At 41.1% G+C, this 142,733-nt stretch overlaps 8 protein-coding genes and 4 non-coding genes across 26 annotated transcripts; 5 read left to right on the top strand and 7 right to left on the bottom strand.

Annotated features, from left to right (window-relative positions):
- Positions 1–39,394: 39,394 nt before the first annotated feature.
- On the bottom strand, positions 39,395–42,764 carry LOC102310886 (transmembrane protein 275). The gene is made up of 2 exons (XM_005912749.3): positions 42,141–42,764; positions 39,395–41,375 (listed from the first exon to the last, which is right to left on the bottom strand). Exon 2 carries the CDS (start codon positions 41,335–41,337, stop codon positions 40,717–40,719), a length of 621 nt encoding a protein of 206 aa, XP_005912811.1. The 5' UTR covers positions 41,338–41,375; positions 42,141–42,764; the 3' UTR covers positions 39,395–40,716.
- An 876-nt stretch (positions 42,765–43,640) lies between these two features.
- On the bottom strand, positions 43,641–56,768 carry kncn (kinocilin). Of its 2 annotated transcripts, none has more exons than XM_005912767.2 (5): positions 56,043–56,768; positions 47,278–47,346; positions 47,110–47,181; positions 45,613–45,706; positions 43,641–44,391 (listed from the first exon to the last, which is right to left on the bottom strand). In XM_005912767.2, the coding sequence occupies exons 1-5, from the start codon at positions 56,053–56,055 to the stop codon at positions 44,322–44,324; spliced, it is 318 nt and encodes a 105-aa protein (XP_005912829.1). In that variant the 5' UTR covers positions 56,056–56,768; the 3' UTR covers positions 43,641–44,321. The 2 variants fall into 2 exon arrangements, with proteins under 2 accessions (XP_005912829.1, XP_005912828.1); XM_005912766.3 differs by lacking the exon at positions 56,043–56,768 and adding an exon at positions 49,375–50,913.
- On the bottom strand, positions 54,265–54,336 carry trnag-ucc. Its single transcript has one exon. It is a non-coding gene; the product is annotated as a tRNA-Gly (tRNA).
- On the bottom strand, positions 54,624–54,697 carry trnai-aau. Its single transcript has one exon. It is a non-coding gene; the product is annotated as a tRNA-Ile (tRNA).
- On the top strand, positions 55,029–55,100 carry trnaw-cca. The gene has a single exon. It is a non-coding gene; the product is annotated as a tRNA-Trp (tRNA).
- On the bottom strand, positions 55,504–55,575 carry trnap-agg. Its single transcript has one exon. It is a non-coding gene; the product is annotated as a tRNA-Pro (tRNA).
- Positions 56,769–56,860: 92 nt separating the features above from the next.
- Positions 56,861–76,213, top strand: gigyf2 (GRB10 interacting GYF protein 2). 10 transcript variants are annotated; one of them, XM_014332782.2, is made up of 29 exons: positions 56,861–56,968; positions 58,803–58,854; positions 59,025–59,187; positions 59,378–59,473; positions 59,658–59,766; positions 61,866–61,971; positions 62,073–62,113; positions 62,212–62,244; positions 62,390–62,395; positions 62,997–63,208; positions 63,351–63,501; positions 64,282–64,521; positions 64,618–64,790; positions 66,238–66,394; positions 66,496–66,662; positions 67,021–67,118; positions 67,879–68,007; positions 68,116–68,246; positions 68,333–68,433; positions 68,599–68,739; positions 69,445–69,603; positions 69,687–69,935; positions 70,019–70,141; positions 71,175–71,414; positions 72,341–72,546; positions 72,698–72,849; positions 72,951–73,153; positions 75,151–75,295; positions 75,380–76,213. In XM_014332782.2, the coding sequence occupies exons 2-29, from the start codon at positions 58,817–58,819 to the stop codon at positions 75,445–75,447; spliced, it is 3,837 nt and encodes a 1,278-aa protein (XP_014188268.1). In that variant the 5' UTR covers positions 56,861–56,968; positions 58,803–58,816; the 3' UTR covers positions 75,448–76,213. The 10 variants fall into 10 exon arrangements, with proteins under 10 accessions (XP_014188268.1, XP_014188267.1, XP_014188263.1 ...); XM_014332781.2 differs by having other exon boundaries at positions 62,390–62,455; XM_014332777.2 differs by having other exon boundaries at positions 62,390–62,491.
- A 4,173-nt stretch (positions 76,214–80,386) lies between these two features.
- snorc (secondary ossification center associated regulator of chondrocyte maturation) lies at positions 80,387–91,315 on the top strand. Of its 2 annotated transcripts, none has more exons than XM_005912757.3 (3): positions 80,387–80,633; positions 87,441–87,599; positions 87,735–91,315. In XM_005912757.3, the coding sequence occupies exons 1-3, from the start codon at positions 80,555–80,557 to the stop codon at positions 87,842–87,844; spliced, it is 348 nt and encodes a 115-aa protein (XP_005912819.1). In that variant the 5' UTR covers positions 80,387–80,554; the 3' UTR covers positions 87,845–91,315. The 2 variants fall into 2 exon arrangements, 1 of the variants encoding a protein (XP_005912819.1); XR_006054225.1 differs by lacking the exon at positions 80,387–80,633 and adding an exon at positions 80,672–81,281.
- A 1,374-nt stretch (positions 91,316–92,689) lies between these two features.
- On the top strand, positions 92,690–97,416 carry LOC102312761 (G-protein coupled receptor 55). Its single transcript, XM_005912756.3, has 3 exons — positions 92,690–92,801; positions 93,851–94,613; positions 95,331–97,416. The coding sequence occupies exons 1-3, from the start codon at positions 92,797–92,799 to the stop codon at positions 95,553–95,555; spliced, it is 993 nt and encodes a 330-aa protein (XP_005912818.1). The 5' UTR covers positions 92,690–92,796; the 3' UTR covers positions 95,556–97,416.
- A 444-nt stretch (positions 97,417–97,860) lies between these two features.
- On the bottom strand, positions 97,861–102,772 carry itm2cb (integral membrane protein 2Cb). The gene is made up of 6 exons (XM_014332792.2): positions 102,526–102,772; positions 100,574–100,711; positions 100,268–100,459; positions 100,061–100,171; positions 99,752–99,902; positions 97,861–99,056 (listed from the first exon to the last, which is right to left on the bottom strand). The coding sequence occupies exons 1-6, from the start codon at positions 102,610–102,612 to the stop codon at positions 98,965–98,967; spliced, it is 771 nt and encodes a 256-aa protein (XP_014188278.1). The 5' UTR covers positions 102,613–102,772; the 3' UTR covers positions 97,861–98,964.
- A 1,905-nt stretch (positions 102,773–104,677) lies between these two features.
- hes6 (hes family bHLH transcription factor 6) lies at positions 104,678–109,206 on the top strand. Its single transcript, XM_005912754.3, has 4 exons — positions 104,678–104,810; positions 104,896–104,982; positions 105,085–105,166; positions 105,493–109,206. The coding sequence occupies exons 1-4, from the start codon at positions 104,736–104,738 to the stop codon at positions 105,906–105,908; spliced, it is 660 nt and encodes a 219-aa protein (XP_005912816.1). The 5' UTR covers positions 104,678–104,735; the 3' UTR covers positions 105,909–109,206.
- Positions 109,207–109,322: 116 nt separating this feature from the next.
- per2 (period circadian clock 2) lies at positions 109,323–141,935 on the bottom strand. Of its 4 annotated transcripts, none has more exons than XM_005912750.3 (24): positions 141,731–141,935; positions 134,253–134,818; positions 124,694–124,786; positions 124,347–124,501; positions 123,735–123,856; positions 123,413–123,614; positions 122,397–122,448; positions 121,729–121,871; positions 121,167–121,245; positions 120,958–121,064; positions 120,709–120,862; positions 120,449–120,563; positions 120,077–120,217; positions 119,385–119,475; positions 119,071–119,251; positions 118,650–118,774; positions 118,260–118,466; positions 116,703–116,966; positions 115,249–116,141; positions 114,825–114,941; positions 112,736–112,931; positions 111,772–111,979; positions 110,344–110,494; positions 109,323–110,257 (listed from the first exon to the last, which is right to left on the bottom strand). In XM_005912750.3, exons 2-24 carry the CDS (start codon positions 134,699–134,701, stop codon positions 110,108–110,110), a joined length of 4,395 nt encoding a protein of 1,464 aa, XP_005912812.1. In that variant the 5' UTR covers positions 134,702–134,818; positions 141,731–141,935; the 3' UTR covers positions 109,323–110,107. The 4 variants fall into 4 exon arrangements, with proteins under 4 accessions (XP_005912812.1, XP_005912813.1, XP_005912814.1 ...); XM_005912751.3 differs by having other exon boundaries at positions 111,853–111,979; XM_005912752.3 differs by lacking the exon at positions 114,825–114,941.
- Between the last annotated feature and the right edge of the window lie 798 nt (positions 141,936–142,733).

The raw sequence follows: 142,733 nt of genomic DNA, 5'->3' as shown, positions 1-142,733 counted from the left end.
CAAATAACGGCTCAGTGCGCCTCCCACTTCCGGTTACGTGTAACCTACGTCCGCGAATCGGTGAAGACGTCCATGATCACATATCCAGAACATGCGGAAGTACTTACGTGACTGACTTTGTTTACAACTTAAGAAGTTCAATGCATTCTAATTATTTCCGGAGCCCTTATCCCGAACGATAAGCGCCAGAAAACAGGTCAGTAAAACTGAAGGCCAGTGCAGATACTACCACGAAAGCTAAAAGTGTTAAGATAAAGTTGAATTTTGATGTAGAAGTCTCAGAGGAAAGTGAGAAACTAACGTATGCAGGATCATCCGCTCCAGCACAGCGAGGAAGTTTCAGAGGACGGAGAGATAAAAGTAGCGGAGCTCTTCCAGTCAAGGTAACTGGCAACCACAAGCTAGAGGTGCAAATTTAGCTCAGTTTTCCAGCAGCCGCAGACACCCAGAGCAAAAATGAATTTTTGTATTTCATTTAACACAAAGGGTGAAATGTTTGCTGACACTGATAACAGCTTATGTTTTCTCTGCCTTATGCATGATGGAGAATGAACATCCTCTGTGTCAGCTGGACCCTCAGCAGAGAATGAACTCAACATCCTTTTTGTCCGGTACTCTATGTCACACACTGTGCCAAAAAGAAAAAAAAAAAAAAAAAAAAACACTGGTCTGACAAACCAGTGAAGATATGACAAATTTAGGGGTTAGAAAAGTCAAATTGTGACAAGTTTTCTGCCGATTGATAAATATAGGTGATTACTGAATGGAAGAAAAGGGAAAGAATGAGGGGAGTAGTGGTAACTGAGGAATAATTTGGCAGAATAGAAAGAGGGAGAAGCCAACTCAGCAGCAGCAGGTGCAGATGTGATGAGCAGGGGGAGACACAGAAAGGAAGCAGATAAGCACGCAGGCCGCAAAGCTAAATTTAATCACTGGGTGTGTTTATGGGAAACTGCGAAACCACCCACATTTTTGTTTCTCTCACACTGATTCAACCACATGATAACTGCTCACACAAGTGAAGGTCAAACAATGGTTTTGCCAGCTGAATACCAGAATATGACATTATGGTCAAAAAAATGAGAATGATATAGGATTTATTGACTGTACACTTTATCACACACACCTATTAAAACACAACAAGCCAGTATATGTCAAGCAATGTCCCATTTCTGCCGAAAAAGCCGCAGCCCTAGATGTCATGATAGGAGATTTATTGACTATAGGAGTAATAAAGCCCACACTCCTGTCAATCCTGTGCCAAAGCCTAACAAACCTGGCGTATGGCGTTTCATAAAAGAGTTAAGGCAAATTAATGCAGTCAACATTGCTCTGCCACCTCTCGTTTCAGATGTTCACAGCATATTGACATGCATTACATACACATTTTACCGTGGTGGATTTATGCTCTGCCTTTTTCTCAGTACCTGTGCATGAAGACACACAGCCGTTATTTGCATTCACACATAGAAATAAGCAGTACACTTGGACTCTTTGCCCCAAGACATGATAGACAGCCCTGCTGCTTTCTCAATGGTGGTCCGTGCTACCCTGGACAGCTTCACTCCTCCAGGGCTGTACGGGATGACCTCCTGCTCTGTGCTGAAAGTGAAAAAAAAACTATGTCAAACTGCTACACACATGCTTCTCCAGCACCTCCAACAGACTGGCCACAAAGCATCAGCAAAGAAAATGCAGTACTGTCAGACTTATGTTCAATATTTGGGATTCACACTGTCTCACGGAAAACGTTCCATGACTGCAGACAGGGTCAAAGCTGTGACCTCTGTCCCTCGGCCCACTACACAGAAGGAAAGGTTGTCCTTATTAGGCATGGTGAACTATTGCAGACAGTGGATACCAGACTGTTCTTTTCATGACCACATTCTGCGTGACTGTTGTAAAAAAAGACAAGCCTCCTCGAATACTGTGGTCCAGAGAGATGACTGCCTCTTTAAATGCATTAAAGGGAGTGCTGACCTCCCCCACTCAAAGGTGCTGCCTGTGGGAATGCCGGCCTGTCTGAGAGGGGTAGCAGCTTGCGCTATCATGATAAGGGACTGCGAGAAGCTTACACTCTCACATGACACTATTCTACACACCAATCACCAGGTCACGACCATTCTAGTAAACATAACTACACAACATATGCAAATCTCACTATAAAAGCGAGCAGCACACCTGATTCGCCAGCACATTTATTGATCCTATGCTGTGTTCTTCTGACCGACGGGATGGCTCAGACAGGCTTGACGATCATGACTGCATGACATGTATAAAGGAATCCAAAGGAATCACGTCCAGATTTAGAGCTCATTTACATTTAGAGGCCAACAATGGCGTTACACTCGCCTAACACAGGAACTCGATTTTGCACCATCCAAAACCTGTAAATGTAAAAGACATGTTGTGATTTTTGGGTCTGACTGGTTACAGCAGGACCTATGTCCCAGACTATGTTGCCCTTACCTCCCCTCTGCGCGTTTTGGTAAATGAACAAGGCATGAGAAACCTATCTGCTCCCCTATCATGGACTACAGAAGCAGAACAGGCGTTTATACAGTTAAAACAACAGCTTTCTGTCGCCTCTGACCTTGCTGTGCCAGATTACACGTTGCCTTTTGATCTTGATGTTTCTGGAACTGGAACCCATGTCAATGGTATCCTGTTCCAGAAAAAAGGGGGAGAGAGAAGAGAGAGAAAAGTGTATACATATGTAAGTGCAATGAAGAAAGTGAGAAGAAAGTGAGAAGAAAGGAGAGCGGCAAAGCAGAGAAATGAAGGATGACGATGAGAAGAGGGCGAGTGGAAAAAGCTGGGTGTTGGAGCTAAGCTATAAAACCAGGAGGGGGGAAACAGAGTGATAGGAAGGGAGGAGTGAGGCAAGGCTGCAGAAGAGGTGTGAAGACTCATCTTTTTCTGGAATGGGTGTGAGTTAAGGCCGGAGCAGAGAGAGGCCTGGGAGCACAGCATAGCCTAGTGGTAATAAACCAGGAGAACCCCAGTAGAGAAACAGACAACATCAGCTATAAGGAAGCTATAAAGTGTTTTTAAAATCAAAATATAGTCTTCAGTCTGAGCTTGATATCTTTAAAGTTGATTGCTAGCTAGTTTACTCTTATAGGGAAATCGGTTAAAAGGGACCGTTTCAGAAATTTTAGAAGTCATGTTTGTTTTTGTACATGTTATGAGATATTTAATTCATAAAATACACATATCAAGGGAAATTCCAGTCCCCTTGACATATTTTGTTTTAAATTGTATAAAACAGTATTGTGTCCATAGCATAAAATGTAGCGTACGGTAAAGGAAACAGTTGGGTAATCAATTGAATCTAAATAGGTTTCAGTATTGAACAGCATTACAGCAAATATACAGATGTTTTTCTCGGGCTTTGCAGCCAAATTGTACTTTTTGAAAAAAAAAAAGAAAAATCTTTTCTTGCACAGCCGTTCCTCCAGATGACATTCCATTTTGTCCAGGAAAAGAAATAATCATTGATTACACAGACATGGTGGACAGAGTAGGTGGTTACAGGTACCTGCTGGTGGCTGTGGATGCATTTTCAGGTTGGCCAGAAGCCTGGCCGACAGCAAGTGAAAACAGTGGAACTGTGGTGAAGTGTCTGATTAATCATTATATACCACAGCATGGGTTTCCCGAGGTCATAAGGTCGGACAATGGTTCACATTTCAGGAACCACGATCTGCAGAAGGTTGAAGCCGCATTAGGTTTGAAACATAAGTTTGGCTCAGTTTACCACCCCCAATCCCAGGGGAAAGTGGAAAGGATGAATCAAACTCTAAAAACTAAATTGGCTAAAATCTGTGCACAGACCAAATTAGATTGGGTTAAGGCATTGCCTCTTGCATTAATGTCCATAAGATGCTCAGTAAATCAAACCTCTGGTTACACTCCATTTGAGTTGGAGCATGGCAGGCCTTTTCCTGGCCCCTCCTCTCGCCTGTTAATGTCGGATGAAGCTGATTCAGACCTCGATCCGAGGACATATTATAACATGCTCCGCAGTTTTGTTGCCCAGTATTCCTCACAGGTCGCTGAAAGAAACCAGCAAGAGCTGAAAGAGGCTGCACCTGGAGTGGACTACGTCCTCCTGAAAGTCACAAAGAGAAAGTGGGCTGAGCCTCGCTGGACAGGCCCTTACCGCATAACAGAGCGGACCTCCCACGCTGTCAGGCTCGAAGGGAAAGGTGACACCTGGTTTCATTACACACAGTGCGCTGCTGCCACCGAACCAGGAAGAACCTTGAGAGAGGTGCAGAAGGACCTGTCAGAAGGAGCTGCAACAGCATCACCAACCACTTGAGGGAGCCAACGCTCAACCTACAAGCCGGCTGGTTACACACGCGCCCCCCCCCCCCCCCCCCACACACACACACACACTTTCTGTAACTATCAAAACTATCATAATCACATTTATGTTATACTATCTACAGTATTTAAACAAATCTTTATATGATATCTATGTCATTTATACCCATAGTTGAGAGCAGATTGTTGAAGGAATTATCCGAGTGTTTAACAGGATGTCATATCTTATTAATCGTGAAAAGAGGCTTCATTTTAAAAAAGGCTATCAGTTGTCACCTAGTTTGATATTCACCTTTCTATATAGATAGGCTCCTCTTAACAATCTCTGCATCAGAAAATGACTTCCTCTCCTCACTTGGAGTGTGTGCGGTGGTGTAAACTGGACCACGTTTCCGTGAGATCTGTCCCACCGAATACTCATGAAAGTCTGCTTCATCTAATATATAGCAAAGATTTACATATAAGTAAGCTAAGGTAATACAGTAGTCTTGGGCCTTCGTGTGCCCCCTCTGCCACAATGAGAACAGGAGCAGCAAAAGACAATGTTTACTCGATTTGTTTCTTTCCGGTCGTTCCAAGCACTTCACTGTGCTTTCCCCTCTTAATCTCAGGAGCGAGACTGTTAATTATATACCGCCTCTGCCTCTTCGGGCATGGATTATGAGGTATCGTCGCTACACGCCATGCTCTGTACGCATCGTGCACAAGTAGCTCAAACTATGTCTCCACCCCATCCCTCGAATCTGGAGTTGTGATGAAGGACGTCAGCCTGATGCGTGATAAAGTGTGAAGTGGGAAAGGTCTCAAAGCACAACCCATATCCTATTCGCTTCTCTTCTACTCCCTGCGCGTAATTAAGAGTAGCTAGTCGATAACAGCCAAAAGTAATGGGTATATATCTTCCTGGTGTGTTTTCTGTGTTCAACTTGTGAATATACTATTGTAACAATTATGGTTTTGGCGCGTGCGTCTAGCCCCATTCTAGCTGTAGAAGAGATAATTGAGTAATGCTGGTTCTGAACTCCTTGTTTGGAAATTGGGTCACTCTTTTGTCTCACTATATTAGCGCAAAAAAAAAAAAAAGGATTTATTTTCCATCCTGTTATTTTCTCTGTATAGTGCAGATTCCCAACTCTTTCCTGACATCATGTTGGATTTGAACACAGCTGAATTTATACGTGTTCTCTACAGATCGCAACGCTTAAGGGTAAACAATATATGTAAAAACCAGAAATATGCTGAATTTACTACTTTGCATCAACTGGCAGCACCTAGAAATTTGCTACTAGTGGAAATTTACCCCAAACCTGCCACCCTCTAAACTCAAAGGAAAGACTTGTTTTTCTAGTTTGTTTCTTAAGTTAATAACAGTGTGCAGACAAAGTACATCCAAGCCACAACAATCTGCGGTGCTGTCTGACTGTTAAATGACACAGCACTTCTGGGAAGACTGGCCTCTGGCTGTTTCACTGAAGGAGTTTAATAACTGTCTCATGAGTGCACCAGTTTTCAGTTACTTCTCATTCTATCCTAAAAACGAGCCCAAACATTTGCATGTGTTTTTTAGTTTGCAAGTGTTTTGGAATTTGTACGTGCTTTGTCTCTAGGGGCCACCGTAGTTTTCAGGTAGTAAGAGCAAACAATAAAACCAGAAACGTCTTGAGAAGCCAGATTTCCACCATAGTAAGCAGCCCCGGACCTTTAGACGAGTCACATGATGTTAAACTTAAACCAGCCTGCGTCCTGCGTTGACCTGTAACAGCCGAGCACACTCATAAGACTTCCTGAAAAGCATGTGAAACTCGAACCTATGAAAAATCTTTAAATAAGCTTATCATAATCATCTACATGTCTTCTATGTGATGCTGGCATTTCCCATAGCGCTTACTTGTTTGCACTAAGCTGGCTGATCCTGCCTGACAAACTCTATGTGCTTTTGTGCAAACAATAATCAGGTCACGACTAATGCAAAAATTATACACCCTCATAAGAGAGTGTTGTTCAAGGACTCATTTTTTTTCTTATATAGGAACTAAGAAAGCAACTAGAAATACTTGGCAAAATCGCTTCTCTATAAAGCTATATACCAGCAAAGGGAGTACATTCATTTTCCGTTTCCACTTTTTACGATTAAGATTGTCTCATTCAGATTTGGCTGTTTTTGAAAGACACACTTAAATTAAACAAGACAAAGTATTAGAACACTTTAAGAGGACGACAACCTCAATCAACACAGCAGGAGCTTGGATACAGAGTCAGAGTTTATGCAACATCACTAGTATTGCTATCAGCTTATCAGATGGATAACAATACTAGGAGTAACTAAAGTACCTAGAAGAAAATCTGTAGTATCGTTTAACACTACTTTACTTCTTCTATTTATTTAAAGCTGATTTGTTTCATACAAGTTCTTAAAACCAAAGCCTGAAGAGAATTTAGGTCACAGTTTCAGGACACTATTTAAAAAAAAACACCCTTCAGCAAATATTAAAATACTATCCAAAAGCTTAATAATTAAATAAAGGGGACATGATGTGTTAACTACTTATATGTGTCCCCAAAAGTTGATTCTGCTCATCTGGACGTATCGTTTTCAGTGGGAGAAACGTTTCCCCAAAATTGTTTATAAGGTTGGGAAACCTGCAGTCAGCTGAGACGGAAGAAGTCACTTGGATGAGTGACGAAACGTTTCTCCCACTGAACACGTTACGTACAGATGAGCAGAATCAACTTTAGGGGATTTACTTACCTGGATGATTGAGCATGCATCGAGATACTTACATGTGGTTTCTCAAAGGAGTAAGATTGATGAGATGAACTGACTACAACGGCAGTTTGAGCATTCAGACATTTAGCAAATAACATGTAAAAAGGGCGTTATAGTGTTCTGCGTGGTGGATTATGAACTTGAATATTTAAGGTTTAAAAAGTGAGCAAAACATTAACAACAAATATCACTAATTTTTCTTTCCAAAGGTAACAACACAGAATAAAAACTTCACACTTATCATTCGAGTTTACTTTACAGTAAATACTTTGCAGGAAGTAAAGGGCAGTGTAGGACTACAGGAGTTTGAGAAGAGATGTGTCCAGTGAATTAAAGCACAAGAGTTCAAAAGAACTTCTATGGTGGAATAAAATGTTGACTATATTTAAAAATATTTACAGTGCACTACCTTGAACTTTTTGGATCAGGGCTGTGTCATAAAATATGACTTCAACTTCTACAAAGTTTTAATATTTTTCTGAACAGCAAACTCCAGGGCTGAAACAAACAAAACACGGCAGGGCAATTCCTCAGGAGGTGTCTATAAAAGGTGAATGTACACACTGTGGCATTGCCCACTGTGAAATCTCGAGGTGAGCATTTTAAATATGGACGTTAGCGTTACACATGACCGTGACACTCATACAGTAGCGAATCATTAAAACCTGTCCTTTTTGACTCTTGTGGGAACCATGATTTAGAAACCGAATGACACGTTGCATGCAGCAACTCATGAAACTAGCAATTAAGACCATAAACTAATCAGGAAAGTTATTACTGTGTTTACTGGAAGCTGAGGGTCCGTTTTCCCGTACACTTCTACATAATCAGAGTTCTCTTTGAAACCAGAATGCAACTTTAATGCCCTTCTCTGCTCCCTTCACTTTTCAGACCACAAAGCTACATCCATCTTTTATATACAATCTATCCTCGAAACTGGGTGAATACCAACAGACCCAATGTTAAAGGTTTTTAAGAAGAAATAAATATTTTCTCAGATTCAAAGTTATTGGGATTCTAACTCTAGTCCTGCCCTTTGTCTTTCCATCCTCTCCCCCTGCATCACACACCCAGGAGATAAAGGATATTAAGACCGGGCAGAATTTTGCATAAAACAAACAACCTGGTTAAAGTCCGTTGTTGGTTATAATGAGGCGAGAGCAGGACCTGAAGGAAGAACACAGAGGTAAAACCCAGCTGCTTTACTCTATGTTTTTTGTGCGTTCACCTGAGCAGCTAAGTCCGTTTCTCTATTGAATCCTCATCTTTGTTCATAAGTGTTACAAAGTGTATGCTTATTCTTCCAGGATTTCTGTTGATCTTTTTCCACCTCCCTTTAAGCATACATACACAATGCGTGCACAACGCACACGCATGTCTCTGGCGTCATAAAGCCGGGGTGTGTTTTTTAAGTAAGCTCAGTGACGGTGCTCCAGGCTGCGGAGATCAAACCACAGAGTCAGACTGTTTCTTCATATCTAAGTAACGCGGTACATGTCTGACCTGAGGCTTTGATTACGTGCACAGTTAGATGGAAAACACAATATTAAACATTAATTTATTTAATCTTGACTGTGTTTGTCTTGGCTTTTAAAAGGCAGATACCACAGTTTGTGTTACATAAGATGACGTGGTGACAGATGACTTGTAAATGACTGAGTTTAAAATGTTAAAAGGATTAAATGTTTTTCAATTTTGAACTTCCTTTCATGGCTGATTGAACATGAATTCACATGAAATCTGTGGTTAAATGTAGCAACAGTTGGCAAGCCAGTTTTCCTTGTGACCATCTGACGCAAGTTTTCCTCCAAATTCTTTCAAATCTCTAAAACTGACAAAACTTCCGAAAAACTTCTTGAGTCACTATTTAAAAGAAGCTGAAAACAATGTTGAGTAGGAGAAAAGACGAGCCCTATTGCAAGTAACTTCCATGTAGCACAACCCATCATTAGTTATTCATTCTTTCTTTGATTGTGATGGATCACAGCCGAGTATTATTAATAAAACCAATGCATCACACCTTATGGGAACTGCCCTAGTTAGTCATGCTGGGGTGGATAATTTATGGCAGAGTATTGACTCTGAGTCATCCTAACCAAAGAAAAAGAGCAGCACAGGTCTAAACATATAAATTTTCTGTGTAATTTTGTTACATAAGTAAAGTCTAAAATTGAAAAAAAGTTCAGTTTAAAAACAACCACATTTTCATTTATTATTGATTATTTGAATACATAAACCTTTGATTTTATATATTTCAGTTGCAGTTGCTTCATGCTTATTAAGAGTGAAGAATCTTTTTTGTAAATGTATTTAATGATGTTTTTATTCGTTTTCGTGTTTAGTCATTTACATTATTATTGAATGGAGGACATATGTCAGAGGCAAGATATAGGAAAATCACTATCAGTATCATTTTTAGTTTAGATTTAGTTAACTATAATAAATATGTGTGATGGTTACATTCAACAAATCCAAAAAATGAGCACTTGGAACATCCACGAGTAATGGCGACCTGCACGCAAATTGTGTAACCCTGTGGATGTTTGGTGTTGTGCGCGGGCAGACACATGATTAAAAGTGTAAAAATACACTAACCCTTTGTGTTTAGATCCACTGGATTTCGTACCCATTCACGTAACTGTCACGTCTCTTGCCATTCACTTGTACATAATGAGAAAGACATTTTATTGTCCATGTGAGATGACACAAAAGCTCATAGCTTAAATGGTGTTTGTAATTGGATTGTTATGCAATGTTTAAATTGTGAAAGCAGTGCATTCTGGCACAGCCTGTTATCGTTTCAGTGTTTTGGCTCTTGATAATATCTTGTTTATGTGTAAACTCAACACAAGTTTCAATTTTTAACAGCTTATATCGTTAACTTTACATTACTGCTGCATTCATTTAGCAAATTAAGGTTACACTTAGCAGTCAGAGTATTTTTCTGCTCGCACACAGTATTTTGTAAAGCGTGAGGAAAACATGGTTTTAAATTGGAGTTAGGAATGCTGATGTCTGTTTGTTGGTCATATAATTATATTATGGAGAGGTATATTTAGCGATAGCTTAACTTTTCATCATGTAGTTTCACAAAGTTGAAGTTTTGGCAATTTTAGTTAACAAGCAAATACTTTACGAGCATAAAAACCATAGCCTGAAGGAAACCTATCAAACTTAATCAAATATTAATAAGACTGACTGGAGTACAGCCTCAGCTATGTAAATGTTTCCTCACTAAAATACGATGGTAAACACTAAACCTAATAAATGTGTCATGTCAATGACATTAACATTTGTCTCAGAGCACAACAGCACAACTCTGTGAGGATGTAAAATTCATCAAGTACACCTTGATAACAAAGGCCTGGATTCCCGTTTGTCTTCAGAACAGCCTTTGCACAAACTCAGTATAATTCAGATGCTCCATATTGGCATCACAGCATCACACAGTTGCTATGGTGTTTAAAGTTGGTACTAAGGGGCCCAAAGTGTGACAAGAAAATATCCTTTGCACCATTATACCATCAACAGAAGCCTGACCAGCTGACACAAGGTAGGACAGATCCATGCCCATCCAAATTTTGCAGCAGAAATTCATCAGACTCATCAGGTCATACATCGTTTCTCTAATGCCCTATTGTCCAATTTTGGGAAGCCTGTGTGAACCATAGCATCAGTTTCCTGTTCTTGACAGGAGTGGCACCTGGTGTGGTATTCTGCAGCTGTAGCCTATCTGCGTCAAGTTTGGACATGTTGTGCCTTCAGAGATGTCCGTCTGTATGACAGTACCTTAGTTAGAACAAGTGGTTATTTGAGTTCATGTTCCTGTCCTATCAGCTCAAAACACATTAGCACTGTGGCTCATTTTCTCTTTTTTGGACCATTTTTGTAAACCCTAAAGACGGTTTTGTGGGAAAATCCCAGTCAATCACCAGTTTCTCAGTTACTCAGCCCAGCCCAAATCACACCAACATTGCCATGTTCAAAGTCACTTAAGAGGTCAGATGCACAGCAACTTAAGAAAGACCAGCAAACAGAAAAACGCTGCAAAAGCACACATTACACAACCAAAGTTCAACCTGTGGACCTTTATGGACTTTATGCTTTATTCAACTTTTGTTTTCTGTGCATTTACAGGGTTTTTCTATTTGCAAGTGTTTTCTTAAGGCGCAGTGTATTTGACCTTTCAGGGCCACCGTATATATATTTTTGGTCATTCTGATGTTCAGTTTGAACTTCAGCAGGTCATCTTGACCATGTCTCCATTGTCTAAATGCTTTGAGTTGCTGCCATGCAATTGGTTTGTTAAATATTTGCATCAACAAGCAGTTGAACAGGTGTTCCTAATAAAGATGAGTATATAGATACTTTAAAAGGAATATCTAACAACTCTGACTTCATTACCCAAGAATAGTCACATAAAACAGTATTCAATGTGATGTTATGTAATTTCATATAAAAAAGTGCTGGACTTACAATGTTGTACTTTTTAAAAACTGCAGCAAAGATTAAAAACAGTAATACCAAAAACTTATATATACAGTCAGTGATATAAAATGTATTGATGTTGGCATGAAAGAAAAACCTGTCTCAGTATAATTCTCTTGTCTCAGTCCCCCATCAAGTCCTCATACACAGATTAGTTGGTGGTGTTGCATAATTGTCTGCAGTGTGTCAGGGCCTGCAAGTCATCTCATCCAAGCACACACATACACACACAGACACACACACACTTCAGAGGACCTCACATTGCTTTCCAGTAATTTCCTGGAGACTTACCCAAAACCAACCAAACTTAAACTAATCATTTATCCTAAAATGAAATGGTTTACAGAACGATGACCTACTTTTTCCATCAAGCGTAGAGGCAGGTACTCACATTTTGATTATGTAAATAAAAGATATAACATAGGCAGCAGAAATGCACACATGTCACAAGCACAGGGGCGTGCTGTTTCTACGTCTTTCATTCTGCATGCTGCTTTTACGTCACTGTTTACTTCACAGAACTGTGTCAATTCTCTCTGAAAATGTAAAGATGAGGACAAAAACAGTAGATAAATTGCTCACTAAGCACTTGAGGCTTGTGTCTAACCCAGAGATTTAAAAATGATTGCACAAAAGCAGTGCCCTCTCCAACCCCCCCCCCCCCCCCCCCCGTACCATTTAAGCTTCTGTAAGATTAAAGGCTGATCATGTATCTGATGGGGCCACAGCAAGTTTCTTACTGCCATTAGTCTGCTGCAAACGCCTAATCCCAGCAAATCCTTTATTTTCCCCAGTACATCCAACACACACACACAATGCCAGCCTTAAATGAGGCACAACAACAAGTAGGATAAATGAGTGAAGTAGGACCAAGGAATGAAAACTGCTGTGTCGCTGCTCAAAGGATTGTCATCACGGAGAAACAATTTTCTTCTAATCCACGGCCAGTAATCAAAGCAGACGACAATGACGCATTTGCCCACGAGGCTGTGTTCTTGGTGTCCGTCTGCAACCTGTTCAGAGTAATAGGATCACCGCAGTGGAGGGCAGGGGTTTTAGGGAGGTCACAACAGTGGGGGTGTGACAACATTGTTTAGACAGATGCATGTCTCTCAACGGTGAAGCCAAGAACAGAAACAAGTGTGTACAACTGATACAGAAGACTGAATGTGGATCACGTGTGCAGTTTGAGTTCATTTAAACAGGTTTTAGATACTAAAGTCAAATCATGAGTAAAAACTTTATAGCTATAAAACTTATAACCTTTCTTATAGAACTTAAAACACTTCACAAAAAGAAGATTTTCAGAGACACAAAAACATTTTTTAACCTTAAACATAATTCGCATCAATATTTATTCATAGCAAATAATCAAGTTGGGATGTGGGTTTTAACAGACTTTCTCTCCCCAGCTTATGACCTTGTTTCCAGAACGAGATATCCGTGCTTTAGAAACAAACAAAAAACAGAACAAATTCTGAATTTGAAAATGAGGACAGTAGTCTGTTTACAACTCTGTTACATCATCTCTGCTTTTACAGCACTGCGTAAGGATGTTTTTAACTTCACTTGAAATTCACATTCTTCCTTATTATCATATTTGGGCTGTTCAAAAGCTCTTGAACTCCTTTTTCATATGTCTTATTTAATGACCTTGTAGTACCATATCACCCCATTAGAGCACTTCGCTCTCGCTCTGCAGGCCTACTTGTTGTTCCTAGAGTATTTAAAAGTAGAATGGGAGGCAGAGCCTTCAGTTTTCAGGCCCCTCTTCTGTGGAACCAGCTTCCACTTCGGACTCAGGAGACAGACACTATCTCTACTTTTAAGATTAGGTTAAAAACTTTTCTTTTTGCTAAAGCATATAGTTAGGGCTGAATCAGGTGACCCTGAATCCTCCCTTAGTTATGCTGCAATAGGCATAGGCTGCTGGGGGACTCCCATGATGCATTGAGTTTTTCCTTTTCAGTCACCTTTCTCACTCACTATGTGTTAACAGACCTCTCTGCATTGAATAACACTTGTTATTAATCTCTGGCTCTCTTCCACAGCATGTCTTTTATCCTGTCTTCCTTCTCTCACCCCAACCGGTCGCAGCAGATGGCCCCGCCCCTCCCTGAGCCTGGTTCTACCGGAGGTTTCTCCCAGTTAAAAGGGAGTTTTTCCTTCCCACTGTCGCCAAAGTGCTTGCTCATAGGGGGTCATTTGATTGTTGGGTTTTTCCTCGGTATGTATTATTGTAGGGTCTACCTTACCTTGATTTGGCGCTATATAAATAAAACTGAATTGAATTGAATTATTTTGTAAAGCGCTCACTCTTTTAAGTGAGTCACATGGTAAACTACAAATAAGCCAGTTTTGCACCCGACTATCTCACTGTGAAGGTATTTTGCTGCAGGTTAGCAGCAATGTAGTGTGATGAAACTTTCCAGGTCACGGGTGGTGGGAAAGGGGCGAGACGTCCTCAGTGACGTATCACAGTTTTTAATACCTTTGAAAGCCCCATCATCCTATTTTATGCAGAGTCTTTAAAAAAAATGCAATTGAGAAAAAAAATAGTAAGCTAAAAATCAAACTAAATATGATATTTTTTTTCCTTAGTTTTAATATTCTGACAGCATGATTTGATGTCAGCGGTTTACCTAGCTTTAATTGTATTCCAGCAGCACTTTCGCTGTGTTGTAATTTGGTGTTTTGGTGATAATATATTCCAAGCTGACAAATGTTTAAAGGCCCAGAGGTTCTAGTGTCCTTTATTGATGGAAATCCTCCGAAAACGTCTGTTAATCAGCTATCAACCTGGGAACAGCTAACCTGACAATCTTTGCTATGCTAACAACGTCATAAACCATATGGTGGAGGGAATTATGTGCTGAACAGCTGCTGAGTCAACTGACTTCCTGAAGCCACAAGTCAGGGTTGACCTAAGTTCACAGTGAGGGCAAAACTCCAGTATGTGTCACAAGTGGTGGTGTGATATGTTTGATCTGCAGTTTTTATGTTAATCTGATAAGCTAGTTATTTTTGTCATATTAACCAACAACACATCACATACAGTTTTGCAGTGCCTTAGCCACAAAGGTGATGTCACTGGAAATACTGGAAATAAGAATGTACACAGTGACGTGGATTACCCCGCCATTTATTGTTCGAAAAACCTAAATCTGTTTGTGACTTGCTTGTCCAACACATCCCACAGATCTGAGGAATCTGGAGGCCATGTCATCATGTCAAACTTGTTGTGCATCTCAAACAATTCCTGAATCATTTTTCCTTTGTGCCAGGACCAATTATTCCGACGAAAGAAGCCATAGTCATCAGGGAATACTTTTCCCATGAAAGGGTATACATGGTCTGCAACAATGCCTAAGTGGGTGGTATGTGTCAAAATACATGTGTCCCAGCAATACATTGCCCAAAGCATCACACTGCCTCCGCTAGCTTGCCTTCTTCCCCTAGTGTATCCTGGTGCCAGGTACCTAGTGTTCCCCAGGTAAACGTCACAAACACACCCAGCCATTCACGTTATATACTCCCTGATCCATTTCTGATCGTCATGTGCCCGTTATTGGCGCTTTCAGTGGTGGACAGTCGTCAGCATGGACACCCTAATGGATCTGCAGCTATGCAGACTCATACCTAACAAACAACAATACACTGTGTATTTGGCAGCCTGATCTACAGTTATTTGCCTGTTGGATCGAGTCACAGGGGCCAACCTCACTACCCATAACCTTCACTCAAGGAGCCTTGAATGCCCATGACCCTCAGTCACCACTCTTTGTTTATTTGACCTCTCTTAGTAAATAAGTTGTCTGCCGTTTCTGTTCTAATCATCTGGTTATTAGTTTTATCAATTATTATTGTTAGGCATGCATATCTATAGCTGTGTGAATACAGATAGGCTGTAAAAAGTTTAGTTTGTAGTGTTGTTCGTTTTTACATGTGGGGGTGGTTTTGATAAGAGTTAAACTTCTACCTACAAACCTTCAGACTTAAAGCATTTATTTACACCAACATGAGTTGGTGAATGTCTGATACCAACATCACTGATGTTTTTTTGCTTAATTGTATTTATTAAATATTTTTAAAGTTTAACTGTTAATTATCATTGCACATCTGACTCTTTTTTCCCCATCTAAGTGTCTCTTTAGCTCTATAGACCAGTTAGTGACTACTAGTTGTCAGGGAAAAATAAGCATTTGCCAACCGGATAGTGAGCTAACAAATCTACTGTGCAAACTACTGTGTTGCTGTGTTGTAATTTGGTGTTCCTGTAATTATATATTCCAACCAGACAAATGTTTAAAGGTGCAGATGTTCCAGTGTCCTTCCTTGAAGTGTTTTTTATTAATAGGTTAATCAGAACAAAGATTTTTAGTACGGAAAAAGCTAACCTGGCAATCTTGCTATGCTAACAAAGTTATAAATCATGTAGTGGAGGGAATTATGTCCCGAACAGCAGCTCAGTCAACCGACTTCCAGAAGCCACAAGTCCGGGTTCTCTCACGTTCGCAGTGAGCCAGTGTGTGTCAGTGGTGGTGGTGTGATATGTTTGATCTGCCTTTATGCTAATCTGATCATCTGGGTATTTTTGTCTGATGATGCTGTTACTGTGTCATATTAGCCAACAACTGTGTCATACAGTGCCTTAGCCGCAAAGCATGACAGACTACAACTTCAACAACATAAGCATGCTATCTGCGACAGCCTTAGTGTTGTCACTGGGATGGGCCTGAATACGGGAAACGAGAATGTAAACAAAAAGTGACGTGTATAGTCCTCGCCATTTATTGTTTACGAATCCTAAACCTGCTTGTTTGATCCGTGTTTCATTTCGTTCGTGGCAAAATCACTTTAGGCTTGTATGGATCAGGATACAGGACACACGTCACTCAGCAGGTTTTGACATGCTTCTCGTTTTTCTGCTCTAGATGCATTGGATGTTTTTGGTAGATGAATTGGGTCACCATCATTAACCACCATAAAAACAGTACATAAATTAGTATTTGAAAAATATATTTAGGCTCCAATCAAATATGACTCTATATTAGCTGGAAACTGCCAAGTGAGCATTTACCAATGAGCTGGCAAGTGGTTGCTGGAAGTCTTTGTGTAATCGATTGCTAAAACCGCAACCGCCTAGGCAGTGAACCCCTAGTAACCAGTGGCAGCCAGTGGGGAAAAATGCTAAGTTGGTCTCACAGAGTTATTGCAAAACTTCAAGTTTTACTACTGCTCAGCGGTTAGTCAGGGAGCGGTTGCAGACAAGTTGTACCTTCAACAAGAGCTAGTGGTAATTGATGCAATCAGATAGCGAGTAATTAACAAGGAGGGTTTTTGTGCAGTTCTTTGCGACTAATACTTCCTGGCAACATATTAAATTTGGCAGGTTTTTCTGGTTGCCAGATAGCTCCCAGCCTGCGTGACTGGGGATTTACATTATATTCCAGTTAAAGGGATTGAATTCAAAGTTTAGCACTAACCTTGATGGAAGTGCTGGACTGATCCAGGGCTGGTATTTCAACAGTAAATAAAGAAAGTACATATCACATTGATAATCACTAATGTGAACAGCTAGCAGGTTTTTCTGCAAGACAACCTGTGTCAACAGTGAATTGAAACAACTAAGATTACAAGGTCAGTAGACAGACCACAATCTGTGTCACAAATATTTGGCTTTTCAAACAGTGCTCTCAAGAGAAGGGGAAAAACTGCTCTACCTTTAAGATAAAGAAATCTAATCAGTTTATCAGTTCTTTAATGCAAACTTAATATGTATGTTTTCTGCTTTAATACTGTTTGTAGTTAGTACCTGTCAAATGGCTTACACAATATTCATAATAGCTATGAGAGCAAAGCAGTCCAATAGTCCAGAGCAGCCTCCACTCCCAGTTCATTTCATCAAACAAAAATGGTTGTCAGTGTGAGAACCACCAAGAGGCTCCAGACTTAAAAAAGAAGGCTGAAGGTTGAATCGTTCATTTCCTCACACACTGTACGGGGGTTTTGTTTTCTTTTTTTGCACCTGTTAGTTTCTGCTTCTCTCATCAGGAAGTTTCAGAAAAATTTCGTAGCTTTTACTAAACAGACTCTCTTTGTACTAAGAAACAAAGGCTCATATTTTGGAAGAGTATTGGAAAGAAACATGCTGAGATTGCACATACAACCGAAATTTCAAAAAAGTTGGGATGCTGTGTGAAACATAAATCAAAACGCAATGCAATAATATGCAAATGTTATTTTAAATTTTTACATTTTATTAACAATAGAGAGAAAAAAATTAAAAGTTTTAGCTGAGAAAATTCACCATTTTAGGGAAAATAGTAGCGCCTTCTGAGGCACTAACAGCTTTAAAAAAAAAAGTTGGGGCAGGGCCATGTTTACCACCATGTGACATCCTCTCTTCTTTTTGCAGCTATCAACAAATGTCTGGGAACTGAAGGAGACAAGTTCCGGAATTTTTTGAGAGGAATGTTGTCCTATTCTTCTCATCATGTTTCCTGATCAGCCAAATGTTGTCAGTTGGTGAAAGGTCTGAACTGCCTGCAGCCCAGGTCAGCACCCAGATTCATATGCTATGAAGCCATGCTGTTGTAACAGATGCAATATGCAGTTTAACATTGTCTTGCTGAAATATGCAAGTTAGGGTTGGTTTAGGGCCCGGATGGCTTGGGGATAGAAGCTCCTCTTGAGTCTCTCTGCCTGGATGATGCAGAACCTTCTACCAGATTGCAGAAGTTGGAACAGTTTGTTGCCAGGACGGGACAGGTCCTTCAGTATCTGCGCTGCTCTAGTCTGGCATCTCCTGGTGCAGGTGATGTGATGTTCTGTGTGAGGATGCTCTCCACAGCACCTGTATAGAAAATCCTGAGGATCTCTGGAGAGACCCTGAACTTCCTTAGTTGTCGTAGGTGGTAGAGGCGCTGCCTAGCCTAGTATGTTGCTCTAAAATCAGTATAGCATTGACCCCTGAAATTCACAGAGGTTATGTTCCTAAAGCACCTGCGAATTGTGAAAAACCACAAATTTTGGATGAAGTCAAAAAAATACCAAGAAATGCCATTTTTTATAGGTTAAACGGTGCATATGCATTTGGATGACAAACAAAACAGAAAACATGAGATCACTCACTGAAACTCTCAAGGCAAGGCAATCTGTTATGATGTGGGTATGCTGGACTGCAACTGCTAGAGATGCAATAAGGAGAGATGAATGGCTGAATAGCTGATGGATGAGTACATGGGTATTTCACCATTCCAAGCCACGTTTTCCTCCAAAAAAAACAAAACAAAACAAAAAAACTGCAGCACGTTCTTGCAGAGGGGCTTTCTGCAAACATTTATAAGTTAGTTTCCAAGGAAAAATCTGAGAACAACTGATGTCACAAACTCTGAACAGCAGTTTTCAGCATTGATGCACCTTTTCAGATATGCAAACTGTTAATTTCATAGGCACTTATGCACCCCCGTACCATCAGAGAGGCAGGCCTATGACCCGATTGCTGATAATAGGGTGAATGCTCCCTCTCCCTTTAAGTCCAGAGGACGCAGTGTCCATGGTTTCCAAATTAAATTTCAATTTGACCATGGGACAGTTTTTCTTCTTTGCCTCAGTCCATTTAAAATAAGCTTTGGCCCAGAGAAAAAAGCTGAATTTCCATGTCACATTTAATGGTCTGTTACTGTTTGCTATGCCATTGGTGAATGGCACAGTGAAGTGTGGTCACAGACAGAGATTTCTGGATGAAACAGTGATTTCCAAGACAGAAATGTGTCTGTTTTTAATGCCTGAAGATCACGGGCATTCAGGATTGATTTTTGGCTTCATCCATTGCGCACAGAGATTTCTCCAGATTTTCCAAATCTATCGTGTACTATACTATGTACTTTAGATTATGAGATATTGTAAGTCTTTGCAATTTTATTATTTAGATTAGATTTAGATTATTCTGAAATTCAACTTTGATATTTTGAAATTCAATTCAGAGACAGAATAAGAGAGTAGTAACATTTGATCCGTTTCTATGCTCTATTGTGAATAACACTTAGATTAAGGTTTGCAGATCATTGCATTGTGTTTTATTTATATTTTAGACGCCATCTCAACTTTTTTGAAGCACTATTGTCAAACTTAGAAAACATTCATGGATATTAAAACTCTTTTACATGTTGCATGACTTCTAATCAATGCACTTAGATAAAATCAGCCAATGCAGGTAATCCAATTCAACTTTCAAGGGTTCTCAGATACTAAATTAATGGGATTAATGGGGACATGGGATTTTTTAATTATGAAAGATTAGCAAATCTAAACACAGCAGTTCTAGGGTAAACAGCAGAAGCAGATGGCATTACACATTACAAAGAAATCTACCAGGCCTAATTGGCCAGTGCAGTGTGTTGCCGGTTGGCGTCATATGGCATTGTGGAAAAATTTAATCCAGTTAAACCTTTTTGTTCAATGACCCTGCATGTTTTCCCCAGAGGACTGTGAACTAGAGACTGGTCGCACCACCAGACTGATCTCAAGGAAATGAATGAAAGGGTTTTGTAAAGCTGGACTGAACATTGCTTCACTCACACGCTAAGCGAGGTTACACAAGAGGACACAAAGAGAAGCACCATGCATGCTCACTGCATGCATATTAGAGGAGGAGTTATGCAGCACAGGATGTAAAGTTTGCGTGGGCATATTGGGACTTTTGCATGTGTAATGCCACTTGTTGCCACTGGAATCCAAACTAATGGTCACAAATTTTACACAATCTCTCCTTCCAGCTAGAGAAGAAAACTAAAAACTGTTTAAGTCGATAAGACTATAAGTGATGGGTCTCAGTGTGGTGGGTCCATTACAGTAAACTACAGACCCACCTGCTCAGATTACAGACAACTTTTGGTACAGCTCTGTTACAAGACTGAACACTGGGCCAAAATCATGAGGAGAGTGAGACATGGGTTACAGCAAATGTTTTTGCAGACCAGATGTGGCCCAAAAGTCACAGTACACCTGACATCCGACTCACAGAGGAGCAGCTCTGGCTGAATTTAGGCAAACAGAAACTCCCTGAGTCAAGGGCAAGTACAGGTCCAGAAAAGAAATCAATTATGAGTCAAACAATAAATGCTGTGTGAGTAAATATGTAGGAAAAAAAAGTGTAGAGAACAAAACTTTGTATTGAGTTTGTACAGGAAGCCAACCGGCTGAACAAGCATGTGGCATCTCTGTACACGTGGAAATAGAATAGAAAAAGCTAAATATTATAATAGCATTCAGTGAAGCTCATTAAACTGATACAGGAGGCAGGCACACAGAGAATGGTACATATTCTGCTTTGTCCTGGACTTATATATATATATATATATATATTTTTTTTTTTTTTTTTTTTAAATTCTCACCACTGCTATTCTGTTATGTGCCATTAGATGAGTAGAAAAGAAAAAAAGACACTCAAGGTAAAAAAGATACTCAAAAGCAGGCCGAAAAACATGTTCAGGTTTAGTGTACATGGTGTTTGCACTATTTGAGTTCTTACCGTGAGCAGCACAACTTGAAGTGTCAAGGATAAAGACCAGTACACCCACTCTGAACTCTGAAGCTAGGGATTGCCCTCCAGTGGTGAAAGGAGAGGGAGTTTCTCAGTAAATAGGGCAGAGCAATTATCCATACCTTACTGCAAGTATTCATATAGCAAGAGAAAATATAATTATATAATTGCACCGTTTTAGCAAAGAGCATGATAAAACTATCTTTACAGAACTTTTAAAAATTAGTTTTGTTAATCAGATATTTAACAGTGCAGTTTTGTTTGGTGTCTCAACGGCAACAAAAGTTAGTGAAGTTCGGGGTTTTTGTTTGCTGTAATTGAAAACATAAATAATGTGGACTCATTGTGTACATCTGGATTTCCTCTGGATGAATTTGGGGGGGGGGGGGGGGGGGGGAGAGAAATCAAAGTAGTCACCCAGAAGTCACCAAAGAGTTTAAAGCGCCACACAAAATAAAAGACACATTCTTCCCCGGTAGCATACAGTATGTCTGGAAAGCAAATACCTTGACTTAGATTCACTTTTCTTCCTCTTCAGCATTTTTACATCTTCTGGTTCCCTAAAGACAGTTTTCACAATAGCATACCAAAAAGAGGTCATTACTAAAGCTCCACCAGTCCTTTTGAACTCTCATATTGGCATTTTTGTAAAGGTTTTATTGTCTGCTTTTTATTCTTTTCTATCTTAAAACGTGTCATTTAATCACTTCCCATCCACGCAATGCTGCTAAAAAGACACTCAGGTAAGCACACACTGCTGCCCTCCAGCCGAACAATGTGTCCCAGGTTCCCTGTCATACCGTGGGAACTGTTCCTGTGGAGAGCACTACATTGTGGCAAAGAAATTATCAAGAGGGACAGTGGGATAAAACAGGAGCTGTTCTTCAGCGTGGACCCAATTCATTTAGCTGACACACAGTGTCCTGTTCGTGTAACATCACCCGTCTCGACCTGAACTGGGCCGGAATGGAAGCATCTGATTGTTCCTCTCTGGGGTGCAACCGCAACTACAGACTGAAGGCACTATTATTCAAGCCTCTCTGCTATGCTGACATTTAGCTGAGTCATCTCAATTAAAGCCTGACACAAAAGACAACAAATAGCCTCTTTATGTTTCCAGGATTGGGTGGAAATCTCTTGAATCGTTGACAATGGCACCTGTTTTCTGTGAATGCATTTGGCAGGATGTTATATAATGTATATATGGGGTCAAGCTCAATTTAACTTTTCCTTTTATTGGAACTGCTTGTCATTATTAGCAGGTTGTGATTGTAATTAATTTTTAGAAGTTGTAACAAAAAAGAAGAGGAAAAGGTGTGTCATTGAAAAGGTAGCTTGCTGTTATATACAGCTTTTTGCTTTTTCAGTATATATAAGTATAAGAAAAGGAAAAAGGCTCAAAATACAACAGGCACTTGACACTTTGAGAATTAATAATTCAAAAAATCAAAAGATCAAAAGATTGTAAAAAAGTTAGTAAAAATGTTCCTTTGCAACATTATTACAAATGACACAGTAATTTAAAATTACTATGCTGCTTTTAATGTGACAATCCATCTTTTTTATTTGTTTTTCTATGTAATGTGAAACAATTTGGTACAACCCTAAAAACTGAAGGCACCCGCTTTGTCACAGTCTTTCTTTTTTTTAACAATCACACTTTTCCAGTTAATTTTCTAATCATTTAAGTCTATATAATATAATTTCAGGCCTGAGCGCATATGAGGAGTTTTGTTTTAAACTTGTTTTAAAATTTCAGACCACCCCCCCCCCCCCAAACTTTCACTGCAGTTTGACTCCTGAGTTAACTTTGACCTTAACTGCTGGTGTGCACCCTACTCTACTTGGGTCAAAGGGAGGTTAATTAGACAGCATGAAAAGGTGCCAACAGCCATGCAGGAAATTAAATAAGCGACTTTGCTCTTTGAGCTTTGGACTAAGCTTTACCTGCAGGAGCACTGAACACAGATGTCCTGCAGAATTTATAATGAGCTTGTGGTGCAGAGAGGTACATGTTCTGCTATCAAAAATGCTTTGAAATCAGTCGATACCTGGTAATCATATTATTGCTCGGAAACACTGGATGGAAATCCATACACACTGTGTTTCCCTCTCAGATGTATCTTTGATTTCATGACTGTTTCGCAAAGCAGCCAATAAATGTTGTCAATAAATGCCCAAAGCCATCATAAGACAAAGACCCAACCAGTTCTGACACCATGAAATTCAGCTCGGAAGCCGATTGTTTGAGACTGTATGATAATTGGGGTTGGCCTTGTTTGCTATTTATGTAAGAGGGGCTTGTTTATTCATCATGAGTTCAGCTTGTACAAAAGCCCCATCAGATCTCAATGGCTTCATTATGGTGTGAGTGGCTAAAGCCTCTTTCAAACTTCAAACATAAGGAGCCTCCCGCTCAGGCAAACTGGCCCGATGATCTGCAGAAACTGAAATGTAATCATTCTGCACAGGCTAAAGCGGAACAGTGAGGAAATTTGAATAACATGAGGCCTGCTGTCTATTACTGTAACCCACAGTGTTATGCAAGCTCTATTCTCCTTTACATTTGATCATCAGCCTGGGGAACACATGAGCACATTGTGTTCCCAGTGCAGTGAGGGCAAAAAATAGTTTCATCTGCAGCCATAGCACTACAGAAATGTACAAACAACTGGCTGAGGACTTGTTTCATTTCCACTGACCTGTTAGCAGAGCTTCCATGTGTTGTATGACTCCAAAGAGAAAAGGGCCACACACACAGCTGGGTCATTGTTCTGAATGGAGGGGGCCCAGAGTGTGCAAAGCCTCTTTGGTAGCGTATGGCCATAAGCCTCTTTGACTGTACTCTCTGCACTGGCAGACTGTGAACCAGGTGGAGTACAAGCATCACTGTAACACCATAAACTGCAGGTTTAAACCCTGCAGAAAAAGTTCAGTACACATTCCAGCACAGGCTCAATATACTGTTTTATTTTAAGTTTTATTGTTAAGCTGTGCATGAGAAGCTAATGCACATCCCCAATGATGACATGAAAGGTGATGGGGATTATCTCAGTGAGGAAATTGGACAGGTGCTCTTCCCCTAGCCTGACTTGCTGAGCACACTGCTCTCCCAAAAGGCCAATTCCATCCTGTTTTGCTCTGCAGATCATACGGGTTCCCAGTAGAGTCAGCCATGCCAGAAAAGAACATAATCCTCATGCAATGAGCTGCTCTGCAATCACTTTGTTCTTATTATTAGGGTTTCTTTGCACCAACAACGACAATGAAGCTCTGGCAAGCTGAAATGTGCTGGTACATCAAGTCACGCTGTAATGTTTTAGCTTATGGTCTATGACAGGAGCCACGGACGTAGGGGAGAAATGACAGCGGCCATTCATCACATGCTTCTGTGAATGCAGTGTCTCTTTACGGCTTCTTGATTAAGCTGATCTCACCATCATGCTGGCTGTGTCACATGGCTTGCCATATGCCAATCACCGGGTAAGTGACACGGACACCGGGCACAGTAATCCTGGCAGCCCTCAAAGCCCTTTGAGCTCAGCTGAGAGGGAAAGTGCTCAGCCCCAAGTTATGTGAGAGGCACACACAAGGTTAAGAAAATGTTGAGGGGGATTTATCTACACATTCGGTAAATCGCCTATACACTCTGTTTCAAAGTCACAGTTTAAATCTCATCCATAACTTAACTTTGATTTTTTTTATTATAACCCAATGATTGCATTGATTGCACTGGTTAGATTTTCTCTTGATTAGTATTTATATTTTCAGGCATTTTAGTTTAGCTATCTAGGCTCTGCAGCTCTGCACAGGGTTCCAGTTTACATTCAGTGCTTTGTTCATCCTGCCCCTCCTGTGTCTTGACAACTCCTTTTCATGTGTCTTGTATTTTGTCAATTCCTGTTTTATTTTGTTAGTCTTTGTCTTACGTGCGTTTCTTTAGTTCTGCTTCCCATGTCTTGTCTTCCTTGATTCTTGCCAGCTGTTTCTCAACCTGCTTCCCATGCTTGTTATATGTGTCTGCATCTCTCTTGGGGTTTTTTTCGTCACGTCCTCCCTCATCTCTGTTAGTGTACTCGCAGTCAGTGTGTTTTTCTTAGGTTTCAGTCCATTTTGTTTAATCCCTGAGCTGCCAGCAAATGAAGCTGTGGGATTTTTCGAATTAGTCCTGTTTTTAGGTCCTAACCTGCCTGCTGCATGACAAAGCATCACATCAGTTGTTTATGATGTATTCAACATTTTTTGGAGCATTGGGGAGAGCAGTTGTTTCCATTCATGTTGCCCTGCTTTCATTTGTGTGGCTCTCTACACATGCGAACAGGTACATCAGGAGGCCAGTGAAGGTTCAGCCTTTCATGAGCCCTACCATCTAGACTGAGATGATGCAATGGAAAAATCATCCATCCTCTTATCAATGAAATGTCACGTGGGTTTGAAATATCCACGTGGAGGATGCTTGAAATTTTAGGGGATCACTGAGCAGCTTCCATTAAAAAAAATAAGAATGTTGCCGCCTCTTCCTGCCTGTGAATACAATACTTACTTGGGTCGTTTCAGACGGAAATGATTGTTTACTTCAAGGGTTTTCTGGGAAAGGTAATTGCTTACTGTGTGCGTACTGTTTACTTTGTTGTGTAATCAGAAGCAGGTAAAACTGCAATTCTTATTTACCGAAGCTTTTATGTAAACGTCTTTATCCTAGCATTTGTGCTTTATATCATATTGAACACTTCATTTCAAATTATATATTTAATAATCAGTGTTGGGAAGGTTACTTTTAAAATATATCCCACCACAGATTACAGAATACATGGACCAAAATGTAGTTTGTAACATATTCTGTTAAGTTACTCAATGAGAGTAACGTATTCTAAATACTCTGGATTACTTGATATATTGTCATGCTTTTTACAACATGAATGTACTATTGCTGCATGATTTATTACCATTACTGAAGGTTACTCCCTACTGAGCTAGCATTGTTAGCTGAGGTCAGTTCATAGACTGCAGACTTGATGGATAGCATTAACAACCTGCTCACTGCAAATAATCATGTGCAGTTCTGAAAGATTTACCAACTAGATTTTTAAATCTTAACATAATATGAGTAACAGTAGGGTGGACATTAGGTAATGCTGCACTTTTTGCAGTGATCTTGTACAGAAAACTATTTCTGTATCAGCAATATGTTTTCTTTCTGCACATGATCATTTGCAGCTAGCAGGTTGTAACGCAGCCTTCAGTAATAGTAATAGATCACACAGCAATAGTACATTTAAAATACTGAAGTGGGACATAACCCAGGTAGCTACCACAACTAAAACAAGATAGTTGCAGCAGGGAAATGTTTTTTGTTTTGTTTTTTAGAAAGAACTCACTTTCAGATGTTTCTTTAGGTTGGAGGTGGAGTCTTTTGACGCTATGTGTATTCCATTACTCCCCAACACTGTCAACAATGTAATTCATTATTATCGTTGTTATATTATGTCCTTAAGCTCCCTGAAAAGCCTTCAGTTGATCCAAAGTACTGCAGCAAGAATACTGACAGGGACTATAAAGAGAGAGGATATTTCACCTCTTTTGGCTTCTCTTCATCGGCTCCCTGTTAAATCCAGAATCAAATTCAAAATCCTGCTCCTCACACGTCTTGTATAATCAGGCCCCATCTTATCTTAATGACTTTATAGTACCCCATTAGAGCTCCTCCCTCTCAGACTGTGGGCTTACTTGTGGTTACTAGAATATTTAAAAGTGGAATGATTGTTGGGGTTTTCCTGTGTTTTACATTTATTATTGTAGGGTCTTTACCTTACAATATAAGGTACCTCGAGGCAAAACAATTTTCCTGAGCAGTCAGTGAGGTATGTTGCCTTCATTGCAAAAATGAATTCATAAGTAAAGACAAATCCAAAAAGAAAGCATAAGCTTAGACGGGGAAACATGATCACACACAAGAACAATTGGTGATAAGAGACAGGTGGGAAGCACACACAGGTGAAAGCCATGAATGTCAGGTTAAGATAATCAATGAATACAAAGGCCAATAGTAAAAAGAACTTGAAATGAGAGAAAATAGCTTTTAATGTAAAACAGGAAGTAATCAAAACATAGCTAACTATAGTGTAGTGGTTTACAGATTCGTCTAACAAGTCAAGGATCCCATTTTGATAGAAAACAGAAAAAAGAGAATGATTTAAATCCTAGAATGTCAAGCACCTGCACAGAGAAAAATGTTGATGTTTGTTGGTTGGAACCAAACCAGCAAAGCTTAAGAATGTGCTGTTGTTTGCTAACAAATTAGCAAGTATGAGCGCTAAAGGGGCAGAAAGAGGGACCATGGCAGAAATTGAGCATATGCAGCATGAAAAAGCTGCTCATTCTGTAATTAAATGTAAATATAACACTAAACCCTATTCTAAACCCACTGCTCTGAGTCAGTCCTAGCTAACAATAACATTTGAATGCCTATCCTGTAAGACATAAGGTATAGTCTACCACAGCGGTCCCCAACCCCCGGGCCTCGGACCGGTACCGGTCCGTGAGTCGTTTGGTACCGGGCCGCGAGAGTTGAGGCTCAGGTGTGAAATGTATGGTTTTCAGGGTTTTTATCGGTTTTCAGCGTTATTTTGTTATCGTTTTTATCGTTAACTCGGTTTTCCTGGGTCTTTTCACGTGTGTTATGAATAAATCTTCTTTTTTTCGGTACTGGTACTAGTTTTATTTTGTTGTATTTATCCGCGACACCTTAAAGGCCGGTCCGTGAAAATATTGTCGGGCATAAACCGGTCCGTGGCGCAAAAAAGGTTGGGGACCGCTGGTCTACCAGGTCATCCTCTCATCTGAAGCTGGCTTTCTCGTGCTGATACATTTTTAACAGTACAAACTTGGGAGGCAAAAGTCCGCCACCTCCATTGTCCTAACAGCGTCAGACTTCTAAGTAAGCACTATGTGCACATGCTGAAAGCAGCCTGAATTCATGAGTCAGCTGTGATGATGCCATGAGTCAGGGCAAATGAAGGAAACAGCTGCTTCCCTGTGTCATCCGACTGTTCTTTTTTCCCCACTGTGCAGCAGAAAATTTGACAACCATCTATTGCTCTTGTGAAGCTGTAAGCACTTGAGGTCTGCACTGACTTCATTCACACATGGAAAACCACAAGCTGCATTATTTACAAGACAACTGTTTTTTTCAGTTCTGAAATATGTGCTGGACAAATGCAAGATCAGAATGTTGCTTCCTTGCACAATGTGCAAACAGAATAAATCAACAATAAAATAAAGTGCTATGAGGATATGAGATACAGACACAAAATTAAATATGAGGCATCAAGGAAGATAAATTCATGAAGACAGAAAAAAAGTGGAGTGCTGGGTTTGAACTCTGATGACAGTAGTTTTTTGGGGTTTTTTGGTTCATTGTTTGGACACCTTATCCAGTTGTTCAGTGATGACGCGACGAATCCTACTTCCGGGTCTAAAGTAGTCTGCGTTTAATATGGCTTTTGTGTTGTTAACATGTTTAATGTTTGTTTTTTTTTTTTTGCCTGTCCCGTTTGGCTCTTTTGCCATCAGAATTGTTGTCTAAAGGCAAAGAAAGATGCCCAACGGATTTACTTTACCAAATGACCATCCCAGCCTTGCCGTAATGGTCCATTTGATTCACCTTTTATTGTTTATTTTATTTTCACTTACTGAATACGGGACAGACTTGACTGGGGGAAAGAAGGGGAGAAAGAAAGAGGGAAAGAGAAACAGCTGAGAAGAGGGACGGGGGAGAAGGGCAAAAGACAAAAACCAACAGAACGGGCAGAGAAAAAAAAATGCATATCATCACGATCACCTGCTGAGAAAGAAAAAAGAAACAAGCAGAAGAGAACAAGAGTAATAGAATAAACAACATCACAATGATATATGGGAATATGACAGTAAATACTAAATATTAAACATTATTGTGCAGCACATAAGATCAACAGAACACAGTGTGCTTTGAGGTAGGAGCCAAAAAGGGTGTAGTTTGTGGGTGTGATCACCCGTGTGTACACCTGTGAGCATGGACGCGCTTGTTTTTTGTTTTTTACGTAGCACATCATTATATACCAGCTAGCCAACTTCAGTAACCCTACAAACGTCACTGCTGTTTAGTTTTCTGTCTTCATTTATGCTGGAAGTGATAGCAGAGCTGTACGTTTTAATTTGTTTCCAAAACCCCGCAGTCAGGACATGCTATATTGTATTTAGATAGAAGCTAGCGAGCTAACTCCCTGCTAACTTCTAACTCCGTTAAATGTCATAAATTCCGTTTTCATGGATGCCTGGATGTTAAACTCAATTGTTACACCTGGTAGAGCAGAACGCTGATCATTTTATTAAAGATGAAAGACTTTAGACAGTTTTTCAACTCTCAGTAATGCCACAGTGATCGTTTGATATATGGACCTGCAGCGGAGTTTAGACCCAGACACGGCTAGTGACGTCAGACTGAACAACCGGATAGTGACTGGTTTCTAATTTCATGGGATTTCTTCATCCCTTCATTCCCGCATCTTATACACGTGCTTGTGAATCACAGGTAATCGGAAGAGAGAAGGAAGTTGCTTTGTTTGTTTGTTTTACGTGACTATCTACCACTATCTTGCACTGAAAGCAAATTTGAACAGGGACAGCATTGATTTCACTGCCTGCTGTTCAGTTTTGAACATATTAACTATCAAGGTCATTTCTCCTTCTACTTCATGTTATTTGTGCTCCATTGTGATTGTGGTATTAAAATCTATGCAAAAAAAAAGTGTCGTTCCAATTTGTACTTCCTTTTAAGATTCATAACTCTGCACTAACAAAACAACCAGTGTGAGCAAAACATTAGCAAAGCAGTCGCTCTAATTGTGTCTGGATACAAAACTTAATATATTCAGGTAAAGAACATTTGGTAACTGAGAATTTTGGCAGCCAATGATTTTAGCTAGAGTCTAATATTAACTACTAATATGCTCACGGTGACTATGTTATTATCTTGGGCAGATATTGTACTCATAAACCAGTAGCATATGAGGGCAATCAGTGCAGGCAGTGCTTGTCCAAAGAAAACTAAAAATAGTTATCAATTAAAAGAACTCTAGTTAAAGCAATTTCTTTCCTTGTATGTCCAACAGAATTGTCATTAAGCTTCTCATGGTTTTGTGTCCATTCTTTTAATTGCTGCCATCTTTTTGTCACAGTTGCCTTTTGTCTCTGAAAGCAAGCTTAACTCCACTTCCTCTGAAATCTGTAGTTTGCATTGTTTTTAAGGTGTGTCTGAGTCCTGTTGATGAGGTCTGGATCTGGGTAAGCTGAAAAGCCAGCAACTTTGCAGTATTAGCAAGTAAACAATGCGAGTGTTATTTTTCTTCTACAAGATAATTTTCCATTTACTAGTCATCTTAGCCAGCATGTGTGTAGAGGAGTTTTTGTAAGTTCTTTAGCACATTAGTGAGGAAAACCTTGATGATGAAGGAGGACACCAAATCCTAGCATCCAACAATTTCAGGTTACAATTTATGACCCCTGTAATCTCGTTGACTAGCAACTTGTAAGTCTCACAGTAATTCATATTCTTCTTTATCATCTATTTTAACTCAAAAAGGGATGATAATCTACGAAATAAACATTATGTTGTATTTGCTAAGATACTGGTGATTACCGTTATATAATGATTTCTGTCTCAAGGCTTTTATAGGACGTGCTTAATCTTATTTCGTGCATTAAAAATATTTTTCAGATTTGCCAATTTTTAATGCAGCTGTTCACAATGGCCACATAATTTCACTGGACAATTTTTTTTCAACCAAACTAGATTTTTCGCATTCAGATAAAGGGAGCTGACCAATCAGATCACTGCATTTAGCAACAAGCGCACTAATAACTCAAAAAGCTTAACTGGAATTGTACATATGATAATAAAAACAATCTTATTTAACCTCAGACACGCAGCTACACGCTGCTGCACGTGAGTAGGCTCTCTAAAATGACAAAAAGAGCTCAAACTGACCTGAAATATGTATGTGTGGTCGTGATACTGCTACAACTCGCCGAACCCAGAATATCCATATCTCCCTTTTTTTGTTTAGAAACATGGCGACCAGCACCTCATGGCTTAATGTTGACTTCATTTTTCCCCCACAGTTTTTCAGGATGAATTTGCTGCACAAACGCAACACATTCGGTGTAAATATATTTTTCACGTTATGTTTGCATCCAGAAAATTCTTAATTTAATGTTGTTTTATTCACAAAGTGTTCAGTGTGTAACAGCCTTTTAGAGCAGATCTTTTGAATTGTTTAATCAGGACAAACAGGTGTAAATAATGGCTATTTAATTAGGGTATGCAGCATTCGTGTTTCTGTGTTTTCATTGTGGCTCAATGACAAGGCTTCATTGAATTACCTGAATTGAACAGTCATTGTTAACGTGATTAGTGACACCTGTGCTTCCCTCGATAAATGCCTCAAAATATCTGCTATAAGGTCTTTCATAGTCACTGCCATTGAGCACCTGTCCACCAGGTGCATGGTCACCTGACACATTTATCTTATCACCTGTTCCAGTTTTCTAATAATCCACACCTGCTTCTCATTATCGCATCAGTCCATTAATGGACCAGCTGCTTTCCTCTTACCCACGTTTGAACCTGAACTTGATCCGTTCTCAGCATGTTGTTGTTTATCTCAGTATTTAAGCCTTTGCTTTTGTGGGCAAGAGGATCTTTTTCCATTTTAAAATTAACTGATCTCATCCTGCCTTCCTGGGCGGTCTGCATTTGGCTGTTAAACCTGCGCTAAAATGTAGGCCACCCTAACAATATGGTCATTTAAAACAGTGAAATGTATTAATTGATAATTTAGTTGAGTATATTCATTATTTCTTTTTCACAATTAAAAAAAAACTGAAAAAAGCTAAACGAGTGTAAATAAAGCCAAGAGAAAAATCAAGAACTTATAAAAAGAATAAGTAGTTCGTCATTCTGTCTTATTTCTTTTTCGTCTCTAAGTTCAAGGAGCTGGACTTCTTTTCAGTATGCGTTAGATGTCTTGTCCTGCAATGTCCTGGACACGTCAGCTGTCCATCATAGGTTGTTTTGGATGACAGATTTAAAGGTGACTCACCAGCAGCTTACTTAATGATGTGGCAGATGTAAGGTTGCTTTGTAGCTGTAGGTTGTTTCACTGCAGTGCCCTGCATGTTCTGTGACTCCCCTTGTTTTAAAAGAAAGCTTGCAGAGAGCACATATGTAATAGATTGTAGTGCACACAGATACACACCACAAGCTGACCAAGGAGTTACAGCTATGGGGGGAGGGGAGGAGATTATGTTTTATTATACATGCCATCACTAGCTGTAATCCACTTTAACAGGGCTTTGCTTGCTGACATGCTTTAGATAGGGCACACAACTGAAAGACAGAAACTATCCACTCAAAGTCATGCCTAAAATTAACATTGTTAACTTGTTAAACTTTAGCCCATGCGTCAGTTATGACCACACAAAAATGACCATGTGGATTTTGAAGCTGAATCATCAACAGTGTAACTATGGGAATGAACAAACGAGAAGTAAAACAGTTTAACAGAAGCAGAAAAACCTCTCTTTCTCCAACCACTTACTCTCTGTCCTTTTAATCAGCCAGTGACTAATCTTACTGACTTTTTATTACAATGATAATAATGATAAGGGGTTGAACTCCCAAAGTTGGAATCTTAGGTACATCTTAGGCCTCTGCAGGGTTCTTGTCTATATCAGATGTTGAGATGTTATACAACTAACCAGCAGTGAGCTAAAAGGACACATTCTTTGGATTTATCCACTTGTATCACCTTATAAAAGCATCATATTGTGTTTGATTTCATGACAGTAGCATTTTATTTATATTAGCAAATGCTGAATTATGCATGACACATACTGATCGCTTCACGTTGCTTAGCAACCACCTAACCATGGGGTAACATGGCCTGTTTTTTAACTTTCATGCATCTATAACACCTTATAACTTCTATAGTTTTAATTTCAGAGCAAAAACATCTCATTTATGGATGAAAAAAAATGTAATATACATTTCTATCAGCCACTTAGTTACAATATGAACCACATCTTTTCTCAGCAGTGTAGGAACTGGGCATGCAGTATTCGTACTAATATATCAGTGTTTCAGAGTGTCAGGAGGGTTTTGCATAATTATGGGAAATATGTGACGAGATCAGCATAATCGCTGTCAACAGACTCATGTTTTAATAGTTTAAAAATACCTGTTTATGCTATTTTCATTAAGTCCCTGGAGAAATGAACCAAGACTGCATAACTTCACACATCTCAGTGGCTACGTAACTGGCTTTGAAAACAACTGTGATCTTGTGAAGCTGACATGTGAATTCTGTTGAAGTAACTATGGTTGACATTAGTTTACCGTTCCCACTTACAGTCAATATTCATAGTCTGTTCGCAGTGTTATACTATCAGTATCACGCTCTTGGTAATCAGTTGCTTTGTCAACAGTCAGTTCCAATAAAACAGAACAGCATTTTTTGGAAGGACAGAGTGGTCGCGTGAGCAAAGGAAGCCACGTAAATCATATTTACTTTTACAAACTTGCCAAGTAAAGATCCAAATGAGGCCAAGTACCTGGTAAAAGACTGTAATTAAATTAAAACTGAGAACACACTGATGCCTCAAATATTTGCTTTAAAGTGGCCGGCCACCAGCTGCTTGGTTGGAACAAGTAGATGCACAAACCTTAGTCTGGGTTGTGAGGGTATCTCAACAAGATCTTGTGATAGATCCAGAGGAACAACCGAATGGAGGGAGGGCAGTAGGGACAATACTGAGGCTGTCCCCTGTAGGCCTCATACCAGATAAAGATCTGATTATTCCCTCCTTTTGGCTGGCTTTGCAGAGTGGACAGACAGTGGACTCTGTATTTTTTTTTTTCCTCTGTTGAGCAGTGTGGACTCTCCTCCAGCCAGTGCCCAGCAATTTAAGGGAAGCTGTTGTTTTGGAGAGCCACTGTGGGAAAGTCATTAAAGTGTAAAGCATCTCTCTTTTATTTCTTTCTAAAGGAGTCCTGGAAGAGGCTTCCACTAAGGCGGTGGATGTTAATGAGTGCTGACACAGATCGGCCACCCCCACAGTGCCGTGTGTGCCGATAGCCGCTGCCATGGCAAACGGATTCTCTGCAAGAAAAACCAGCCTGCCGGACGCTCACTGAAAATGGCTTCAACTCCTCCACAGGTGGCCAGTGTCTACATATACCAGCAAGCTACTAAATCAGGCCTTTTGTTCCTCCAGGAAAGTGTCTTTGACTCGCTGAGGTGGTGGTTGTTGATCAGTACTGTGCCATGTGCTCCAAAGATCAGCTTGCCAGTATTTATTTACAGATGATCAAGAGAATATCTGATACCCAAAACATGACTCTAATTTATAATTTAAACAAGGATGATTTCTCCCCCTCCCCCAAACAAAAAGTGTCCTCTCACTAATCATGTCATCATTATTTCATGCAATATATAATTAAGTGGCACAGTAGACATTGCACAGGTAATCAGAAAAATACCTCTCATCCTTTCTCCGGTGAAATGACCCTCATTAACAAAGCATTACAAACCCACAAAACAGACCTAACAACATGCTGTGATCAATGTACAAGTAGCAATTTGCACTGACTCTAAGGCCAGAAGATTGCCTGTACTGCAGAAACCCATGAGGACAGTTCCCTTTTATGCAACCTTAACTGCTGCGTATAAAACAATAAGATGTGGCAAACACTGAAAAAATAAGCTGACATCAGTCTAATGTTGATTTCTGGAGTTTGACAGTGACACTCAAATGTAGAGCAGAGAAACCGGTCTGAAGCAGTCTGCTGGGGAGAGTGGTGTTTTTCATCGTCTGCATTTCTTTTAAAAAGAGGGGCCTCTGCTGGAAACAAGCGGTACCACATGTTGTTTACCAGCCATTTTTTTTTGCACCCCAGGACATCCCAATACAGTATTCACTTGGCCCATTCTGTTCTGTAACCAGAGCATGTTAGCTGTCTCATTAAACATAATCCTTAAATACAGACTGTATTCTCACGAGACACCGGGGATGCAGTGCTCGCAGAGCTCTAGACAGCACGTGAATATCACCACAGTGTGTTATTTTGACTTGCATGACCCATGAGTTGAATATTTGCAGAGTAATCAGCCTTAAATATCAGCATGCACACACAGCACTGTTCTATTTTCAGTTTGTCTATTGATCTGCTTGGTTAAACAGTCGATCGCAGGCTAAAGGATAACATTCACAGAACAGTTCAAAGACCCATACCGGAGGTAAAGAGACACTGTCCAAGCTGTGTGCATACCTTGGACAGTGAGTGTGTGAATGGGTGGATGATTGTGTATAGTGTAAAGCGCTTTGGGGTCCTTAGGACCAAGTAAAGCGCTATACAAATACAGACCATTTACCATTTTACCATAGCAGCCAAGCATTACTGAAGCAAGTGAAAGCAGCATTGATTGGCTTTGTAAATGGCTGGATATAGGAGAGAATGATTGATTTGACTGCTTCTGCACTGATGCTTTTCACGCGCGTTCTGCTCGTCACTAGAGTTGCTGTGCTTTGTTTTGTTCTTCTTCCCAGTACTGCGCCGTGCTCCTACTACTGTGTACGTTTCCTTTTTGCCAGAGCCCACGTAGATTTGTAAAAAGCCAGGTTATGTAACAGCCCCGGCCACTTGAATATGCTGCCATTTACTGAGGGGTGAATGGAGGAGTTAAGAACAGCAATGGAGCCATTGTCAGGGTCATTGGTATGCAGAACACTGCGGCATTACTATTAGGACCCTCGTCAGTTTTGATGAAAATCTGCTGTATCTTTGCCCCCTGATCTGTGAGGCGCTTTCTTCTCCGTGTCGCCCTCGGACTATTCCTGTTGGAGACCAACTGAAACAGCCAGGCAGTCACGAGGCCCGCCCATACAATGCACTTGGAGAACCAAAACAACCTTATCCTATCAGCACCCAGAATAAAGTCAACTTTGATATGTTTTCACGTTAAATCACATGTTGAAAGGTACTCAGTGCACAATCTTCAGTAAACACTTGACTTGCAAGGTTGCACAAGGCCTGAAGTATTTTCTCAAGTGGACTAACTGAACCTTTGAAGGTGGCCACACAGCAGCAAAAGTCATCATTTTCTCCTGCATTAAACCTGATTGCTTTATATTCTGAAAGAGCAGTCTGTGATATCATTATTGACATGGAGAATAATAAGAATTCAACATGCATTTTCATCCTTATGAAAATAACCACCCTCCTGGTTCATTTTAGTCTAAACACAAGGGTTCACCCAGCTCCTCCATCTTCCCTCTCCTCCCTCCCTGTCTGTCTTTTGGAAGCGGAGCGAACTGGGTTAGGGTTATATAACCGATGTCTGTTCTCATAGATCCTCAGCAGCTCGTCTTCCCCTAATCTTTTCAGCTTGATTACACCCTCCTTTCCCTCTCCTCTGCCGACTCATTCAACTGAGAGCCTTCCCATGCACAAGCACATCCACGCGGGAGCACACGAGCAGTGCATCAGGATCCGCCACGCTCCGGTTTGGAGCGGATGGGACGCTTGTGTTTTGCAGGTGTGAGCACGAGTGTGTGCAAAAGCTGTTTTGTCGCTGTGCCACATCTTGTCATGATGAGGAAAAAGACGAAGGCTTCGTCTGAGGTCAGCTGTGTATGCTCAGCAGTCCTGCCTCGTTTTAGCATCACTAACAATCAATATTGGTCTGGTTGATGTTTGTGAGGGGAAACAGTTACATTTTTAGTGTGCACTCTTAATATCTGACATACCAACACACAGCGGAGCTGAAAGAAAGCAGCTGGCAATGGATGTGTTCTCACAGTTTATCACAGTGGAAACAAAGCAATGTTTCACAATGTGTCAACATTTACTACCACTTGTTTACTGTGTGCCTCTGCTTCTATGAATGTTCTTTCACTTCAGCTTTCTGACAGACTTTAGACATACTGCTTTATTCTGATAAAGCAAAAGTCAGCAGTCACAAGGTACACATGCAGGATGGAAAAAAAAAGAAGAAAGAAATCCAGGTCACAGGCTGAAGGCGGTGTGTCTGCTAAGGGTGTTTATCATTACCCCTAATCTGGTACGAAGCACTGATGCAAAATCTGTCCAAGAATTATATCTTGATTTCAGCAATAAGGAAGACTTCCTTCTTGTACTGTGGAGCTGTAAAACCACTATCTGGCTGGTGATGAAAACCCCAAACGAAAATGATCCACTTTTTATAGCCTCCCCATATTACAGTGGACATTGACTATGTTGAGGAAATCACGGCTTTAATCACTATAAAAATGACTTTAAAAGCAGTCTGTGTGGACACAGGTGAGTTCAAGGGTCAAAGGGCGATATCCATTTGTTTTTTTCATGGCATGTAAGCTGAACTAGTGCAGTTAACGTGACCGTCCCATTCCTGAACTTTGCCCCCACAGGCCATAAAAATGTGAATATTCCTACTCAGCCTGCAGCTTTGCCACAAGCCCATTCACCTTCAAAAGGTGGTAAATCTTCCAGCCTTCAGGTGGATAAAGGTTTAACGTGTTATACAAGCCTCTTCACTCCAGGCCAAGAGGCAGAAGATGCTGGGAACATGTTTGACAGAGGTCCGAGGGAAATGTTTGGGACAACATAAACCTGGAGTGGTTTTCATGTTTTTGCAATATACCAACTGTTCTGCCGCAGGTTTAATCACAGAATCCCATTATACGCAGTCGATGCATGACTGACACGACGTCTTGGCCGAAGTCCTCGTCTGGTTCATCCAGTAACTGTGACCAGCCTCAACCAAGCATCTGCTGCTTCAAACTCTTTGCAGCACTTTACTTCACTGTCACTGTAAACGTATGTGTCGGTGCATCATTCGAAATGCATTTATTAGAAAACCAAAGTATAATGAGATTTTTTTTTTTTTTTGCTACATACTAATGCCTCAAAATCTCTTTAGGGTTTCATTAGTGGTGCTGCCAACCCAAGACTCACTGTATCAGGAATTTAGCAGAGGTATTGAGTCGCTTTTGGAGTCTGAGGAAAACATCCTGGGTCTATTTTGTCATCTGTGAGCTTCCACGGAAAGTAGAGCACCCCAGATGTGTGCCTTGAACATCCTGTGGGGGCAAGCGATGGTCTGCTACCCTGATTAGAGGTGATTATCAGGTGAGATTGCCAAAAACAGTTTCTTGTCACATTTTCATACTCTTTCTAGGAATATGATGGAGACTGCAGACATTTGTGACAGCTTCCTCTACTGATCTTTGAATGCCAGTAATTTTTATGTGGATTCAAATTCACTTAAATATAACCCACTATAAGACTGGTTAGTGTGATTTCCACAGGAGAGGCTTGTTATGAGCGACTGACATCTCTTGGCTTGTTGTAAAATGACAGCCGCTTTTCCGTAACCTCACTGAAACGCATACATGTGGTTGTAGCGACCTCCAGTGGTAGCAGCTTTGAGCGCATACGCAAACACTTAGCAGAAGAGCCAGATGGACCTCATATGGAGTTCTTCACTCAAGGCCATCTTGATGTAATGTGTTCGGGTAGATGCAACATTTCTGGTTCTTCACAGCAGATTTTCAGCCAGGCTGCCTGACTGAAACACTCAGTTATTCAATCAATTAGTCAACTGACAGAATTTAACCACAAAAAATGGTAAATAACGCAAAAGCTTGCAGATTTGACCCCCTGTTCTTTACCAGCGTAATTTGGGTGTCTTCAAGCTTTGCACTGCTGCTGGGAAAAATAAAACAAGCAAGGAAACTGGGGTGGACACTCACCTCTATTTTCAAATGTGCCATAAACTTTAAAAAACAACAACCAATTGTTATAATTACTATATTAACAGTAATGCAGGTCATTTTTAGTGGAAGAAGACTACACAAGAAATATAAACTTGAAAAGTATTTTTTACAGAAAGAGCCTTTTTATTTATGCCTTTTAAAGAAATCACATTGGGTTAGGGTCCTTTAAATTAGAGTCTTGACAAAAATATTCTATCCTTTACATGTTTTTTTGTTTCACATTTTCTATAGGTGCTACACAATTTAAAACACACAGACAACATTAATCATTCACATCAGGGTGTTTGCATTCCCGTAACCCATTTTCTGAGCATGCAAAATTAAGCTTGACACTCTAATTTAGCATCAGAGGCGAACTCTGAAGGAACACCAACTGGCTTTTTTTTAAAAATGTCAAACAGTGTCTGTTTGTCTGTATGTATGCAACTGCTACCTCATACAGACTTCTGAGCACATCCTGCATGCATTTATAACACAAAAAAACACAAAATCACTGAGTCTTTCTTAACAATGCTGAATAGAAATCTGGAGCCAAACAAAGGCTTTCCGCAGAAAACTGCTGTTGTGCACTTTTTTATAGCCCTCATTAGTTTGATCCTGATATCTCAGTCTAAGGCAACTTTTCCTTTCAAAGGAAATCAGGGGTTGAATGTCTACTAGGCAGATTTAAACTGACATGAAGCCATCACAGTGACGGGGAACAGATGCATTTTATATAATTGGAATATCTAAACTTCTTGGCTTTCCAGTGCTGTCAATGTTAGGTCCATAGGAGGAAAACATCTCCTGTGAAATTCCTTTGTTCACATTTAGAAAAGATGCTCTTATAGCACTCTAAAAAAGTAATGAAATGCACGCTGAGTAAGAGGAGAAAGAAATCCTTGCTCCGACTGCATTAGGAACTACCGAGTAAAGCTCTGATCAACATGACCTTAAACTGATGGGGTTGCCTTCGATTAAAAGTTTAACATGTCATAAACCGCCAGATGAAAAGAGAGAAACATAATATTCACAGCATTGATGATGGTATTCGTTACATCAAACTACAGAAATAATGACTTCGAACGACACTGTATATAGTTACACCTGTATACATTGCCATTGGCTATTGTGTGGTGCAATCCCTTTGCATTTCAAGGGAATATTGCTTTGGCACATGTATGACCTATAATAGCTTACACCCCCAAAACAAGCTGAGCACTGAGCATGGCACACAAAATGCCAAATGTCATTAAATGCGTTTCCGTCCAGTTTAGCTACTGACCTTTCACATGTAAAGTTTTCAGAAGAAATAAATAATCAGATGTTTAGTCTTTTTTGTTAGTTAGCCCTCTAAAGTCACTGCTGAGAGTTGAGGTTTCCATTAATCAGAACAAGAGTGAAAAAGAGTGTTTAAGGTTTCAGACTCTTTGACTTCTTCATGAAATCAGTTCATAATGCCCCACGTTAAAAACAAAGACCTGTAAGAAAACGACACGAGAGAGGTAGGAATTTGAATTCCGAAACCTTTGATCCACAAATACTTGCATGCTATTTACCAGTTGGCACGGCAAGAAAGTAAATAAATAAATAAATAAAAGTATAACTTTTGACACCTTTTCACAACCAGAAATATGGCAGTACGTAAACTAGAGAATACAATCACACCCAGCAGCCCCTCTGCCCAGAAGGATATTTACACTGCTAGCATAGACTAAGAGTTTCTGCCCTGCTAGATGACCACTTCTTCACGTGGTAGGTTGAGCTTCACCTCCCCTCCTGCTGCTGCGGAGGTTGAGTAGACTGCGGTGGCAGAAACACAAGACGGGCCGTTTGTCTCCATGGTGAAGAGCTTGCAAGGTCCCGGCAGGGCTGCATCAGCATCAGGAGCCTCCTTTTCTGAGCTGGATGCCTGGGATGATGCAGGGGAGGATGTGGGGCTCAGCTGCACAGCTGTAGTGTCCTGCAGCGTGTGCTCACTGGTCTCTATTTCAAACGCTGCCCCGCCAGCCTGCCCGCCGTGTCCCATCAAGCCAGCCCCTCTGCCCCCAACCTTGGACCTCCGTGAGCTGTGTGGAGGCGGGAGTCGACTGCACACGCAACACGCTCCGAAAAAGGAAAAGGCCACCAGCAGCAGGATAGGTCCGATGATGATTGGGGGGTTGGCAGAAGGCATCAGTGTGCTGAAGGCGAATGCTCCCACCAGGGTGATGTTGAGTCCAGCCAGCATGATGCATAGGCCACAAGCACAGCAGAGTGCCGGAGAGGGCAGGCCATGAGGGCGAGACTTCCTTTTCTTCTGGGGCTCCTTTTTAGGCACAGGGGTGCCGGTGTTTCTATCAGCGATGACCATGGTTTCCCCTCCAGGCTCTCTGGCTTTCTATCTTCTATCTTTTTGTAGATACACAAAATAAAGGAAAATAAGCTTTTTTAAGTCATTACAATGACACTAGTGTGCACATGTAGAAAAGCTCTGTCAATCAGTGAGCTTTGATCTGTCACCTCATTGCACTGCTACACCTACAGAATACAGACATGAGAACAGATTGTAAAAAGTTGAGTGAGCAGCACTCAGGTAGTGGTCATCTATTGGTGACACCTGCATAACATGTGAAGACAGCTGGCCACTGAAATCTTCCTAAATCAATTACACTGTTTAAAAAAACAAAAAAGGATCTAAACAGCACCTGTACAACAGCCGCATGGACGGGCAATTCACTCTAGATGGCCTAAAATAAGCTCCGTTAAAAAAAAGGGAAGCATGAGCCCATTAAGAAAAATCCTCAGTGGTACTTAATAACATGTCTTTAAGATGGCATCCCTATTTATTTTCTCTTAAACTGTGTACAGTCACCGTGCAGCTGCTTCATTCATGCCACCCAAGCCACTAGAGGAAAGGCTGTGAGTGTTTAGTTGCAATCAAATGAGCCCTTTCATTCCAGCATGCACCCATTCAAGAGCAGACAGGAGACCTAAGCAGAGGGGATGTGTGAAAAATATATTTTTGTAAATATGTGTCTGTAAATGTGTGATATATCGCAGTTGGCACGTTTATAAAACGGGTTTTGCTTGAGAGGCGTTGAAATGCGCCTTTACTTCCACTGATGTTGCATTTCTGGAAAAATTAAAACATGAAAGAAGGGGCGAGACACTCACCCTTTAGGTTGATGCACTGAAGGTCTTTCCATTGTTTGATCAGCAGATTTTCACCGCGGTTACCGGTCTTCTAATTAAGGGGCGAAATAACTGAGACGCTGAAAGGGCGAATCAGCACCAAACGAACGATTTTCATCCTGTTCTCGTGGCTTCACAGTCCTGAGGGCACAAGTCATGAAAGCCCTTCAATCACTGGCTCAAGCAAACACACACACACGCACAGACACACATACACGCGCACACACGATTCAAGGCGACCGACAAGATAAAATCCGAGAGTGGAAAAAAGAAGAAGAAGAAACAGGCAGAAGATCACTTAGGTGAAATGGCATTTCTTAGGAGCAGACACACCGCGCGCTGCTGCTCCAGATGTGGACCGAGCAGCACGTAACACCTGACAGGTCAGCCCGAACCGGAAATGGTGTTCCAGACATCTCTGTCTGTGTGAAGCTGTCATATTTTCATTCATTCATATCTGAACTGAGCATATTCCCTCCGTCGCCGGACCGCTGGATGCGAAGCTCGTTCCCGAGCCACCCCTGTGTGCGCGAGCGAGTGTGCAAGTGGAGGAGGGAGTGATGAAGGTGAAAGCTGTTGCTCTCTGCCTTCAGCCCACACCGCAATGTTGCTGATTCTTGAAAAAGGAAAAGGATTTTAATTTATTCCACAGCTCTCTCGAATATAAAAATGTTTTATCTAAAATTATTATTTATTTATGCTGTGTATTATTTTATAATATAATTCAATATGAATATTTTTCTGTTAAAATATTTATTTATTTAATATTATAATTTAATAGAATAGAATTGAATATAATAATTTAATAGAAAAATAGAAAAAAATATTATATTCATTCATTTTGTATTATTTTATGTAGCTATTTATTATTTTACTATAATTCAATATGAATATTTTTCTATAAAAATATTTATTTATTTGTTTATCTATTATTTTATATTATAATTTAATAGGCAAAAATATTGTATTTCCTTATGTGACTATTTGTTATTGTATATTATTTATATGAATATTTTCTATTAAAATATTTACTTGTTTATTCATTTTGATCTTTTTTTGATCATGTAGCTCATGATGATGATAATGATCCAGTGTCTACATTGTTGGCTATCAGCTAAATTAACTGGTAATAAATCGAGGATAGCTATTATTAGACCAACTTTTGGCTTGCTGTGGTAAAAGATGAGTCATCAAAACTCAAAAGGGTCACGACCTTTGCAGTAAGTCAGCTAGTTTGCAGCTACTGAATCTATACATGACCGCAAAAGTGTGTTAGTAACAAAACAGTCCTTTAAATGTTTTAAAAGGGTTTAAACCTTCTTGTTGCCACCCAGGTTATTTACTTATCTTGTAAAATATGGACTATATTTGTATATGCAGTTCATTACGTGCTCCTCCACTGTCTAACTCCCAGACACAGGGGGATTGTGGTGTTGTGATTTGAGGTTTGACAATCAAGCTGCACCGCAGACTCCTCGGGGCTCCTGTTGTGCACAGCTCATGAACACAGCTCGGCATTATTCAGCCTCACAGCACGTTACACTTTTTTTGTTGCGCTTTCTGCCGGTGCTGTCCTGAATATCAATGTATTACGTTTCACTGCGGAGGGGGTGGGTGGGTCGCAGGTCACTGTGTGCACGCCATGGATGTTGCCACGTGTGTGTATGTGCATTCATTTATTTGTGTGTGTGCTACTCATGGAAATCACATGCAGGGGAATTGAATAATATCCAAAACCCATCATCGCTTAATGACTGTCATAATTCTATAATTGGTGGGATAGAGCATTGTACCATGATTAGAGGAGCTGCACAGGAGTTGGACTATTGGGCCTAATTTGCTTCACTCAGTGTCAGGATGTAAAATAGAAAAAAAACTCCACTAATGATCACAATCTCTGGATGTTTATTAGATGACATGCTGTTTTATATATATATATATAATGAGGTGATCTCAGCTAACATGATGAGCTGATATCACAAATGAACAGGAAAACGAGATTTATAAAGATATACACAGCAGAGAGATTTACACAGCTGTACTTTTTTGTACTAAGTGTGAAGGAAGATCAATACAGAAAAATTAAACTTCTTCTGCAGAAGTTGCAACCTTCTGCATCCGGCTTCCTTCACATGGAGCGGCCAGTCTTGCTACGTGATGACCTCATGGCAGATCTTGATCTGAAGGCTTTAGTTTCCGTCTCGATAAGACATCCGGCATGTCCGCAGAAGTCCTGCAAAAGACAGACGGATCAGTCATGAGGGAGGCTTGCGTTGTGTTCGCTGAACTAAAACCTTTTCCTTGATATAGCTGAGATTTTAGATGATCTGCACTACGTAATTCCTCATCTGTTAAATAACTGAGCCAAACAGTGCATCAGTGTGTTATCTGGTTTGTTTTTCTTGTTTAAATGAGACTATAGTGCTGAAGTGTGACTTCAGTTGTCTGTCTTTCAAGATGCTACACATTGAAAAGTACTCTCTTTCACAAATGTCAGTGAAGACCTGAAAAACTGCTTCGTTTTGAAGGTCAGTGCAGACTCTGCTGTCTGTTTGTTGTCACACAGGACAGCGCATGAAATGCATGATGACATGATTGAAATATATGTGGTAGCGCCATTGCCATAGTAACAAAATTAAAAGTGAGTGACTTTGAAAAGGAGGTGATACTTGGTAATGTTCACTTTCAAAAGCCCCCCATTCTCCTCTAAATTGCTTGTAGTCAGCCAACAAAAAGCCCCACGTCATTATGTAAGGCGTTTTGTTGATTCTTTTCTTGACAGTTTGGCTATGGTTTAAAAAAAATGTCTTTAACTCTCAGAAATAATAAAGGTAACCCTTACCTGTCTGGATAAACCTAGTTATAAAGTCATTCAAATGGAAAAGTAGAGACTGAAGTGCTGAAAGGAAGTCAGCATTCTCTACGTAGCGCATGTCATCAGTGAGACTGTCACATAGTAACATTTCAGTGTTTTTTCTCGATCTTACTTTAACACCTTAGTGTTTATATTATAATTTTTAAAAATAGCAAACAGTTAATTAATATAAGGCATAAAGAGCAACAAGAACTACCAATCGGGCGACACAGCAGATCTGTACATATCAAGATTCTGAGTAAAGCCCACGATAGTACTGCATGTGAGATATACTACACTACTATGGAGCTGCTGGCTTGTGTATTATCACAGCTCTCAAAGGTTTTTGTAGTTTTTCCAACATCCATTCATGCCCAGATTAGATTCTTATAAGTCTATCAACATGCTGACTAGTTTCTGCAAAATGTGATTCATACTGCAAAGCTTAGGAAATTAAAAGTACTCTTATATCCAGGAAACATAGCATTAAAATCACAGGAACTATATTACAGATAAGGTATACTGAAATGCCTTTCTGCTGTACTGTGGTACCATTCACATCCCTGTTTTGATCATGTATAATTATCAAAGGAGACAGACCCCTCATCCGGGTTGGCTTCAGCTATTGTTCCAGCCTCCACAAAGGTTCCCATACGACTCTTAGACCGTTCCAGATTAATCTGACTGTGAGTCCCTGGCAAGACAACAAGAGAGCATGGAAGCATTAAGTGTAACAGTACACGTTTAACTAGCATGTGAAACAATGAGCACTAGATCATACTGAGAAGGGTTATACAGAGGGGAAAATACTTATTTGGATTGTATAGTCACATATATGTATATAACATGGGCCTTAACAATTAAGGCAGATAGTTTTAAATGAACGCTTAACTTAAACTAAAAAGATAATAACAGTTACAGGTGTGGTTAAAAGTTTACATACATTCATTCACTCCTCATGGGCATGAATATCATGGTAGTTTGGGCTTTTAATGATTTCTTTGAATTGTTCTTTTTCCAGATTGGAATGATTGTACAGCGTACATGTACTTTTCAGTCGAGCTTGAAGTTGATGATTTTGGACCCGGGGCTTCTTTCTTGGTCACCACTCTCTCAGTCCATGTGCTCGTAAAACTCACTTCACAGAACAGTAACACTGGTGTTCCAGCAGTTTCCAGTTCCAATGTTGACACATCCGAATAACTTGCATTTATGAAAATTGCTTGAACTGATTATGTTGGAATCTGCGGTTGTCTAGAAATCACTCCAAGAGACCTTTTCAACTTGTGTAAATCTACAATTCTCCTTCTTAGATCTTCACGGAGTCCTTTGGACTTTGGAGTGAGTGCTATCAAACAAATAAATTTTAAGCTGGCAAAGATGATCGTGATCGCGATGACTACTGAGAAGTAAACGGACCTTGGCCTTGTCAAGTTAAAAGACAGTGCGCATGTAAACCTATGATCATAAGTGTAGGTATAAGCAGCTCATCTAAGTGCAAGAATATAGCTTCAGAGAGGGAATTTTAGGACGGGAATGCAGGCACTCCTGAATCTTCCTGTGATTTTGACCTTCACATATGATTTCAATAAGTTTTAATATGCAACATTTAACTCAAACTGATAAAACGAAACAAAAACACATAATTTGCAAATGTTTCACTCAGTCTGGTAATAGTTTCCATGTTTGAAGTCAGCATGTCAAAAACATGAACCTACTTTCACTGGAGCACAAACATGCACAGATGCACAGTTGGCTGCACAGCGCAAAAACTGTATGCAGACAAACGTTTCCCCTGGCTCATATTTGTTAACAATTAAGTGAAAAAAAAAAAGCAGTTAGGAAAGAAGGAAATTATATTATTTTTTTTAAGCGCACTCAGTGAGACATTAGACAGATGGCTGAAGCGCTCTCTCTGATAACAGCCTGAGCACAACATCTGCCTCGCTGCTGTCAACTCTGCAGTGTTTCTACAGGTGTCTGAGTTTTTATCAAACAAATAAGGCGCATAGACTCAATGCAGATCAGTATCAAGTGCCTTTGAGTGTTATACGATAGCATTATTAACTCACTGGCTCGCTCCTTCATTTCACCCACCTTCTCGTCTCAGTGTCTCAACTCGCTGATCAGGAGCAGGATTGGCAGGCGCGGGGTGCACTCTGAAGTTCGCTGAGGATTTTAGCCAAAATGCCTTTTATTGTTATCGTGAACACACTTACAAATAATAGCATCAAAAAAAATACAGGTATATATCAAACTGCTTACCAAAGGATGGAAGGATGTGGTTGACGTTCAGCCAAGCTTTTATGAAGGGGTAGATTGCTATTAGCAGGCCTGGAAAGCATAACAGTCCAATAAATTTATTAATTAAGGCCTGGCTTTACTCTAGTTCCCTTATGGTTGAAAAGCAGCAGATTTACTGCAGTGTTAGTGCAGATAACTGTCACCACGAGAGAGGAAAGCATTTGGTGCTGCAGATGCAATGAGAAGCCTCATTAAAAATGGGCATAAATTGTAATAGTGTATTAAAAAATACAAATTCAATCACCTGCATGGACTAAGTCACACCAATCAGTGTAATTTATTTTGTTCAGTTGTTTGAAATGCAATCTCACTGCCTCCGGCTCCCGTGAGCCTTAACGGCTCATAAAAATAACAGTTTTTAATAGAAGTTTCCATACTTGGAGACTTTGCGGAGAAACAATAAGGCTGTTTGATGAAATATCTATTCCCAAACTGAAATCCACTCGACAAAGCCTTAAGATTATTCTCAGTGCAGCAGATACAATGTGCAATGTTTCGTTCAGTTCGACTCAAAGTACAAAGTAATATCTGAACCGCTGGGCTCGTGTGCCTCTCTGTGGCACTGTGCTCCAATTCAAACGTTATTGATTTCCCTCTATAAGCCAGAAGATCTGGCATTACACCCCCGGCAAGTCCTGAGGGTGGCTGTGATGCATGTTTGTGCTTAAAATGTCATGAAACTGCGGAAGGAGTGAAAACAATCTGCTGAGAACACTCTGTTCATACTCATTAGTCAGCCTATGTGTTGGAGGCAGCATCGCAGCACACAAGCCCCAAAACACATAATTAGATGCTACTCAGCTGCACAAATGCTGCCAAAGCGAATGTTTCTGTCAAGTGGCTGTGCGCAGTGTTGATTTGTCAGATTCTTAGCGCACATTACAAAGTCAAATTAGTTACTGAAAGATGATCAACTCATCAGAGAGGATGTTTTTTGCATTAACTATGCATGCACTCTGATGCCGTCGTCCTGTGATTGAAAACCCTGCCCTTTTGCTCCTTCTCTCCAGGAAACCGGTAAAGACACTCCTTTATCTTGGCAGCCCAGTTCCTCTGGCTATCAGCTGGCTCCAGTTACAGCGCTGTATCAAATGAATGAGGGATGGAAAACTGACACTGACCGCTGATCTTTCACCTGAGTTTTTGACATTTCATTTAAAATAGATATTCCAGCGAGATATAAATGTGCGCTCCCTCAGTTTTTTGGCCTTCTTGAATTGGATTTTTAGTGAATTAACAAATTAACTCACTCACAAAGAAATGCACTGTGTAATAATCTCTCCGGTGATGCACCATAATGTTTAGATACAACTATTACCTAAAATCTTCTGTTTAATCTCTTAATATACAACGTATCACTGGTAAACCCTCCCGGGCCAGGGTTGGATTTTATTTTAGCTACATGCTACATGTTAAATCAGAAAACTCTCTGAAATGTTGCATTTTAAATTTTGGCACTACAGTTTTTCTTTTAACGGCTTTTCCCAGTCTTGGCCAATATATCGATTGGACTCTACCCCTAACACCACATGGGTCACCAGACGACCAGGTGGCTGTTAAAAGGTTAAAAAAAATGTGAAAGCCACAGAAATAGAGCATAATAAAATACACTGTATGGTAATAGCAGAAGTTTTAGCATCAAAAACTAAAGTACCTGAAGTAAAACTACTAATTTTGCAAAACCTTAGCCAATATTATTGTATTAATAATGTGTATTAATATGTATCAAATGATGTGTATAATACGTTATTCTGGGGGGCACAGAGAAGGCCAAACATATCATATGGGCTCTCTCAAAAGTGTGCAGTTGGACATCACACGGACTTTGTACTCAGTTATAAATTTCTTGCATGAACCTCTGTTGTATGAAAGTTCAGGGCTGCAGTGCATGAGAGACAACAGATCTGTCATGACCTCCTGAAAAATGTCATAAGTTAAAAGTTACACACAGCAATAGCAAAAAGCAGGTTTAATAAACAAATGTAATCCAAATATCCAGAATCGGCTTATTACCCTCCCTATAACTGCATCACCTATAAAATCTTAAGACACACTCACCAAGGCCCCCCGCTCCCAGGAAGATACCTCCGACTGCATCAGCATCGCATTCCCTGGATACCCCAATGATGATGCAGCCCGCCACAATGCTGAGCAGGGCTGAGCCTACCCGTAGCCCGTGGTACTCTCCGGTGCTGACAGGGTTCATTCAGCACGTGGATGCTCCCCGCCTGCTCCCCCCACCACATGCACTGTGGAGCCCCGACACTGTGCTCTGCTTTAACTTGGGCCCTCAACTTTAATGTCCCCGAGCCTCACCCCGCTTCGTCTTTCACTCTCAATGATGCAGAAACACTTTCTCTAGTTAAGCCTCAGTCGCTATATTCTGTTTCTTAAGATACCTCATGCATCTTTAAAGATAGAGCTCTGGTTTCCATTGACATAGAAAATTAGAAAACTAGTGGCTCTGACTCTTTTGACAGTGAAACCCATGCTACAAATCTGATCATAGTCCTCCGGCATCAAGTATCAGGGCTGCAGCAAATACCCTAATTGCAATTCTCAAACTGTTAACAAGTCTTGTAGAGTTGCAATGTGCTGAAACTTAAAGGCAAGGTATGGCAGCATGATGGCAGCACTACAAAGGCAGCACAGAGGAAACTGTGACAGAGAGACAGTTAGATTACGCTACTTGTCTGATTTGCCTGTGAGCTTGAAGGGAATGTGTAATGAAAGGTTCAGAGAGTTCTCCATGTGGTGGGGGCCCGAGGCCATCCACAAAGGCATGCAGTTGCCATAGGAATAGCATATCCATGGCAACGGGGGAGGAAGGGTGGGTAGGGGGTTAGAAGGATTAACACCGGTGAGTAGGGTAACAAATGAGCATACTGGGTGGAAGAGAAACTGTGACACATTTACTGTTAAGAAAGTAAACTCCATCTTTTCTGGATATTTGCATGTATTTTTAATCAATGCTGGTAATGCAGGTCCTATGTGTGTGTGTGTGTGTGTGTGTGTTAGTGACACAGCAATTAATGGCTGACAATAATGACTCTTGACAGCCTTTGTGGCATGTCAACCTTTAAAATCAAGCTAACTTGCAGGGGGCTGCAAATCCCCAGGAGTGAACCAGCCTTCCGAAGAGATTTATCAAGTCCTTTGGGGTTATCCGTCCCCCAGCAGACCAGAACATAAAAATGCCACATTACACCAGAGACTCATGAAACATCCCCATCATGGTGTCGCAGAAAGTGAAGGAGCACTTCTGAAGGACAGAGCTGTAGTTTCTGCTCAAGGTAGTTGTTTTTTCTTGCTGTCCCCCAGCAGAAAGAGAAGCACTAGAAGTCCTGAACCTCCTGATGTTTACAGATTCTGATGGGCTAACAAACTGAATAATAATACAGAGTCCTGTATACATCTGATCATTCATTAGGGAAAATAACCACAATTGTCCATGTATTTCTTTTCTGATTATACAATTCACAGAGAGGTTGGAGCCAACTGAGCTCTTAGACGGTGCAAGGCCATACACTATGGACAGTGTTGGGGAGTAACGGAATACATGTACCACCGTTACGTATTTAAAATACAAAATTTGAGTAACTATATTCCGTTACAGTTACCGTTTAAAAAGGTGGTGTTCAGAATACTGTTACTTTGTTGAAATAAAGGGATTACATGGTGGTCTTTTCCTGTTTCATATGTTAGGCTATGCCCTCTCTATTTTTTGTAATTCCATGCTGGCAGTGTTGGGAAGGTTACTTTTAAAATATATTCCATTACAGATTACAGAATACATGCCCTAAAATGTATTCTGTAACGTATTCCGTTACGTTTTTCAATAAGAGTAACGTATTCTGAATACTTTTGATTACTTAACATATTATCATGCATTTTACAACTACGTGAATGTACTATTGCTGTGTGATTTATTACTATTACTGAAGGTCCGCGGCTCCGAACCGTAGTAAAGGGACTTCTGACTAATACAGTTCCGTGTCGGGCTCGTAGCCGAAAAATTGTTTTACTTTGTTGTGTGGGTCAACTCTGCTTGCGAGAGACAGAGAGAGACGTTGAAAGGCTGCTCCAACGGAACTTATTGTTTCAGAGGAAAACACCAACAAAGCGTACAGTCGAGTTTTAATAGCTTATTTACAACTGGTGTTAAGATATTCATTGTGTGTATTCATGTTGTACAGTGTTTAACTGCATTATGGTTACTGTGGTTTAACAGAGACAGTATTTTAGTTGTCACCACAAGGAGGCACTGTTTCATTGTAAGAACACGGATGCTGCGTCATCACGCCCCAAAGAAGAGAAAGGGAAAAAAAAGTATACCACAACGAAAATGGCACCCATGAGAAAAGTTTTGCCGCGTGTTGATGAGGAATAAAGTTCACAAAATATTAAGGACATTTTTGCCTCCGTCGTCATTTTCCTTCGAGTTGATCGCTGTCGATGCTGCAATACTCAACAACTGGGCTTGTCAGGCACTCTTCTTGGCTGCAGTGGTTATTATTATATTGACAATTTTCCAGCTCCCGTTTTTGCTCGATGACAACTTGTACTTTTCGACTCTCCTTTTTCTCCCTCCCTCGCTCACAGACACATAACGAGTATGGCAGTCCATTCTCCCTGCAGCACGGACTACACTGCCCATGAAGCTACATTCTGCATTCTGCCTATTAGCTTAGCACAACAACTACAACAAAAAGGCGCTCTCTCACCCAGGAAACACGCAGAGCGTCACCCTGTAACCATGGCAACCGCAACGCTGCCCCCTGGAACTACAGAATGTAGCTGTCAAACAAAACCGAAACAGTCCTGACCCGCCACAATATGAAACAGGAAAGTACCGCTGTGTAATCCACAAAGTAACTGTATTCTAAATACCACCTTTTTAAACGGTACCTGTAACGGAATACAGTTACTCATATTTTGTATTTTAAATACATAACGGCGGTACATGTATTCCGTTACTCCCCAACACTGCATGCTGGTGGAAACCCAAACAAAACACGCATTAAGAGGCTCAAATGCCTGTGTCTCAATCTCGTGTCTCATAATGACATGAAGAAATATTTTTAAAAATGATTTAATATGAAGGCAACAGGCAGAGTGTTACAGGCATCGCCCTAAAGAATGTAGCCTCATGGGCAGTGTAGAATGATGATGATGGATTGGATTTATATAGCGCTTTTCAAGGCACCCAAAGCGCTTTACAATGGTTGTAGCCACAGCTGCCCTGGGGCAGACTGACAGAAGCGAGGCTGCCATATCGCGCCATCGGCCCCTCTGGCCAACACCAGTTGGGTAAAGTGTCTTGCCCAAGGACACAACGACCAGGACAGAGAGCCCGGGGATCGAACCGGCGACCTTCCGGTTACAGACACGCTTCCCAATGCCCGCAATGGACTGCCATACCCGTTATGTGTCTGTGAGCCTGAGGGAGGGAGAAAAAGGAGAGTGGAAAAGTACAAGCTGTCAACGAGCAGAAACGGGAGCTGGAAGCATGTAAATATAATAATAACCACTGCAGCCAAAAAGAGTGCCTGGCATTTGAGCCTCTTAATGCGTGTTTTGTTTGGGTTTCCACCAGCATGCAGTGTTGGGGAGTAACGGAATACATGTACCGCCGTTACGTATTTAAAATACAAAATATGAGTAACTGTATTCCGTTACAGGTACCGTTTAAAAAGGTGGTATTTAGAATACAGTTACTTTGTGGATTACACGGCGGTACTTTCCTGTTTCATATTGTGGCGGGTCAGGACTGTTTCGGTTTTGTTTGACAGCTACATTCTGTAGTTCCAGGCGGCAGCGTTGCGGTTGCCATGGTTACAGGGTGACGCTCTCGCTCTGTGTGTTTCCTGGGTGAGAGAGCACGTTATGTTATGTGTCTGTGAGCGCGAGGAGGGAGAAAAAGGAGAGTCGAAAAGTACAAGTTGTCATCGAGCAAAAACGGGAGCTGGAAACATGTAAATATAATAAAATACATTTTGGGGCATGTATTCTGTTGTCACGGCTGATGGAAGGTATGGACTCAAGCGCGGAGCTCTGGGTTGAAGCAGACAGTGCGTTTATTTACAGTGCGTGAAAGATAGTCCTTAAACATCAATATCTCCAATAATTGTCCTTTCTTTTTCTCAGTTCCCGGAAGTGGTGAAGGTGAGTTTTCCCGTGAGGTCTGTGTGAGCTCCTCCTCCCGAAAACACCACTCCTCCGTCCCGTACTTCTTGAAAGTCGAGCAAACACAACAATGGATGAGAAGGCTTGCCTGGCCACGCGGGTGACAAGATCACGCGCACACTTAGCTACCGAGCTCCGAGTACAATCCAGCGTCGACTGCCGTCTGGACACATCGTTAAATACCTCCGTCTAGTGAGGAAAGATTAGCGGCAGCTGGAGCCGAAGATTACACTTCCGGGTCAGAGATCAGCCTTTCTCACTCTCTCGGAGACGCCGTTCCTCGGCAGCCAGACCCGCAGAGTAGGGAGGGAGAGAGAAGGAGAGGAGGGCATACACACACACATCACAAACAAACAAGCAGGTCGTCCGGGAAGACCGTCCGACCGTGACATCTGTAGTGGAATACATTTTAAAAGTAACCTTCCCAACACTGACCATGAACAATGTTGCCCTTTTATCTATCAAAGGGCTAACACAGGGAGACAGATAAACCATTCATGGTCATATTGACACGTCAGCTAACCTAACCCATGCACTGTGGGAGGAAACCGGAGTAAATCCACACAAGCTTTCACACAAGAGAGCATGCAAACTCCACACAGAAAGGAACAGCCAGCTATAGCTGAGTCACACCCAGACTGTCATATGTGTTATATGAATGTTAACATATGCACATGCAGTAACAACTTTACGATCACAGTTTCAACTACAGTATTTTTATAGATTTGGAAGAAATTAATTTAAAAATAGAAAAAAAGAGCCTGCGTTGGCCGGGAATCGAACCCGGGTCAACTGCTTGGAAGGCAGCTATGCTAACCACTATACCACCAACGCCTCCTTAGAGGAAGGCTACTCAAATTCACTTCAATCCATATCGATTTATATGAACTATATGTATGTTTATATTTTATATGTACTGCATATTATGGCTTTTCGTAGTCTGTCTACAAATATTTGGCGTTCTAGAAGTGTCTATATTTGGCCATAACATGGGGCCATTTTATTCTATTTTTTCGCCGAACCAAATACATCCATACTGCTGACACGGCTTGTTTTCACACCGTGATAAAATCGAGCAGCAAAATAATTTTCCCAAAGAAGGGAGAAAAAAAACGCAACTGTGGCCCGTACGGGGATCGAACCCGCGACCTTGGCGTTATTAGCACCACGCTCTAACCAACTGAGCTAACCGGCCACTTACCACAAACCCAATGGTACACTATATATACTATATACAAATGACTAATGGCTGGGCCCACAATGCAATAGCAATGTGGACAGCCAGCCCCAAGGTTTTTACTGTCTTACTTAAAAACTGATTAGGACTTATTACGGAAGAGGATTAGGGCCACTGGAAAAAAAAAGTGGGCACTCTTTCTTTTCCAGAATTCTGAGATTAAAGTCAGAATTTTCACATTTCGACGTTTTTCATAAAATATCACTTAGTGACACAAGCTAAAGACCATATGTAGCCACAACACAGCATGCCCACCTTTATGATAGGCATATACGAGGTTTATGCCACAGACCTCGTGGCGCAACGGTAGCGCGTCTGACTCCAGATCAGAAGGTTGCGTGTTCAAATCACGTCGGGGTCATTCCTTTTTTGTTCCACAGTAAAACGCACGCTTAAATTGTAATCTTCTGTCTTACAAGTTGCTACTTACCGCGTTTGCACGCATGGTAAATATGAATACAGTTTTTTATCGACATTAGATTGAGTGCTGCAGCGGTGAAGATTCTCACTCTGAAGAAGCTTTTTCTTATAATCCTAAATATCATCGCAATTGCATTTAATTACGTATCTGCGAAAGCGATATTGGCAACTGTATTTATTCTTATTGTATCCTAATTTTTGCCTCATAACTTTTGCACTGTCCACTTCCTGCTGTGACAAAACAAATTCCCCACGTGTGGGACTAATAAAGGTTATCTTATCTTATCTTATCTGTTAACAAGGAGAATTATTAATAGCAAATCAAAATAACAAAGTAAAACGGTGGGCTCGTCCGGGATTTGAACCCGGGACCTCTCGCACCCTAAGCGAGAATCATACCCCTAGACCAACGAGCCAGCTCGAAATGCAGCATCGTCGTAATCCAACAAAACCAACAACAGGTCCTGAGCTCACAATTAGTAGTAGTTTAAAAATTAAAAATCTTTATGTTACGTGTAACTGCAGTTGGTTTTGTTAGCTATAGATCTCTACATGAGTTGGTAAAAACAAAGCAAACAAACAAATAACAAACTGTTGTTATTGTTCGGCCGACTGGCTAGTAAAAATGGATACAGAAAGTGTAATGCTAGGGCCACGGGAGGATTCATCTCAATACAGATAAGTAAGGCTCATTAAAAAGTGTTTACCAGTCCGACTAACTTTACCTGATTTATTTTACCTCGAAGTTTGCCCGGGGGCTTGGCTTTTGCAAGCAGCTGGCTCATACTCTTACATAAACTTTATAATTACTCAGCACCACATGCATTTCGGGTCTTGGGGTGGAGAAATCCGTGCATTGAATCCAAAAAGGAAAATCACATACCTAAATCCACCATGCTATTTTGCCCTGCAGGGTCGACAGCCAATATTAACACTCACTGGTCTCACTTGGCTAAGCACTAGCCTGCATTAACCAGTGACCAGGCCTACTGGTATAACCTGTTAGTTAAGCATTATGTAAGAGTGACACATCAATGCTGAACTGAATGTAAGTGAACTGAATTGTTTATTGTCTAAGGAGTCTTAGATACCATATTCAGCCTTGCACTGTAAAATGTGGTAGTTCTCAAAGCTGCCCAAAAAAAGGAACCTTGTCTGGCTGTGTCACCTTTGTCATGACTGTGTTACAACTCTGAGTTGGAGGACCACAAAGCAAATTTGGCCTTTACTGAACCCCCTCATTTCACTCTCTCTAGCTCTCTAGAGTGTCAACTCCAAATTTTTGAGAAGTACCTTTTTATACACGGGGATACAATAAAAAACAAGTTACCTCAAGCAGCCAACAATAATAACATATTTTAACACAGCTGTATATAGCAAGATGTGCCTTCTCTCTTATTGTGCTTTAGTGGTGCCTTTCCAAAAATAAAACAATGAAAAGTTTGTTTGTTTTGTTGTGTTAACTAATTATTGTGGAAGGTAACACAAGCAGGTATTTAATAGGCATTAAAATGTTTGATTATATTCAGTGCTGCCATCTTCGATTGCCCGTGTCACGTCCTTTTCTCAAGGTTTTTAAGGGATAAATACAAAGTTCACTTTATTTAAAATTAACATTATGAGCCAGAACATTACCACAGGCTGCTACTGTGTGTAGCAGTCAGCAAATCTGTCCTCGGCATTCGGGTTTATATATCTGCTGTCATGTGACCTGCGCTCAGCCATCTTGTGGAAAACGAAGAGAGAGAGAGAGCCCAGAGAGAGCCACACAGCTCGTATACAAACCTTGTGCTGTCAGAACAAGCGGAGGTAAGACAGCCAAAGTTTGACACACTAGCGAGGAAAAAATCATTCGCGTTAGGTAGCCGCCACGTCAGGGGGGCAAATTGCGAGGATCTGGGGCGCTTGGGGTTGTTGGTTCTACCACCATGTTTACTTGGCCTTGCAGCACCGGGCCCCAGTGCCTCCGTGTGCGGGCCGTTTTGACAAGGAAAGGTAGTCGTCGATCCAGGCTGCTCGGGAGGCCGCGTGGAGCTAGTTGGCTAACCCGTTAGCATGCTAGCTATAAGCATTGGTGATTGGATGGGAGGGGGGATTAACTTATTCCGGAGCAGTGTTACACAGTTTATGTGAATTATAAGCTTTACCTACTCTCTTGTGATAAACTAAAACAGTGTCAGTACACGCGTCTGCCTTTACTTGTCACACATATACGATAGCTAGGTTGGGATTAAACGTTGCTGGCTAATTAGTTAGCTAGCACGCTGGGATAACCACCGTTGGCCATCGTCTTTCTGGATAGCAAAAAATACTCTGCACCAGGCAGTAAAGCGCTTCTTTAACTACAATTCTGCCGCCACCTTTCCGCACGTCTATAACCCCACTATGAGAATTTAACAGTCGCAAAACATGCTGGATAATGACAGTCACGAATGTGCAGTGACTGCTTTAAATATCCACGTTAGGTGTTTACAGGACTTGCTAGTTTGCTGCGTTGGCTAACGCAGTGCTGGCAGCTGAGGGTGATTTGCTGAACCTTCCTCAGTGACCATCACAGCGAGCATTGCAAAGCCAGCTTTAACATTATTCAGCAACATTAACTTCACTTAGTACGTAATCAAGGCTGGAGTTTGACTACTGTAGTTTTGTTAGGAGTTAAACGATGGACTCGGTGACTTTCCCGAAAACTTTACAGGAGTTTAACGCTCACTCGTATTTTGTACCATTTAAGCTGCTTAACAAAATTGTAACGGTACATTGACTTCATAAAACTGATAAGTTATATTGCTGTGTACAGATTACGCGTTAATCATTTCAAACACGCCGTATCGTTATATAAAGCCGGCCAATCAAAGGTCTAGCTTTAAAGTGTACCTAAACTCACAGAAGAGACACCACAAATATCGCAAGCCCCCCTCCGGTTGCTGTATTTATTGCTGTAACTACCAACTTACACGTGGCTTATTCAGGCTTCCATATGGTCAAGGCTATTGTAAGTCTGCTGTCGCCTTTTGTGCCTGATGTTTGAGGAAGGCCTGTGCCTTAGATCTGTGCTTCCAGGTTAAGGGTGAAGGGAACGTCTTGGTAGTAGGGACACTAGCATAAACAAACAACTAATGATGCTGGCATAACATGATTATTTTGGGGAGAGTTGTTTTTGCTGAAAGAAAGTCCATCTCAGTCGTCAATTACAGGTGTCTGCCACAGCCTCCTTGCAGGCTGAGAGATGTCCTAAAATAGCTTTAGCACATTGAAATTGTACACTGGTTGTGTGCTTGTGGGATGGGCTACATAGCCTGAGGAGTTGAAATGCATTAAAGCCAGGGACAAACCCCTAATGTGTTTGACATGCCTGAGTTTTAGTTTTCAAGACTTTCAGCAATTAAAGTAAAAACTGTATATACAGGTGCAGACCAGTACTGCAGTTCCCCTGTCTGTTTATGCCACATGCAATTTTGGAATACCCATTTATATTTCCAAGTCAAGACATGCACATATCCAATTTTGAATGGATGCAGTAACACTTATAAGCAGTATTAGGCTGCATGACTGTCTATGTGTTCTTTTTTGCTGTTGTTTTTTTGGGGGGCGGGGATCGCAGATGTTTGGCACTAATCCTTTACCTCCATTTCCACATTTGCAGAACTTCAAGGGAGAATGGCCGAAACCCAGACACTTAACTTTGGACCAGAATGGTAATTGAACTGGCGTGATTTAATAATTAGTGTGGATGAAGTGATTTTTAGGTTGTGAAACTGGTTTTCTGCGTGGGCCTAGTGCAGGTTTTCTCGTTCATGTTGAGACCTGTTGCTTGATTGATGTTTCTTTGTCCGTTATGTTTTTACTGCTTTGTCTCTGTCTGCAGGCTGCGTGCCCTGTCTGGAGGAGGAGGCAGCAGTGGTGGTGGTGGTGGAAGCAGCAATGCTGTTGCCTCTCCACCCCTCTCACCTGCATTGCCAAAGTATAAACTTGCAGAATATCGCTACGGGAGAGAAGAAATGTTAGCACTTTATGTAAAGGATAACAAGGTGGGTACGTCCGTAACATCAGCGTTAGATGTTGACGCAAGATCGTAGCCATTGGGATTTTCATACAAAGTGTGTGACTGCCAAGATTGAATTTCATCCCCCATATTTTGTTGTGCTATAATAGTCTTTGAAAATTGAATGAAATGTATCTTAATTGTGAAAACTCGTACTGTGCGTTTGTGTTGTCCAGATCCCTATAGACCTACACGATAAGGAGTTTCTGCCCATATTGCAAGAGGAGCCCCTGCCACCTCTGGCACTCGTGTCTTTTACAGAGGAGGAACAGGTATCAACCAGATCAGAACAATGACATTAATGTCAAGCTGGCGTAAGGCCAATTGCATATTATTTTAATGGCATATGCATTGTATTTACTAATTTAGCTTTATAATACAGAGCGGATACAAAGACAAGAGCTCAGACTTGGCTTCCCCTCCGTTTGCTCCCCTCCCTTCTGTTTGTATTTGCAGAGAAATTTTTCCATGTCTGTAAACAGTGCAGCTGTACTTCGGCTCACAGGGCGTGGAGGTGGGCTGATAGCAGGGGCACCAAGAGGCCGAAGTACTTCAAGGGGTAGAGGTAAGAATGTATCTAAGCTCATGAATACATGAGTAAGTTGTGTTTCCTTTTATAATTTCAAGGAGAAGTAATATGTTGGATTTAATCTCTAGACAGACAGGTTTAATTCTTTGTTGGAGAAATGAGGCTGTGTTCTTCCAACAAGAGTGTTTTGAGCTACCACCGCTTTGTTACCAAATGCAGTGGTCTGATTGGTCAGATCGGTTTATTTGGAGCTGAAAAACTGAGCTTGGTTCAAAAAATAAATCCTGCAAATTTGTCCAGGGAAGTTAAAGGCCTTTAGATGCCAGTCCAGAAGCTCCCACACGTTTAATCAGTGAATCAGTATAGAAATGTTTTGTCACAAGATAAAAGTGATCCCTCTTGACAACTTTTTATTTGATTTCCCTCTATAAAATAAAGGAAGTAACAGAACCAAGTGCCCCCACAGTATAACAGACACATCTGTGTGTAGTTGATGTGTGTATGCAGTTTCAGGAAAGTCATGACAACTGGATACAGTTAAAGTGCCTTTAAAACAGCCTGGCAGTGTGTCCAGAGTTTGAGACAGTATAGTGTAATACTAGTATCCCGTAGGTGATGTGCTTACTCAGCAAAATGTTGCCTCGCACTGATGTGCCCTAAAGGTGGAAGATTGTCTCTGAAAGCAGACGGACGTTTGTTTAGGCGTAGTCACAATGCAGAGCTATTAAAAAAATGAGTATTTTCTCACACCAGAGTAAAATAAATTACTGTTAGTCAGCCTTGGAGCAAAGGATATACATTCTGTCTTCTGCTGAGCATAAAGTGTTCATCTGTGAATCCCAGATTATTCCAAAGGAAATTTGTAAAATTTCCTGGTGTAAACCGTTGACTGGAGAGGTGGGTGTTGCTGGTAATTCTCAGCTTTCCACCTACATGGCTTTTCACAAAATCAGTCTACCTCTTCTTTCGCTCATCATTCTTGGAAATTGTAAATAATAAAATGAGGCATTTACATAATGATGGCATGGCTTGCTTGCAAACTGTAGGCTGCAATAAGGATCGGTGTAATATTTCAAGATTCTTGCATGCTAATGCACTCCAGTAAAGTTGCAGTGTTAGACAGAGGTCATGTTAAGTGTGTGGCAACAGTATGTCACTATGATTTCACATTGACCTTTGACTTAGTTCAAAGACTTAACCTTTTATCTGTAATAATTTTCTAAAATATAACGTGTTAAGAAACAAAAGTCTTTTATAGAAACTGCTATGTTACCAGCTACCAGAGTTTGGTCTTGAAATTCAGATTATTTATTTACATATTTTTTTTAAACAATTTAAGGCCCTGATGTCTGGACTGTTGATCTTTTGCTGTCGACATGTTCAGTTTTACATACACAGTGTGGGCGAGGTTAAATATTAATCAGAAATAGCTATTAATATTCATAAACAAAAGAACTGTTTTTACTGGCATTGGTCATGTCAGGTATACTTTTCCTGAACTAATACTTTAAAGTTTGATCAAGAGGTCACGCTATAGCTATATAGATAGGCAGTTTAATTATAAATAGAAAGTTAGTCAGTGACACAAAAAAGTCTGAAAGTAAGTTATTGTTCTTCACTAGAAGCAGTCAGTGCGCCCCAGGGTGGCTGTGGCTACAATGTAGCTTGCCATCACCAGTGTGTGAATGGGTGGATGACTGGTTGTGTAAAGCGCTTTGGGGTCCGTAGGGACTAGTAAAGCGCTATACAAATACAGGCCATTTACTATGGCAGTAAAACATTGCAGAATACTTCATCAGCCAAACTGATTTGTCCTTGTTCAAGGGTGTTGTCTGTGAGTCATGAGAGAAAAGATTCAATTAAAAATCTCAGGAGCTGCTTTCTTGTACACCTCTGGATAAAAATGTGAATGGAGAGTACACCATCATGATTCAGCAGATTTGGGTTTATGGACCATGGTAGAACTCCTGCTGATGAATATAATGCTGAATGCAAATAATTTGCAAGAGGAGTTGCTGGAGTATCTTAGCGGCATTTGTTCCTTTATAACAGTGTTAAATATCCCAACCAAAGGAAAGCCTGTGGAATATGATTATGAGCAACTGAATCTCATTAGTGTTTGTGATTGTTTTCAGGTCGGGGCAGAGGAGATGGAGGGTTTTACCAAAGAAGTTTTGACGATGTGGAAGGTTTTGGTCGTGGAGTAAGGGAGATGCATCGCTCCCAAAGCTGGGAAGAAAGGTATTAAAATGTTCATCTGTTCATCTTTTTCTGTCAAAGCTTGAAGTTTTGTTTTTTTTTCCTTTCATAACTTTATATAATGACTTTCTTTCTATCAATAGGGGAGATAGAAGGTTTGAAAAACCAGGTCGAAAAGACCCAGGTTGGTGTCACATTTTGCTCCTCAAATAATCAATATGTTGTGATCTTTTGGGGCGAATGAACTTAGCTTATCTATTTGTTGCTTTGTTTTTGTGACAGATGCTGCTCCAGGACATTTTCAGATCAATCACAGTAAGTGTGTTTATGCAAGTTGAACTTTTGACCAATAGGAAGTTGAGATTTTTGAAGAATGTCGATGAGGCATGAGTTTGGTAACACAAATTATGATCTCATTGTCGATATAATCATTATTTACCTTTCACTCCATCGTTTTCAGTGCGAGGTAATTATGAGGACGGTGGAGCAGGACTCCCGAGGAAGCACGACTTCACGCGTTCAGAAAGTGAGAACTGGCGTACTTCTCGTGATGATCAGAATGGTGAGGATGATGAGGGGGGTTGGCGCCCGGCAGGTTCTCGGCGGGACAATGACCGGTGGTGCCCCCCAAGCCCAGGTGGGCACTGCACAGTCCACGTTACCGATACATTTATCAGAGATAAATGTATTTGTGGTGACTGCCACTGCCTGTTTGAGAAAAAAGTTTTTTGTTTCACAGCCAAACTGCTGGTTGGTTTTTGGTATTCATGATAGCGCACAAAGTTGAATTCAGTTGAATTCTCCAGCTCCACCTCTTTCTGTATCATGGGCGTTTTGTTAGCTTGGCTGTCAGTAATTTACTGCTTCTATAAAGTACCAGCCAACAAAGCGTGCTTAGAGTGAGATGAGTGATTCTTCACCATTGATTCTTTATTTTAAACTGCTTTTCACTTGCACAGGCAAATGTATTACTGCTGAACATCTGCATGAAGTTAAAGTATATCATGAGTAAAATGGTTTTCTCATTATTTTCCAATGTTTTTTTTGTATTTATTTTGTCTCTCCAGATGGGCCTCGGTCAGCAGGGTGGCGGGAACACCCAGACCAGCGTCGCCGTTTCCCATTTGATGCAAGAGAAGACGAGCGTGGCTACAGGAGGCCAAGGTCAGGCAGTGGCAGCCTTGAAGATGAGAGGGACAGCCTGCCAGAGTGGTGTCTGGAGGATGCAGACGAGGAGGCGGGCACCTTTGACTCATCGGGGGCATTTCTCTCACTCAAGGTGATTTCAGGCAGAAACCATTATACTGATAAATGAAAAGACTTGACTATCCTCAACTGGCTTCAAAACGCTAATGGCTTTAAGGGATATGTGTGCCAAATTTTCAAAAGTGTTTTTTTTTTTTCTTTTCCCTTCATAATAGCAGAAAGCCTCCAAGGAGCCGATCTTGGAAGAGGCAGAGATTGAATTCAAACCCTTGGAAGTGTGTGAAGAGGGCCTGGAGGATGAAGACTGCCAACCCAAGGAGACCAAAGAGACAGAAACCGAGGCCAAAAGAGAAGCTGACCGAAAAGGTCAGTCACGGTTTTTACATAGAAGTACATCTAAATAGACTGTAAGACTCACAGTTTTGTAAGCACTTTGGAAATGAAAGTCTTTTTATGAAGCGCACAAAAAGACTGGGCTGTTTCACTTTTGGGAAATGGCATTCCCCGAAGCCAAGCTCAGCCTTCAGGGTGATGGCGGTCTCTTACTGTATGAACTTCGATGTACAGAAGGGGGGGAAAAAAATCTCTTATAGTTCGAACATTTTGTCTGCAGTTTCCAGAACCAGATTTTAGTGTGAGTGCTGCAGTATGACCAGTAACATAAGAGTCCAGAAAAATACTTGTCATCAGTCAGATTTCAGTGATTTATAAGGTCTTGCAGTATGAGCCTAGCATTAGTGGACGAGCATGTTGACTGGAAACTGGTTGAGATGTACTAATGCAAAAATTTCATATACATCCCAGCAGTTGCTTAGATTAATATACTTTCAGTCAAAGTATTGTCTGTAAGGAGAAATTGTGGGAGTCTTTCAGCCACAGTCTCAAGGACACTAAAAAACACAATGGATTGCGCTGCAGATGCTGGCCTGTTTTGTGCTTCAACCATTTTTCTAAAATAAAATGATGGCTGTTTAAAGGCGTGATTCAAACATGACAAAAGAATGTGGAAAATTATGTGGATGTGATACAATATCAACTAATCACTGTTGACACAACGCACACATTTTAATACACATTTTTTAATATTACAAAACCTAATTATTATTTATGACAATTTCATATTGTGATTTGTAATTTTTACTTTAGAGTTGGCTAGAGTACCAGAGGAGGCCCCACCTGTTCCTCCAACTGTCTCAGAGCCCCATTCTCCTGCTCAGTCTTTGTCCCCAAACCTGCCTAGCAGGACAGAAGACCCTGAGAGGCCAGCTGAGCGACAGCCACCCCTGGAACTCCCCCCAGAGCCCTGCAAAGTCCCTGTGCATGTCCCCATGTCTAATAGCATACTGGAATCTCTTCCTATGACCCACATTTCTACCACCCTTACAGGTGGGACTTTTATGCAGTTTCACTGTAAATATTACTTATTTTTTCTGCATGTGCCAAAAATACAAACATTTTGTTTTGTTTTTTTTTTCCATACAGAAGTTTCTGCTCCATCACCTACTCTCCATATACCACAGCAAAAGCCCATAGAGGTTTCTGTGCCAATGAACAATCCTTTACCATTTCCTTCAAATATAATGTCACCTTTTGGCAGGCCCAACACTGTGTCACATGACACTGATGAAGACGAGGGATTAAAACACTTTGAACAGGTAATTATGTAAACTTTTATCATGAAGGTGTGTCAGCAGGACTGTGGTCATCAACCAGAAATCCACAGTCATGAGATCAGTTATAATCTTGTTGGTAAAGGAGAAACTATATCAAGAATATTATAATACCAGACATTTGACTAATTTCATTAACCCTCTGGGGTCTATGGACGCGCCGGTGCGTCAAATTCACATGACCAATTTAAGACGACGCAGCAACCCAAAGTCTCCATTTCAACTTGGGTCAAAAGTGTGGACTTCAAACTATATACCAGTTTTTAAATTGTGTCGATGGGCCACGTAGAACCAGAGTTATGATAAGAAATACACGCGATGGGGTTTTTTTTCTGAACAAAACAGTGGTGTTTACGGCAGGAAGAAACGGTAAAAACAGCGTTTTCTAAGGACAGCGCTACCAAACACGCTCCGCTTGTGAGTGAAAAAAGAAAAATCACCCCTTCCCTATTGGTGTTAAAGCGTACCATGCTAGTCAAAAAAAAAATGATATGGTAACATGTGGCACTTGGTTGTTTAGGAAGAGAGGGAAGTTTTAGGAGTGGCACTGGCAAGAGAAAGCGGGTGAGCGAAAGAAAGAGACAGAGCAAGTTTTCATATGTGAGACATTAGTGACGTTAATAGTGTTTGGAGGCTATAGTTAGTGTGTTGTGTAGTCATTGTTTTGTTTTGTGTGTCAGTTATACTGCTAAATGTCACAGTTGATCCAAAGAAGCCACAAATGGCAGATTCCAGTGTAAATGCTGTCTCCACATGGAAGAGAGGACTGATACCCCTCCTGTTGTCAGACCTGCAGGGTTTAGGCCTGTGGAATTCTGTCTTATAGTGGATAGAAACTTTGGAGTTGCATAAATAATTTGCGTGCCTTCTTATTTGATGTTGCACACCTGATTGTTCTGTAAATAGTTTTAAATGGTTATATAAAAAACACCTGAGACCTTGGCTGCATTTTTAGGTAAATAGTACCATATAACTTTGTCGTTTGCAGAACTTGTGCATAATTTTTAGAAATTTGCAATTTCTATTTGCATTTCAAGTTATGAAAATGATTCGTTAAACATATTTGTGGTTTGTACAGTAAAAAATAACTTTTTTCTATTCAGATAATTAATTTTTTTGTCTTGATTTAGATCAATTGTACTAATATAGTATGTCAAAATATTGATACCAAACAAGGCAAGATAAAAGGTTTTTGAAGGCGAAATATAGGTAAAATCAAAAGTAATCAAAAACAGCTAATTATTCCCTGGACCCCAGAGGGATAATGATCAGGTTTTTAAAAGCAACTCTTTGCTCAGAAAGAAGCTGTTATGTTTTGGGTTGTTTTTTAATCATCTGAGACAAGGCAGTCTTTTGTGTCAGTTTTGATTTGGCTTAGGAGTAATTTTAATGCCTTTCTTTAAAAAAAAAACAAAAACAAAATCCTTTCCAGGAGGCGGAAAAGATGGTAGCGTACCTACAGGACAGTGGGGTGGATGATGACAGACTTGCAGCAAAGACTTCAGAGAAGCCCAAGCCTGCAGGCCTGCCCCTGACCCATGAAGCTGCTCTCAAGTGGTTTTACAAAGACCCCCAGGGGGAGATACAGGGTAAGCCTGGACTTGATCTGGTCAGAGTGTAGCTTAGATTGTAGTTTTGTCTTAAAAACAGAGTCCTGAATGTTTTCTGCTGTCTTTTTGTGCTCCTTTAGGTCCATTCAGTAACCATGAGATGACAGAGTGGTTTCAGGCTGGGTACTTCACAATGAACCTTTTGGTCAAAAGAGGGTGTGATGAAGTATTTCAGCCTCTGGGAGAGATCGTGAAGATCTGGGGCAGGGTACCATTTACTCCAGGTTCTGCACCTCCACCTCTACAGGTAAGGATCCTGCAAAGTGTTCTCCATATGATTCTTAAATGTGGAGGGACTGTTTTTCAAATCAGAAGTAGAATCAGTACTACCTTTTATCCTGTAGGTGGTGTAGTAGTCCCTTTTTAAAATAGAAGGGTGTGTATGGAAACGCAAGGAAACCTCCTTGTATTATCTTTTAAAGCACAATATAACATGAACTCTTTTCGCCTCTCACCTAGTGAGAAGCAACAGTTCAAGCCTCCCTGTGATGCTGAATTAGATGGGCAGCTAGAAAGAGAGATCAGAAGTTTTTTAATGCTTTGCTTTTTCTCCAACTTGATTTAAAAACATGATTTTTATTGTAATTCTTTTTTCTTATGTTTTGAAGGGAGATGGGGATCAAGAGAGGTTGAAGAGGCACCAGGAGCTCACTGCTCTCAACCTTTACCAGTTACAGCAGTTCCAATATCAATACCTCCTCAGGTATGCCAGGCTCAGATTTAACACTACATCAGCAAATTCACACAGCTCACTTTGAAGCAACAAATTGGCAAATTGGTTTACATATGAAGTATTACTGCCCAAGACCTGCAGACAGACTGTGGTGTGTAAAACTGGTAGAGTTCCCGTTTAAGTTGAGACATTATTGCTTATTTATTCTTGCTTTCTGTGCAACAATAACTTATTTCGATTAAAAATACTAGTTTTATTGACTGAACACTTCATCAAACATTGAGTTGGTTTAAAAAAAGTTCCACTTTAGCTAGTGAGGACAAGAAGATTTATGGCTGCAGTGAAGGACATGAGAGGGTGTGGTGTGACAGAAGAGGATGCTAAAGATAGGGTCAGATGATCTGCTGTGGCGACCCCTAAAGGGAGCAGCTGAAAGAAGAAGCAGCTGGTCCAATATTGATTTGACACAATGCATAAATATCAGCATCTGACTTTGTTGAATGTCATCTTATTTATTAATAACTGCCTTGCTTGATGGAACTGTGAACCGTCCACATTATTTGTGGTTTTATTTACCAAAAAAAGGTTTATGGAATGCTTTTAATGCCAAGAGAAACAGGAGCTCCCAGACAAAACCTGCAACACAGCAGGGAGAACAGGCAAACTCCACATGAAAGGGTTGAAAGTGTTCAACCCCATGCTGCTTTTGCTTTGATTCCGCACTACGAAACCCCCAGCCACTATACTGCTTTTTTTCCTAATCACTATCTACCCATCTTCCTCCGTTTAGGCAGCAGTATGCTCAGGCCCTGGCCCAGCAGAAAGCTGCAGCTCTTAGCTCAGCTCCTCTTCAGCAGCAGCAGCAGCACCAACAGCAGATCAACCTGCTTCAACAGCAATACCAGGCTCTTAAGATAAGGTTGATAGCATCATTATTATCATAAGTATTTCAGTGTTTAAAAATGTTACCTCTAGAGACATCAAGGGAAACTGAATCCATTAATGTGTTTGCTTTATTTTACTGTAGAGCATCTGAGAGCCTCCTACCTCCTGTTACCCGATCTCTGTCTGTACAAGACTCTGGTTCTGTGTGGGAAATGCAAAACCCGTCTACTCAGGCTTCCTGCACAACTAACCTCCAACAAGCTTCTCAGAGCAGTGAGTTTCTTAGTTTAGTATCTTGAAGTGATGGAAATGTGTTTTTGTGGCAAGTGTAATGTATAAAATTGAATCATTTTCAACAGCGTGGGATAGCAGCAGTGTATGGGATTTACCCATAGACTCCATGGCACAGGCTCCAACTATTGAGCAGATGCAACAGTTTGAGAAGGCAAAGAATGCAAAGGTGATTAAAAATCTTGGTCTACGAGTGTTTTACAGTGCCTCTACTAACCTCTAAAGATCTCAGAAGTTTGGAATACAGCAATAGAAGTCTGAAATGTCCGACTATTATTTTGAGATCACGTTTCTGTGAACAATGCCTTAAGTTCATTATTTTTCTTTGTGTCAGCTGGAGCTTGAGAGGCGTGAGGCAGAAATGAGAGCTAAAAGGGAGGAAGAGGAAAGGAAACGGTTGGAGGATGCCCTGAGAGCTCGACAGGAGGAGGAACGGAAACGTTTGGAAGAAGAGGAGCTTGCACGGCAGAAACAGGTGGAACGCTTTCATAGAAGCACTTAAAAATGGAATGAGTACATGTCTTAGTGGCACTGGGCAAAAGACAATCTTTGAGGTTTTCTTATTCACACAGTGTAAGAGGGGGGCAGACTCTTCTGCACCTCCGGCCTCTCATTTCTGTCTTTTAAATAAATTCTAACCAATGAAGGGAGTCTTAGGTCAGTACTGTAAAGAGTGAAAAATTCACATGGGCAGCAAAATTCAATGTTAAAGTGGGTTGAGCAGACTTTTTACCCATGAAGCTAGAAATGCGGAATTGACTTTTACTGTATAGAGGGAAAGACGTTTCCCTCTAGATTTCTGCCTGTTGAAGCTGTAAAGTAGAACCCATTTCCTGATCGTTTTTTTGTAGTAGAGACAAAAAACAAAACAAAGGGCAGTATTGATGTATCAGGTGCTTTATACAGATACAGTATGTCAGAGTTGCATTGTAACGTAAAAAAGGTGGCACCAGCTAGTTTGTAAGCAGTGTCGCTTGGAATTTGCTAAGCATTCATTGCTTAGCAAATTCTTAGTAATATTGTTTACAGACTAGCTGTAATCAGGCTTTATTCATGTTGCGTTCCAATGACAACAACCACTGGGTAGTCAAAAAAAAGATATCAGTTGGGTTTTTATATTTTGGAGTCACCCTTTGATTTGGTGTGAGGCTTGAACTGACACAACATTGTAAATTTTAAGGAGGAGGCACTAAGACGGCAAAGGGAACAGGAAGAAGCACATCGGAGACAAAAGGAGGAAGAGGAAAGAATGGCACAGGAGGAAGCTCTTCGAAGATTAGAAGAACGGCGGAGGGAAGAGGAGGAGAGAAAGACGCGAGAAGAGTTCCTACGCAAACAGGTAAGGGTACAAAATCGTGTCTAATAATTCCTCTTCTTGAACCCAGCACTGAGCTTATTGGGTTTTTGTATCTGCTTCACCAGGAAGAGGAGCGCAGAAAGCAGGAGGAACTGGAAGCATTGCGGAGGCGTGAAGAAGAGAAGCGAGCAGAGGAAGAGGTGGCAGCTGCTGCAGCGGCAGCTGCCCTGGCCCAACAACAGGAAGAGCAAAAGAGGAGAGACCAGGAGGCCCAAAGACAGCAGGAGCTGCAGAGACAGAGACAACAGCAACAAGAGGCCCTCAGGAGGCTGCAACAACAGCAGCAGCAACAGCAGCAGCTTGCACAAATGAAGGTATAAACATAACCTTTATTTATTAAAAATACAGAGTACGAGATGACTTTAAAGTTTACAAAATGCCTTATCCTGGTCCACAGCTTCCATCCTCATCAAAGTGGGGCCAGCAGTCACCAAACACTATAAACCAGACTCAGAATGCCCTGTCATTGGCTGAGATCCAGAAATTGGAGGAAGAAAGAGAACGACAGGCGCGGGACGAGGTAAGAAGAGTGGACCAGTTTAATTTTCAGTGAACTGCTGCTGTTATGTGCTTTTCAAAAGTGTAACCTGTCTGTATACACTATATTAATTTTTTCATACACTGAATTGCCAAAAGTATTCACTCACCCATCCAAATCATTGAATTAACATGTTCCAGTCATTTCTATGGCCTCGGGTGTATAAAATCAGGCACCTAGGCATCACCAAGTGCAAGGCAAAGCATCAGATGTAGTGGTGTAAAGCATGCTGTCACTGGACTAGAGCAGTGGAGATGTGTTCTCTGGAGTGATGAATCCCGCTTCTCCATCTTTCAATCTGATGGATGAGTCTGGGTTTGGTGGTTGCTATGAGAACGATGCTTATCTGACTACATTGTGCCAAGTGTAAAATTAGTGGAGGGGGATTATGGTGTGGGGTTGTTTTTCAGGGTTGGGCTTGGCCACTTAGTTGCAGTGAAAGGAACTTTGAATGCTTCAGCATACCAAGACATTTTGGGCAACTTCATGCTCGCAACTTTGTGAGAACACTTTGTGGATGACCCCTTCCTGTTCCGACACGACCTTCCACCAGTGCAAAAAGTAAAGGTCCATAAAGACATGGATAAGCAACTTTGGCGTCGAAGAACTTCACTGGCCTGCACAGAATTCTGACCTCAACCCAAGAGAGAACACCTTTGGGATGAATTAGAGCAGAGTTTGCAAGCCAGGCCTTCTCATCCAACAAGTCAGTCTGACATCACCAATGCTCTTCCGAAAAAAAAAAATGGTGCAAAATTCCCATAAACACTGCTAAACTTGTGGAATATCTTGCCAGAAGAGTTGAAGCTGTTTTACCTACAAAGGGTGGGCCAACATCATATCAAACCATATGAATTAAGAATGGGACATCGCTCAAGTTTGTACGTGTGTGAATACTTTTAGCAATAATGGTCTATCATCTGTCATCAGTACTTTGTTTCTTGTTATTGAGATGCTGTTTCTATATATCTGTGTATGTGTTTATATGTATATTAATACTGTGTTCACTTCACAGCATCGACGTCAGCAGCAAGAGATCCTTAAGCTACAGCAACAGCAGGCCCTGCAGCAGGCTCAGCAGCCTCATGCCAAGTTGTCGGGTTGGGGTAACATGGCCAAACAGCCAGTTGCCACCAAATCTTTGCTGGAGATTCAGAGGGAGGAAGCCCAGCAGATGAAACAGCGGAAGGAGCAGCAGCAACAGCAGCAACAACATCCTATTGTTGCCCCACAAACGCGCACTCAAAACAGAACTGTATGTGACACAAACAATAACAAAAGATATTGTTGACTGAAACACAATAAGAGCTTCGTAGAAAAGCAGAGCTGTTTATGAGTCGTTAGTGGAGTCAGCATTTTAAGGCAGAATATCATTAATAACATCCAAAATATTGACTAATGAAATTTTCGTTTAAATCCCAGGAGGAGTTCACAAAATTGTGATTTGATTGTTTTTTTGTTTTTAAATGAGTGATTTTACAAATCTGCTGTTTTATGCCTCTGCACGAGCAACAGCTGTGATCAGAGGCATACCTCAGATGTTTCTTCAGATTTGGCACAGATGTTTACTTGAAACCAGAGATGAACTGATTAAAAATTGATGGTCGGTTTAAGCAACAGCTGAAGAATTCAGAAGCCAGTCGGGTGAAACTTTGAACACATTAGTCAAAAGAACGAATTAATCATCTGTGGCATCATTATGATCTGCAGAAACACTTTCCTGGCTGTAATGTAGAATGTCTTTCTTTGTCCCTCCCTCCCTATTCGAGGCACTTTAACCACAAGGCAGTAATTGTTGTTCTTCTGGTTTTACGTTTCACTTCTGCTAAAAGGAATTCCAGCAACTACACCAGTTATGATGAATCGGCAAAATCCGCAGATTTTCAGAATCGGCAGATCTTCGCATAATCTGTTTGTTTTCTTACTTTGTAACCAAATATTTGCAACTCATCCTTGTTCTGACTTTAAAGTTGTGAAGTTTTACACTTTTATTTCTTAAGAAATCAATCTGTTTGGGTTCTTGAACTGATAGATGGACAAAACTATCACATCAGTCAATTTCTTTGGAAACTTTAAGTTGTCTTTTACCATTTTTAGGCATTTTATATGCCAACTAATGTACTGATATCTCATGAATGTAATGGGCCAATTAACCTGAGACGTGTCTGGCTCTCTTCACAGACTTCTCTGAGTAACTCTGTGTGGGGGTCTGTTAACACCAGCAGCAGCAGCAGTAACTGGAGCTCAGACTCCAGCAGCATCTGGGGTGACACGCACAACTCAAATATGGGTTTCTGGGATGAGGCTGTGAAAGAAGTTGTCCAGCAACCTCAACAGACCCGAAAAGGCAACGCACAGAAGAACAATAAAGGCAACGCCAACCTCAGGTATTTATTTAGAGTGACAAAACTTTACAAACCCTCTTAGTCACAGGCTGTGATGAATAGCATGATTTGCAGCGTGAGGGATATGATGAGTAACACGCAGATCTTAGTGACTTACTTTGTCTTCCTCTTTTATTTGTTTGTGCACATGAAGTAACTCTTTGAGTGGGCGAGCCAATAAGAAGGTGGAGGAGGAGGAGAAGCTGCTAAAGTTGTTTCAAGGTGTCAACAAGAGTCAACAGGACACGTTCATGCAATGGTGTGAGCAGACTCTGCACACCCTCAACACGGCCAACAACCTGGATGGTGAGTCTTTAAATATGATATACTAAGTCATCCCACCAGGAACTATTAATGGGCCCTTTCTGGAAGCCAAACACAAATATTCTCCTCCTCCTCTCTGCCAGTTCCTACGTTTGCATCTTTCCTCAAAGAAGTGGACTCTCCGTACGAGGTGCACGACTACATCAGGGCCTACCTGGGGGACACTCCCGAGGCCAAGGACTTTGCCAAGCAGTTCCTAGAACGTCGTGCCAAACAGAACGCTAACCAACAGAAACAGGCACCACAGAAACAACAGCAAGCCCTCAAGCAGCAGCAGCAGCAGCAGGTGAGCAGGACTTACAAGAACAAGGGTTGTTACACCAATTGTCTCACTTCCTTATATGACTTGTAATGAGGTGAAAGTGATGTTTCACTTCACTATGTGGCTTTTCTGGCTGTATGCAAAAACTAAAACTGTTGCATCACCCTTTAGATGACCCCAGAAAGATGCCATCCATAACAATGTTTTTTTTTAATCAGCTAATTTATAAATCTTAAGTCATAGCAAGTGCCGACATGGCACTTTTTTTTTCTTTCTTTTTTTAGCCTGCTCTTTTTAAATAATAGGAAAAGAGATTGTCGAAAAGGTGAATTTTATCACTACATCAATGTTATGAAGGATTAATCCATGTTGCTTTTACTAAAACATGAAGGCCACCTTTCGTCTATGTTGTCTGTAGTCAGAGCAGCACTGCACCTTTTGTTTGTATAAAACCTGACACGCGAATGAAAATCATTTTCGTTTATTGGAAGAATAATCTGAGTGTAGTGGTTTCTTTGAACTGTAAACACAGTGGGCACTCTCACATTGTTTTCCACCACATTACCACAAATGAGGGAGGCAGGATATTAGGAACACTTTTAAATGCAATGCAGTCCAGTACACCAACACCTCCCAATGTCACATCAATATTGCGCATTAATAGTGTTGTTTACAATGGCACTAAAAACTCAGTGTCATAATTTTGTAAAAGTGGAATTTATGTCAAAGTGCTTGATCATATTAACAGGTTTGGTTCTTCTACCATCAGGGTTGGGCTGATTTTAGTAAGTTGTGTTTTTTATTAAAAGGTAAAATACAATTTAGTTTATCAAATAGCCAAAACATCAGAGAATTCAGTTAAATATGTGAAGCCTTGACTGTATGATCATGCTTACATACAGTCACTCCTCCAAAGCAAACTCCCATTAATTGAAAAGTTTGATAGCTCATATTTATATAAAAAAAATTATATTTGTGGATTAAAGTGGACCGAGTGTAGTATATCATAGTTTTACTTTTAAGATGTGATTTTTGAGCATCCAGGATTTTAATCATACTATAATCTGTAAAATTACACTTATGAAGCTCATGCAACACTATGTTGTTGTGACAGATGTGTTACTTTGACACCTTTGTCTGTTTAACACACCTTTGAGCTGGCCTCTTTCTAAGTAGTGAAGAAAAGTGGGGCATCCATTCAGTGAACACATTTCTTTTGGCTATATTTAGAAAATGCAAGGCTTTCAGTGAACTTTTTAAAGCTAACTGAACAATCATCAGGTGTCTGGCTTGTCCCAGCTGTGCAGTCAGATTGTCTGTCGGTAATGTTGCTTTCAGTTTTCTTGATATTTATTTATAATCACATCTGTCAACCCTGGATATTTATTATTTGGTGATTTGTATATATTGTGCTATTCCTTATATCTTAACATATTGTATTGTTAAATAGTCTAGTGTGTTTTTGTTAATGTTACTGTACTGGAGCAACTGTAACCTACATAATTTCCTTAGGGATTAATAAAGTATGCTGATTCTGATGATAAAAGTAGTTGGGGTAGAATTACAGGAGTAGTTTGTTCCTTGATCAGAAGGTGGCGCTGATGGAAACAATTATATGTAACAAAGGGCAAACTGAGCTGTACATGACACCATTACACCTTCCGTCACCCAAGTTTATTGTTTCAATTACAGTAGGTTGCATCAGTAGCCTCGTGTGTTTAATGTCTTCAAGTGGAAACTTTGACATGAGGAAAAAAAAATAAAAGGTGCGTTTTGTTTTTTTTTTATTTGGTTTTTTTTTTAGGCTCTGCTATTTAGCACCTCAGTTCGTTTGTGACAGTTTTAACGCTGTCACTGGTGGCAGTTCCTATTATTTCACACTTCATTTCCCTCCACAGTGAATTCGAAGCATTAACGTTAGCTCTGGTTTCATCATTATGTTCAGCGATATCTAGTGGGACTGCGTTGAGCCTTTTCTCTGAGAGCTGAGCCGTCTTTTAAGTGCAAGTTTCTCTCTTTCCAAGGATTCTGTCTGGGGTGGAACAGGATCTTCATCAGTTTACCAGTCCAACCATACGAGTGGGCAGCAGCAGCGCTTTGAGACAGTCACCTCAGGGAAGAAGAAAAAGAAGCAGAAGATGGTCCGGGCAGACCCCAGCCTACTAGGTTAGGACAAACATCCATCTGAAAAATGATTACTTTTTTTTGTGTTTCATGTGCTAATTGAGTTGTTTCTTTTTACATTTTCAGGTTTTTCTGTGAATGCGTCATCTGAGAGATTGAATATGGGAGAGATTGAAACTTTGGAGGACTTTTAAGGGACTGCAGCCAAGCAAACCCCCCACCCCCACTGACTGTATCCAATTTGAACAGCAGCTGCTTTACCCGAACCCCCAACTGCTTCCTCGACTTTCACCCTTTATTTTTCTGTTTCCCTTTTATCAGGAGTACACTGGCCATTGAGGCAGAGCGTATTTTTCTGGTGCAAATGGACCTTTGATCTAAAAGTTTAACCCTAAAGAGAAACAGACTGGAGCAAACAGTCAAGGGATACCCCCAACCAGCCCAAGTGAGCAAGGAAGTCAAACTAATGGAGAGTCTGCTGATTTGCTGACATCTCTTCAGCTGCTTCATCCAAAATTAACAAATTTAAAATTTGGCCTAAACTGTATCTCATTGTTTTGTTTTGTTTTCTATATATATTTTGAAGAGTGGATACATGAATGGGGTAGCTTGGGAAAGATTGGAGATTATATCCATTGTTTTTTGTTTTTATTTATTGAGTTCCCCCCTACACTTTAGTTCCCCACCCCCCTTCCTCCCCTCCTCCCTCTTTTTGGCTGGGTGTTCATGGATAATGACAGCAAAGTAGAGCCCAAGGATTCGTGCCCACTTATGTCCTGTTTTAAGGACAAGTTCAAAAGTTCCAAGTAGTTATCTATTTCTTGTAAAATACTAGGCTGTTTAAAGAATAAACTTTCAATTCTGCATCTGTATTATAATATATGAAAATGATCTGCTGGAGTCATACTTTTTTATTGCAGTATGAAATAATAAAACAGTCTGATGTGTGGGCTGTTCACACCTGTGTCTGAACCATTCAGAAAAACTGCAAAATATGTGTGCAACTGATTTTTTTCGATTAACCCAGTCACACTGCAGGAAACCACATTTTAGACATCCTGTCTTGTGAAAAGCTCGAAATGTGTGCATGGAAATTTCATCAGTGCCAGGTGATTAAGAGGGTCTATTAATGAAATTAAATTTAGGAACCATGGGACAAGTTAATTATCTATGCATGTAGCCATGTAGACAAGGCCAAGATGACCTGCTGGTGTTTAAGTATAAGAAGGGAGAAGAAAGATGACTACACGCCAGAGAGAGAAAATAACAGCTGAGGCTGTAGCATACACTGACTGGCCACAGTGTTTGGTACAGTTGTTCAACTGTTCATTAATACAATCACATATACCACATGGACAAGGTCAAGATGATGGGGAATTAGTGTGACTTGCACAACTGTGAACATGACACGATTGTTGATGCAGACAGGCCGGTCTAAGTATTTCAGAAACTGCTGATCATCTGGGATTTTCCCATACATCCATCTCTGGGATTAACTGGGAATGATCTGAAAAAGACAAAAGAAAGCGTGACTTCGGTAACTCAAACAACCACGGCATGCAGAAGAGCATGCTCAAAATAACCTTGAAGGAGATGGGCTACAGGTTGGATGTTTCGAGCAGCAGAAGACCACACCAGGTGGCGTTACAAAAGCAGATATGAAGATATGAGGCTCTCAAATCTGCAGCAACTGTGTGATGCTGTCATATGAGGAATGTTTCCAGCACCTTGTTGAATCTACTAATCTAATTGAAGACAGTTCTGAAAGCAGATGGGAGTTCAACCCAGTACCAGTAAGGTTTAGCTAATAAAGAGTCCATTTAATGTATTTTGCGTGCAGTAAACCAGATTTTTGCTCCTTTATTTCTTTCAATTTTTTCCCACATAAGCAGTTTTTGTTTTTTTAAATCAAAACTAACACTTAAGCCTCGAAAGTACAGTATCAAAAACAGCTTACTGATATTGAGGAAGTAAAACTGCATTTTCCCACAGTGCTGGCGCTAGTGTTAGTTACATGGTCAAGTCATATTTTTAAATCCACAAAGGGGAAATTAAAAATTCTCCCATAAACAACAAAACATTTTTAGCACGTGCTCTGGAGAATCAACATGTGATGAGGAATGGGCTTCCCAAGAATGACTTATCAAAACACCACCGACTTATAGTGATCAGCCACAACACTAAAACTATGGCTGAAAAGAATAACAATCATCTTGTTCCAATGAAATGTTTTGCAGAAGTTACTTTGGCTGTGAATCTCTCGGCTACATATTACCACAGACCAAGATACACCTAAAGCACCTGCCACAACACAAAAACTGCACAAGAGACTTGACAAACAACCCAAGGTGTTGAACTGTCTTTACCTCCCCAGACTCAAGTTAGGTGCTCTGGTACAAGTTCAATCAAAATCAAAATTTATTTATATAGCACATATTAAAACAACAATGTTGACCACAGTGCTTCACAGTCAGTGCTGTTCACAACATACATGATGTCCCACAAGCCCCAAAGGATCTGCTTGTTCAAGACACCACAGGACAGTCCTAGAGAGTTTTATTTTTCTGTTCGCAAGGAGGTGACTAAGATTTTAACATAAACACAAAATCTTTGAACATAAACATTTTTAAAGTTAGTGTAAGTGTAAGTTTGCAGACAGGAAATACTGGAAAACTTGCAGTCAGCTCCAGCTTCCTCACGAGCAGCTGCAATGTTGAAGGGGAACTCTTTTGTTAATGGGCCTAAAATCTAGTTTACAAGCGACACAGGCTAAACACTCCAGTGACAAGAGCTTATTTAGGTAATGCAAATGCTGAGCGCCAGGCTTCCCATGCTGTGAGCTTTGCTACACCTACATGGCCCTGATACCCAGCCTAGAAGCAGTTCTGCATACTTTCACCACAAGATTGGTGAACCTGAAGTCAGAATTACTGAGAGCACTGATGATAGGAAAGAAGCTGATTGGACAGTGATTGGAAAATACATCCCAATGTCAGCCATTAGTACCAGATAATAATCTGTGGTCGAACCAGTGGAAATGTAGGCCGGTTCTCAAATGATACTCAGGAGCCTGCTGGTGAGAAAGAGGAAAATGACCCCATCAGTACAGTTTGGGTTGTTAAACTGGTTCTGTTCTGAAAATGTGAAAATAGTTCCCTTGGTAATACTTAATAATTTAAGCACTTAGCATCTAATATTTAATTCAACGGTATTAAATGAGATACACCTGCTGACGATGTCATCATAGTTTGTGCTTTCTATGATAATCTGATTTTGTAGTTCCCAGAGGAAGCACCTGTCAGGTTTGCATCCAGCCAGAAACTGATCTGTGTTGTGAAAAAGCCCCTAAAACGACAGAGATGTGCAGCGATTAGGCTTGTTGTGTTGTTCTCAGTGACAAAATCAAATCAATCTTCAAAAGGGTAAATAGGAACTGAAATGTCCTCATGCTACGTTGCCAGATTGTTGGCTACACCCATGAGTCATGGTCAGAAATTTATATGTGCTCATCATTGCCATGCGTGTCAGGATAATTTTGGCCTTTTCTTGATTTCTTTGAACTATTCTTTTTCCAGGGCGGAATGATTGGACAACATACATCTTTAGTGACTTTACAAAACAAGAATCGGGTGGGCAAGTTTGAATTTGTTTTGTATTTTCTCTAATCCTCACAGAGTCAAAGTATATATACAGGCTTAAATATATCTTCTGCTTGTGCTGTGTTAGTGTCTGCATATCATTGGATGATGGTAATCTTCCTGCCCCTGGCTATCATGAGTCTTGGTGAGACGGGTTTCCATGCCAACAGCGCCCTTGTAGCCTCTGGCGCCAACAGTAGCGCAAGTCCTTGGGTGTGATTGTGGTCCGCATCTTCGTGCCCGGAGTAGATTATGGTTTCACCTGAAGACGGTCTGGTCTGGCCGCTTCCGATCCATCGGGTCTCACATAGTCCGAGAACCTTGATGCTGTATCTTCTCATCTCATTGGCCACCTGCGCTGACTTGCCACTTTCGTTCAGGGTTCTGATGTTACAGGTCCCTATCCTGGTCTTGGCATTGGTCGTAAGAAGACTTGTCGGCAAGCTTGCTTTCACCGGCACGCATCATGGGCCCCACTGAAGAGGAGTCTTTCTGTCCAGGCAGTTGTCGGGATGTACTTGTTGTTGCAGTTTCTGTAGCATGGCTTTTTTTTAGAGGATGGGCTTGCTAGCCCCACACCCAACCCTCCTCTTTTCTCATCCTGGATTTGGGACCAGGCAATGGTGGAGTTGGCTCTTATATATATATATTCTCTCAAATCTTTTAAGAAGTGTGCTGAAGGTTCTACAAAATCTTTTAACTTGACAAGGCCAAGGCGTATTTACAGAAATTTAGCTATTTGGCTACAATGACCAGAGTTGGGTTTGGAGGGGTAAAGGTGAGGCTTTCAAACATAAGAACATTTTACCAGCTGTCCAGCATGCTGGTGGTGCTCTGGGGTTGTTTCGCTGCCAGTTGTATTGGTATATTGCACAAAGTGGATGAAATAATAAAAGAGGACTACCTCCATATTCTTCACCTTCACCTCAAACCAACAGCTAGACGGGTGTTGGGGCTTCCAACAGGACAATGATCCCTAATACACATGAAAACTGTTTTTTGTAAATGATAGAGCAGACCACAAGTAAACTGACAGAAATAAAAAAATGACCTCACTGGTAGGTCGCCTAAGACTGACTGCTCAGGAAACCAGCAATTCCTGCAGCAGGTGACTTAACAGGAACGGAAGAAAAATATCACTGGGCCATCCGCCTGAGCGTACATGTAGAAGCTGGTATTTTATGAAGAGTCCGCCTACTCTTTGAAAGTGCCAGTTTGCTGAAGCACCCCTTTAAAATACTGTCCACATATTTGAAGCAGTATCAACAAAGATACTGTCTTTAGATTTTCTCAGTACGTAGTTTATCACTGACATCCTCCAGTTTGCAGTCAGATATTTCCTTTAAGAATTGAATGTCCAATAGAGGCCTGCGTGATGTGACCAGGCCCGAATGTTTACCTCTCACCCCAACTACGGTATGTGACTGGAGTTGTGGAGTGGGTAGGCCCCCGTGATGATGTGTTCACAAGGTCCACACTGTCCAGAAAATCCTGTGCACACCTAGTTCCACCCACCATCCCTCTCTCTCCTGCTTGCTTTCCCCTCACCTTTCTCCCTTCTGTGCTCCCCCGTACTCTTCTCCTGCTCCCCTCACAGACTCAGCTATTCGTTAAGAGACTCTGCTTGAGGAGTTTTTGGAGACGCTCGTCGCTTGCAGCCGCCATGGTTCACAACAGCAGCAGCATCTGCAGAGTTGCCCTGCTGGTACTCTTCAGCCTCCTGGTAGCCTTCGTCCATGCAGGTAAAACCTCTAGTTCTGAGTAACATATATATATATATGTATGTATATTTGTGGAATACATTTGTGGAATACACAATAAAGATCACCTGGTTGCGCAGAAGTTAATGGAGGTGGAAATGTTTCAGAACGAAACATGCAAAACCGTAAAGAAAGCATCAGCCTGTCGCATTTTAAATGTGGGCAAATTAATTTCTTACATTTTTTTAAGTAGGTCGAGGTGATTTCTTTACAGACACTGAGATAATTTCATAATCTCCATAAAGAAGAAAGTATTTTCTTTTATTATAGCTGAGCTTTTCTTATATATGAGTACATTTTTAGGGTTTTTAGACAATGTTGCCTGCGTTTCTCACAGCTCTCAAACAAAAAACTTTGTGTATTCATGTCATTTTTCCCACAAAGGCACACTGAGGGCCTGATGTGTGTGTCGGCGGCTTGATGTAAATGATGCAGTTGTGAGAACTGAGAGAGCTGTGAAAGCTGCTCTTTGACGAACAGGATGACTCAGTTGCTTTGCCTGATGTTCGTATGAAACTCAAACCCGCCGCCCTCTCACTCGAGCTAAGCTGAAGTGATTCAGCGTAGTGCTGGTTTGGATTTTGGTACCTCTGGAGTGCATTTTATGTGCGTGAAGAGAATTTAGAGATGGTAAGAAGAACATTTCACACAAAAACTGTTGGTTTTCTGAATAAGGGCTATTTTGGATTGACAATCTGAAATAGCACTTGACAGATTGCCACATCACTGCTCTTTCTTTCACTTTCTCTTACCTCTGCCAGTGTTTCCTTGGAATATATCTCAGATTCACTCGAGAAAACCTCGGGAGACTGTAGACTGGCTCTCAGGCCTAGAGGTCAGAGTAGCAGTCAAGAGGGCAATGGGGCAACAAGGTCCTCCCTGTCTTGTATGGGAAAGAGGCAAAGAAAAATGTGTGACCTGTCACCGATTACACAACACCTACATATATTGTGAAAGACAAGTCTGCAGGAGTTATGACTTGCCTACAGCTTTTTTACATTTTGTGGGCTGTTCTAACTTTGGAGGGTGCAGTTGCAAGGTGAAAGCATGTCTTCTATGCCTGCCAACACTGACGAATGAATGCTTTGTTGGATCACAGAGCAAAAAAAAAAAAACTCCCGCCAGGAGAAGTGCTAATAAGACCAAGTCGTCATGGCTACAGGTTGCATCTCTGCTGACTTCATATATAAATTTGCAGTGGCACGACTGCATTGTCATACAGCAGTGTCGTCAATTGTTGTCACAAGTCTTGACCACAATATCATCCAAGATGAGCGTGACAGGCAGCTTCATTGGTTGACTCAGCATAGGAAACGCACAGAGAAATGTCAAATAAGAAGTCTAAGCAAAAACAGTGTGATAATTACTCACATACACTCAGTGTTAAAAATCGTAGCCTTGACAGTGGTGTAGTTGTGTAATGTGAAAATGGAAAACAAAGTCTCTTCAGGCTGTCCTTGTTTCAGAGTAAAATTCAAAACACACACCAATTATTTTTCAAATATTTTACTGTGGAAAATGTGTCCACCTACTGTGGTATTTTAAGATGGCGAAGCGAGGGCACACAACACCACCGGTGTCATGTCTGGGCTGCATTACTTGTGGTTTTCGATGCTCTGCCAGGTTGCTTTACACATGCATTCGTCTGCGTGCTTTGTCACCTGTCTGACTTGTGTGAAATCCTGAGCAAGGAGGCCAGGGGCCCCAACAAATGGGCCTCTGTGCTTTTTAGTGTCTGAAATCAGCCCTGCCCACAGCCTGCCAAACGCGTAGCGAGTCTGTGCTATATAAGAAGAAAGGCTAACGTCTGGAGTTGTGTATCTTTAAAAAGAGAGAAACAAGCAAAGATTTTTTTCCACCCTGAAAAACGCGATGTACACATATGCACGCAGTGAGCGCTACTACTGTGAGCAGGAAACTGCACGTAAATGACAGATGCAGCAAATATGTTGCAAATTAAAATTCATGTATGTAATTTCATTTGATTTGTTAGAAGGTTCAAAAAACAAGAAATCTTTTCCTGGTTCACACTTCACATGGTTAAATCGGACAGACAAAACTGTCATTTTATATATATAGCACACATGTTAACACAACTCAAGGCTGCTGTTGCTGTTTGTTCCTCTGAATGCTCTGTGGGCTTAAAATGAAAATAACTTCTTTCTAAAACTCATTTTTATTTTTAGAAATGAAAACTCCTCAAAGCACTGGTGCGTGCTGCTACTTTCAGAAAACAGTGCAAACTTGCTCTAACAAAAAGGAGAACAACAAATAAGATGTCCAACGTCAGAACTGTTTCACAGGCACATCATTATATATATATCAAAAATAACTGTGCTGGTTTTTTTAATGGGAGTAGTACAAACTGTGCCATGATGTACCATTGCAAAATGCAGCTCTGTGAGACTCTGTAGGTATACCTTAAAAATCATAAATGCTTTATAATGAATTATTCCATTAACTATGAACTAATTATGCACTCGTGTATTGCAGTTTAACAGCTAAATGTTGTGCATGAATGGTTACAATATCAAACACTCTAATAATATAAATCCAAACTTGACTAATTACCACAATAACAATCACCACGTTAATAGAGATTATAATCCATTTATAAGAAAACCATTGGAGTGGTCATGTGAAAGAACTGTGAGTCCAAACATGCTGAGGCACAGACAGTAGATAATATTTTTTTTCTCTAGTGGCTCCCTGACTAGATTCAAACCCTACCTCATGGAAACAAACCCAACGGAAAACATGTTATTATTTTTTTTAACCTTCTTATTAAATCATTCTGTCCAGAAGGTGCAGCCTTTCACACATAGAGAATATTTAATAAACAAGTTTGTTTGACATCCAGTGCCCAGCCACTGGCTGGCTAGAGCCTGTCCGGTTGTTACTGGTTGCAGCCTGCTGCCCTGCGTGACCGCACAAGCTGCCTTTTGTGCCCTCGGCTGAAGGCCTCATTGATGCCTGAGCTGGCCACAGGCCCGGGCCTCCAAACCTTCAGCCAGCTACAGGACAGGAAGCTGCACACAACTCTGAGTCAATACTGACATCAGGCTGCGTATCAGAATTTCAGAGATACTGCCGCTAACAAGACATGATATGATGTGCACTAGTTTCAGTAATTTTGTTGTGTTTTCCCCTCTGTTAGCAACTAAATAAGGTGCATTTGAGCCTGAAATAAGGATGAAGGAGCTTCCTGAGGGCATCAAAGGCCACAAAGTAAATATGTAGGGTCAAATAGCCGAGTGTAAATATGTTTGCATTACAGTTTTTTGGTATGCGCAGAGTTGAGGACAGAATAATTGAATCTGTGAGGGTCTGAATGGGTGGGCTTGTCTACATCGAGCTTATTTTTTAAGCAGAGATGATGATCAGTTTTTCCCCCTCTAACTTCTAAAAAACATCTGTACAGCTGTTCGATTGCCAAAGCTGTTACCAAGCCGTTAAAGTGGTTTAAACTCTCCAAGTGAGCATTTCCTAAACTCTAAAAATTGGTTAGGAAACACAAAAAATTAAGTCCAGAGAGACATTGTGTTTTTCTGGCTACTGCAGCAGTGTGAAAAGTCTCAGGGTGACTACATGCTCAGAGCAGAGGAATGCCAGACAAAGAAGATTTGGGATGGAAGGAGAAGAGACGACTGAAGTTGAGAGCAGAGTCGGCAAATCACTTCATCTCCTACAGGATGTTTGTTTGTTTGTTCTGTTTAAGATTGGCTGAACCCTTTTGGGGGAAAAGAAACATGTTGAGAGACTCTACCTGGACCTCAAACGGATAAAATGTTCATCTTCTACAAAGAGATCCATATACCCAGACCTGAGCTGTTAACCCAGTGAGACAAGAGAGACGCTGTTGGAGTCCTTACAGAAAGCCCCATGCATGTAGTTTTGCATCCCACCTAACACAAAGACAAGCAGGCCGGTTAGAGACTCCATCCATCCATCTTCATCCGCTTTATCCGAGGCTGGGTCGCGGGGGCAGCAGCCTAAGCAAAGAGGCCCAGACCTCCCTCTCCCCAGCCACCTCCTCCAGCTTATCCGGGGGAAACCAAGGCGTTCCAGGCCAGCCGAGAGATATAATCTCTCCAGCGTGTCCTGGGTCTGCCCCGGGGCCTCCTCCCGGTGGGACATGCCTGGAACACCTCACCCAGGAGGCGCCCAGGGGGCATCCTTGTCAGATGCCCGAACCACCTCAGCTGGCTCCTTTCGATGTGGAGCAGCAGCTGCTCTACTCTGAGCCCCTCCCGGATGGCCGAACTTCTCACCCTATCTCTAAGGGAGAGGCCAGCCACCCTTCGGAGGAAGCTCATTTCTGCCGCTTGTATCCGCGATCTCGTTCTTTCGGTCACTACCCACAGCTCGTGGCCATAGGTGAGGGTAGGGACGTAGATCGACCGGTAAATTGAGAGCTTCGCTTTTACACTCAGCTCCCTCTTCACCACGACGGACCGGTGCAGCGTCTGCATTACTGCAGCTGCAGCCCCAATCCGTCTGTCGATCTCCGGCTCCCTTCTCCCATCACTCGCGAACAAGACCCCGAGATACTTGAACTCCTCCACTTGGGGCAGGAACTCATCCCCGACCCGGAGTGGGCACTCCACCCTTTTCCGGCTGAGAACCATGGCCTCAGATTTGGAGGTGCTGATCCTCATTCCCGCTGCTTCACACTCGGCTGCGAACCGTTCCAGTGCGAGCTGGAGGCCCTCACCCGATGAAGCCAACAGAACCACATCATCCGCAAAAATCAGAGATGAGATTCTGAGGCCACCAAAGCGAAAGCCCTCCGCCACTTGGCTGCGCCTAGAAATCCTGTCCATAAAAATTATGAACAGAACCGGAGACAAAGGGCAGCCCTGGCGGAGCCCATCACCCACCGGGAACGAGTCCGACTTATTGCCGGCAATGCGAACCAAGCTCTTGCAACGGTTGTATAGGGATCGAATGGCCCGTAGCAATGGGCCAGACACCCCATACTCCCGCAACACCTCCCACAGGACACCCCGAGGGACACGGTCGAATGCCTTCTCCAAGTCCACAAAACACATGTAGACTGGTTGGGCAAACTCCCATGCACCCTCAAGTATCCTGAGAGGATAAAGAGCTGGTCCAGTGTTCCGCGACCAGGACGAAAACCGCATTGTTCCTCCTGTATCCGAGGTTCGACTAGCGGACGAACTCTCCTTTCCAGCACCCTGGCATAGACTTTCCCAGGGAGGCTGAGGAGTGTGATCCCCCTGTAGTTGGAACACACCCTCCGGTCCCCCTTCTTAAAGATGGGGACCACCACCCCGGTCTGCCAGTCCACAGGTACTGCCCCTGATCTCCACGCAACATTGCAGAGGCGTGTCAACCAGGACAGCCCTACAACGTCCAGAGCCTTCAGGAACTCGGGGCGGACCTCATCAACACCAGGGGCTCTGCCACCAAGGAGTTGTTTAACTGCCTCAGTGACCTCGCCCCCGGAAATTGGCGGGTCATTCCCCTCATCCCCAGACTCTGCTTCCTCCTCGGAAGACGTGTCAGTGGGATTAAGGAGGTCCTCGAAGTATTCCTTCCACCGCCTGACAATTTTCTCAGTCGACGTCAGCAGCGCTCCGCCAGCACTATACACAGTGCAGGTAGAGCACCGCTTTCCCCTCCTGAGACGCCTGACGGTTTGCCAGAATCTCTTCGAGGCAGTCCGAAAGTCTTTTTCCATGGCCTCTCCGAACTCCTCCCACACCCGAGTTTTTGCTTCAGCCACTGCCCGAGCCGCATTCCGCTTGGCCTGTCGATACCTGTCGGCTGCCTCCGGAGTCCCACAGGCTAACCAAGCCCGATAGGACTCCTTCTTCAGCCTGGTGGCTCCCTTCACCTCTGGTGTCCACCATTTGGTTCGGGGATTACCACCACGGCAGGCACCAACCACCTTGCAGCAGCTTCGGCAATGGAGACGCTGAACATGGTCCCCGACCCTAAGGCGCAGGGAACAAACCCTCTCGTCCACCGGGAAAAACCCCAACGTACCGGCAGCAAGCCGAGGGGATATTAGAATACCCACCCCAGCCCGCCGCCTCTCACCAGGGGCAACTCCAGACTGAGACAGAGTCCAGCCCCTCTCCAGGAGACTGGTTCCAGAGCCCAAGCCATGCGTAGAGGTGAGCCCGACTATATCTAGCCGGTACCTCTCAACCTCACGCACTAACTCAGGCTCCTTCCCCACCAGAGAGGTGACATTCCATGTCCCTATTGCCAGTCTTGGCAGCCGGGGGTCAGTCCGCCAGGGCCTCCGCTCCTGGCCGCCACCCGGCACACAATGCACCCGACCCCTATGGCGCCTCCTGCGGGTGGTGGGCCTGCGGGAGGATGGGCCCATGTCTCCTCTTCGGGCTGTGCCCGGCCGGGCCCCATGGACTAAGGCCCGGCCACCAGACGCTCGCCCTCGGGCACCCTCCCCGGGCCTGGCTCCAGGGCGGGGCCCCGGTAACCCTATCCCGGGCAGGGTAAACTGTTCCCTCGATATTCTTTTCATAAGGGTCTTCTGAATTGCTCTTTGTCTGGTCCCTCACCCAGGACCAATTTGCCATGGGAGACCCTACCAGGGGGCAAAAGCCCCCAGACAACATAGCCCCTGGGATCCCTGGGACACACAAACCCCTCCACCACGATAAGGTAGCGATTCAAGGAGGAGCAGTGAAAGACTTCAGTAAGAAAACATGCAATCATAGCTGATGCAGCACATCAGCCATGTCTTTTCTTTTTTTTTTTTAAATAAAAGCTATCCTTGTTGTCCTTTTTCTGCAGACACTGTTTTAGACACTGCCCCAGCAACTAGGGACAACCAAGACACCGTGTCTGGAGATGAGCCACCCAGCGACACCACCCCCAAAACCCACTACTTAACAGACCATCCCTCCACCATCGACTATGATGATGCCACAGAAGTTTTCAACGAAGAGGAAGGTAAAGTTGTCCCATTTTTGACTGATCAACATGCACACAACCACCAAATAAATTTTCTTTCCTAATTGTGTGTGTATATATATATATATATACATATATATATATATAAAAATAAATATATATGCCTGTGTGCAGGGGCCATGGGGCCAGGGGCCATCACAGCCATAGTTATAGCAGTCTTCCTGGGAGCATCTGTCCTCCTCGCTCTCATCGTCATCACACTGAGGAAGTTCACCGCCTCCTAGAGGAAACACATATGGTTTATGTGTGTGTGTGTGTGTGTGTGTGTGTGTGTGTGTGTGTGTGTGTGTGTGTGTGTGTGTGTGTGTGTGTGTGTGTGTGTGTTGGTAAACCATGACTGTTTGTGTGCCTGTGTTTCTCTGTTGCTTCTCAGTTCCATCTTTCAACTCCAGGCTCGACCTTTGTGTAAAACGTGTCTTTTGCTTTGCTGAAAATTGTGGCAGACTATTTGCAGGTTTCCTAAATACTCAAATTGTTGCTCAACACGTACACTTGTTGCTGAAGGAACCATCTTAGAAACTGGCTGGCTCTTCCAGTGCAATGCTGTAGCACATTTATCACTTGTGGGTTGTTGGTTTTTTTTTTAAACATGTTGTTTTCCAGTCATTTCAATGTTTCGCCTTTCTTCAATACATGATTTTGCTTCTATGTTAGCAGGAAGTGTTTGTGGTTATGTTTGTCTGCGTCTTACTTTTCCAATCAGTGAGAAATATATTTGAATTTTTTTTAGCCGTACATGGAAGGTTTTTATTGGTCTTTCTCAGTAATTGTACCTGAGTAATTTTCAAAAATATTTCCAAGGTGTCACCGTGCAAAAGTTTTCAAGTTTGTATTAAACCATTAACAAACATTTGTAGAGTCAAATTAAGAATAGAACATCTTTAAAAGGGGCTTTTTCAATGAAAGTAAACAGACGTGTTGTTTGTACCTGCAGAGCAAATATGCAGTTAGTGCTTGGATGAATGTGCCTTTTGTCTTTGCATGTTTGTGTGGGTTTTTTTGTCTCTCTTTTTTTGCAGGAGGAAAATTAGTATAGTATATTATGAGATATTTTTCTGTACAACCCAGAGTCCTCAGTCATACAGCTGGATGCTGCCATTTTATCATCAAGTCAAAAATTATTAAATCATATTTTAATAGTTTAATGTGTGTGTGTGATTGCACATGATTACTGAATTAACTGTAATTTTTTTTCTTTTAGACATTATACATTTTCGTGTACAGTTACAGACTGTATATAAAAGATGCACATTTGGGTTTGAAAATTGAAGCCAATTCAGTTGGGCTTTAAAGCTGTTTTCTTTATATTGGCCAACAGGGCGCCATGTATCTGATTGCTAAGATGAAGTCAAATTATTTGGGTTTATAAGGAAGGGACCCCACTGGTCCCTCCGTGTTTGACTTCAGTAAACACTTTCCTGATCGGTTTGTACTTAGCTTTCGCTCATATTTACCAAAACATTCACTTTGTAAATTATGGTACCATTTAGATATATAAACATGATGAAACATGGTATGATCCGTGGCACCTGGTGACTAAAAAGTCATAAGTACCATATGGGCAAGCAATGTCCTTCAGTTCTTATTCACTGCTTGCTCATCACATTTAGTTTCAAAAACTAAACAAGGCAACTGGAAAAAACCTCCTTGCTCAATGCTTTTCATAAAACCAGACAGTGACTCACATCAGAAATTATTCAATTTTAACTTTTACTATAGAACTAATACTGTTATTTCTTCTTAATTCAGAATATTAATTTTAAAATGTGATATGTGTCTTTAGTAGTTAGTAGTCATCCTGTACTATAGTATATCGTCTTTCACTTCTGATGTTTTAAAAAAAAATCGGGTCAAATGAACAAATAATAAACAAATAATACATGAATTAAGACACACATCATGTCTTAATTTATTTAAACTAAACAAAGCCAAAATTCAGAGGTACTTTGTGAAAAAATCAATACTGAGTTAACAGAGTAAGTAGATAACAGGTGCTGCAACTCAAATACACTTTCAAACTGATCAAATTAACTCATCATCAGCTGGTGTGTGCTAACTCAGTGACAAGTATTAAGGACATTTTAGGAAGCAATGATTTTAGGAAAACAGCTGTTGCTTTCCATCAATCTTGAAAGATTTATGAGGCCATTTTCAAACAACTTGAAATTCACCTTTCCAAGGAGAAAACATTAAAGACAGTTGCCAGTCTTCCTCACAGTGGACACCCTGGCAAATTCACCCAAGCCCAGACCGTGCAGTGCTCAGAGAAACTGCAAAAAACTACATGCCTCAGTTAGCATGTTAAATGTTAAAGTCCATTAAAGCAGAATCAGTGAAAGACTGAAGAAGTGTTGCCTGTTTAGACGGGATGCCAAGAGAACCTTTCTCTAAAAAGATCATGGCAGCACAGTTCAGAACAGCATGGCAACGTTGCAAACTCAGCATATCAGCAGAAACAGTTCATACCAGCTATGAAGCACGGCAGTGGAGGGGTGATGATTTGGGTTTATATTGTAGCCACAGGCACCTGTAGCCACTGAGTCCTCAATGAACTCCTCTGTGTACCAAAGTATTCTGGAATCAAACGTGCGGCTATATTTCCAACATCTAAGGCTTGGATGAAACTGGACCAGGCAACAAAGCAAATATCCTGAGGAGAAAAGAAAGGAAAGATTCACGGAGTTGTAATAAGCCCAGTCAAAGTCCCAACCTCAACTCAAATGAAATGATGAGGCGAGGCTTTTAGAGCGCGTAAACAAATGCCCACAAACCTCAACGAACTGAAGCAAGACTAAAGAAGAGTGGGCCAAAATTTCTCCACAACAATGTGAGAGGATAAGAAAGTCATACTGAAAACACCTACTTCAGGTTATTGCTTCCAAAGGTGATTCTTGAAGCTACTGAATCAGGGGGCGTACTTAGTTTTTCCCACACCGTATCTGCATTCTGGCTTAGTTTGTGTTGAATAAAGACACGGTGTAGTATGTTATCCGCTGTTGTTCATTTGTGGTTGTATTTTCTTAAGAACTTGGCAGTGACCGGATGACTTTTTATGTCCTGAAAACATTAGAACTGGAAGAGGGCATACTTTTTTCACATGACTGCATACAAAGAAACACATTTACAGAAACAAAAAAGTGTCATATGGTTTCCCCAAAAGTGAAAGCATTTTTTTTCCCCAGTTTAAAACTGAAAGCACAATTCGATCTCTTCTCACGTACTTGAATTTAACTATATTTCTCTGGTGACTGATGACGGTAACTTCAAGCTGTGAAGTGTAGCTGTGGGCACATTCTCACACTTTAAATTCAGTTAAGTCATCTCAGTACATGAAACCAGGAAACTCTTAAACATAATCACAGTCTAAATCTGCTTCTGTAGCTTCTCACAGACTTAAAAGGAAAAGGGCTTTGAAAGCAGTGTTCAGAAATTTTCTTTCACATAGGACAACTCATAGCGGTACGTTTACTAATAACAGCACTACTACTGAAATCACAGTATTGGAGGCATCTTGCTTTATTAATAGTGACTGCTGAGAGACTGTAAACAAACTAGTTGTTGACCTAAAAAAAAGAAAAACCATGCAGGGAAGTCACATGGACAAGGCCGGGTCTTTATATTCAGCATTAAAGTATTATATTTCATTTTGATCAAATGTTACATCTTATATTATATAAATCTACATTCACATTATATTCATATCTCTTACGATTCATGCAAATCAATTTGTAAATAATGATGGAAATTCCAGTTTGAGGAAACAAACCGCAAGAGAATGAAAAAAACTTGTGGTATTAGGCAAGATTTTTTTATCAATAACAGTTTCCTCAGCTTGATTCATTTTCAGCAGCCTGTGTCTACATCTGATATGTGTTCTACCTTGTAGCGTATCCTTTGCTAAGACTGCAGAACTTAAGATGGTAAAGTTGGTCTGCTGGTCACTAGGTTGGCTTACCACTTTGGTTCAACTTGAAATTTCTCAACAGCTGTTGGATTTCTCCAGTGTGTCCTACTAGCTCACTGCTACTATTTTAGTGAAATATATCAAACAACGAGGATGGATTTCTTTAAAAAGCCACAGATGTTCAGATTTTGGTCACAGGCAGGATAAAAGGTGGATGTAGCTGACATGATGCCACCCATTGGTTTCTTAAGTCCCATTTTGAGCAACATTGCCATCTTGGTTGCAACCCCCCCTCCCCCCAGATGTGATGAGGAAAGGGTGGGTCTGACTGAAACCGTCTCTCCCTGGGTCATGACTTGTCATTCGCAAGTGGTTAGCTAATGACTTTGCAGTTTCATATCACTGACAATCCTCCATTTTAAAACTAGGAATGACCAAGATTTTCAAATGAAACTTCATCTTCTATTCAGTATGACCCAAAATGAGTGACTGAGCTCATAATAGTCATGTGCCCATGTTTTTATACTGTCTAAAATTTTTATATAACCTTTCAAGAGCTTTAACCAAGCCTTCAGGAGCATATCTGAACCAATAACAGGTACCTCTTGTTATCTCTCACAGCGTAAACCAACCCAAACCTAAAACTGAAAGTATTACAAGACAAAATAAACTTTTCTGATTTAAAGCACCAAAGCCACACTTCTTAAAGTAGCTACTGGCATAGATTAGCTCATAATGCAAATTAGCTAGTAGTCTGTGTTGCGTAATTCTAACCTTAAAGGCACATTTACCTTAAATTGCAATGTGGTGCAGTGGATTTGTAATATCATAGGCCAGTCATGTAGCCTTACAGGCCTACAACTACTCAAATCAAACATCAGCATGAAACGGCTAAGATTTTATCTTTTGTCCAACCCAGTCAAAGTAAAAAAAAAAAAAAAAAAAAGAAAGTCCATTTTGATAGAGAGGGGTAAGCAGCCTATCAGGATAAAGCCCACAGTCATTTTAGGAAAATATCTTGCCACTTAAACATAAACATAATCATCGTGAGTGCTGCTGCTAGTTTCTTCAGATGTTTACACAAAAATAGAGTTCCAGCAGACGTGCAGGGCAGGTTCATGTTACTTTGATTTTAAACAGCTATAATGCATATTTGAACACATGCATGATGTGTGGCACAGTCAGGAAGTGGTGATGAAACAACAAAGGTTTGAAAAGGAGAAGTGCGTCTGGCACCGCGCAGACAGTCAGACACACTGAAACTTGACTGGCATGAGGTAAGAACACAACTAGATTTCACATTTTCCACTACATGTTAGCTGGTCGCAAAAGAACGCCAGGTTAGATGTTAAAAGTGCTGCAGTTACATGTAGATGATGAGTCAAACGTGAGGAACTTAAATTACAAGACATATTTCATTTATTTATCTATTTTTAAAATTTATTTACTTATTTACTTCTAATTAATGCTTACGTTAAAAGTCAGGTTTCATTGTATATATAATGTGCTTTTTTTATCTTCATGCAAATTATTTTGATCTGAGTGCAAAGGGCCTTCAGCTTGCTCGCTGTAAGGAGGGACTCTGCAGCCAGCGAAACGTAGTACACGCAGTCAAAACCTGCCTGTTTTTTTACATTAGGTTTATTTCAGTCGAGTGTCAACTCGATGCACAGACACTCATGTCAGAGATGTATTTGGGATTTTCCTGTAAAACCATGGCTTCACTCAAAATAGAACAGGTGTCAGGTTTGTCCATCACAACCTGACACCAACGCAATGAAGAGTAGAACTTGTGACGAACCACCTGCTCATTTGTTTTCAACTGATATTAAATCAGTAAACACTCCGAGGTAAATGGGAATATTGTTAGTGTCCAAACAAATAACCTCAAATAGAGAACCACTTAACTGTGCTGTCGCAGATTGCAAAACTAATACAATAACAGAAAGTCATTTCCTTTGAAATCTTGATCATAATATATTCACAATTTGTTTCTAAATGTCGAAGTAAAATGAAAGTTACTCCTGCCTGTACTTTACTAAGACTACCATTGCTACTACTTTCATGAGAATCAGGAGGCTAAAGGTTAATAATGTTCACGGTGCTCTTATGTTTGCTATGTTGTTTATACCAGAAACAAAAAAACAAGTTCACAGTTCCTGTACCCACACAGCTGAGAGGTTTCTAGTGGCTTGGTATAGTGGCGTATCATACAGCCGTTTCTGTGTGGGAACGAGTAACAAAAACAGGAAAGACAACTTAAACTGTTCTTTGAAATCCTGGCAGAGATGTTGAGATAAAATTGAATCCAACTGTTATATTGCAGTGACATCATGACCAACAACATGTCAGTGAACTGCAGTAAAGAGTTCGACCACGTGGATGAAGTGATGAAAGTTTTGGAGCTGGTCTTCTATATTCCTATATTTGTCGTCGGTCTGATTCTCAATATTGCAGCGCTGGCGGTGTTCTGCGGCCTTCTGCGAAAAAAGACTGAATCTGCTATTTCTGCTATCTACATGATAAACTTGGCTTTGATGGACTTGGTTCTCCTGTTGATTCTTCCCTTCAAAATGCATGCCACTAATCACAAGTGGCCCGCCAGCTTCCACGGACTGTGTTCAATTTTGGAAGGGCTTTATTTTTATGGGATATATGGAAGCATATACATCATTATGTGTATAGCTGTAGATAGATGGGTGGCTATCTGTCATCCGTTTAAATCCAAGCAGTTGCGTTCACCCAAAGCAGCTATGGCAACTTGTATAGCCGTGTGGATGCTTGTGTCTGCATCAGTCATTCCAGTCATCTGTAACTTCAGGAAAAGCAAGAGCAACACATTTCATTGTTTCCACGAGTTTTCACCGGAAGGCTGGAAACCTCCCATCATCATCAGTGTGCAGGTGTTTGGGTTCATTGTGCCTGCACTGGTGGTGGTTTTCTGTTCAGTTCAGATCATCTGGACACTTCAGCAGTCTGGTCAGCACAGCCCACAGAGCCGGGCCTGTGTGAAGATCATCTACAGCGGGCTGTGCGCGTTCCTGGTGCCTTTCACTCCGAGCCACCTAGCCATCTTCCTGCAATTTCTGGTGAGAAACTCAAGGCTCATTTTATGCTCATTTTAAGTGTAAAGAAACTGAAACAACAGTCCAAAGCATATCACCTTAGGGTCCATTTAGTAGCTGTCCTTTATCACATTTATTTCAGCAGGTAAACATTTAAAATTTTGATGTTTAAAGTCTCGAACTCCTTATAATCCACTGGGTAGCCTGAATCAGAAAAATATAATGTGTACTGAACCTATTTTATAAAGAAAAAAACAAGCTTATTAATATTTCAGTTAAAAACATTTAACTTTCTGCAGCTTTTTTACTTTGATTTGAGATTTATGTTGAGTAATCATCAGAAAAATTCAGGGGGGGGAGGATGCTGCAAATGTTATGACTCAGCAGCGCTTTTTATGTCAGTAGCACATATGGTACGACGAAACAAGCCTAAATGGTTGTAACCACTGGGGTATTTGTTGAGGGGTACTTGTGTTTAATTTTGATACTTGCAATAAAATTCTTCTTCAAAAGTTGACGTTATTAGAAATTATTAGAAATTAATTATCAAACTGGAGAGTATGGCAAGTGCGTAAGCATGTGTAAGTACTGCAGATATGCACAGAGAGGATCTTCATAGGAAAATTCACAGATAGGACCTGCGCTTCACACTGCAATGCTACTACCTCTGCTACAAACCAAAAGTGTCACACATGATTCTTTGATGGTAAACTAATGTTTCCTTAACACACATACTTGCAGGTGCATCAAGGAGCATTTCAGGACTGTGGCACCAAGGCCAATCTCAGCCTGTTCATACAGATTGCTATGTGCCTGTCAAACATCACCTGCTGTCTGGACGCCATGTGCTACTACTTTATTGCCCATGAAGTGAGGAACACCAGACACAGCTTAAGGATGTCAATACTGAGCCAAAGGAGAGCCACCAACAGCACTTCTGAACGGGAGAGAGGCGAGTCAAGTTGAGACAAAAACTGTCCCTAGAGGATCACTGATGTGATGTTATGTTGTGTTAATATAGCAAAACGAGGCTAAAACCTTGTTTTGTATCAGAGCAGTAAAGCTGGAGACAAGTCAATAGTGGACCCAGTAGCTGATAAGCATAGTGTCACGCACTAAAAGTAATTAACCTGCTCGTAAGGAAGCAGGTCAGAGTGTAATCTAAATTAACCACACAGCTGAATGCAAGGCTGTATGATCTGATCCAGCAGCAGGAAGCCAGTAGGCACCTCTCTAACCTCAAAGTGCTCTAATGCGTTAAATGAAGGCTGCAAAACAACCCATGAACTAAAAAGCCACAGTCTGACATGCTTTAAAAAATCATTAAAAGCATGAAAAGGTCACTCAAACCTGCGAACCAACAATGAGTGAGAAAGTGACAGGGACAGGCAGCATGACTCATTTTAAAGAACTAAAAACTGATACTGGCGGGCAGTTCAAAAACGCCTTTGTGATATTATCTAGGACTGAAATCAAACATGCACAAAGACGGCTCTTATTAGTCAGAATTCTCATCAAAGACAAAATAGATTAATTGTTTCAGACTAAACGAATTTAAAAGATGCATAATTATTTTTTTTATATTCAAAAAAGGTAACTAACCGTAATAATAAGCATATTTTAGTCGTGAATCTCTAATCTATGAAATGCAGATTTACATAAAAAGTAAACAAAACGAAATTATGCCAATATATCTAATTAATTACAAATTCAAATATGCATATTTCCTTGACGAGTACACAGATGAATCGGGGTTTATAAATCACATCCACAGGTATAGCTTTAAACATATGAAACTAAAAACGAAACATTAGCAATAATTTCAGTGGTTCATTTCATTTTTTTAAAACATTAAATAATACAATGGATCCTAAATGGTTGTAAAGAATTCTCACTGCAAAATAAGTAACAATATCATCTATATTTATTAAATAATAATTAAATGTAAATGTTTAATCAGAAATACAGCAACAGTCAAATATAGAAATAAACACGGCCTGAGGAAGAGTAGAGAGGATTTTTTTGTGCGTTGTTAATAGATTTTACATTCATTTTCTGTCTTTTAAATCTCATAAATGATACTAAAAAAAATATAATATAAAAAAAATATTAAAAGTGACATTATTATAAGAGAGGACTAAAGCATTTATGATTATTGCATTAAGTGATCTGTTTATAGTTTTGCAGATGAAAACTGACTTCGTATGCTTTTTTTGCTTTGTTTATAAACTGATATTGTTAGCTGTAGCATCTCATATTTAGCTGTACTGAACTTTGTATTTTATTTTTAGATTGCAACCTTAGGTGCATAATAGTTTTATTGAAATGTTTAAAAACCGTAAGTATGTAGTCCCGGCCATGCGTAGGTCACTGCTGAAAGAACTGTTTTCATATTACTGTTTGGGTTTATGTGAATGCTGTCACATGAAAAGTCAAATGGAAAGCTGCTTATGAAGCACACAGAGCTGTCGCTGACCATATGTTGCCGATGTTGAACGGTCATTTTGTGTTTTATGACAGCGTGCCTCACTGGTGGCTTAACCGTACCATAATGTTGTATTTAATGTATATATCTTTCATAAAAATGTGTGAAAAGCTCTCTTTGAAACCATCATATGCTGGTTTCATTGCATTACCTGCATATTGAAACTTTATTTTATTATAATTTAAGTTTCTGCATTTTGTACTCAATTTTATTTTTACTTGTAAAATACTTTTGTGATCCCTGCATCTTGAGCCAACCCACGGAGTTTGTAGGTCTGGGCTGTTTTCCTTTTCTTCATAAGTTTAAAGTCAAAATAAAAACAATGTGAAGACAAAAACAAAAAGGATTTATGAGTGAATATTATGAATATTTATCCTAAATATTTAATTAATGAAATGCAGCCGGAAACTAAACTTTTACCTAAATATTGCATTTTTGTAACTATAGTAACTGCTGAATATTTAAAAATGTACACTATTAAATGAGACATTGTAAAGTAGGCTGATCAAATCACAAATGTATTACTCATCAGTTTTGAAGGGAAATAACCTGAACAGATTATGATGTTTAATTGATAACAAAGCTGCAGATGAAAACTTTCAGATATTATCACTGTATTTTTGTTCCATTTCGGTGAGAATGCCACAAAGGCAGTGTAATGCTGTGTTGTTTCTCCTACTTTTATCAGTACTGTTCAGCCAATCTCCAATTGATCTAACCCACAGCCTACACAGTGATTATGAGCCACCGAAACTGTTGGTGAAGAACATTCAAAACATGACCAAGAAAGTTTGATAATTTATTCTCAAAGCAGCAAGATTTTACAAGAAAAATTGACTGTACAGCGAAATACAGTACCCAAGACAGTGAAATATGACAACAGATCACAGATCTCTCTTTCTCAACAGAATCAGATTTACTCCAACTTATACATCAGAAAGACAGCCCAAAATCTTTTCCTTTTTTAAGCTGGGACGAAACATCAGAGAACATTATAATGCCAAGATAGGAAAGATTGGGAAATGGCAAGAGCTGAAGACAACAGGCAAATCTGAGTGAAGAGGAGGAAGAGCAAGACAACGTGAGTTTTTAGCCTTTGATATCATCTACAGTAAGTGATCTAGACTATAAAGCATTCTTTATAAATAATTCATATGTCCTTAAAACCAAGCTTGTAGCATCCCTGACTGCAGACTTTGGTTCCTTCTGTCCTTCTACAGCACTGCTACTAATTACAGTCTAAAGCCGTTTATATCCAAGGAGTAGGAAAGTGTGAGAAGAACAAAACTAAAAGGCAAACAAGAAAGAAATGATCATCCACAAAACAAGTTGATCTCAGATAAAAATCTATGCATGTAACAATATGAAATTAAGAAGAAAATCAATGTACAGTATATATTGCTTAGGAACAATCAAAGTTATATACACCACTCATTATGATATCAACCAGCAAAGTAATATCTTAACTACATGAGGTATGTTTCGCCATCTTCCGACATTCAAAACAACAACAAAAAAAGTAACTAAAAATAACTTAATTGAAAAAATACGAGGACAAGTATAAAAATGAAATGAAATCAAGTCCATTGATGTAAATGTCACAAACTTACATGCACAGGTTAACACGTTCTGCACGACATGACAAGCTACAGATATATCTTAACAAATCTATAACATTATCCAGGAATCCGTTTAAATTAAAAAGACATTAACATAGTACACGGACGTTTCAAAAAAAGAAAAGCATAAACAAAAACATTCCAACTGGATCTGAAACTAAAACTACGAGACAAACGCTTGCTCTTAAAGTGCAGTTTAACGCTTAAGGAATTCAAGAGGTATGGTTTAAATTGGCTTCAGTGTTGGATGGCTGTGATTTCCACCTCAGATTTAGAACCGGTCGCAGATCACAGTCTCGACCACAAAAGTGTTCTCAAAGTGGCGGATGCTGTGACAATTCTTGGTCTCACGCCTCTCAATACCTGGAAGAGGAAAACACGACGCATTTAGAAAATCTGTTCAGAATCGAAAGCGGACATTTGTTCACATGCTTTCTCAAGCTACTCTGCCTACAACGTCCATTTTGAATCAGCAGAAGCCATCCCCACAAATCACGTCCATATATGTACGCAGGGGGAAGTTTGTTGCATCATTTCTGAAGCTCTAAACCCAATCAAAGGCAGCGACGACACAGATATCACTCATCCGAATCACAAACACCTCCACAGAGTGTGTGGATGTGTCCACTGCACTACAAGTGACTCACATAGCAGGAAGTTCCCAGGCTGAGCCCACACAAACACACACACACACAATAATATTCAGGCTCACAAGCTGGTACAGCAGCATGTTACACTGCAGACGCACTGTCTCAAGTGTTCAAAGGAAGACCCTATATGGTCCCCGTTGATATTTGCTTTTCTGTCACTCTCTCTTTACTCCTACACACCAACTCTGGACACTGGATTCCCTGTGACTCAGTGGAGGAACATTTTCCTCCTCAGGTACAGAGTTTACAGCAAACCAGCACACGTCACTTGACTCAACATCTGACAAGAGCTGGTGTGAAAAAGAGGGTGACGAAAAGCGGAAGCAATCCTGCACATGTCACTACATTATTTAACATTTCATATATACTCCGAACAGACTGGAAAAGGAAGTGAATATGTCAACTCACGTTGGCGCTGGCTGCGGCGTCTGAGGCGGTACGTTTCTCTGCCGTAACAGAGCCTGTGAATGAAAGGGCCCAGCTGCCTCATGTTCCTCACCCTCCCCGTCACCATCATCTCCTCCTGGATGATGTACGTCTGAGGAAGGTACGTCCCTCTCTGTGGCAAAGAGACAAAAATGAATCACTCGACTGATCGGTCTGTGGGAGGAACGCTGCCAACAGGAAAGTGGGAACACACTGTCCTTCACTCTCAGACAGCCATTTATCTCTTACAACCACAAGTGGCATTAACAGCTAATCCACTGCGTGTCTCACCTTGACATTGACAAGCAGCTCCCACAGGTTGCGTGGTGGCATCACTAAGGTTGTGTTCAGCTCGGTGATGTAGCATTTGTCCAGTGCGATGTCGTGATAAGCTGTAAGGCCCTGGAACAGAGAAAGAGAGAAATCGTGTTATGCCTTAATCAAACGCTTACAAACAAGTGTAATGAGAGGAAAAAACACGCAAAGACAAACACCTACCCTCTGAAAGTCGTGGATGATATCAGCAGGATCGCTGCCACCAAAACGTGGCACGGGTACGCTGATCTGCTCGTAGTTGTCTTCAAGGTAGATGCCGACGTTTTCCTCGAGTTCTTGCCGCCCCCTCAGAGGAGCATACACAGAGTCCTCAAAGATAACCCGACAATGGAACAAACTGTCTTCTGGGATCTGCTAATGAGATGCAACAGAGCTGTGTCAGCATATGACGTTTACTTTCAGCTGTGTGATTTTTACCCACTGTGTTCAGGATGTTATTTAAGAAAAGAGGGGTAATTGCTGACTAACCTGAGGTATATAGTAGTGGCGATAGATAAAGACAGACGCCAACACCAGTCCTATCAAGAAAACTGCCAGGCCCAAGGCAAGGCAGCACAGGCCGGTTGGAAAAGGCTTCTTTGGCCTGACTGGGTGAACCGACTGCCCCTGTAAAAAGAAAAAGCAGACTGGTTAGAGTTCAGATCTTAGATCTTATCCTACATCCTGGTTCTTTTCATAGTAGTGTGTGAAAGTTTTTAAGAGTAGTTTAAATGATGCACTGCAACTCTGAATTTGCTTTGTGCAGTGTGAAATATTTGTATCTAATCCTATCACACTCACACTGCTTTACTTTCATACCCAAAAGCCAAATTTGTAACAGAGTTAATTTTGAAAAGAAGCAAGTGCCAAGTTGAGATCTGGTAGACGTACGACGGACATGAATAAAGCACGCCAGATGCCCACCCACAGTCTCTCAGTCAATCTGCTGCCTCTCCCTACTACTGTTGCTATGGTGAGCGGAAGCATGCTCTGACGAAGATGCTGGCACGTGGCCGTCTGGGTCTATTCTTAGAGGCCTACTTCCACGCTCCATATTTGCAGATATTAAGTCTTAACTCCCTTGGTGAGAGTTAAAAATGAGGACAGTTGCGTAGAGCAGGAGTCCCTCAGAGGCGGGCGTATTAATAGATCTACACACATTGGCTCTGACGCCTAGCCTGCCATAGCAGCCAATGGAAATCCACACAGCCTTTCACATCCTTCTGTTGACGTAACGAGCATTGGTAAAATATGTCTGCAGAAGTGATAGGTGAGTCATCTGTGCAGTGTGCTAGGGGGGAAAAAAAGACAAGAAGCTTTATGTGAAGTTCCATTATGTGCCAAATATCTAATTATGTTCAACTCTGGGGATGAAGTCCAGAAAGGAGGCTAAGAAAAGCTGGTGACAGATCTGACTTCCCACTCAGCTAACGCAGGTACAAGCCGTTCTGCAAACCCCACTTTACACAAGCAAGGGAAAAAAATCAGTGTTTGAGAAACTACATCTATGTAGTTAAATTACATGTTTGAGAACTGGAGACTGAAAGTGTTGCAGAACTGAAATTGAGACAGAACTAAACTCCTCAATTTTTTTGAAATAAACACTGAATTTTCCTCTAATATATTCATCGAAAGCAGGAGCTATAAAACAGCTAGGTCAAACCGAGACTGACTTTTTATACTGCTAGTTTCGGGAGGGTTAAGCTGCCTTTACACACACACTTTGCTGCTTGATTACTACCGCTCATTCTCATCTGCTCTCCGGCACTACCTGCAGGACACACGTGGTATAACACCGTGACATTACAGACTAGTGCAGTATCCACATCTGACAGCTCTATTGTTTCCTCACAGCGACAAAAGAATAAACAAGCCCAAGGCTATCTGTACGCTGACAGCGAGAAGCCTGAGATTTTTATCTTATACATGCACACTTTATGAACAACTTGGTAAAATGATGTCCTCTTTCTGCCAATTGCCCACATGTATACAGGACTGCCTCTTCTGCAGTGTGCCTCCTAGCTGTGGCTAAACAAGGTGATGTAATACCAACATCCCATAGGTGGGATTGCATTGCAATGCTGGGGCTGTTCCCTTGTTGTAATATTAATGCACAATAAAACTTTTTTAGGCTCAGAAACACTACCACTGCCTTTATTAACCTTTAAGCTTGTAGATAAGGGTGTAATTATATTTTTTAAGAAAACAAATGCAATATCTAACTTTAAGCAGTCACTGGCTTTTCTTTATAATCATGTTAATCACATAAAATCCAATCCCATTAAATGCCATGATGCATGGACAAGGAAAGCGAAACTAATTATATCAAACTTTATTTTTTGTAAGCTATAGCCTATGCAGAAGTAAAAATCTACTTATGCTATAACGAGACAAAAGACAAATGCCGCAGCATGAAACAAAGACAAAGTGTGCAAACTCACGTGAGCCTGAGGTATAATGATCTTGTCCTCATCGTTGTCTTTTTCGGGCTTCTGCGCCGACACTGGCTGGAAAGTGATCTTCACCATGTTTGTTTGCTCAGTGTGTGCTTGCTTTGTCTCCTGTCTGATTCAGTGCGCTGGTTTCGTCCACCGGACCGGGAAGATTATATAGCGCCGGACCAGGCTCGCCCCCGGGCCTCGGTGACCTCACAAGAGCGTCTTCTCTGACGAACAAGCAGTGTGTGGGTCTCAGGGAAAAGCCGCCTCGCCGCTGTCAAAATAAGAGCCGCTATCGGTCTTCGACTTTTAGAAAAACGCTAAAAATAACAGACTGTGAGCTTAGTTGCTTCCTGGTGAATATAATTAAACATTTAAAGCGGCTTGAGTGGAAAAAATGCTAAATTTACCTCGATTTTGAGGATATTTGGCTACCAAGTGCCCTTATTTTGAAGACAAGCGCCCAATATGGAAGTGCTTTCCGTATTTTATTTAAAGCTGAATCTTCTATTCTCAATGTTCTCAACACTATCATCCGGAAATATTGTGATGTTTCAAACTGGCTGATCCAGCTACTACACTGCAATAAAGTTATCAATAGGTCAGCACTACTCAGTAGTAAGAGAGATAATGCTGCTCAGATGTCCATAGGCTCATCAATGCATATATAATATTTTACAAGGTGTATTACTTGGTTAATATGCCATATAATCTAATTTATATGAATGTGGTCACAAAATGTACTTTGTAAGACAGATTAAGAATCTATATTATGCATAAAACAAGCCTGATGTCATTAATACGATTCTAATATACAGTAACAGTTACTAATATATAGTAACATTAAATTATTCATTTCTTTCTAGTGAACATCACAAGAAATATGCTAATCAGTAATATATGCATATTTTTTACAGCCATGGTGTACACACAGCTCTCATCTCCTTGCCTCAGTAATCATTACAGCATCTATGAGTCACTACAGACATAAGACTTGCAGCAATGAATTAGACAATATAGGAAATTTGAGCTGATAGTTAGTGATAGAAGCGTGTCCTGAAAGGGTTACAACCCACACCACAGCAAAGTGAAGTCCTAATGCAATAGGGATGATCTACTCTCCACAGTGTCATCACTTTTTTCCGGTCTTGATCACTTTTAAAGAGGTTCCAGGCGCTTTACACATAAGAGTGGTCCATATTCTCCGGGACCCATCTAGTACTATAGATAGGGTGATGCCTCACAAGCTCCAAAAGACATGAATGTGTGGACTGGCAAACATACGGTCTATAGCCCTAGGAGCTGTGGCTCAAGTGGCAGAGAGAAGTGGATCAATCCCAGGATTCTCCAGTCCACATGTCTAACACATACTTGGACATACTGAACCCCAAATTGATGCTGATCTGAATGTGTGTAAAATTTTAGAAAAAGCACATACAGAAAAGCATAGTACGGATGTGTATACTTGAGACTGAGTGAATGAGACTTGTAATAGAAAGCACTATGTGTGCTCAATTTGAGTAAAAAGGTGGCTTTGAGGCGATTGTTATGATTTAGCACTATATAAATAAGTGTTTACTTCTTCCCACTCCCTTTCAACATGTAAATTAATCAGAACAGTAGCAATATTGAAATGTATTGATTTTTTTGTATAGTATTTTTTTCTCTCTTATTTTCTTTTCTATATGTACCTGTATATTGTTTACATGTTTGAAATAAATTACCAATCAATCAATCAATAAATAAAACTGAATTTAATATAACTAACATGTTTAGCAAAATTGATTGAATGTGGTCAAAAGCTAAACCTCCGGTTATGTTTTGCTTTTCCAAAATAAAACTATTTTCTTTCACCCACTACAAACTAAAACCTTCAGAGTTGTTGACATTACCTTTGCAGCCTCTTTGTCCATATTTTGCACTCTTATGTCTGCATGCTGCTCCATGGTTAAGACATCGTTGTGACACAATTTAAAGTGACCACATGTGTTGGGGGGTCGTTGCTCGTTCACCAATTCACATGCAAATGAACCCACTGCACACAGTGCATTCCCCACCCCACCCAGTTTCCTCCTCTCTGTGCTCACTGCTGCTGGGATCGCCCCGGCCATCTGTCCCACTGACGGCCTCTAACGGCTCTTTGGATTACACACCAACTAACCAACCTCCAGTCTGGTCGGCTCCTGGCAGCGCCTGGGTTAAACTGCAAAAACATGGCCCCCATCAGCAGCAGCACACACGGCCTGGACAGAGTGGATGATTGCGGTGGGGTCAGACCTGACAGAAAGGTAAGATCCCATGTGAGGATTCAGAGCTACTTTTAGTCAGCTTTGAACTAGGGAAAAAACAACTCAGTTTTCCTTACTGTTGTAGATAAGAAAACCTCTGGTTGAGAAGAAAAGAAGGGCTCGCATCAATGAAAGTTTACAAGAACTCAGAGTCCTTATCGCCGACGAAGATGTAAGTTGCTGTTGTTTATGTAGCGCCATTGCTCAACAGCAACTAAACCGATGAGTGTGTTGTGGCTAAGCTAGCTTGTGTTCCTGATGTTTGTTGCTGCAGTTACAGTCAAAGATGGAGAATGCCGAAGTGCTGGAGATGACAGTGAAACGAGTGGAAGGCACTCTTCAAAGACGTGCTCAAGGTAAACCGTACATATAAACCTTATTTAACTTTATTTACTTGAGTGTACAGTATTAACCATAAGCTTAATTTTTTTTTAAAAAAGAGACATATAGACAGTAATACAATTTACAAATCATTCTTCCGCCAAGTAATATAGTTCTTTATAACTAGTAAAACTACTGATTAATTCATTGCTCTTGGCGGATTAATATTTTAATCAACTGTACTGTGGCCGCCACAGGTGCGCTTCGACCGTGGCGCAGCCAATCAGAGCACAGAGTGTCTGTTAGTAATTACACGTTAGAAACTAAGGTTTAACGGTCGTTTCCATCTGTCTGTCCACAGAAGCAGACGCTGTACACCGGGAGGCCTGTGAGCGTTTCGCTGCCGGATACATCCAGTGTATGCACGACGTTCACACATTTGTGTCCAACTACCCGGGGATTGACCCAACAGTGGCAGCGGAGCTGTTGAAGCACCTTCTGGAGAGTATGCCACTTAACAACAACGAGTACCACCGAGTGATGCTCCCGGACATCGTAGCGGACAGCCCTTGCTATAGCAGCACTTGGTCCCTGTCTGAGAGCATTCACACAGCCCTGGTGTCCCCGGCACCCTCCACCACTTCCAGCGACGACCTCTGCTCTGACCTGGATGAGACCGACTCAGAGCAAAGCCAGGTTTCTTCTGAGGAGGAGGCAGACGGTCAAGAAGCGTTGCCCTGCCTAACTTGCTCTAAAGCTCTGTGGAGACCATGGTAGACAATTTAAGGTGGAATAGGAGTTTGGGTTTTTTTGTCGAAACAATAGCTTGGGTTAGAAATAGGCCAACACTGCCTGAATGGGCATCAGATAAACTCTTCGTAAAGATATTCTAATATATCTTTACAGAGCTTAGTGACCTTGTTTGGGCCTGCTGACTTATGTAAATATGTACTTGTTCAATATAACTGCTGTATAGAAAGTAGACCCCCACCAGAAATGCACTAATATGAGTGTGTGTAAATTATTTCCTAATTAGGATCTGTTGAAAATTTTATTTATACATGTCAGTTGACTGCTAGTAGGCTACCTCATCTAAGTTAAGCTAAAACTTTTAAATAAATATTTTAGGGGGAAAAAAAGACTTGTACTCCATTTGTGCAGCAGACTCTTCAGGAGAAAAAAAACCTAATTTCACACACAAGAATCCCACTAACCACCCACCCACGGCTGTTTCCAAGATATTTGTTATTACTCTGCAATTGTGGACCATTTGTGTGCACAGGCTCTCCAAGATCCCTTAGCACGTCGTAGGCATTTGTGAGGTGTGAAATGAGTAATCCACTCACTCCCTCCTTATATAGTCCTGGTTGAGAACTTGACAAATGGAATTTATAACTCTGCTCGACTCGTTTTTTAAATAACGTGGGCACATAACCTGCACAGTCATGACTCTGGAATAAGTTTGGCTTTGTATTGCGCTGTGATATCCACAAACAGTCATCTTTTTCTTTCTTTCTTTCTTTTTGCAAGTTTGGAGTGGTGCACAAGCCTGTGGAAGTGAACATAATTTTAGGCCTGTGAAATCTAAGCATGTCATCTCGTAGCAGTGGGTCAGGCTGCCATTGCTGCTGACTTTCACAGCTCGCTTGATGTCAGACATCACTTCTGTGGTCTCAGTGAGAGCCACAAACAGTGTTCTGCTGCATCTGCACCACCTAGCTCCTACTGCTAGGCATGAATAAGAAAAGCCAGCAATCCTAAAACAAGTCTATTCATATGCCACGTGAAGTGTGAGTCACGTCTTTACACCCCACCCCCGACTTAATAGGGGACACTGGTGAAATGAGAAGAAAAGGACTAATACACTGTGCATTGAATAGTGGAGCATTCTCCTATTTAGCAGATAGAGTAGTAATTATACATCGAGGTAATGCAATCAGGTAAGATTTCGATCTGCTTTTGTTGTTCTTTGTAATCCCCCTTGCTAGAAACAAGATCGACACACTGTTATAATAAATATCAAACGGTGTTACCATACGATAAAGTTAGAAGGCCTATATTTTAAACTTTAAGCATTGGTATTTTTATAGTTGTTTATTTATGTAAAAAGGTGATATTTCGTTTTAAACCCAGCTGTGACCACTTAAATTAATAACAAGCTTTCTCGAGTGCAAGAAAGCACAAGTAAATTATCATAATTCAAATTATAAACTACTAAATGACGACCCATACATCCTTGTTTTGGTCCTATTATTTGCTAAACTTGATGTAGTCCGCTGTGTTGTGACCAGACCGTATTAAAATATCACCGTATTAAAATATCACCGTATTAAAATATCACCGAAGGTATAGCTGTCCGGGGGGGGATGTTCTTTCTTTTTCTTTTTTTTAAGCATGTTCGCACCTCACGCTCAGTTTGAAGTAAGTATGAAGGTGTGAACAAGGGTCGCTTTGATCAGGAGGATCTGCGCAGAAGTCTGTTGTTTCGGTGGTTGGACAGACAGACATTTGCATTGCGAAGGTAAAAGTGACGACAGAGAGAAGCATGAGTCTTTTTACTTTAAAATTTAAATATGTATAAGACAGGCGGCAGCAGGGGCGTTCCCAGGATTTTTAAATGGTGTGGCACAAGGGGGAACCCATAATAAGGCAAAGAGGGGAGGGCACAGGTAGTCAGATTATTTAATCAGAGTTAAAAATCAGTGTAGGAATATGCTGTACAAAACATGGGGCATGATTTCCATCTGTCTGGTTACAGATTTATTATGTTAAAGGTGAATTTATGCAACCTTAAACATTTGTGTGTGTGTGTGGGAGGGGGATCTAAAAGTTGTGATCCGACTTAAGTAGCTTAACAGTGAAGATATAGTATAACAAAAATATAGTTAACTAAATGTGTTCATTGTGTGGAATGACACTTTGCAGAATTATATTAAAGCCTTACTTATTTTGCAGATAAATCATATGAAGTACAAGACAAAACATTTGTATCCAAAACAAAACTGTACTTTATTCAAGTAAACATATCAGGTTACTTTGCTATCCATATATTCATCCAGGGATTTGGGGCACTAAGATTAACAGAATTGTAATTAAACTGCATTTAGGGCTCTGCAGACACTGTTGAGAAAAACTGTAACAAGCTAAGTTTAAGATGTCGGAACATTCTTTTTTTTCTTTTTTTTTTTCCAGTCTGCAGAAATCATCCCGTCTCTTCCTTATTCGTCGTGTTGGACTGGCAAAGAAGGTGCACGACACACTTTGCTTTAAGTTATGCAACATTTTATTTTGAGAAAAGTTAGCAAACATAGTGGAATCATTTCCTTTAAAAAATAAGAAAAACAAAAATAAAAATGTGTATGTCAGTGTCTGTTTGAAGACCACCCCCCCCAAAAAAAAACTTGAACAAAAAAGTTCAAGTTCCCAAAGAGACTCAAACAACAGCGCGGGCTTCAAAGTGAAAAAACTCTTCAGCCACCTGACGTCCAAGCTGCTTTGTAACAGTGAAATTACCCTAAAGTCAGCCTGAAGTGTTTGTTCTGAACAGTAACGAGCTTCAGTCTGTTCAGGATGTTCCTCTCCTTGTTTATGATTGCAACATCAGACCACGTCGAGCGTCATGCAGCACACTTCAAAACTGGGGAAAACCACAATAATCTCTTTACAATAACCACCCACCCTAAACATGCAGCTCGGTACTTTTCAGTTTGTGATGAGCGGCTTTCCTAGTGTTGATTATGTAATTCACATTTTCAAAATAGAGCTTATAATAAATAATATTAATTCTTTTGGTCCAGTTTGCTTTTTAAACTTTTTTTTAATACTATAACTTAAAAACACATTAACTCATTTATAGAGAAACAGTATGTAAAAATATAGCCTATACATATGCCTAGAGAGTGTTGCAAACACCAACACAAGCTTTGAAATATATTAAAAAAAAGAAGAAATCTTTAAAGTGAGTGTCACAGCTGAAAAACAAAAATGCTGCATTTCATCAGAAACAGATGAAAGGAAATCTGCTGAATGAAAAAAAATAAAAATCTAGAGCTGCTTTTAGTGACGTGTCACCAAATGACAGAAGTGTAAAAATTTTGAAATGAGATTTTTTTTAAAAGTATGACATTATGTGAATCAGTGTAGCATATGTGCCTCACACCCCCACCCCCAACTCAGTGCAAACTTAAATCAACTCCATCACTTGATCAGCAATGCTTGTACTACATTGGACATCTTTCCCCTCTATGTTTAACAGCTGAGATCCCCCAATTGAATACAGGCATCAGCAGAATGAATATCAGACCCACAGGAGTCTCATTTACGTTCTTCTTTATCCAACCCGGTTGGATAAAGAAGAAATATACAATTTAAGATTCAAAAAGTTACCTTAGTATCAGATTTCTTTCAACTATAAATACTAAACTGCAAAGTGCACTTGTGCTCATTTGGTGTCTGATGTGTATGAATGACAGAAGTGCCGTTGCAACTCGAGGAAACGCCACGAAATACTGAATTCATCAAACACCACAGAGCCACCGAGAGCAGCCCCCAGCTGACTGATGTTTGTTTGACCTCTGTGGTGGTGCCTGGCATGCGAGCACACTTTCTCTTTCCCTTTATTGGGCTCAGCATCTGGTAATCAAGTCTATATAAAAACCATTAAGAGCCGCACGTGGCAACATGCTACAAAAGGGATGACGCAACAAACAGGCGCAGTCTTAAAGACCAGCAATTCCTCAAGCAACAACACAGTGAACAATTAAAAAGTAGATTAAAATATAATGTAATGAATCTACTACACGTGTTCACATTCTACAAAAATCTGGACTGTTTTATCCAGTTTTCTTGCTGGCACCTACACAAGAAGAACTCACAGAACAGCAAGAGAGAAACAGTAAGAGCACATTTAAAACTGGTCCCTCTTCAAAGGCTGTAAGCCAGTGGCTAACAAAGTCACTCTGGACACTTTGAGAAGCTTATTGTGCCGCCGTCTGTGTTTGACAGTCGGAGGCCGAAGGAGAGCCGTGGCAGGATATTCCGGCGGTCTCAGATTCATCGAGGTCTTGGTACGGCTGATCCTGTACCGCCGTCGCTGCCTCTAAGGCGTCATCACACCAGGAGCACATCTGGAAAAAACATGTTCAGGTGTAAATGAGGCATTATGTTTACATTAACAGTGGATATCTGAACTGGAAGGGGTATTCAATTCTACCTTGATATCTATGGCTTTGGGTAAACCTCCCTTCTTGATCCAGGGGTGAACCTCGATCAGCTCCTTCTTCTGCTCTTCAGAGAAGCGCGGTTGGCTCTTCTGCAGCTGCCTCAGTTTCTCTTTGTCTTCTCTCAGCACCTTTTCAATATCACTGCAGACACATTGAAACGCACAGACACGGTCACGATTCAGCTCACACGTGTGACAAATGCTCAGATAAACAACACTGGAAGCTTTGATTTGCATGCTTATGTTGCACTTTTGGATAATTTATTACTTTTATGTTCGAACAAAGTTTCGCTGTCAGGCTCCTCACACCCAACACAGCAGATCTCTTTTGTTGTGAGGATTCCATCTAGTGGTCAAAAGTCTTACTACAACCATCAGGGTTGGAGCTTCTGTGTCATGATTACAGATTGCAGTTTCTCTTTTCCTCCACATTTACAAACACTGAACACAAAAAGTTTCCGTGCTCCCTCTTACACAGAGATGATGCAACACAACAGGAAGATGAACATTTGCTACCACAGTTAAGGGAGTGTGTGGTAGATGCATAAAGAGTCTGAGTATATCAAGTGATGCTGCCTGAAAAGGATGCATTGAAAGTATTGCATCTTCTTTCTCTGGAAGATGTGGTAGTCAGTCAGCATCCCAGTAGAAGCCTTGTAGACTAGCACTAATCTAATCCTATTAGAATAAGGATGCCAGAATTTATATTGAATATTTTCTGGGCAGTGGGCCTTTTCTGTTATTTAACACATTTATTTATTTGTGCTGACAGATTTCTTGCATTTAAATGGTAAATGGCCTGTATTTGTATAGCGCTTTACTTAGTCCCTAAGGACCCCAAAGCGCTTTACACTACATTCAGTCATTCACACATTCACACACACATTCACACACTGGTGATGGCAAGCTACACTGTAGCCACAGCTGCCCTGGGGCACACTGAGGCGAGGCTGCCGGACACTGGCACCACCGGGTCCTCTGACCACCACCAGACAGCATCATCATACGACAGCATCATTTCTTCATCGTGCAGGAAAAAAAGGAGTCTCACTGCTGACATTGCACTTCTTTTTATATTAAATGGGATTAAATGTGTAGTTAAACATCTATTCAGCCAGTGGTTCACCTGAGATCAAAGCTAGCTAGTGATGAATGTAAAGCAGTTTTACAGGGTGGGTTAAAACTGCGCATACGCTTTCCAATGGTGGGGACTCGGTTAAACATGTTAAACAGTCTTTTAGCAAGCTGTTGCCTTCAGGCATCCCACACCAAGTTTCCTGCACACGCACACAGCCTTATCACTAGTGCATTACTGAGGAACCTTCCATTACAAACAGATGGTGAATAACTACCACACCACAGTGTCTACAGGGCCATTTATCCTACTCCTCACTGGCTGAGCCCCATTCTCCCACTCACCGCGAGGCCAGCTGATAGGTCATCATGACCTTCTCATCTGTGTTAGCCATGAACAGCCACAGCGGGTCCTGCAGTACATACTTTGTGATATGGTCGCTCTGCTCCATTCTGCCGCGTCTTCCATCTCTGCCACTCATATGACCTTTGACCTTCTGGCTGTGCAGCGATGAGTCCACACTGCCAAAGTATTTGCTACTGTTGGTGCTTTCTGAGAGGAGCCAAAGAGCAGAGTATTGTTAGAGGCCAAGTAAGTTGATGATCATATGACAAATTATGTAGTTTTAAAAGCTTTCCATTGGCCTACCTAATAACAGGACATTTATCATTGAGGGGACAATGCTTATTTTACACAGGCTAAATGTTAATTTCGCAGAGTTTTGGAAACCTTTCACTTCCTACCTCTACCACGCTCACTCTGTACTGTGTGGTTCTCTTTAATGATGAGATTTCTCAGTTCAGTTCTTGACACTTGGCTATACAAAGTCATCACAGCATTTCCATCTCCTGCTCTTTAAACATCAGCGGTTCTTTTTCTCAAGTCTAAACTGATTTAATTTTTTTTTAGCAGGATGCTTTCTCAGTGACAACTTGAACCCTCGCTGAAGTTTTTATACTGTGTGTAAATTGAAAGAAAACCCTCAGTTTTTAACTTGATTTTATTAGCTTTGCAAAGTAAGAAGTTAAAGCACATCATTCCACAGCTGTTGTTTACATTATGGATCAATAAAAGGTCAGCTTTTCAGGTGGGCTAATAATACTAACTCTGGTAATTTTTGTCTTTTTGAAATAATTCTGTTATTGTGTGCAAACAGAAATAATTTATGCTTTCTAAAGAACGCTACTGCGTTTAGAAATGTTAAAAATCGCTTGCTCTGTTAAAAAAAAAATATAATAACTTGGACAAAAACTTCAAATCTGTATAGCAATCACAAGTTAAAACACGTGGTTATAACTGTAGGACTACCTGAGACTGCGCTGGCTGACGTCCTGCCCTCAGACGTCCCGCTATTCGAAGTGCCGCTGGCTGACGTTCTGTAGCCCATGGACCCTGAGGTGGCTGAGCCGGTGCCCGAAAAGGAGTCCTCTTGGAGGATAATGTTCAGCATGTCACTGGATGAAGAGTTGGCATCGCTGTTGTTAGCGTCACATTGCGAGCTTGTCTGCAAAAACAAATATTGAAGGAACACCACATCAGAGGAGCAGGATTCAGGTCCTCACACTGAAGCATTCATTACACTCGCAGACGCCGTTTCTCTTGCCGTTTTGCATCCTGCCTCAGATTTTAAAGACTCACCTGGGAGCATGTTTCTGCTTAATCATAAAAAACTGTCATTCTCAGCAAACACTCCTTGGTTCACAAGGACCAAGGAGACCAGTGTAGTTGATTTAAATTAGATACATGATCCTGATCCTTTTCCAGCTAATTTAAAGTGAGGGAAGTCAATAATTCATGAATGCAATATGTATATTATAATTAGAAAAGCATTTGCAAAATACAGAAGATGGCTGCAAACCACTTTTCCTTTCTTCATTATATCATCTCGGTACAATACAAACGACAATACCCCCTTCCACATGTTTAATTGTGAATCAGGTTCCCACAGCTGTGGAGGTCATGCTAAAATCAGTGTATGTGCAATGGAAAAAATACGAAGGTGAACCATTTAGAAGTAGCTGCATCAGTTTAAGTGTGGTCTGATCTTCATCAAAGTAACAATTCTGAAAAATGCATTTTTTTTTTAAAGGACTAACACACAAATTAGTGTATCGTCTTCAGTAATATGAAGCACATAGTTCAAACACCCACAGTATAGTAGACCCATGGGCTACAGGCTTTAAAAACCCCACTGGAGATATCCAATCCAGTAAGTCAAACCACACTGTTGGCATGTGTGAAGAGAGAACTTGACCTCTGCATTGAATCACACTTGTTATTAATCTCTGTCTCTCTTCCACAGCATGTTTTCTATCCTGTCTTCCTTCTCTCACCCCAACCGGTTGCAGCAGATGCCCGCCCCTCCCTGAGCCCGGTCCTGCGGAGGTTTCTTCCTGTTAAAAGGGAGTTTTTCCTTCCCAATGTCGCCAAAGAGCTTGCTCACAGGGTGTCATATGATTGTTGGGTTTTTCTCTGTATGTATTATTGTAGGGCGACTGTTGTTGTGATTTGGCGCTGTGTAAATAAAATTGAATTGAATTGACTTATTTAAAAAGGTGAGAGATGAAGGATGGGATCTGCAGCAGGACGCCAGCGGAAGCTGATCTTACCGTGTGCCTCGACTTGTCAATATGTCACTCTATAATGCTTTTTTTGAACTGAGGAAAGTTAGGTTGAATTGCTTGGGGGAGAACATACACGCTATGTGCGTTGTACAGTAGAAAAAAGATCATGATTTGAGTTTTTCTGGGCCTGGAAATAAACCCACTGCAGAATAACTACAAATAGAGAAAAATCTGTCCAGTATCCAGTCAGACCCCAGAGACACAGTTAAATGAACTCAAGAGAGCGCTTCACTTCAGACATCTTGTGAATCTGGCTAAGCTGAGGAAGAGAAGTCCAAAATTTGGCAGAAAAATATGCTCTTCAACCCACAGCTACCAAAAACATTTGAAGTTTCTTCTGCCAGAGCATTTCTGACCAGTTAAACATAGCATTTTGGGTTATTTTCCTTCTAGCACAACAAATACTTAATGGCTGTGTTGATTGAAAAACAGAGAAAACTTAAATTGTTCGTGTTTTGGTGTTTGTAATGGTCAGTTAAATAAAGATCAGTTCTCATTTTATAACCAATTATTAAAACTGGATTATTCCAAAGTTGCACATACAGAATACTATCCTGTAATTAACTTCCTCAAGAGGGCACGTGCCTCCAGGTTTTATTATGCTTCTTAGGCGGTTTTCATTGTCATGCTTCAGCTAAAAATCAGCGTCTACTGAACAAGCAATAATAATACTCATAAGTCATGAAAAGGAAAACATTAACTGGAACAGTTGACATGGAATCGGGAAGAAATGGGATTTGAAAAGTGCGGAGGTTTTACGATGATTTGCCTACCTCGTTGCTGAAAGCACTCAGCCTAGAGCACACTTTATCCCAAGACAAACGCTCACAGAAACAGGCTGTACCCCCGAAATACAACGGTCCTGGAGGACCAAGGAGACTGAGAGATGGCTAAAGGGTGTAAGGAATAATAACATGATTAACACACCCTGGGCCACATTTAATCGGAGGAGTTTTTACAATAGCAAAACAGAAGTTATTTAGTGGAAATAATTTTGGATAAAATCACTGTCATAACGCCATTAAAGCCCACAAACTGAGATGCATATATAGTGAACTTTATGGGGGAACATGCCACAGCCTATAAAGGGAGCCCACGACGTTAAAATTCTTTAACACTGTGGGCTGCTGACAGATTAAGAAGGATCCAGGTGGGGGGAAAAAACAGGACAAAGGGAAGTTGTATTTCCTTGTTTACCTGATTCAGTTCCCTCTCCTTAGGCTGGCTGGCACTTGCTGTTTGCTCCCTCTCAGCTGCAGTATTTCCTCGTCCTCCAGAGGGGAGCATCGCGCCGTCCTGCCTGTCCACGTTCAGTTCCAGCTCCAGCAGGTTAAGGGGTGAGCTGCAGCGTGATTGGAATAAGCGAGGGGAGGCCTGGCCTTCAGCTCCTCCAGACTGTGGCGTTGAGGACCGAGACTGTCCTTCAACGAAAGGCTTAGGGATTTCCGAGGATGGTGGGAAGCAGAATGATGGAGTTGAGCTGCCTGCTGCTTGAGGAGGAGTGAAATTGGTCTGAACGTTGAACTGAGTCTGACCGCTGAAGGAAGGTGGGAATGGAAAGGCAGCCTGAGCAAAAGGCAATGTTTGGGTGGGGAAGACCCCAGTCTCTGCTTGGTACACTGGCTGCTGTGGTGGAGGACCGGGGCCCATTACAGGGTACAGGTAGTTAGGGAGTACTAGAGCCACAATGGGGGTGACCATGGGGGAGGTGTAGGGAGCAGAATGGATGGATGAGGGGCCAGGAGTGGCTTGAGCACCCTGGCTGTCCCTAAAGTTTTGTGTAGTGGTATCTGTCCGTGGACCTATGGACTCAGCTCTGGGGTAAACCTGGAGAGGGTAGCCTGGCATCACGGTAGGGTAGGCCATGGGAAAAGCCGACTGCGTTGCCTCAGAGGGAGACCAAGATGTCTGGTTAAGGCTGTAGTTTGGAAAAGAAGGCCGCTGCAGCTGTGGTCCTTGATGGGACGCTGTGCTGTCGGAGGACTCGACCTGTTTAGCCCTCTTTGATTTGGTCTTCTTATTCCGCGTGCTTCTCCGTGTGGTTGGCTCTGCAAACGCTCCACCCTGTTTGGGTCGAACAGCAGGTGCAACTAGACGATCAAGGAAATGAAAAAAGATATTTTATTTAAAGTTTTCATGAAAATTTTCCTCACGCATTGTCCAAGTGGACAATTTACAGATTCCTCCTATGAATAATAGGATAGGAGAGAGTAAAAAATATTGTTGTAAATATCATAAAAGTTGGAAGCAGGTGATCTAAACCACATAAAAACATCCTTGCTGCACCGAAACAAATATACTGTGCAGTCATAGCTAGTGGAAATATAACAGATTATGGTTGAAACAGGGAGCCAGTCAGTAAACTGTAGAGAATATTCCCCATAATATTTTTTTGTCACTTACTTTTTTTTTTCTTCCTTCAAAATAAAACTCCTCTAGCTTTGGGATTGATTTCAAAGTTAGTTTGTGTCTGTTACTCTATTTCTAGTCTTTTTTAAAGCTGTGTCACCATCTCCGAAGATGTTTAATCAATGGAATGAGTCATAAATTATAAATAGAGATTAAACAGGTTATAAATAGACATGGACGTAAATTGCAGTGAGCCAGAATTATCCTTCCTGTGTCAGTATGGGGTTGGTGTTTAGTTGTACCATCGCTGCCGATCTGTTCTTTCTGACGCTCCAGGTACTCAGAGCAGTTTGCTTCGAGGGGGGAGAGTTTGCGAAGCTCTCTGAAGTGACACAGAAAGGCCTGCTCCTCCTTCTGCGTATGTGCTGCCAAAACCTGCTTGGTCAAGCCCAGCTTCTTGTAGCACTCTCTCTCCTGACTGGGAGGTGAAAATGCACACGGAGGAGCCGCAAGGTTCTGGCTGGATTCGGCCACTTCCCCTGTGCCCGGTACGTCCTCTATGATCTCTGCATGAATGACAGCAAGAGAATAACTTTAATAAGCTGTAAAGCAACAGAAGGTGGGGTTTTTAATGCAACACAACATTTTATTATTAAAAGCGACAAAGACAAAAGCAACATAGAGAAAACAATGCAGTAGCCTACACTGGAACATATAATGACACACTGAAAGAAAGGCTCACACAAATTGGGAACCACGTTCAAAGCCAACAGTCTGTAAAGCAACTGCACAGTTAAGACATTGCAGTGAAGTACAACAGTTACAGCCAATGAATATAGAGAAATTGGGCTGAGGTATTAAGATGAAGCGGTGCACAATCAGTGAGAGTTTTGCTGCATTTTTGCATAAATAGCTCAGTTCATTTTCAGTCGTTTCACTCAGTATAGCACATAGTATGGGGTGTGATATCCTCTACTACACGTGTTGTACCTCAGTCCTCTCCTTCAGAGAACAGAAGCTATAGACATAACTGTTGGTTTTGTTATTCTGAACTAAGGTGGATTATTATGTTACATGTTTGAACTGCAGAGTAGCTTTGCATGGTTTCAGTTTAAGATAATCCTTCTTTAATTCATACTGAGCTTTGGTGCAGACAATCGAGCCGTTTTAGCTTTTTGCCTTTTAAACCAGTTTTTCCTACTGACTGGCTCTGTCTAAACTCTCTGTAACTGAGTATATTTATGGCAGTTTAGTGTGTTAAACTGCCATAGTGTGTGTGCATGTGTCTTTGCCCCCCCATCATAAACCTTTGCAGTTATTTCAAATAGGACACAAACACACTTCATACATACAGGAACTTGAACTGAAAATTTGCCATTGTTTTTTTTTCCTGTATTGAAGGTTTTGCTGATAAACTACAGCATCACAAACACACAGACACACATAAATGAGCACGTACACATACAGGCTGCATTTACAGTGCTGTGAGAAGCCATTTTCCTCTGATTTCTTCTATTATTGAATATTTTTCCACACTGAGACGTTTCAGATCTCCAAGAGGCAGAAAAGGATTTTTTGCATACATGAAGTAAAAAGCACTAAAATATCCACAGTAATAGGTTTTAAAAAAACAAAAACAATCTGTTGCATCCGTTACAGTCGCCAATATCACTCCAAATCACTGATTTTTCAGTACTCTGTAGTGCTCTTTAAACAGAAATAAGCTGAAGAGTGTGCGATTCACATCGAACAACATTTTTTTGTCTTAATAATCAGATACCTGTAGAGTTCCAGTATATTAAATATGCAACAATAGAGGGAATCTGGTTGGAGGTCAGTACTTTTTCACGTCACTGTACCTGACTCGGGTTGAGGTTTCTTGTCCCCAACATGCACTATGGTGCTACTGTAGCTACACTGGCTGGTTATGGACACCACACTTTCTGGTTTGTTTGGTACAGGTAGGGGCCGCGAAGTGCCCACTACCGCTGTGGCTGCGTCAGTGGACTTTTTATCTTGATCATCCAAAGCAGAGAGACCAGACTGATCCTTCAACAAGGATGATTCTGCCAAAGAGAACAGAGAACAGGAACTACTGACAAGGAAGTGGTATTGTAGAAGAGTCTGATAGAGAAGTTTAAAGGGAAGAGTCTGAAAGCCTTAGAAGGCTGTAACTTTGCATGATAAAAAAAAAAGGTAAGAGGTTTGTGTTATTCTTATTTTAGATGATCTGAAGTAGTGCCACATACCATTAGACAGCTGCATGCTGCTGGATCCCTTCTGTTTGTCCTCATCAGAGTTTGAGGACGTGGTGTTAGAGACAGACTGGCATTTCCTTTTCATGGTGATGGGAACATTACAGCTCTCCAAGTACCTACAGGGATTTTTCAATCACAAAATTAGTATTTATGCTGATAATACCCGATTGTAAAAGTCAAAGACAATCAAGAACTTTAGGAACTCTGTAAAGGTTGAATTTTATAGTAACAATTCTTTCCAATTCCTCCCTGGTAAAACCATGAATGTGGACAGTAACAGAGAAATATGATACAGAGAACTTGCTGAACGTTCTTTGTATCCATTACGTATTACAGGAACATATAAAGTCCCTCTACATGGGATGAGCAATGCTAATGGCTGGCATTTTCTTCTAATGAGTCATCTCTGTACCTGATAACACTGTCCAGGCAGCTGATCTGCTGGTAGGAGTATACAGTCTGATCATTGAAGGCCAGGTCCTCCTGGAAAGAGGCTCTGCTCTCCTCCATAGGTGATCCCGCCTCCTTCCAGTTAACAGGAGCAGCCGAGTCTTTGGGTCGCACCACGGCTTGGCTCTTCTTCTGTACAGACTCTGCAGCAGACAAATTAGGCATTAGTGTCTAAGATTAATATGAAATCACCTCATTGTATCAGCGACTGAACAATTTGCAAAAAATTAGCTCTGCAACCTAGCAAATATGCAGATAATTATTCACTGGACTTACTGGCATTGCTTTTTTTGTTGTCTGGCTTTGCCGTCTGCTGCTCTTCTCTCTTCTGAAGATGAATTCCCTTGCAGATTTCTTGAAAAGTTCGCTGGTAATAGACAAACAAGAGTCAAGACTTTTCATTCAAAATAATAATACAAGAATATTAAGACTAAATTCATATTAATCTTGGCTAAATTTGTTTCATAATCCTGAGGCAAAAGTGCTGTTACCCTGACCACATGGGTAAGGATTCACTGCAGTGAGCTGTAACAGTGACCTAATTCCCTTCCTTAGTCACTTCTTCGCCATATAATCAAGTGAATAATTTACTTAGTGGTTAGCAGCAACTTGAGGTTCAAGATTCTGAATAGTTTCACTGCCAACTGTTGAATAATCAGACGTCCATAAAGAGAAAGTGAGCATGACTCACTACTCAGTGCTCTTTAGACTACAAGCCACATTTACCTTGTCACACATACAGTGCTTTTTTTCTATACAACTCGAGAGCTTCATATCCCTTACATGCAGGGTAAGACTTGCCAGTGCACCTAACATGCATGTATTTGGACTGTGTTTGATCTGCGACATGCATGCACACGTGCCTTGTTTTTGCTGAACTCAAACTCGGATGCTAAACTAAAATGTCAAACAATAAATGCAGTGCATGCAGCGTTTAAGAAATAATGCATGTTTGTGGGTTTACTCACAGGTCTGGCTTTGCCCCTCATGTCCTCTTCCTCTTGATGCATCTTGTTGTACGACAGGCTCTCGTTAGAGGAGCCTATTTCAAGAAAGTGGTCGTTGCTGTGCAGACTACCATAGCCGCTGGACCCACTATTATGAACAGGCTGGTTACATAAAAAACAAGAAAAAAGAAAAAGATTAAACAGGAACAAATGAAGAGATTATTTCCAGGGACAGAGAGGACATTGCACCTGCAATAACAGTAACTGTTAATCTCCTTCCGTCGATCAATCCTTAGTCTGTGTAGGGTCTTGAAATGTTGCTCTTTCTTTTACCTTCCAACTGAATTTTTTTCCTTTCAGCTTAATTTATATTAGTTTTGTTTTTTTCCTCACCTGTAGCAGGAGCCGATGGATCTGCTCAGTAATCTCCTGGACGTCAGAGTCCATGGTCTTCACCTCTCTGACGCCTGAGACTGGGCCCATAAAAATGTCTTCATTCACGGGGCCCCTGGTAAACAAGCACATCTTACGTGAAGCAGCTTTGTCATCCAATTAAGAACTTGTTTCTATAATGTCACATATGGCGTGGTCAAATATTAATCTAATATCGATTTAAATGTATGTATCAACTTGTTTAGGTAATAAATACTTACATGCGGACTTTGTGTCTCCCAATAACAAAGGAGACTTTGCGGCTCCAAGGATTGACAAAACTGGACCAGCTGGTGTCTAAGATGATGTACTCTCCATTTCTTGCACAGAACCTGATGGACGAGTGGTCAAACGGTTGGCCTGCGCACTGGAGGACTGCAGAGGAAAAACAAACAGATTGAGACAGGCGCTGATTTCCCCTGTTTACACTGGATGTTGATGTTTCTTCTGTCAATTTTGTGTGGGCTCACTCTTTCTGTGAATAGCCAGCATGATCGGGCGGTCACTGGGATGCAAGTGGCAGAGGACTGGGGTGCCAATCAGGTCCTGTGGGAGGTACCCAAGAAGAGGTACTGCCCTGAAACAAAGTGCAGTGTTAGCAGCCAACAGCACCAAATGTTTGCACCTTTTTCAGAGATCACTTAGTTTAAATTCAGCAGTAAAAGCATTCTTGGCTTACCTCTCATCCACATCCTGGAACACACAGCTTGGAGAGTGAGTGGTGGTGAAGATCTGCTTGTCTGTTGGAATTCTGGGTGCTTAAGGATAAAAAAAAAAATATACAGATACAGTTCACTTTAATTTCTATAGCACCAAAACACAACGACAGTCTTCTTAACACACTTTTTAAAATTGTATGATGAAGACCTTACGGTGTCAGAGAGAAAACCCCAACAATCTTCAAGAAAAAGGGAAGTTTTAAGTCTAATCTTAAAATTAGAGAGGGTGTTAGTCTTCTAAACGCTGGCTGGGAGTCACTTCCACAGGACAGGAGTCTGAAAGCTGAAGGCTCGGCCTCCCATTCTACTTTCAGAAACTGTAGGAGCCACAAGTAAGCCTGCAGTTTGATAGCAAAGTGCTCCATTAGGATATTATTGTACTAATAGGGCTTTTAAGATATGACTGATATCTCGAGACCTTTTATAGGAGGAGAAGAAATTTAAATTCAGCTCTGGATTTAATAGGGAGCCGGTAAAGAGAAGCCAAATTAGGAGAAACATATTCATATTCAATATTTTTACCATCATAGCCAGAGTGGACCCTCTCAGCCAGAAGGAGGCAGCAGAACTGGTCTTCAGTGTGCACTGTGTCCTGGACCTTCATCAGGTAAGGCGTCATGCGGAATGGATAGTACTGCAGGTCACCCTCACACTCCTTACCACCGCTGGATATTAGGCAAAAGAGGTAAAGTGAGCCAAACAAAGATGAGACTGGGTACATGAGTCAAGTATGCACAAATATCCTCTAGTTTAATCGCTTTTGGATTTTAGAATCTGAACACATGGGGGCGCTCTGTGGTCATTTTCCACCCATCAGTAAATAGGAGTGAATGTTTGTGTGCACAACTTTAAATAGCTGTTCTGTTTAAGGTTTTAGATCTCTGATGTGACCCCATAGATCAGACCAATACTCCAAAATACAGTTAAATAAAAGAATTCTTTAAAATAAAAGATTTAAAGAATGCTATAGAAGTCTGTGGAACATCCTAACAAATGCTAAGTGTGTTGTTAATATGTAAATGGTCTTTAACGCTGGCCTGGAAAAAGCAGCTGTTTACAGGTTTTTACGCATATGATGTCACAAACTCATTGAAAAAGCATCTAGCCTGGATAGAAAGTATGAATATGAACTAAGAGCAGGTACGAGCAGCAGATGGCCCGACACTGCATTTGACCCAGCACCCACCCACCTGATACGACAGAAAAAGGACTTCTCCTGCATGCAGTCAGGCGGGGACGACTCTGAAATGGGAAGAGAAACGTTTTAATTCAAAAGCAACACGATCCAGCCAAATGGTGGTGAGAGTCTGGTCTCCTGTAGGTGTCCAATGGTTGATTAATTCCATCAATAAACATCCTTTGGAAGCCCAGCCCTGCACTTACTTTAAATGAATTTAAACATACATGGTACACCAGCCAAAATAATTCCAGGCCTAATTGGGAGAAAGAGTAAATGATTTATGGAGTATATTTAGTCTTATTGAGCACTTTGTGTTACAAGCACCATATTTGCCACCACCCTTCTGAGCTATTCCCCACACACAGGGCTCATCTGGGATTTAAATGCAGGACCTCTAAAAGGGTCTTTGTGCGTAAACAAGATTTAAGGCACCACACTGACTGGTGAAGCTGGCCATTATCCGTTACACAGAGTCTCTCTGGGAAAATTAAATGAAGGGTATTCATTATCCGATTTCAAACTGTGTCTTGGACATTTGCACGTTTTGTTCTTTTGTGGACTGTTAAAAGCTTCCCCATTTGGCAACCCATTATAATTTCCAGATTATGCTTTAACGACTGAGACAGCTCGATCTGTTCCATATAGCTGAGTGAAAAGGGGTAAACATCAGCGGTTTTAAATGCATAACTTGAATCCGTTGAACATAAACTTAATAAAGTACCTCTAAGCCTCTTCATTATAGACTCTCAGATGTTTTTCCATTTCTGTGAAGTCTTTATATAGTTCTGGTACTTGTAATGGATGGTCTGACATCATCCTCTTATTACTTGTCTGTATTTAACTTAAACGCTCAAAAGCTAAGCCCTCTTGGATAAACCCATATTTGTACTTATTTGGCTTTTCTTTTGCTATACTGTAACTGTTCTTGAAAATATTGTATTGGAAATCTGTCCTTATATTAACGTTGAAATCCCTTCTGGTGATCCATAAGAACAATTACTTCAGAGATCTGTGTCGTCACCATACCTGCTCCAGTGTACATGCTCCAGGAGGGCAGGTGATAAGGCGTCGTGAAGCTGTAAAAGACGCTGACATCCTGCGGTGTAAGAAACTCCACAAACTTGGTGTTTCTGAACACATCTCTCTTACAGTTGAGGATGGAGGCAGCCTGGTCAGAAATGTAGACTATCCTTCCAGTGATAAGAGACACGGCAACTGCAAACATATCCTGTTGAAGACATGAAATTGTGGTTTGAGGAAAAAAATAATAATTACAAGACTTTTTCTTTGCATCTTTGTTATTGTTTAAGAGCACAAATCAGTTTTAAAAGCTACTTCAAGATCTTACATTGTTTTTGAGAGTGTACTCAGAGGTGATGCTATCGATCTCCTCTATTGTGTATGAAGACACATCCAGGCCTGAAGGCTGACTGTCATTGATCATCAGGAGCTGGTAATACTCCTCATTGGCTGAAAGAAGAAATATACACAGAACATTTTTGTCAGAATATGCTCAAAATATAAGCTCAGAGTAGATGAAAACTAGCAAAACTAACAAAATAGTATCAACATAAGACTACCAAGACAGAGCTGATGTAATAGTCTGTAATCCTAAATCTCAGTGCTATGCTGAAATGCGTCGCAAGTAAACATCTGCCCACCCATTAACATCTGCAAGCATTTCAGCAGGAATGAGGTGAGCATTTACAGATCATTACCTGGAAACTGCCTACATAAACATTCCCTCCTGCTCAAAGTTATGCCTTTATTTCTTTTTGGGTTTGGCTTTGAGCAAATTCTGTAAATTGCGCAGAGGACATTCTTGTGGCAGAAATAGGAGTCAAAAGCAAACATTTACACACGAATGTTAAGTGTTTCAATAAAAAAGTAGCTACTAAGAAGGAGGAACAGACCACAGAAACAAGAGAAACTCAGACTGACGCTTTTAGACAGTACACACCTTCCACCTGTTTCACACAGCGAAGTGCATACTTCAGGGTGTTCAGCGTGGTCGACTTGTTATTGTGTCTCTTGTCAGCAGGCAGGTGAAACTTCAGCTCTTTCAGAGTTTTAATCACCTCCTTCTGCGTCTTGGCTTTGGCAGACTCCTCGCTACTGCAAGTTGCACACATACACGCACAGCGGCGAGTCAGACAAGGAAAACAGTCCCTTAGAAAGCGAGTAAATAACAGGCACAATAGCTGGTTGTGTTATTATGTAAGGTGTTCTTGTGGCCCAAAGAGTGAGAATGTCCCGTGAAGTGACAAGAAGCTTCTTCAGTTATACAGCAACAGGTGGTGGATTTACCTGCAGCCGCTGGTTGAAGGGTTGTCCTGCTCAGAGCTCAGCAGGCTGAAGGCGTTTGAACTGCTCGGTGGAGATGGACTATGGGAGTTCGAACTGTGTGGGAAAAGAGGACAGGGACAGTTTAGTTTAACACTGCAAATGAAAGTCGACATCATCTTTATTATTAGAGTGCTGGTGTATATGCTTTGCGTGCAAGGTAATAGATTAAAGTGATCTTTTTGTACTGTAAAGGTGGGCCAAACCAACTCATAATTAAATAACTAAACAACAGGAAACTAACTGTAAAAGAGGTGACTTTCTGTGCATATGTTTTATATTTTATATGCACTTCTTGTCAGGGTTCTGTGTGTGGGCAGGTGAAGATGTGGATCCAAGTGCAGGACTCGGAGACGGAAATGTAACTGAAAACCACAGCTTTATTGCTGGCATCAAACAAAACATAAAGTGACCACTGAGACCAAAAACACACAGGCATAATCCGAGGGTACGACGCGACACTGAGCACAGGAAAACACAGGGCTAATATACGCAGGGTGGTAATCAGGCAATGGGCAACAGGAGGGAGACACAGCTGGGAGAAATTGGACTAACGAGACAGGGGAGCAGTAGAACTGAACACACTCACATGAGACACAGACCTTCACAATAAAACAGGAAACAAGAAACCACTAAACAAAGACGCAGACAGAGAGGCAGACAGACACATGCAACTCAAACAATTCATGAAACAACAAATCCTTAAACACAGATAAACAGAAACATGAAACTAATAATCATCATCACCACAAGCACTACAAGAGAATAAGAAAACAATCCATAATGCACAAACACACCAAAACTTAACAACTCAAAATACTGGGTCAAACACTTCTAGAGTGATTACATCACCTAAAAGAATATTGGATATCTAATAATAAAATAATAAGTACTCTATACTCAAGTTACCTAACATAATGACATGTAACTCTTATAATAAAGGAACAAGTATACTCAAACTCACAACAGGGTTTTTATACTTGAGCTAAAGAAAGCTGCTGTTTTCTGCCTTTGTGAATGTGAATCAGTGATCGGTGTCCCAGCAGCAGCTTCAAAATAGCTGGGTTACAAAAGAAGCTCTCTTCAACTGTAAGTATAGTTAAGGTTGGTTTTCCCTCTGTGGTGACCTTACATAAATCTGCATTGGGAGTGCAGCAAAGGGGTTTGGGTCTTTACATTTCTATATGTATTTTAGTCATTGTTCATGTGGTATCCAACTTTGAACTTAAAATATTTTACTCCAGTAGTATATTAGATCAATCTGTCTCATATGGTTAGGCCAGTTTGTTAAATGCTATTTCTGATTAGAGTTCTGTTTTGTTGACCTTTTAATGTCCCCATTTATTTCTTAAAGAGTCTGTTTGAATTATTATGTATTTTTTTGTATTATTTGTGTCTGATTTTTTACTCATGGTTTCCTTGGTGATGAATTTTCTGTTAGCTCTTGAGTTTCTATTGTGACTTTGTTATTCCTGCCTCAGCATGAGTTCATGTGTTTAGTAGTTATCCTTTGGGTTCATTCCCGTTTTGCTCCGATAGTTGGTCATTTCCTGTGCCCACTTTTATTTTTACTTCCCACCTTATCTCATTGTCTTGATTTCATTCAGCTGTGTCTTGTTGCCCTCCTGTTTCCACTTCCCCGATTACTTCGTTATGCATAAATAGTCATGCCTTCCTCTCAGTCTCTGGCTCAACATCTGTTATGCTTCTCAGTGTGCGGTCCTGTGCACAATTCTGTGATTACTCTGGATAAAACGGTGTGCTTTTTTCCCTCGGTCTGTCTTCTGTATCTTGTGTTAGAGCCCTAATTCTGCACAACCTGATGTCGACTGATGCATCTATACTGTACATGTATGACCCAAGGTGTTAACCTACAAGCTTAACACTACACTAATACAATAAAATCAACAGCGCTCGAGGACACTGACTCACTATCACGCAGCTTACTGTATATAACAAGCTTACCTGGCCAAGAATAGAAATAACCTTTACAAATAGACTCTCCAAGCACAGGTGAGTCTCTAATTCTGCTAAATATAGACTCCAGCACCCACAGCTGGTTTTAGATTGGACAGCTTGAGCATGTATTAGTGTGTGAGACTTAGAAAGTGTTTTTGAAAGCAGGCTAGATTGCAAAGGAGCACTTACTAAGTCTGTGTGCCACTCTCTGAGCACCGCAGTACATAGTTCATTTTAGTTTCCACATGGATGTTGGCAGTAATTAGAACCTGAGCTGTGTCGCAATTTTATTATTATTCTGAGTTAGCTTCAGATCATGCTCCATGAAGGACTCAAAGGTATCAAATATTTTCAATGAAAAAAGCTGTCTCTTAATTGGGCTAGGTAATATTGCAATTTCAGTCAGTGCTCAAATTTCCATGCCAATGTAAAAAAGTGAAGCTAATTTTGTGGAAAAAGTACTCAAGTACAAGTATCTCAAAGGTGTAATTAGTTATTTTCCAGTGACACAATATTTGAAATAGACGGCATTGGTGTAAATAATTTACCTAATAACATTTTATTCTTTAGACCCTTGGTGGGTTTTTTGTTTTTTTACTACGACATGCACCTATTACACATTGATGCTGCATATATATGCATTTTTTAAACCCTCTTTTTCTGAATGACCTACATATATATATGTGTGTCAGCTGGTATTGGTCTGTCACAGATTAACTGGTATCACACCACAGTGCAGGCAGCAAGTAATCAGTCAATCCTACTATATTTGTATAGTACCTCCAAAGCAGGTAAGTGCAGTTCAAAGTACTTCACAGAAGACTGACGTGGAAATTAAGGCAGGACCAGGAGTAATAAAACCTCACAAATATGATGCAATAATAAATTTAAGAGTAAGCTACCAAAAAGTTCATCTCACCATCATTTTCCCATTTGACTATAACTCTATTAGTATATTATATGCATTAATACATACAAACACAGTATTGTTAATGTTAGGGAATGAAAAAGGAAAATATATAATGTAAATATTTAGTATTTCACCACACTAGTATCTTCAAAAGCACCAATATGTTTCTGTGCAATTTGCAGGCACCAGGACACCAAGCTGTACCAAAGAAAAGGATATCAAAAGGCAGCAAAAAATAAAATAAATGTACTCATTGATACTTTTTTGACCAATTTGATTTAAAGATAAGAGCACCTGTTCTGTTGCAACACTACAAAGTCAGTACATAAACAAAGCAGCCAGTCCACTGCACGTATTAGCCAATAAGCTTGTCTAAAGACTATTAACAGCTGTCTGAGAAACTAACTCACCTGAGCTACAACTCAGCAAGCTACTATGAATAACCTCCTTACCTGACTAAGAATAGAAAACATCTTTACGAACAGCCTCTCCAAACACAAATAGGAGTCTAATCCGGTCAAATATAGCCTCAGTACTCAGAAATACAACAGCTGGTTTTAGACTGTACAGACTGACCATGTATTTGCGTTGAGCAGCCTAATTCACATTGTGGTAGTAAGTCTGTAGGTCGTTTAAACTAGTTACAATAAGAGCGTGCTCAAAGAGGCTAGTCTGCAGCAGGGACACAAGGTGACAATCAGGGCAATGCCATCCTGTTTAATTAGGAACTGCACAATGACTGTGGTTTTCTTATTTTTCACAGACATGAATAGGGCCAGCGTAAGTGGGCCTAAAAGCAGGTTTTAAAATGAACAGTTCTTTACGTGAATAGACTCTCCAAGCACAGGTGAGTCTCTAATTCTAAGTGGAAATAAGTGGAAAACAACCCCAGTTTGGGCTTTCTGGGCCAAACTGAGCCAATCCTGTTTAAGGTTCAGAGTATTAATGGAAAAAGAAGTCACATTTCTGCAGCAGGTGTTAAAACAGATTTATCTGCATGTTTGTTTAAAATGTAACATAATGGTCCAAAACCACAGAACTGTATTTTCTACTATGTGCATACTGGCAAAAGTTAATTCAGATGAAATGTCAATTTTTAATCATTTCACCCTTTTATTACCAAAGAAAAGGATATCAAAAGGCAGCAAAAAAGTAGTTGCTGAATAACTAACAGCCAAACTATTGTCAAAAATGACTAATTTAAATCTGGCCACCGTTAAATTAATTGTTTTAACAGGTCAAAGTCACAAACATAATCAAGTTTAGTGATTACAGATTAGGCAGCTGCAAAGAAGCAACTCACATGTTCTACTAGGTAAACTAACTGCTTGACAACTCAGTCCTGTGGCTTGGAGGAGATCAAAATAATGGCTTCAGTTACCGATCGGAAAGGGCAGCAAGGTAAAGTGATGAAAATATTACAAGTGTGGTGTCCACTTTAATAGATGATCATTTTTCTTTAGGTGGGTCTTTGCTGGAATGCAATGGTAAACACCATGTACTCTTAGTAACAGGTTGTAGTGGGTGGTGTTACCTCATACAGACTTATTTAAAACTACTACTTTCTGTACAGGCTTTGTTCTCCCTACCCTTTATGAGGTTTTCTTCCAGGTGTTCTGACATCCTCCCACAGGCTAAACATTTTAGGCTAATTTGTGACTGTAAATTGGCTGTAGGTGTGAAAGTGAGCATGTGTGATTGTCTGGATCTCTGTGTTAGACCAGGGGAGTACCATGTCTCATCTCACTCAAAGTGATCTGGGACAGGCTCCAGATGAACACACAGTGAGAGGGAGAGACAGAGCAAATAGTATCCTGGCAAAGGCAGAGAGGAAGAAAGGGACAGAGAGCGAGAGAGGAGAAAGCAACCCAGAGGAAGCAGAGATCGTAACTTGGAGTATGGATCATTAAATTCCACAATTAACTTAAACTTCAACATGTTTATTATTAATTAGTTTTTGGGAGTGATTTAATGCCCACTGCCCATGGGTACAAAGAGACTGATATTAGTTTTCCTACAAACACTGGGGCATATTGGCATTTGTGTGCTAGTTTAGCTCACTGGGTAGAGCAGATGACCTATATTCTGTAAGGCTAACGCAGAGACCTTGGGTTGAATCTGCTATTTGCGGTGTCTTTTCTGGCTCTTTCTTCCAGCTTTTCTGTCCTTTCTCCACAGTCATATCTCAAAGAAGGCTAAAAAGTTCAAGATAAATATGTATAAACTGTCAAATATCAGTGGTGCACTGCACTGTATCCACTATGAGATACTGACTCACCTGAACTATAACTCGGCAAGCTGCTATGAATAACCTCATCACTTGGCTAAGAATAGAAAACATATTATTTACAAAGAGTCTGTCCAAACACGATTAGAGCCCAATTCTGTCAAACATTGCCTTCGGAAATGCAACAGCTGGTTTTAGACTGTACAGAGTGACCATGCGTTAGTGTCGACACGCTGATTCACAATGTGGCTCTAACTCTGAGTTATTTCAATTAGTTAAAAAAAAAAGAGGCTCAAAGAGACTTTAATTTTTACACTGTGCACCAGAGACAGGAGGTGATGATCAGGGTGAGGCGGTCTTGTTTAAACTGCAGAGCGACAAGTTTTTATGCGTGTTTGAGAGACATAAATAACCCAGGGAAGCCATAACACAGGTAAGTTTACACTGCAGTGCGCTTAAAAACAGTGGCTCATTCTCTACGACGACTATAAAGCTATATGAACTATATGAATAGTGAGAAAAGACAACAAGAAATGTGAATTAAAATTTTGATTTTCTTTTTTAGGGAGTTGATTAAAATAGCAGTGTACAAGTGATATCCAGTTCTGGCACTACATGGTAATTATTTCTACAGAGGAGTATGCAGACGTGACGCACGTACTCCTACACAGAGAGTGATTGTAGGGATGCAATTTTCTATTCAGAGCCTTTTGTCAAACAGTTATTCATTCACTGATAGCTGTGCAGATTCTTTATATAGTTAAACTATTTAGTCCAAAGAAATATATTTTAGACCCATTTCTGACTGACTTCCTCTTTGGAGTACTGATGGAAAGTAAATATCTTTACAAACGGAGATTTTTAACCTTTTTATGTCTAAAATCCTGCATACATACATGGAAACACCTGTCCACACTAAGCGATACTTATACGAAATACTTATAAAATATATCTTTTATATCTTTCATATTGGTGCATTTTGATACATGTCCTACACATTTGATGCACTGTGATCCAGAGTTGTTAAAGCCTAAAACGTGAACCTGTTTCTTACTTTGGACTTTCCCTTCCTTCAAATCTGCGTGCTGGCTTATCTCTGTATGTCTGGCAGATATAAATCTCGACAGAAATGTTAAAAGCTGAAGAACTGGTGGCAGTCACCCACGCTTGCTAAAATGTGGGGCTGTTAACTGAGTTATATCAGCCGACAAAGATTTACTTTTTCTCAGAAGACATTTTGACTTGTCACAGGAGAAAAAGGACAGGTGACATAACAGTGGCTCTTCTGGATTTGGCTGTACGAATAATTTCACACCTATGCTTTTAAAGGTCAAATGTCTGCTCCTACTCTAAGACATATAACACTATTACTTGAAGTACATTCCCCTCCTTGCTTCACTCTCGAGCATCACAGGTGGATAAAGTGGGATATTAAAGGGGAAAATTGAAGGATACTCCTGCAGGTCTCACAACATGAAACTGTCTAACAGACCAGTGATGGACCTGAGCCTGGAGCTACAGGCTCAGAGAGAGTACAGTGTGTATTTATTCATTAACTGCTTTTACTTTTGTCCCATTTTCATAATTTTTTTGCTTCAGTGTATTAGAAGCATGATTTGACTTGAGTTCTTACTCTTTACACAAAATATGGGGTGAAATACCAGCCACTTAAGTAGGTGCACATGATAACCTGCCTGTTCGTGCAAATATCTAATCAGCCAATCACCAGTTCAAAGCTTTAGACATGCAGACATGGTCAAGATAATCTGCAGAGGTTCAAAGCAAACATCACAAAGTGGAAAAAAGGTGTTGTAAGTGACTTTAAATGTGGCATGATTGTTAGTTAGGCTGGTCTGAGTATTACAGAAACTGCTGATCAGCTGGGATTTTTCCACACAATCATCTCTAGAGTTTACAGATAATGGTCAAAAAAGAGGAAATAATCAGTGAGCAGCAGATCTCTGAGTGAAAATTGTTGGTTGATGTCAGAGGACGGCTTCAGCAGATAGGAAGGCAACTATAACTCAAATAAGCACTCATTAAAACCAAGGTATGAAGGCGAATGAATGCACAACACGCTGAACTCTGAAGCAGATTGGTTACAGCAGCAGGTTGCACTCCTGTTAGCTAAGAACGAGAAACTGAGACTCAAATTTGCACGAGGTCACCAAAATTGAACAGAAGGGAAACGACGCCTAGTCTGACAAGTCTCCATTTCTGCTGAGACATTCAGATGATTGGGCCATAATTTGGAGTAAACAAGTGAAACATGAAAGCATGGATCCATCCTGCCTTGTATCAGCGAATCAGGCTGCTGACGGTAAATTGTGGGGAATATTTCCTTGGTACACTTTTGGCTGCTTAGCATCAACTGAGTATCATTTAAATACCACAGCCAACCTGAATACACAAAGCTGAACAATAAGTTCACTGTACTCAAACGACGTCCACAATCACCAGATCTTAGTGCGATAGAGCACCTTTGGTAAGTTGGTATCCATATCATGGATGTGAGGCTGACAACTCCGCAGCAAATGTGTGATGCCGCCGTGTCACTAAGGACCAAAATGTCCAACCCCCTTTTGTCACTTAAATTTTGCTATTTAAATGAGGAAGGTGAATGAGAAAGAGCAACAGATGCAGGTAGCAAGGTACTAAACACAGAGAAAGACGGAGTATTTTTTAGAGGCTGAGGAAAAAAAATAGCAAAAAAACTGGTACAAAAGGTTAAAAGTTCAAATAAAGAGAGCGGCGTGAGTAAGAAGAGGGAGGAAAAAAAAGTAATAGCATTTTTTGAGGGAGGGAGCTATTGCGTGCGAGGCGCATATGGACAGGAAGAGGAGCGGTTTTTAAACAAATAAAAAAAAAACTCCATAGTGAAAAGATCAAGTGAGGTAAGCCAGTCAAGGCTGAAAGTGAGGCAGTATAACGTCAATGCCTTCCACTTGGCCGGCGCCACCCAGTAAACAAAGACAAACATTTTGTTGCCATAGAAATGTCAAGGAGCTGGCGAGCATGACACAACCCATCTGCTATAAAGCGACAGCCAGCATCCAGTTTTCCTACTGGAAGGAATGGTCGTTTTTATTTTTTCCACTGCTGTAGTCATGCCTTGGGCAGGCTGCACTGCGTCTGAACATTTTTTAAATCATGATGAAGTCACGTCTGCACGTTTGCGGAGAGGCAGGGGATTTTAAAATTTTTTCGTACTTTAGTCATTTAAAGTTTTCTTTGAGAAATGCTGTAACCAACAACTCTTCAGATACTAAGGCTGTGATGTGACTGAACATTAAGTTAAACTTTAAGGTGTGCCGTGGACAGTAAGCAAACATTAACTCTCACTCAGAGTGAGAAAAGTGAACATTAGAACACATCTGTAAACATAAATCCAGAAAAACACACAGCATGCTACCCTTTAAATTCTCGTGAGGATCATCTTTAAACATAAAGCTGAAACCACCTCACAATTCATGAAAATAGCCTTTATAATTAAACACTAACCACACAGCATCACAGTACAAGTGTTTGCATTTCAACCTGTTTACTCCAGAACGAACAGAAGCGTGGAGCACATGGACGTATCTTGCCAAAACATGTTTTTTGTGTGTCCTACATAGAAATCAGCTCATGTTTATCAAGTTGGATTCTTTTATAAAAAAGTGCAAAAAACAGACACCAACTGCTCCTAGTATGACTCACTTCTATGCAATGTGAGCTGGCAATGAGATCTAGTTTAGGGAGTGAGAACATGTTTGCGGTGATACTAAATAATGTCAAATTAATCCTCATTTGGCAAAAGTCCCAACGTAACATTTTATGACAAACAGGATGTGTACAATTACATTTCAATTGGGCTTCTGGGGCGAAGAGCACGACAGCCATCACTGAAGCCTTGGTTCACTCACTCATCTACATGCATTAGCCAATGGGGGCGGATGCATCAGCTGCTGCTAACTGCATTTATTATGACTGTGACATGTTGATGGTCAATTTTTATGCCGATTGTTGTCACTCATTAGCAAAGGGCAAACGTAACTACGTAAGAGGAAAAAGGAAAAAGGAAAGAGCATAAATAACCCAGCACAGTTTTTCCCATGAGGAAAGCTGGTGTTATCTTCGGATTGGCATTTTTGGCATTTTCTTTTTTATCTAATGGGGTCTTGAAAAAACATTTATCAGCTGCTACGGTAATTTGTAAGCACAGACACAGACTGCTGTGATCATTCTTTTTGTTGAACTACCTGCAGATTCCCGAGATAGCGACCTCGGGTCTTGACCCCATTTATTATCTCCTACTGCTGGCTTATCAGACCAGCCAAAGACTTGTCAAAGACGCAGTACTTTGGTTGATTGTCTGTATGTGCTACTATGCAAAGACGAAGAGCAACCCTCATAATGGTTTTATCATTCCCACAACCACCACTGACCTCTTATTGCTCTCAGAGGATTCAAGCAGTGCCGAGTCCTTGCTGTTGCCGGTGGAGCTTCCCATCGACTCGTGGCCGTTGCTGTCGTTTCCATGACTTTCATTGCCGTGGCTTTCATTGCCGTGTGATTCGGTCCCACTCCCGCTCGATCCGCTACTCTTCATCTCCACATCCTCCTCGGGTAGTGACCGAGAGCGAGCGTTCTTGCGATGGTTGTCTGGTGAAGCGGGAGGGTCCTGATCGCTGCTGTCGCTGCCCTCAGAAGGGAGGCCCAGGTCAGGCCTACCTTGGCTGAAGGCACCCATACGGTGCAGCTGTGCCATGGAGCTGCACCCTGGGTCCCCCCTTGGGATAGAATTGCATGAAGTGGACGCTCTGCAACTCGAGGCTCCATCCTGATCTTCCAAACCTGGGAAGCAGTAGGGCTTGGAGTCTGAATCTTCTGACATCAGGAGATCTACGCAGGCCTTGTTCCAGGTTAGTTTACTAGATGATAAAAAAAAAAACCAATCACCCCATTTTTACAAGGGTAATAGCCGAGGGAAATAAAGAAGAAGTGGACTGATCTGCGGAGAGAAAGAGAGTACGCATGTTAGTAATGAAGTAAAACTTGTCCATTCCACATTTTATGACTGCATTATATGTAAATAAATGGGTAATATATGATGGAATGAAGTGATAGTGGAAAAAAAAACCCTGAGTCAACTAAATTTTGATGTGCTATTATATTATTGTTAATGCCAACAGAAATTGAATTCAATAGATGCCTGGGTGAAGCAAGGTCAGTCAAACACATGCTTGCGAGATTGGTCAGGATTACTCCAAACCATATGCAATTTGCATTTAATTAGTCAAAACATAAAGAACCCACCAGCATTTCATTTGCAGACAACAACAACATATTTTTAGAAAGTCTTTGAGACACAAATCAATGCTGCGCCCATCCTTCAAAAAGCTGTCTCGTCTTTGTCTGGTGTGAAATCAGAGCACATTGTGCTCTTTGACCCCTGACCTGTGAAGAGCCCTGCAGATTCTTCTCTGATGTACTGTAAAAATGGCTGTGTGGTACAGACAGCGTGGCCTTTAAGAACAGCAGGCCTGTCCCATGTGAGCCCTCCAACCCTTTCAAAGGATCTTTCACTCTGGGACACATGAAACACCAGACAAGCTGAATGCCATCATACACTGCAGGCCAACAGTGAAGGGGCTTTGGCCTGTTTTCTGTGGTTTTTTGACAAACTGTGCAAAACCTGTGCTCCGTTAAATAATGATGCAGTACAAAAGCCAGATTCCCAAATACTGGTGGTTGGAATTACTTCTGGTTACAGTAAGTGACGCAGAGCTCGGTGAGAACATCAACAGTGTCGTGTTTGGAGTAAACAAGAAAAAGGCCATGGTGATGGCTATGATCAGAAGAAGCGGCTAAAAGTTTTTTCCCTCAACAGGCCGTTTCTGGAAATTGATTTATCAGCAGCGAAACTCTTTCTAAAGGGCAGCACTTTGAATCACAGCTAAAGACTGGAAATTTACAAGAGAATTTGCACAGTCAAATCAGTCAGGTGAGAACCTTTGTGAGAGTCACGTGTACGACATGTGCAAGACCAAATGGTAAAAAAGGCAGATTAAAAAGGCAGTATGTGCTGCTTCACTCTGTAATGATACAGAATTAAACTAATTACGCACAGTGATGCAGTGTAACCCATGGTTTGTATGATTGCTTTGGTGTGCAAGTACTTTTCACTAAACTAAGTTCAAATATTGTTTTTTTTTTCCTTTTAGTCAAAGAAAGATGAATGTTCCCAAAACATATATTCAAACTTGAGATTTACAGTCATTCAAATAAAATCTTATCAGTCACTCAGTTCTGTTTCTGGGCAGCATGTTGAAGTTAAAGCCACACTGTGCCCGTGTTTAACCTCTAGTCTTGGATGCCTTCCAGGAATAATCTCCCTCGTCACTAGAATGCCTTTCCCCAGCCGTGCAATGGAAAATGTCTATATTCTCCTCAGCCTGAAGACACACGGCAGCTCTATGCCCTCCTTAAGTCACTAAGCCCGGAAGCAGAAGTGGATTTAGCCTCACAGAGTTAGCTTTTCAACGTCAAGCCCATAGAAGTGCAACGACTTTTACGTAGGCAGGTGTTTGGATGTCACTAATGTTTGTTGTCTATTGATCTGGTAATGACCTGTTTGAAAGGTGTGTGTGTGTGTACAGTATGTGACAAAAAAGTTGCTGGCTTGACAAAAATGTGTTTTTCATGTTGTTTCTGAAGGGTTTTCAAAACTGTAGATTTGTCCTACTTTCTACTCACGTTGCACCTGATCGATAAGTTCGACCATCATCTGTTTGTCTTTTACTTAAAATAGAACACAGGTCAAATTAGACAGAATGACTGACAAGAATTGAGCAAGCGCAGAGGGATTTGATACTTTTCTTAAAGCACGATACAACTAAAAACACAAGGACCACACAAGCAGCGCGACTCAGTTTCTCAAATTCACACAAAAATATGATTAAAGTTACGAAAAAAAGAAAAGAAAACAGAAAAATTTGGCTCATTGAGCAGTTTAGAGTTCAAGGCGAAGGTTGCAACACTGACCTCTTGACTTTGCATTAAAAACGTTATCACTTACTAAACTTTTATTGCATGTGTGCACGTGATTGTCTGCAAATCGGGCTGGCCCATCGATTGCGCAACATCACACAGTCATCCTTACTTTGTCAAGGGTACTGAGGTATTTGCATTAATAATGAGCAGATCTGTTGGCCTTTTCAAATGGCAGAAAGCAGTTGGCAGTCAGCAGCCTGCATATCCCTGACATGCTGTGAAGTAGGCATATTCTCTCTGTGAACTGGGTCAACGTACAGCCAAATAATAGGGACAATTAAGGGACAAGTGAGCAACTTGTGTTGTAGTTTTTAGACTGCTTGGCAAGCTTAACTGGAGCAGTGAGTTTGGCAATGACTTGTCATCGCTGCAAAGTGAGATGAGCTTTGTGGCTTTTTTTCAGTCTTTCCTTTCACACAAAAAGTCCATCATGATGCACAGCGGACATTATAAATGAAAGAGTTTGTTAAACCCAACATAGTGTACATACTGAACATTCTTCACTGACCGCTGACCAGTTCGTTTTAGTTAAATGGATGGGGTTTTTGGCAGGCGCTGCTGCAGAAGCAGAAAATGCAAAAGCAAGTCTGGTCCAAAGTTGAAGAGCTGACTGGCAATGTTTCTAACATTCACAAAGTCCAGGAGTTTGCACTGGTTGCCAACTGCCTACCAAACATTGACCTCTATCGCTCATTATCATGCCAGTTGGCTCAATACCAGCAGACAGTCGGTTGAGAAAGATACTAAGAGAGACGGTTACCAAACACGAGCAGGATCAGATACTTAGAAAAGCTAAGAGAGAGAAAGTTCATCCATCCTCAAAAATATTCTCCTTGGACTAGATGGACTGCTTTAACTGTCTGTTCTTCACTTTGTTAGGTATTCAACTGCTTCTTAATGCAAATATCTAATCAGCCAATAACATAAGAGAAGTTCGATGCATACCGGCGTGTCGACATCGTCAAGACAACCTGCTGAAGTTCAAACTGAGCATCAGAATTGGGGAGCAAAGGTGATTTAAGTGACTTTGAGCATAACACATTGTTGGCGCCAGACTGACTGCTCAAGGATTTGCAGATAGTGGTCAAAAAACAGACAGTTTCCAGTGAGCTGCAGTTATCTGGCTGATGCCAAAGCTCAGAGGTGAATGGCCAGACTGCTTTGACCTGGTTTGGAAGGCAACAGTAGCTCAAATAACAACTTGTTACAACCAAAGTATACAGAAGAGCAGTCATGAAGTCAATGGGCTACAGCAGCAGAAGAGCACACTGAACACCACTCCTGTCATCTAAGAGCAGAAACTGAGGTGGTGGTGTAAAGAATGTGAAAGCTTTTTTGTTTTTGTTTGCGTTTTGGATCAAGGCCCCCATAAAATACACTCCATCAAATTCTTATTTGGATGGAAGGCTAAGAATGTGAACAGAGACCTGTCACATGTCTGAAAGTAGGCTACATAGTACATGATGGTCCAGCAATGACAATCCAAGCTACTCTGGCAACACTGAGAAGTTTATGTAATTTATTGCTCTACACTACACTATTTTGTTTATGGAAGCTGAGGACTTACTCAAAATAGATCCCCCTCTCTAATTTTTATTTGCGTAAAAGACAATTAACAAGAAAGAGTCAATAAACCCATGCAATAAAAGTCATTAACGGTGGTTCATTTTCAGCATTTACTCTTGGCCCACCACCTGTTAATCGTTTCTCAAAAAAGCCCATGGATGTCCGTTTCTTCTCTGTAGTCAAGGTTACCCGAGGCCACTTCAGCATCTTTGATTGTTCCTTTTTTCCTGTCATTAACTGGGTCTTTTCCATCCAGTTGAGCTGCCAAGGAAGCAGAGGAGAGAACAAAATGGATTTCCTGTTGCCCAGTAAGAAACTAATCATCATTTTTAACTGGGTAAGCTCGCAGGGACCTTGACTCATACTCGTCCCTCACGTGACATTTGTGCAGGGTTATCTTTTGGTTATCTTTCACCAGCTTTGCATAATCAATACACACAGGCAGTGATACTATTAAGCGTGAGTTACAATGCAGTTCTTGTCAAAGGAAGCGGTCAGGAAGCCTTTATATCCTCCACTGAGGTAAGCAGACGAGGTAACAGGTGACAAACAAGGTAAGATCAGAAACATAACGCAATTACAGCCTCTGTATTAGCAAATCTTCGCCAACACTTTCAATCCATTTAATGCAATCAGATGGTCGTTCTTCTGGGAACACGATGCTCACTTGGCCTTTCTGAATCTTCAAGGACAAAATGTCCCATTTAGAGCTTAAAACATTAAAACTAAGGTTGTAATTAAGGTGGCAAATTAAGATTTGATTACATGTGTTCAGCCCCCTGAATCTATTCATCGCTCTAGTCGTCACCGCAGTTTTCCTAGACGGCTGGAAAAACAGACTGTCTGCAACATATTTCCAGATAACCTTGGTCCTTCTTAGAGTTTTTTTCTGTTTTGTTGCTGGTCTTATTCAGAGTTACCAGAAATATTAAAACCTCCTGCTGCTGACTTAAAAAAAACAACCCAAAAGACTCATTGTTTAAAAAGTCAAAACTCTTCCATCCTGAAATCCAAACAATAAGACTTAATAAGATCCACTATGTTAGGTACAAATGTCACCGTACTGGTAATACACTGTGAGTACCAGCTGACTTACAGATGTTTTAACTGCTACCTATACAGGAACCTGAGATTATATCATAATAACTCTCACCAAAAAAACAAACCATATTACCCATTCCTTACTGCATATTGCATGCTAGACTTGAAATTGAATATGAAAAAGTCCATAAGATCAAAAATGCTCTAGCTTTACAAACAGCTCCATATCAAGCTGTAATTTTATTTCATAACATTCATTGATACTCTGTGCCATCTGCTCACTACGTTCCCCTTCGTGTGATTTTTATGTAATTCATCTTTTCTAGGGGAAATAACCAGCACCAGATTACACAACTGTGCCAAATGAAAGACGTTCTAAGGATTCATTCATAATTAATCTTTACACACCACAACTGCATAATTAATATGTTTATTACACTTTAATTGGACTCAAAACAACTCCTATAACCGCACAGAAGTAGCTGCAGATTTATGTGCAACGTGCAGAAGGAGTCCATTACATTTCCATTATTATCACACAGGCAGTGTTTCTCAAAGTGTTTCTGGCACTCTGCCCCCCTCATGATGTCTGAGAACCTCAGATTCATGGGGTTGCCCTTGAAACAATGATGTAATAATGACTTTAGAAGCTTAATATAAAAAATAAACACCACTTCAAGATATTTGTCCAATGATTTGTTTTTGTAGGCAAAGTTCTTACACCATCATTTGTGTTACCACAAAATTTAACTGCATGTTTAAATTAGCAGATGGAGGCTGAAAAGCCTAATTTCTAAACGACCTATAAGTACTAAAAGAGAGGCTAAAGGATTTAGTCTCAAGGAGTCTGAAGTCTTATGGATTTAATGTGGGGGTTTCCACCAGTGTGTGCATGGTGTGTCTTGCACACTTTAATATGATGGTATGTTTTTACTTTAGCGTCTCAGTTCTTACATGCATGCAAAAAAGTGCAAAACAATGACTTGTATGCACCATGACTCCACTCACGTGCAGACATGACTGCAGTCGCTCTTTGGGATTATTTCATAATTCCCTGACCTACATCTGTCCTTGATGACAACTCAAAAACTTGCGGTAAATAAGACTCGTAGTGCGCGCGCGCACACCTGCAGAGACCACCTATGACTTTCTTTGCTGTAGACCACCAGAGTCCAAGCAGAAAATTCCAACTATTTTCAGCACGACTGCATCAAAACTGCTGCACGTTTGCTTTGGCACCTTTCCCTTAGACTGTCCTACAGCACTGTGTGCTTTAAGATGTTTTTAACTATTTATCATAACAATAAACTCCGAGTGACATATGGTTAAAAAAAAGAGAAAGAAATCTGCAAATTCATCTCCTGCTCCACTGCGATTGTGGGCAGGGAGTGCTGTGCCAAGGCAACCGTTCTTATTGCAACAGTAAAACAAAAATGCATAAATGAGATCTCCACTGAGCCCTATTTGCGTCACTCATCTTTCTCCTCCCTCCTCAATCACAAAGGGCAAGGTGAATACACCCAAATTAAGCCTTCCACGCAGACACTTCTTCCATTAATTATGATCCACATTTGCATGCCGCATTTTGACTTGTCTTTATCCTCTTTTAGCAAAATTAAAAATCAGCATTTACTTTGTTTTCTCTCCAGTTTCCCTTGTAAGGACTTCTGTTGCTGCTGCTGCTGTTGAAGATGAATGAATGCTTTCATATAAGGATTGTCTCACTGTAGCGAATACCAGCAGCCTGACTCGGCCTATTCAGAAAAGCGTGGCGCACAGCCCAGAGGTTTTCTAATAGGAACTGCGTGTGAACTTCTGCCATGTGCTGCTGCAGTAGCCTCTTTATGTAAGTCGTCAGGAGTTTTCATGTGTCAGTAACACTACAAACAGTGCGCCATATGCGACTCTGCCATCGCTGCCCTCTCCGCCGCTGTGAAATACCTGCCAGATTAAACCCTTATGTTAAAGGTCCTCTGAGCGCAGGCCACCACCGGTATTTCACCTTAAAGTGCGGCGAGTTTCGTTCCGCTCCCGCTGTTACATAGGCACAGCTGGTGTCCCGTTGGAGTCTCCTGACCCCCACGGCAACACACAGTTATGCAACTTTCACCTCCCGCGATCCCACAGCAGAGCCTTTTTACACATTCAGAGCACAGCTGGATAAAAGTGGAGTCGGCTTCACCCCTACACGTTCTACAACCCTGAGAAGCGCTGCAGCGTCTTACGCACCAAAGAAAGAAAGAAAAGAGAAACTCCCACCAACCTGACAGAAGGCTGATCGTCTTTAGCTCCGGGTGTCTCCGGGAAATAAAGGCTGGCCTCTGGTGTAGTTCTGCGGTTGGATCCGTGCTGCGATGATTAGCGGGTCCCGACAGCCCTGTGTTCGTCTCTCAGCGATGCCCTCTACCCCGTCCTGATTCCCACTCACACCGGGACTCTGCCCTGGATCTCCAGCGCTGGCAGTGACCTCATTTCGACAGCCATCCTCCAGCTCCTTCGCTCATTGGCCCACGAACCTGTCGGTCTCTACGTCACGGCGCTCGCATCGAATCAGCGCCAGCCGCCCCCTCACGGGCGGGGGCTCCAACCGCCGCTCCGCACTGTGATTGGTCCCCCCTTATGCCACTCCTTTTATATAAGTGTGTCACCGCTTTCACGTGGAAACCCACGGCTACTGCCGGCGTGAGAGAAGCGAGAGCAAATCACTACGACGCAGCTGCCGGTGAATGAAGCAGTGGCGATGGTTGGCTCACAGCGGCTCAGAGCGGCCGACTGTTATCTAAACGGTTATACAAGTGTGCGTATGACCAATGTGGCTGAAGTGCGCAGTCATTCGCCTAAGCAGAAAAGTTCCTTGACTCTCCTAAAATAATGTGATATAACCCAAGGTCTCATTGATCGCGGCTGTTACCTAATTACAGTCACCCTTACATAAAAAAAAAAGTGGGAACTTGTCGCTGAAGCTGCTTCTAAGATATGTCGTAACACAGAACTGTGCAAAATCATCTGACGATGACGTATCAAGATATAAAGGCAGGTTTTGTTCTTTTTTTTTGGATTTGTTTGTTTTTGTTTTTCCTGTTTGCAGACTAGTCACATAACTCAAGCAGTAAAATGAAATAATAAATGATAATTATATTTTGGTGTGACCACCGTTCCTCTCAGAGTTGTGGTTCCTTCATGTAGGTATACACACAGGTCTCTTCACTTCTGTCTCTTCATATAATGACAGGATGATGTTGAGGTCAGGGCTCTTTGGGGAGGCA

This window comes from Haplochromis burtoni, unplaced genomic scaffold (genome assembly GCF_018398535.1).
Source record: "Haplochromis burtoni strain Fernald_Lab_line unplaced genomic scaffold, NCSU_Asbu1 Contig_3, whole genome shotgun sequence".
Taxonomy (NCBI): domain Eukaryota; kingdom Metazoa; phylum Chordata; class Actinopteri; order Cichliformes; family Cichlidae; genus Haplochromis; species Haplochromis burtoni.
This window is presented reverse-complemented; position numbering and strand designations above follow the sequence as displayed.

Bases quoted from the DNA above. Each gene is read 5' to 3' on its own strand.
- LOC102310886 (XM_005912749.3), bottom strand. From the start codon at position 41,337: ATGGTCATCGCTGATAGAAACACCGGCACCCCTGTGCCTAAAAAGGAG.
- kncn (XM_005912766.3), bottom strand. From the start codon at position 49,522: ATGAACCCTGTCAGCACCGGAGAGTACCACGGGCTACGGGTAGGCTCA. The intron at 47,347-49,374 runs GTGAGTGTGTCT...TATGCTTTCCAG, and splicing joins CCTGGGAGCGGGGGGCCTTG to GCCTGCTAATAGCAATCTAC. The intron at 47,182-47,277 runs GTAAGCAGTTTG...TAAAATCCTCAG, and splicing joins CCACATCCTTCCATCCTTTG to CGAACTTCAGAGTGCACCCC.
- gigyf2 (XM_005912762.3), top strand. From the start codon at position 58,817: ATGGCCGAAACCCAGACACTTAACTTTGGACCAGAATG. The intron at 69,604-69,686 runs GTAAGGGTACAA...CTGCTTCACCAG, and splicing joins AAGAGTTCCTACGCAAACAG to GAAGAGGAGCGCAGAAAGCA. The intron at 72,547-72,697 runs GTATTTATTTAG...GTGCACATGAAG, and splicing joins AAAGGCAACGCCAACCTCAG to TAACTCTTTGAGTGGGCGAG.
- snorc (XM_005912757.3), top strand. From the start codon at position 80,555: ATGGTTCACAACAGCAGCAGCATCTGCAGAGTTGCCCTGCTGGTACTC. The intron at 80,634-87,440 runs GTAAAACCTCTA...CTTTTTCTGCAG, and splicing joins GGTAGCCTTCGTCCATGCAG to ACACTGTTTTAGACACTGCC. The intron at 87,600-87,734 runs GTAAAGTTGTCC...GCCTGTGTGCAG, and splicing joins AGTTTTCAACGAAGAGGAAG to GGGCCATGGGGCCAGGGGCC.
- LOC102312761 (XM_005912756.3), top strand. The intron at 94,614-95,330 runs GTGAGAAACTCA...ACATACTTGCAG, and splicing joins CCATCTTCCTGCAATTTCTG to GTGCATCAAGGAGCATTTCA.
- itm2cb (XM_014332792.2), bottom strand. From the start codon at position 102,612: ATGGTGAAGATCACTTTCCAGCCAGTGTCGGCGCAGAAGCCCGAAAAA. The intron at 100,712-102,525 runs GTGAGTTTGCAC...TTCTTTTTACAG, and splicing joins TCATTATACCTCAGGCTCAC to GGGCAGTCGGTTCACCCAGT. The intron at 100,172-100,267 runs GTAGGTGTTTGT...TCTCTGTTCCAG, and splicing joins TCATCCACGACTTTCAGAGG to GGCCTTACAGCTTATCACGA.
- hes6 (XM_005912754.3), top strand. From the start codon at position 104,736: ATGGCCCCCATCAGCAGCAGCACACACGGCCTGGACAGAGTGGATGAT. The intron at 104,811-104,895 runs GTAAGATCCCAT...TTACTGTTGTAG, and splicing joins GGGTCAGACCTGACAGAAAG to ATAAGAAAACCTCTGGTTGA. The intron at 105,167-105,492 runs GTAAACCGTACA...GTCTGTCCACAG, and splicing joins TCTTCAAAGACGTGCTCAAG to AAGCAGACGCTGTACACCGG.
- per2 (XM_005912750.3), bottom strand. From the start codon at position 134,701: ATGTCAGAAGATTCAGACTCCAAGCCCTACTGCTTCCCAGGTTTGGAA. The intron at 124,502-124,693 runs GTAAATCCACCA...TGCAACTTGCAG, and splicing joins CCTTCAACCAGCGGCTGCAG to TAGCGAGGAGTCTGCCAAAG. The intron at 111,980-112,735 runs GTAGTCCTACAG...GGCTCCTCTCAG, and splicing joins GTCAGCCAGCGCAGTCTCAG to AAAGCACCAACAGTAGCAAA.